The 121896-nt window shown below is 40.7% G+C and overlaps 2 protein-coding genes, 1 long non-coding RNA gene and 1 pseudogene across 6 annotated transcripts; 3 read left to right on the top strand and 1 right to left on the bottom strand.

The window, feature by feature from the left end:
• Nucleotides 1-5824: 5824 nt before the first annotated feature.
• Nucleotides 5825-36808, top strand: BEND3 (BEN domain containing 3). 2 transcript variants are annotated; one of them, XM_016155754.2, is made up of 4 exons: nt 5825-6113; nt 19254-19298; nt 19755-19960; nt 31039-36808. In XM_016155754.2, exons 2-4 carry the CDS (start codon nt 19265-19267, stop codon nt 33280-33282), a joined length of 2484 nt encoding a protein of 827 aa, XP_016011240.1. In that variant the 5' UTR covers nt 5825-6113; nt 19254-19264; the 3' UTR covers nt 33283-36808. The 2 variants fall into 2 exon arrangements, with proteins under 2 accessions (XP_016011240.1, XP_016011242.1); XM_016155756.2 differs by lacking the exon at nt 5825-6113 and adding an exon at nt 6920-7004.
• Nucleotides 36809-43564: 6756 nt separating this feature from the next.
• On the bottom strand, nt 43565-56884 carry MTRES1 (mitochondrial transcription rescue factor 1). Of its 3 annotated transcripts, none has more exons than XM_016155759.2 (4): nt 56859-56884; nt 49436-49917; nt 47609-47681; nt 43565-43857 (listed from the first exon to the last, which is right to left on the bottom strand). In XM_016155759.2, the coding sequence occupies exons 2-4, from the start codon at nt 49903-49905 to the stop codon at nt 43678-43680; spliced, it is 723 nt and encodes a 240-aa protein (XP_016011245.2). In that variant the 5' UTR covers nt 49906-49917; nt 56859-56884; the 3' UTR covers nt 43565-43677. The 3 variants fall into 3 exon arrangements, with proteins under 3 accessions (XP_016011245.2, XP_016011244.2, XP_036076422.1); XM_016155758.2 differs by lacking the exon at nt 56859-56884 and adding an exon at nt 56533-56846; XM_036220529.1 differs by lacking the exon at nt 56859-56884 and adding an exon at nt 56318-56513.
• Nucleotides 56885-62878: 5994 nt separating this feature from the next.
• On the top strand, nt 62879-63397 carry LOC118614887 (annotated as a pseudogene).
• A 24302-nt stretch (nt 63398-87699) lies between these two features.
• Nucleotides 87700-92361, top strand: LOC107516222. Its single transcript, XR_001598222.2, has 2 exons — nt 87700-87886; nt 90702-92361. It is a non-coding gene; the product is annotated as an uncharacterized LOC107516222 (long non-coding RNA).
• The last annotated feature ends 29535 nt before the right edge of the window (nt 92362-121896 follow it).

Raw genomic sequence — 121896 nt, 5'->3', positions numbered from 1 at the left:
CCTTGATTTGGGACTTCAAGGCCCCAGGACTATAAGACAACAAATTTCTGATGTTCTAAGCCATCTAGTTTGTGGTATGTTGTTATGGCAGCCCGAGGAAAGGAAAACACCACCCAATACGTATACTTTTTAAAAGAGAAGATTCGGTTGTATGGGTTTGTCATTAAGCGTTTAAGAGTCCTTCTGCTAAGCCGGGCCGGCATTGTCCACGTACAGCTGTGAATATCGAACTACATTTCAAACCTCGGTCCCCAGTTCAGCCATCCAGAGTGTCCAGTGCTTGTGTCACAGTCACATCAAGGGAGAGCCTCTTGAGGAAGAGATCTAAGCTGCTGAGGACTAAGGGATAAGGCTGGAGACAATGGGCTGCGAATTTAAATGAATACGGATTGAATCTGTAATCAAAAACCTCCCCCAAAAGAAAAGTTCAGCAGCAGATGATTTCACTGAAGAATTTACCAGACATTTTAAAAAGTATTCACACCCATACTTCTTAAAGTCTTCCAAAGAACTGACAGCTCTGTGAGGCACAGACCTTGTATATTTTACTCTTTGGTGGAATCTGATTTTTTTTTTTTTTTTTTTTTTAAATCTCTTTGGTCTTTGGTAGAAATAGCACAGAAAAAGGAACCCAAAATATTGTTCCAAAAGCCGCTGTACCTTGGACAAGCCACCCTTCCTTTTTGCTTCTATTTCCTTATTGGCAGAATCAGGCAGTTGGTATCTATCATTTCTCAGGCCCTAACATGTCATGACTCTAGGGAAATCCTTGGTCTCTAAAATACTGTGTTGACACTTCAGAAGCTTAGGGAAAGGGAGCCTGGGATTCTATAGCCAAATGCCGTATTTACTTTGGGAACATTATTACTAAGATTTATTCTCTAGCTCTCTTTTTTTCCTGTTTAAGCCATGAGAATATGTAGATAAAGGGGAGACTGGTGACAGAGGTAAATTAAGGCTCTCACAACAGCTTGGCATGACTTTTAGCTACTCCAGGGTGACTGTTGCTCCTTAGGCCATGGTGACAACTGTTTAAGCAAGGTAAAGGCTACAAAAACAACAGATGCTCATTGTGGGGGTGGGGGGGGGTGGGAATCAAACATCACACAAAAGTATAACCTGAAAAAGTAAAAGTCCTTCTTTCTTCTCTACTATCCTATCCCCCAAAGACATCCACTGCCATACATGCTTTTTTTTTTGTTTTAACAAAAATGGGATTTCAGTATATATAGATGTATAATTTTATTTTTACTCAATATATCGGAGACATTTTTCTGTATCCATAAAAAAAGAGTCCCTTCCTGTCTTTCTAAAGCCTATATAGTATGCCATAGCATGTTATTCATTTAACTATTTCTCAAGTTCTCTCCATTTTTTTTTTCTATCATGGACAATCCTGCAGTGAACATCTCTGTAAATGTAGCCTTGGTTGAGTATTACTTCAGGATAGACTCCTAGAAATAGAATTACTGGATCTCAAGTTTATTTCTATGAGGTGTTTCATTTTACAGAAAAGATTTTGGGCAACTCGAATAAGACTAAATAAATATGTATATATACCATTTCATTTACCATCTTTTGATGCACAGCATGAAATAATTTTTTTAAAAGTTGGCCAATTACAGTATATGTTTCCTTTTTCTTCTTTTTTAATGGGGTCTGATTGGCTGGGGAACCAGCCTCCCCCTGCTCCCTGCTCCCTGCCTGTCGCTGTAGTTGTGTGATCAGTGTGGAGATTCCTGCAGGCCCTTAGGCGCCCCTCTGGGCAATGGGGCCCTGGTGGCTGCAGTGCCTCCAGCTAGTACTCTGGACTCAGAATGAGCTATAGTTCAGATTGGCATTTGTTTTCTCAAGAGCTTAAAATTGAGGAGAGTAGGATCGCAGCAGATTTCACTCTCTCTAATATTTCTTTTTGCAGAATCCTATTGTGCAAGACAGATATTCCACTAAAATAAGACCTTAATGGCTGTGTTGCGTGCTTCACATCTCAAACTGCTGTAAATTATTAAATAGTTCTACACATAAGGAAAAACTGTCCAGCACAAATTCTGTGCAGCACTTCATTCAAAACCTCATTTTTTCCCCATATTGTGTCATTTACCTGCTCCCGACTCCTCTAAAGGTAGTTTTCCCCCCAGAACACAACGAGTGAAATTCAGCTCCCCAAGACCAACTCCCCTACCAAAAGTCAGTTTCACAAGGTATTTTGCACGGTATCTGTCTGTAATTTCTGTTTAATAAAGTTAATGCTCCTCCGTCTATCCTCTTTTTCCCTCTTACTTTTCCGTTTGGAGGATTCGCAGAATCTGGATCTGCCAGCTACTTCTGTTTGAAGACTTGGCAAAATTATGCATCCAGCAGGCAAGAAATAAAGTGGAAATGTCTCACAAGTAACAGTGAAATCTGTTGCGTTGTTTTAAGACTTAACTAATGAAAAAAAGAAAGCCCTACTAAATATTGTCTTGGCAACTATAAATATATTTTAGCAATGATAAAACCTTTAGATAACAGTTAAAAGATATCCGAAACCTAATGTCTGTCTGCCACTCTTAATTATGTATATTTACATTATATATCTCTTTCTTTGAATGCTGTGTAATTTTCCATTCAAGTTTTTAGTGTTTTATATGAGTCATTTAAATAGCCAAGTAGCCGATTTCTCCCCTGCTGCATTTTACTTAGGTAAAACTGTAAATTAGTTCACTGGATCGACTGCAGCAGCTCTAATTTGAAATCTTGAAAAACTCATTTCTAATTAAGAAATTTCCAATCAAGCAGACCTCTAAAACTAGTATTTTTTTTTGCCTGGGTCTTTATGCACATCCTTATGAACCATTAACAGTCGCTCCTACTGACTTCTTAGGGCTACGCTGGGCAGTTGTGTTTTTCATATCTTATTCATCTTTCCATCTTACTCCACGTTTATTCATATTATTTCGTAAGACATTGCTTTTATCCAATAGCATTTTCAGAACTATTATTTACTGTAATACAACCGTAATACAGCTATTCCAATGCAGTTGGTTTCACCTTTATGTACTATTTTCCATTCTTCCTGTTGAAAACCACAGGCCCAAAATGTCATCTCTTGTGCTAAAAGCCCATGATACCAAACCTAGATTTAATACCTGATCTAATCAATGCTTCAACCTCTCCCAGAAATATAACCTTTTTTAAAAAAAATAAAAAGGATATGTTTTTATTTATTTTTTAAATTGAAATTATTGGGGTGACATTGGTCAATACCCAGAAATATAATCTTAAACAACTAGTTTGGAATTTTCTGGTCAAGCACCAATAAGATAATCTGTCACGTGGGCTCTCTCAATGCCCCCCCCACCCCATAGAAAGAAGAGGCAATCTACATGATAAAAACCTTTGCCATTCCCCTCCCCCTGAAAGATGTCCTGGCCTAAAAATAATCCTTTCTTTTCTTTTGTTAATAGCTCCCTTTCCCACCCCTTCTTCCTATAAAATCCACTTTGTACAACCCCTGGAGCGCCCGTTTAGTTGCTAGATGGGATACGTGAATTGCTTAATAAAGTAAATTAGATCTTCAAATTTGCGTAGTTGAATTTTATTTTTTAACACTCATTAAAAAAAAACTCATATAAAAACCATTTGAAGGTAAGTAGTTTCCTGTCCTAGATAGCAATGATTTCCATTTCTGTTAATAACTTACTTGGAATAAACAGCCTATTTTGTTAAGTAGATTGATCCAGTTAATTGTGTATATTAAGACATATTTACAATAATTCTCAAGGTCACTTAATGTTTTGAAGTCAGCTATGTCAGTTAAGTATGTCCCTTGCCTCAGATGCTATTTAGTAAAATTATTGTATTTGACAAAAATCTTTGGTTTCGAACAATATGAAGAGATGTTAATTTCTATTATTTTATTTCTATCATCTTTTATTACTTAATTTGAATTGTTACTGTGAACGACTAAAGATATATCCTTCACAACACATACATATTTCATCTAGTTCCCTTCGCAAAAATTTAACACTGTAATTTTACATTTTTAAACCACTTTGCATTTTTAAACCACTTATGTAAAGTGGTTTAAAAATGCAAAGTGAGCTTAAATGCTAGTCTTAACTCTTCTTAACTCTCCTACTGGGAAATCCTAGAAAACTGAACTAATGAAATCCAACTTACACTTTTTAAATTCTAATTGTGACTGTCACATTAAATTGAAAGTGAGACTAAAACTGCTATATCTGTTAACTAAGTCAAGCGATGTACTGTATATCATACGTGTTATTTAATGTGAAAGTGTAAAAGTCAAGTTCCCGGCAGAAATCAAAGTGCCTCCATTCGGTTTTCTGGGAATGTATAAATTAACCATTCTCCTCCAAGCGGTCCTCCTCCCTTCCTCCCTCCGCTCTATTTTAAATGTAGATAGGGAAACTCAAGTCTTTTGAATTTGAAGGGCTGCTATCTCGGCCCCATTCTTTTCATCATCCTGTTTTGAATGACACTGAGCACGTATGGATTCTTTTAGTGGTCTATCCAAATGCAGTTCGACAATGTTCCACGTAGTTCCTCAAAGGTCTTGGATAACCCTGTGCTTTTTTATTTCAAACCCGAAGGGGGAAACTTGAATAATTACTGAAGTCCCAACTGGAGTGGTCTGGAGGAAGATACAATAATCCAAAACTATAGGTTAATTCAAACCCTCCCCGCGACCGGGAAGCAAGGAGCCAGCATATGCCTTATTTTAAAATCTATTCTACCTATTCATTGACCGCGCAGGGCTGGGCCACATGGTTCTCTCTTGCAGCCAGTCAGCTGTGAGCAGCAGATGGGATCATTTGCATTTTTCTTACAGTTCTTTCGGTCGGCAAATTAAAGTTTTTTTTTTTTTTTAATTTACATGTTAGCTATTTGCTTAAAATACAGTCGTGGTCTAACTGTTGGATTGGGCTTCCCTGACTTCACACCCCACATCCCTTTAAATTAGAGATTTGAGAAAATGCCCGAGAGGTAGGTTGTGTATTTATCAAGTTGAAATCTCCCCTCCAGGCGTTAGGAGTCTAAAGAATCAGGCTTTATTGAGATGGTGACTCGTGTTTTTCTATTTTAAGAGCTGGACGCAGATATCCCGTGGGTTTGTCTGTGGCATGTGGTTCTGTAAGCGCGCGCACTTCTGAATCTCTTGCTCTGCAGCCTCAAACCTCAAAACTTTGGGTTACAAGTAAAAGGCAGATTTCTAGCTCAGGCTCACAACAGAGGGCGGCCACTCGGCTGGGGGAGTGGCCAGAGCCAGCGTTTCCCAGCGCCAGGGTCGCTCTCCCGCGGCCCGCGACTCCATGCGGGCTCCGCCTGGCTGCAGGGGCCACTGGGGTCCCTGCGCCCCGAAGTCTTTGTGCGGAGCTCCGCGCGGGAACACCCGCCCGAAAGGCCAGGGTACCGCGGAAATGCTAAGAATTCGGGACAGGCACGGGCGCTAGAGGAGGAAACGCCCCGCACAGTCGCCGTCCCCCGGAGGGGGGAAAAAAAAAAAGTAGAAAAAGAGGCTTTTCAGGTCAAACTCCTCGGGTCTGAGAAACCACGTTTTAGCGAAATGACTCGCGGGAGGAGAACGCACGCCGTGCAGGGGACATTGTTAGCCAGCGCTGCCCCAGCGGGCCGTGGGTGCGCGGCCGCCGCCCCCCGCAGGGCCAGCGGCGCGGGCCCACGTGGAGCGGCGCGGCGCCGGCCGAGCGCGCCGGGCCGCCCGGGCCCCCGGAGTGCGCGCCCCAGCTCCCCGCCGCGGCCGGTCACGCCCGAGCGCCGCCGCCGGTCCCGCGTGTGCCCCGCTGAGGGGGAGGGGCGGGCGGGGGTGGGGGCGGAGGGGTTGTGGTTCCACTGCAGCGGGGGCTCCTGTGTCCTTGTGCGGAAATGACACACGGAGTCCCGTCACGTCACGCGAGAGCGCAGCGCACGGACACACACAAAGAGAGGGGAAAATACACGGCGCCCGCCCGCGCCCCCAGCGACTCCGCGGGCCGCCCCGGCCAGGCCCTCCGCGCGCGGCCCCCACTCCCGGCCCTGCGCTCCCCCGCACCCCACGTGGCGCCCAAACTCGGCGCGGGTCCGCTCAGCAAAGTACACAACTCGTGTCCCAGGTAAGTGTGGGGCGGATCAAGCCGACTGCGCGGTGGCGGCGGCGGCTCCAGGGCGGACGGACGGGAGAGTGGCTGCAACATCCATGCCGGGGTGGGGGCGGGAGCAGGGAGGGGACGCGGAGGGGGGCTGCCCCGAGCGCGCCCGCGGGAGGAGCGCCCACCCCCGCGTAGGGCCGAGTCGCCGGAGCGGGCGCCCGGCGCCCACGGGCTCACCGCGCCCATTGTGCCGCGCGCCCCTTTGTGCCGCTCGGAACGCGGCGGCTCCATGGCGTCCCCGGGAGCACGCGCGCCGCGCGGGGGCGGGGGGGACGCGGAGTGGAACGGTCCGCGCCGCCGCCGCTGCCTGTCCCGCTCGCACCGTGCGCCGGCCCCGCACCCCCACCGGGCGCCGCGATGGAGCGGCCGGGGCCGCGGGAAGGCTCTGCGGAGCCTGCGGGGGCTCGGCGCTCACGCTCGGCCGGGCTGCGGCGGGGGACGGCTCGGCGAGCAGAAGGGGGTGTCAGAGCGGAGCAGGGGGCGGGGACTGGAGTGAGATGCGGAGCGGGGCGCGGAAGGCCGGAGGAGCTGCCGCTCGGAGAGACGCTGCCCCCGGAGTCTGCAAATGGAGCGAGGCCGTCCGGCGGCGGCGGCGGCGGCGGCCGAGAACGGACGGAGACAGGCCCCGCCGCCAGGGGGCGCAGCGCTGCCTCCCTGACTGTCCACGGCGCGGTTCGCGGTTCCCGCTGCCCGGGAGCTGGAGGCGGGCCCGACGCCTTGGGTGTGCACCCCGGCTGGCGCGCGGCCTTCCTGGCCGTCCGCGGAGTGGAGCCTGGGGTGCTCGCCGTTGCTTCTGACCGCCTTTCCCTCTTTATTGCAAACATTTCCCACGCAGAGTTTGCCCTCGCCTTGTCGGTGAGTTGGGCAGCAACCCTTGTGAGAACCTGTGTACCGAAACACTTTTTTTTACAAGGTGTTTTTATAGAGGTAAAAGTTTGATTACTCGGGTGGCCTGTCTGGAAGAATTTTACATGCCAAGGCTAACCAGACAGTGCACGAAATAGGGCTAAGCACTTCAGAGTCGGAAATGTCCCAATGCCACCTGTTTAAAGTAACTTGAATATTTAACGTGTCACTGCACAACACGTAGGGTGCCAGAAAGCTACGGGTATAGGAAACAGAGGCAAAGAGGTGAGCTCTCTTGCTAGCTCTATATACAGGGGAGGGATGGAGTCAGTTATTTCGGTATCCACACCCCAAACCCCACTCCTTGAGTTTGTGTTTTTATAACCAGCTGTCCCTAGTTTACGGTTTCATATCACCATGCCAGACTCTGTCAGCTTCCTTCACTCTCAGCACTGAGATTTGCGCAAGATTTTTATATCTTAACTGTTTTCCATCCTAGCCGCTAACCCAGTGTCTGGTAACTTAGTAGGTGCTCAGTAAATATTTGCTAAATGAATGGAGAGCCTCTTGGATTCCAGAATAAAGGTGGGGTCAGTGCAACCTGTTCCTGCTGGTAGGTTAACCTGTCTGCATGGCCCTTGAAATGAAATTCACGGATAAAACCAGAGGCTTTAAAATCTGTCACATAAAAACTCTGCCACTGAACGTGGGTTTTACCAGAGATGCCATCTCCTTGTCAAAGTAACTTAAAAGTTTTATATATCCCCTTCCCACCCCCACCCCCCACCATCACCACACACAAAGCACTAGTAACAGAAGAGAGACCAGTTAGGACCTAGCAGAAAAGAGTTTGCATTCCAATAATAAAGATTATTACACAGACACATTTTCTTATTCTCCTTTTTGGTCACTTCTGGGCTCTTAGACATCCCTTATGTGAGCAAAGGAATAGCAGAATGTCTAATAATTAGGAAGAGAAAAATTAGAATAAATCCTGACAGAGGTTTGTTAGGTGAAAGTTTAATCTCCTGCAGGAATCTCCCACTTGCCACTTCTTTAGAGCTGCCTAGAAAGCCTCTGGAGCATCAAGGAAAGAAACAGCATGCTTTTATGAATAACATTGTACCAGGATGAAATTTGGGGGATGTATCTTCTAAATATCTCAAATTTTATAATGTAGAAACATGAAGATTGCTAGTCACCAACAAAACCAGTTTGGTGTTAATGTATAGGAGGTTAGGATGTAGTGTTTTGTTTTGTTTTTCTATAACTTATATTTTGATTACAAATGATGAGTTATGGTAGTTACCCTTATTTATTGTCCCCATTATTGGCTAAAGTCAGTTTGGAGAATTATTTTTAGAATTAATCTTTGGGGCGATGGAACTTTTTTGTATCCTCTGACTGGTGGCTACAGGGATGTATATACGTGTCCTTTCCTAGAACTGTACACTCCACCCCCAAATTTTACTGTGATAATTTTTAAAAATTTAGTCACAAAAAACATAGGCTAAAAGCATGGATGTTTTAATGTGCTTTATGAGCATCACCTTGCTTTCGCTGTTTCTTTCCCCCTCTAGATTGGACAGTTGTTCCTCTCCCCCTTCTGATGCTCCAGTATCTCTTGCAACATTATTATTTCAGCCCAGAGCTCTGTGGTTTCTGGAACTAGCTGCTACACATGACCCTCACATACCAAGCTAAGAGCTCTCCATGCTGGCACCAGGCCTTCAGTGTGTCAAACAGGGGAGGTGCTGTTTCACTTGGAGTAGCCGTTAATGCCTGGCATGTTGGTCACTGAATGGCTAGACTTTACAAACTTGCTTTAGAGCTGAGTTTTTCTCAGCAGCTCACCTGGTAACATGCCCTTTCTTTATTTTTAATCCAACTTGAAACACATGTATTTAAATTCAGCCCTCTTAGTTTTTTGTTTTATACCAGCGGCCACCTTTCCTTTTTCTCGATTTTCAGTTGTCATTGACCATTGAAGCATAGTTGCATCAGTATCTATAAGGGCATTGATTGCTCAATTGACTAAATCACTTATTGGTCTTTTCTTGTATGCAAGGGGCTGTTGGTTTGAGCATAGAGCTAGTAAATCAAAGGATGGAGGCTTGGTGTGTGGCAGGGAGTAGTTTACACCAGACTGTGCTCCAACTTTAATTAGCTCATGTGGTCACAAGACACCACACTTGAAAAAGTGGGAAGTACAGAGGAAACTCAGCTTATACCTCCTAGGAAAATTTGTCACCACTGTCGAGTCAGTCACATGGGTGGCTGGTGGGATGTGCTGGCCCTCCTTGCCCTGAGCCCCATGGTTAAAGTTATAAGCAGAATTTTGCACCTCCTGTTATCGATGTGTAAGGAGGTAGCTAGCCCTTCGTGAGGCCAGGGAGGGCTTGCTAAGTAGAACCCTTTAGCTGCAGAAGACATCACATTTAGTCACATACAGAAAACGCAGTGTCCAAAGGGTAAGATGCCAAATCGCAGGCAGGGCTATGCGGTTGAACTTCGCTGCACGCTGCCATGTGAGGCTGTGTTCCGACTGAATAAGGGAGGCAGTGACAATTACAGCTTTAGAAAAATTCAAGAAAATTGCCCTGGTTTTGTGAGGACTGGTATTTTCAAAAGGCATGTGCAAATGGGTCTAAAAATAAAAACAAATTGCAAACATGTCCTGCAAGTCTCATGGGCAGGGTGCCACTGCTGAGAAGGCTGGGTTCTGAGAGCCCCAAGGCTCCCGGCCATTCCTGTGAACTCCGAGCAGGCCTGCAAGAGCGGGTGGCATGGGAACATTCTTCCTGTCCCTAGGGATTTAATTCTCTTTCACCCCTTACAGTTTCTTTCATTTTAAAGAAAAGTCACTAAACTTTTTTAAAGCTTCGAGTAATTTCATTTTCCAGTTTAAAAAAATAGTTACTACTACAGCACACTTTAAAACATCTTTTAAAAAGCATTGTAATAGGTAACGTTTACTGAGTGCTGTGTGTCAGGCACTTTCTCCTTTGTAGTTTTTACAAAAACTCTAGGAAGTGAGGTAGTATGCTCAGCTCTGTTATACAGAAGAAAGAACCAAGGCTAGGGTGGGTAAGCAACTTGCCCAGTGTTAGAAGCTAAACGGAGGTGGGCCTAGGGTTTTAATCTAGTTCTGTCTAACCCTAAAATTTAGTCGGGAATTCCATTTTCTGTGAGATCAGCTACACATGTCACCGCCTTGGTGGTCCGAGGGCCCACCTGGCCAGTTGACGTGCTCCCCCATTCAAACCCAGCGTCCAGTCCACATGGGTGCTCAGCGAGAAGGGACGGTTGTGCCCTGTTGTGTCCAGCTCTTCTTGGAAGGCTGGAATGAGACCATCAGCCTAGAGTATACCTCACTCCTTTCCCTCTTATTCTTTGCAGCATGCGCCATCCAAGTGAGGCCCAGACTGCTGGCCCCTTGGTTTTCTATCTGCAAAATAAGAGGGCGCTCGTGAGGATTGCGTGGACTAACATGTGAAACAGATCATGGAGCCGATACTGCATGAATGTCAGCTGCTGACTCCCTTTCTGTGTTTCATTTTTAAAAATTAATATGACAGAGGAGAGGTGTCAGGAAGTCAAATCGTGTGGTATGATAGCTGAGAAAAGGAAAAATGTAAGACTTAGTTAGGTCTTAGTTGAACTTTTTAAATCCTTGAATATGTTTTAACCTTTTAAGCGGTCTCAGCGTATTCTCTGCTTTACCTCTTGTGTGTGGCAGTGTTATACAGCCACGGTCTCCACAGTCTCAAGTTCCTGTTGCATTCCTCTTCTGGGGCTCTCGTTCTCAAGGAGGCCTTCCAGTGGTGACAGTTTTCTTCTGTGGGGAGGATTTGCCCCTCAGTGGCCTGAGGTCGGCTGGAGGGCCAAGCTATTCCTGGACCTGCATCTCAGCCCAGTGGCAATCCTAAGTGGATGTTTCTGATTTAGTGGAGCAGAATCCTGAGTCAGCTGGCTGGGATTTGAACCCTGAGGTTTCAGGAAGCCCAAGTACTTCCCATTTCTGGGCCTGCTGCTCGTCCTGTGTGACTCCGGGCCAGCCAGAAGCCTCTGGTGCCTTTGATTAGACTCGTGCTGCTCTCACCAGAGGCCTGGACTGGCTGCTCACTCAGGAGTGGCCAGTTCTCTTAAAAGAACTCAGAGAAGTGCCCTGGGTCACTCCCAGCACCCTGTGAGCAGCGCTAGAGAACATTGTCCTTTGGAAACTTGTGGCACATTTAGGGACTAGACCAGTGGTGATCCTGTGATGGCAAAAGGTTTGCCTTTGCCAAGGAATCACCATACCAGGTGTCCCCTGCTCTTGCTGTGGCCTTGCATCTAGCTCTTAACGAGGAAAATTTCCGCTGAGTCAGATTCTTTACGTGGCTCTTCATTATCCACTTTTAACCAGTGACCTGGCTACGTTCCTTTTTCCGTGGCCTGGCCACGTCTCGACTCCCCAGACCTCCTCACCTCCCCTTACCTGCCTCCTGCCGCCTCACCCTGGAGCTCCGGCCCTTGGAGCAAGCCTCTGGTTGACTTTTGGTCCAGTTTTGAGGTGTCATGGAAAGAGGGCTCCAGGTTTGGGTCAGAACATCTCCCAGGGTGCTCAGACACAAGAGAACCCTAAAGAAAGGATCGCATGTGACAGTCTGCCATCCGGAATGCAGAAACCCACTAGGCTGGGCATCTGGGTTCTGGTGAGTTGCTAAGCAGCTCTCCAGTCCATTAGTTTCTCCAGCAGCCACACACCCTCTAACTCAGCACTGATCTCAGCACTCAGCTTGGATCCCTGATCCAGAAGACTTGGTCTGGGTGTTTTTTTTTTTTTTCTCCTCCCATGAAATTTGGCTTATTTTGAGAAATGCTTCAAGTATCAGACAAATGCACTGATAGAGCCCATAATGCATCCACCAGGAAAGGACATTTCCGTAGTGTCCAAAGTTGATCTTTTCACCTTCTTATTCACACCTGGGTTTGTGACTGGGACTTTTTTCTAGTCTGCCCTCTTGCCCCATACTGAGGAGCTTTTTATACCTTCAGAGGCAATTATTCAGGGACAGTTATGAAATGAAAGGTCTTCACTAATTTGTCAGTTGTTACATTGTTTCTTAGAGCAGTGGTGTTTAGAATGTTTAATGATTTGATTTCACATTCTTAGCATTTCTGTTTGCGGACATAACTTAGAATATGACCTGACAGGTAAAGATGACTATACATTTCTCATTTTTAAAAATTTATTTTTTGTTTCCAAAGAATTGCATGCTTACTGTAGAACATTTTGAAAGTAAAAGAAAATATAAAGAAATCATTCCTAATCCTCCTAATTGAAAGTAATTACCATTATGTCATATTTCCTTCTAGCTGCTTTATGGCATTTTTTTAAATTACATAGTTTATGTATACCCAGTGCACTTTGAAATATGTTGTTATTGACTGGGTAGCCCTGTAATGAACAATTAATTTTGAGTCTTTCCACATGATTTAGTACTTGGCTCTATCAATAGAGGTTTTGAAGTCATCTATTTGAGAAAACATGTAGAAGTTCCTAACTCTGTGTAATGGAAATAACAATACTGACCGAAGATGATCTCACTCCAGGGCACATTCAGCTTATTATCCGTTCCATTTTCTCTGCAGCTTTTTGTGGAATTTATCAGCAGTTAAATATGGCTAGTGGCTTACTCTGCACGGGGAGCAGTCTGACTACTTTAGCGTTTCTGCCTGTGCTTAACTAAGATGGACTGTAAAGTTAAAGACCTCCTGGCCCAGGTTCTTTGCCATCCTGGCCTTTGCTCATTGTGGTGACTATGTATCATAATTGTCAAGTGTGCAAGGCTCTGTAAATGACAGAAAGATTTGGTTATAGGTCTTTATAAACTGAAAATATGAGGAAGATCAAGATATGCCTATTTAAACACTGTCAAAGTTATATATGATGTAGACCTTTTTCCCCTTAGAATTTGTAGGTATATGTTAAAGTTTAAAATTATTCGTATCTAGATCACAAAATTGTAAGCATGGGTGGTCTTCTGCACAGCTGTGGCACACAGCCTGTGTTTACTAGATGTGAGCTACAGTTGTTATAGAAACCCTAACATATTATCTTCTAACCCTGGGCTTCTAACTATCCTTCCTGTTACTTTTATCTTCACATGTGTACTCATCCTCCCCTCCAACAGCGGTTTCCAGTTTCATCTTCATCCTCCTGGTCCTCCCATGTGTTGGTTGTGAACCTTGCACATTAGCTGTACAATCAGTCGATTCCCTGTACAGAGGACAGTCGCCCCATGGGCACCAACAGCTCTCGTCACACGGTGAGGCATGTGGCTACCAAAGCACAGAACAGGGAGACAAGGGGCCCCTCCTGACAGTGTGATCTCGAGCATGTTTCTAACCTTTCTGAGCCTTGGGTCCTACACCTATAAAACAAGATGGTCTCTGAGGTCCCTTTTGGCTCTAAAACTGTGCCTCAGTTTCTTCACTTGTAAAATGAAACTAACAAGAAGATTCTACCCTATAGGATTGTTAGGTTAAGAAATTGTACCATAAAGCTCTTAGCTCAGCACCTTCCACATAAGGTGGACCATTGTTTCCACTGAGTTTCCATTGAGTGTGCAGCGTGATAAGGAGTTGGAAAGGACTAGCACAGCAGGGGTTCAGCCTTCTGGGATCTTGTTGAGATGGGCTAGATGGACCCTCTGCTCCCGCCTAGACCCAGTTGGACACTTCCATTAGCGTCCTCAGCACTGCTTATATCCAGGGGACTTTACCCCCCACAGGAAGCCAATTAACATGTTCCTTACTGGTTTCCAGCCCTTCTCTGCCTCTTCTCTAAGAAACTACTCCAAATTCTTGTCTTAAAATCTGCCTCTGGGGGAACTCAAACTAAAAAAAGAAGTAAAATTTCCATGATACATTAAGTGAAAAAAAAGCAAGGAACAAGGATCTTAAACCCTTTATTCTCAGGATCCCTTTATACTTTTAAAAATTATTGAGGACTCCAAAAGAACTTTCATTTATATGGGTTATATCTGTCAATATTTACTGTGTTAGAAATTAAAATGAAAAAAAAAGTTTAAATATTAATTCATTTAAAAATAATCATAATAAAGCCATTACAAATTAATGTCAATAACATTTTATGAAAAATAATTTTTCAAAAAAAATCTTAGTGAAAAGAGTATTATTTACATTTTTCAAATCTCTTTATATCTGACTTAATAGAAGATAGCTGAATTTTCATAACTGCTTCTGCATTCAATCTTTAGCAAACTAATATATCATGTAGCCTCAGGAAAACTCCTGCATACCTATGAGAGAAAGGGAGCAATAACATCTCAGTGTTGTTGTGAAAACAGTTTTGATCTCATGGGACCTCCTGAAAAGGCTTTGGATGTCCTGGTAAACTTGCTCTCCAAAAGACAGACAACACACTGATTGTAAAAGTATCGATTTCCGTGGTGTAACCACTCCCACTGTGGCCAGTGTCAAGCTACCAGCTTGATTCCACTAGTAATGGGGCTGAGGAGAGAAAATCCATGCAAGCCACCATAAGCTGGCTGCAGTTCACCACTGTTTACGAAGCATACTTTGAACCACTGACACAGAATAGCTCTGGTAGGACACACAGGAAAAGTAGCATGGTTGTCTCCAAGACTGGAGAACAGTAGATTTTTTAACCAAATATCCTTTTATACCTTTTGAATTTTGTTTCATAGTCAAAAATAAAAAAGAAAAGATTTTAAGCATCTTTCCTTCTTAAGGTGAACCCTAAAAATGTAAGTTGATCTGTTAACGGTACATCTTTCTAGCTTTTACTTTTCCTTGTGGCATCCCTTAGAATTGGTTCTAAGCACCAGTGAATGGTTCTCACATCTCTGTCTCCTCGCGTCTTTCTTCACAGACTTTCTTCTTCAGCATCCCTTCCTGCCCCTGTCCAGGTGCATGCTGATATTTGGGATTCATTCAGATTTAGCCTTATTTCAGCAGGAGGCACAGAGACAGTTCTGTCAACTATTGAATTTATGCAACCAATTTAAGCAACTTAGCCTTTGTAATTTGATATTTGAGTGGCTAATGCATCTTATTTGTGAACCTTTGGGATTACCCTCTCTTTTGTGCTTTTTGTAAACTGAGGGCTTTTCTAATGACATTCTGATCTTCCTTAAGCCACAAACAGAATTACACCCATGCATGGAAAATCGAATATTGTCCAATCTCACTCTATGCAGAAGGATAGAGATTAGGAGGCATTTCAATAAAATCATATATGCTCCTAAAAGCTCAGCAATGTCAAAAACCTTTCTGTACCAAAGACAGTCACTTTGCCCGAGGCTTCCTAAGCACTTTGGTTTAAAAAGAAAGAGCATTTTACTTAATAGATTAACCACTGGAGATGAGTCCTATTTGAGAGTTCCCACTTATATATAGGTCATTGATGTCTTAGAACCTGTGGTATTTTAACTAGAGGCAGCAGCAGACCACACGGATCTTGTTGACACATATCCTCTTCATTCATTTTAATCATTTTCCCTCGGGTTCGATTAGGGGGTTTTGAGGAACATGAAATAGCCACCTCTTGGGGAGAAAGCTTATTTTCAGGGACATGAGGATGCATACTTAGACTGACTCACAATTTGAGATTTGTGGTGAGAGGAATAAGAAGGCTTTGAAAAGGAGAGCGTGTTAAAACGAGAAGTTCTACAAAGTCCAGCAGGCAAAGGAGATTGCAATCCTAGCAGCCTGGATGGGTGGAAGCTGTGGTGGTTGTTAGCTCCTACATAACCTATAGTTAAGTAACCGGAGGAATTTCAGTGGTATGCTTGGCATCCAGACACTTAGTATCCACCCAAGATGAGCAACCCTGTGACCTTCATCTGTCAGATGACCAGGAAATGGAGGTAGCAAGTGCGATACCTATCCCCTTTCTACCCAGCCCTGACGTCGTCGATGTGCCATCAGTACGTCAGCTCAGGATGCCTGGAAGTGACCCACACATCCCTCTTGTAGAAACTTCTGTACTGTGGGGTGGAGTCTATTTATCAGCACAGAGCAGACTGGTTTTCCAGGTAGCTACCTGGAGATGCAGGGAGATTTGGATGCTCTAGCTACTGTTGAACCGAAAAATCCAAGGCTGGAAATTGGCCCCAGTGTTCAGAAGAACCTTAACAGAAGAATGAGGATTTTCTTCATATTTCCTCTCAGCTGCTATACACGCTGACTTAGTTTGAACCCTCATTCTGCTACTTAACAGCCGTGTGACACTGGGCAAATTACCTGCCCTCTGTTCCCCTTTCCTCTCCTTTTAATATTCAAATATTTTATTTCTATAAAATGATATTATAAAAATATTTTTCCAGCTTTATTGAGGTATAGTTGACAAGTAAAAATTGTACATATTTAAGGTATATGCTCACAGTTTCCTTATTAGTAAAGCTGGGATTAAAATAGCTCAAGGTGAGATGGAAGCATACACAAAGTGACCAGCTGGCATCTGGCACACAATTCATGGGCTGCAGATGTTCATGCGGACCCTCACCTTAACCCCACCACACAAGCCAGATGCACTTGTGGGTTTTCCTGGCCTTGCAAGTGGGAAATTTAACAGCTTTCCAAAGAGAATGGCTTCTTTTTTGGCTGGGAAGGCAGGGCCCACTGTACTGTGTTCTGGGTTATTTCTGTGTTAACCTAGCATCTGTCACTGGTCTATAAATGAACACGGAGATGTTTTCCAAAGCAGGTGTACTCTGGGCATCCTGAATGCCCAGGAAGCCAGCTGCCCCTTCCTCCCCGCTCCCTCCCACTGTGAGCCTTCCCAGCTCCCCCTCTGCCCTTCCTCGCACCACAGGTGGCTCAGGCGTGTGCTCCTCCATCATTTTCTGACGGAGAACCACCAGAGCTAAGAATTCAGGTGCTAAATTGTCTACTGTATTGTCACATGGTGGTGGTTCAGAAAATACCCTTCCTGCTCATTGAGTCACATCCCCACAGAGACCACACCCAGCCAGCCCTTGACTCCAGGCCTCATGCGGTCACCCTCCATGGGCTCTGCACTGCTCCTGAGAGAAATGTGGGTCAGAAGATGAAATATTAGATGACCATACCGTCCTCGCTCAGCACTGTGGTTCTATCTGCTGTGTTTTTTTATCGACTGCCGTTTTCTTTTCTTCTAGGATTCACTCGTCCTTTACATATTTTCTGTTTAGCCAGAGCCGTTGTGCTTTTCTTTCACCATGACCCTTTCTCCCCTCAGATAAACCGTCCACCATGTCCTCCCTTCCCCACCTTTCCTCTCCAGAACGTGTTTTGTTTTGTACACGGCACCCTCCCCACCAGCCCTTTTCTCATGCTCCCCATCCGTTCTGCTGCTTCTCACCTCTGCCCTGGATTTGAGGGAATGGGTTCTGTGAGCGTGTGGCAGGTTTCCAAGGGCAGTTGCCACACTCAGACCTTGGGCCTTGCGGTGAACTCAGGGCCCCCTTGAGTGGGCTGGGCATCAGGAGGCCTGGATATCTGCCTGATGTTGGTCAGCCCCCCTGTACTTCCCCCCAGAGACACCCAGTTCTGGTGATGTTATCAAACACGAGGGTTATTTGCCCTGCATATGATGGAAATTGTATTTTCTAGAGTTTGCTTCTGGTAAAAAAAAATTCTTGGACTTTTGAAGTTGACCTCTCGTTTATTTCCCCTCAATATCACCTTGTGCATAATGTTTTTCAGATAGGCGATAATTTGATAAGTAGGAATTATTTTTAGTGTAATTTCAGTTTCAGATACATCTTATTTTTTTGTTAATTTCTCTGAAAATTAGTAATACAGAGATGAAAAGAACTGTGCTTGTCATAACGTTATTGTGATACACTAAGAATAGTGCATCACGTCATAAGCACTATGAAATGTTGCTGGCGTTAGTGAATTTTGAAGTTATCTTTTGCAGAGACCACTTAGATACTTCCTTTCTCTTGCTCCACAGGACCACACACCCTTCCATGGGTACTTGGTGAATGGTTTACTGAACTTTGTAGATGGCAACCCTCTTTTTTTATAGAAATTTTTTGAGATGCTCCTTAGTTCTGCTCTCTTTATCCTTAACAAAAATGGGACTCAGCATTTGCAGTCAGCTTAATCAGTTGTGGGAACCACAGCTCCTCTTTTGTCAGTAGTAAAGGCTGTCACATAAATCCTTTTCCAATGTTACTACCTCATTTGTACCATGCACTGTTTATGGACATGTTGTTACATAATTTGGGGAATCTCAAAGACTTAATGGTGCTTTTAATTGTGGGGTCCATTCCATTCTGGCTGGGGCAGTGGGGGTTAGGGGCTAGCTCTGTCCCGGACCCTGAATCCCATACACAGTACCTTCCACCTCGCCTGCCTCATTACTTCGTCGATAAAAAGAACGGTTTAGACCAGATTGTGTGGAGCTTGAGAACTTTAAAAACCCACAATGCCTTTTTTCCCTGAAAGAGAAAGTTGTTTTTGAAGAAAGGGCTAGACCATTGCCATCCAATAAAAATATAATGCAAGCCACATGTGTAATTTAAAATTTTCTAGTAGCCACATTAAAAAAAAAAGTGAAATTACTTTTAATAAAATTATTTATTTAGCCCAATAAATCCAAAATATTGTTTCAACATGTACTCAACATAAAAAACTAACGAGATATTTTACATTCTTTTTTGCTATGCTAAGTCTTTGAAATCCAGAGTTGTGTTTTATACTTAGGGCATGTCTCTGTGAACTAGCCGCATTTCCAGTCCTTAGTAGCTACATGACTATGGCTTCCATCATGGAAAGCACAGGTCTTGTCGGAACACCTGGAGTCCTGAGACCTCAGCTCCGGTCCACAGGATCCATAGCTTCTGTCCTTGGTCAGCCTTTTCATTTTTGTGGCTGGAATTTATAAAGCAGAGGCTAACAGATCATTCAAACTCTGGTACTTTACAAAAGACTTGATTATCTTCTCAAATAAAGTTCCCCCAGCTCTACAAGTGGCTCTTGGTTGAAGCTTTAAGACACATTCTGCCCACATAAAGTTTTGGAGAAGCACTCCCAGCAGGTGCACAAAAGGCCTGGCTCCTTTAAGCAGTGCAAACAAGAATTAGAGGATATGATTTTCTGTGATGTAGAGCAGTGTTGGCTTAACCTTCTATTACTCAGAGCCAGGGTTGGGAGGGAAAGGGAATTTCTCATGAGTAGGGAAGACTAAATAAATCAAGCAATAAAGTAAGATTTTGTCTTTGTCTTTTAATTTAGTGGAATAGAAGATGAACTCAGCTGAATTCAGTGAAGATGAAGAAGGTAAAAAACCTTAATTAAAAATTATTTTTAATATTTTTGTTGGGTCATACATTCACATGGTTCAAAAATATAAAACGATACAAAATGAAAAATCAACGAAAAGTCTTGTATCCCTCTTTCCCATCCCCCTCCACCCACACACCTGGTATAAGTATTTTAGGTATCTTTCCAGAGTTACTTTTTTGAAAGCATCATTAAAAAGATAGTATTTGTTTCTCTCCTCATCTTGCCCCCTCCTCCAACAAGTTTTGAACAAAACGTTCTTGGAACATGGTTTTATTGTATTGCACTAGTGTAGTTAGATAAAAATTGCTTGCTTGGAAGGCGCAGTTTTATTGTGACTAGACTTTATCATCTGAGTGGTAGTGTCAAAGGGCGATCCACAAACAACCTGTCCTCAGGGAACCTAGAGGATCTCTGAGTGGCCCACTGAGCCCTATCTCTTCTCTGCCACAGTTCTAAAAAATAACACTGTGAAGGTGGAGACGGAAGCTGAAGATGCTGCCCTGGACTGCTCAGTGAATCCCAGGTCTTCGGAGAAGCACCCTCTGGACAGCGTCTTCACCGCCCTCCAGGACTCCAGCAAGCGAAAGCAGCCAGCTGGTGGCGAGGGCCAGCCAGACTCTGTCCCCAACGTGAAGAGGCGGCGGCTGATTCCGGAGGTGAGGGCCCAGCCCTTTCAGTGCCTGCTCGGGCTCTAACCCTTTGATGGGACACTGAATCTCTCTGCTCATGGGGATCTGGGAAACTCCTAAGCCCCTGGAGATGAGAAAGTTTTCATTTCAGCTGTCTCCTCTCTGGCTTGAGTATCTAGAGTGTGCTTAACTGGTATCTTGTCTACGTCTGGATTCATTATGGGGCTAGGGGAGACTTCACAAGCATCTACTGTACGGGGAAAGCAAGCACTTGTTGACAGCAAACCTACGTTTTACGTAGTGCGCACTTAACATAGACTCCTGGGAAAGTGGAGGATCATCTTTTATGTTGATTAGAGAAGCTCGTTTACTAAAGAAACACTTCAGTGAATCTTTTTGTAAGGTGGAAAATTTTATATACCTGTCACCTCTAAGTTATCTATTTTATGAATTTGATTTATTCCTTCATTACCTTCTGGTTATATTCAACTGTGCTAAATTCTGGAACTAATGTGGTGACCCCCTCTAGCAGCCTGTTGTCTATATGGGTGATAAGACATGTATGCAAAACAGTGAAGACTGAGGAGAGAGGAGTGGTTTGGGAGATGAGCTATCTGGCCTAGAATGCCTCTGCAGTGAGCCTCCCCGTGGACCAGCAGATTACATATTAAACTCTTAGACCATTTTCCCAAGCTCTCCAACCCAGGTCCCCAACTCCATTCTCCCTCTCTCTCTCTCTCAAGGATCCAGATAGGCATTTCCACTTCTGCATGTCTGTTTAAAAGAGCTCCCCATTTTCAAGGCTTATTATCATTAGCCAGGACACCATGGCATATCAGCCTGAGACACTTTGGGTTATTATTGGTTTGTTTTAATTCTCCCCTTTTACATGCTAGGACAGATCCAAATAAATTGGGAATTTATGGATTTTAGAGACTTAATAAGTCTTCAGTAAATAAAAACTGTCCTTTAATTAGCAAAATGAGAAAGTTAAGATTTTCACCAGGATATAAATATACATGTTTATATTATTTTATAATGAGGACTGACCTGCATTCCACATCATGGAACATTGGGTGTACTTTTATTTATTTATTTGGGTTTTTTCCTTTCCCAATGGCTTTATTAACATCTAATTCATGTACTGTACAATTCACCGATAAAAATTGTATAATTCATTGGTTTTCATATATTCAGAGTTGTGCGATCATCACAATAGATTTTAGAACATTTTTATCACCCCACGGAGAAATCCTGTCCTCATTAGCCGTCACTCCCCATTTCCCCCTTCTTTAGCTCCTGACAATCACTAATCTACTTTCTGTCTCCGAATTTGCCCATTCTGAACATTTCTTACAGTTCGAACCATAGAGTATGTGGCCTTTAGTGTCTGGTTTCTTTTAGCATGTTTTCAGGGTTCATCAGTGCTGTCACATGTATCAGTACTTCATTCCTTTTTATGGCTAGATGATGTTCCATCGTTTTAATGTACCATATTTTGTTGATCCATTTATCAGTTGGTGGACCTGTGGGTTGCTTCCACTTTTTGATTATCATGCGTAATACCAGAACAATACATTTTTAAAAATCTGTAATGCCCAGAAAGTTGGTTGAATTTTATTTTTATGTCTACATGAGCATTTTTTATAAAGGATTGATTAGAAATATTCCACCCTTGACTCTGGCTGCCTACACTAGCCACCTGCTGCATACCTTGTGACTCTGGGGAAAGTTACGTGTGTGAATGGCAGTTTCTAGTGCAGCAAGTAGTGTCTACAGATTAAATCTCAAATTCTCGACTGTTGAGATACCTGCTGTGGAAAATGAAATCTACAAGATGGTTAGTTAAATAGCTTCTTTGAAAAACATTTAACTTTGCTTTTTCTTGTGTTTACTTTAAATCATAATTTATTATCCTTTTTCTTATTGATATTTAGATATTTCCCACTTTTAGATGATTACAAATAGGAACCATCCATATGCACAAACCTAGTGACCCTCTGTGAATGGTTCTATGGGTTAGATTCCTAGAGGTTACTCTGAAAGTGTTGAGAAGTTTGAGAAGCACTGTTCCTAAAGTCCTGAAACTATTTTCTTCTTGCTTCATATGTTTATGATCCATCCTACAAACTGTTTCAAGTTTGCAAGTAAAGCCAGAGTTCAAGAAGTAGAACACAAAGTTGAGTACATTAATTCACTTTTGCTGTGTGACAGCCCCCTTTCCTCCCCTCCCCCCGCCCCCCAAAAAAATTTTAGCCTCTTAAAACAACCACTGTTTTATTCATTCACAGTTTTATGACCTAGCTGGTGGTTCTTCCAATTCGGCCTGACATGATTAGGACTAGTTAGTCTGAGATGACCTCACTCACAGATGTGGGGCCTTCCCTGGGCTGAAGCAGATGACTGCAGCTTCTCTTATGCACTTTCTCACTCTAGGAGGCTAGTCCAAGCTTGTTCACATAACATGGAAGAGTTCTTGGGAGCAAGAGAGGGCCAGCTTTGTGCAAACACTTTTTAAGCCTCTGTTTATGTCACATTTGCTAATGGTCCAATGGTCAAAGCAAGTCATATGGCCAAACCTAGACCCAAGGGGTAGAAAAATAGACTCTACCTCTGATGTTAGGAGCAATAAAGTCACATTTCCAAGAGGCTTTCACACAGGATGGGGGAACTAGTATGGTTGTTTTTAATAAACAATTCGCCACAGTAAGAAACAACAAACTCTTGCATCAAGAAGGAATTCTGACCATAGAAAGCCCGGATTGTGGCCTTTGTGGATGGCCCAAGGTGGCCCTGTGCCTCACTGCACAAATGGTATCACTATTTATCCCTTCATTCAATATAGTTTTGTTTTCGCAGCATCATAGAGAAGGTAGTATCTTCATATTCTTGGGTGCAGAAAGAGAAGGAGAAGGTTCTTATGATTTGTGTTTTAGTTGAATCCTTCAGTATGTGAAGCAAGTTGGAAAAGGTCTGGCACTGGGCTGGAACTCGCTGCGGGTTCATCGTGAAGGGATGGCCCACGCATCGCGTGAACAATGCGACAGCATTGAGTGCTCCTCATGATCTGGCAAGGCAGCCCGCCTCGTCTGTCGGAGCGTCAGGCATCGTCCAGGAATTCCAACATGTGCAGAGAAGAGGGGACCAACATGTATTTGAATATTTCTAATATGACCGATTCAATTTACGGATTCTAATTAGTCATGTATGTTTACTTTTCAGTGGATTAGATACAGTTCTAACCCATTAGATTTTGAAAAGAAAAAGACATGTTTAGTCCTGAATTTTATTTTGGGTGTTTTTCAGCTTTGCTCATTTTCCTTAGTGTATATAAAGTGAGGTTAATATCCCTTTACCTCTTCCTGTTCTTTAAAGAAAAAAATGTATATAAGTATAATCCTTTTAAAATTTGTGAACTCCTTATGTAAAGATATCATGTGATTTCAAGGCACTGTTTCCTTTTAAAGTTGTATAAGTTGATGTGTCAGTAAATCAATAGCTTCAGAATCCGGGGGACTTCAGAGCAATCTATCGGTTTTGTGAACTTATGGTATATGTTGATATTTCAATATGGTACTAGTCCCAATTCACATTGAATAGTTTTTTATCTTTCCCTCCCTGAATTTTCTCTGATCTTTCTTACATATGTGGTGGCGGGGGTGGAGGTAGAGGTGGGGAGTATATGCAGCTTTCTTAAGCGCTTTCATCACAGAGTGATACCGGAGGAACCAGGAAGGTAAAACAAGCAATAATCAAAAAGGAAAAAGGAAATGCATTGACAGTTATTGAGTGCCTACTCCACAAAGAGCACCATCCCTTATTTCCTTTAATCGATATAAGAAACCATAGATGAGAGAATTAATATCTTCATCAGATAGACAAGCAAACTTAGATATATAAGTTAAAATAAACTGCCAGGATGCCTGTGAGGCAGCCTTGTGCTTGGCGAGAGGTGTCAGGAATGATTGGGGTACTCAGCTCTCTGCTCCCTGTCCAGGCACGTGAGCCCCACCTTCTCTGATCCAGCTTATAGAAATAGTAAATACCAGAATGAGCCGAGACTGGAATCAGATAAAGGGGGAGTTCACCATGGGACCTTCAGCCAGTAACTTACCCTCTCAGACTCTCAGGTTCCTTCACAGTGAAAAGGGATAGTACTGCTCATCTTCTCTGTTTCCTGTGTGGATCACTAAGATGCCCATGTAAGGAGCCCAGCACAGGGCTTGCCCCGCATCATCCTTCAGAAATGTTTACTTACTGCCCCCAGCCCTCATCTCCAGCTTGTACCCTTTGCAGTCACTATTCAGCTGCCTCCCTCCACATTTGTCAGAAAAAAAAATGGCATGGAATTACCAAGGGAAGCGTCTGATTATAAACACTGTTCAAGTCAGAACATAAACCACCTTCTGTCCTCCTCCAACACCAAGGAAAGGGGGAATCTGAGTGATAGCCTTCATGTTAAAGATTCAGACTTGTGTCAGTGCTAAAGACTTATTTATGAGTGATATTTGGTCCAATACTAAGAAGTAAAAGCACCTCCCTCAAAAACAAACAAACAAACAAACAAAAGGCTTTATAAAGGCTTATTTGGCGCCTGGGCTAGAAAAGCCTTCGTAGCCAAACACAGCAGATGTGGAAGGTGAGTAGCCAACACTTTTATTGGTAATCATCTTTTTGTGCATGGAAGTTGGGAAAGTGTTCAAGAGCTATATGACAGGCAGAAGGTAGCTTTGTTCTCCTGGGGTGGGGTGGGGTGGGGTTCTTAGTTTATTTTTAATTCTAAAGTGCCATTATGGTTTGTTTTTAGTTGGAGCATGGAAATGCCATCTTGTTCATTTGGTGCAGATGTACTGAATACCTCCTAAGTGTCAGTTACTGTGGTACAAGGTGGAGAGTCATAATAGTTTGCACAACAGCCATAGCAAATAGATACTATGGCCATTCCCATTTTCATGAGGTTCTTGAAGGCAGCCGTGCCGGGCCCTGCTCCATTTGGAACTGTGCACTTAGATACCACGCTGGTGCTAAGGGCTATGGAATATTTGTAAGATGCTGTGAGGAGCCTTTGAGGAGGTCCTGCCCTCCCCAAAGATAAGATTTTGCATCCTTATCTTTTTCTTCTCCCATTATAGTTGCTTTATCTCTCCAGATTCTTATTTTTTCAGGAATGGTAGCACATTCTTCATCTTCACCGTACACTGTTGGCAGTATCGGGATGACCCAAAGGGTAAAAGCCATGAGGGCAGAGACTGTCTGGTGTCTTCCCTGTATGCCTATGGCCTTGCACAGTGCCTGCCAGATCTTAGGCGCTGGATGCGTGTGGTAGAGAGCTCATCCATACTTTATTGCTAACTGCATCTGATCACTTGATGAAGAATAATAGAATTCTGTTGAAAATAAAAAAGCTAAGCGTCACTCCTGCCTTGATTATTTGGAGAAGGCAGTGGCTCCAGACCCCAAGGAGGGGTTTCACATCATCTGTCCTTGGTGCTATATTGATTCTCAACTCCCTTTTTCAAATGCTTTCTTGGTGTTATGGTTTGCTGACTCTCTGAGCACCATTTAGCTATTTGTCATTCGATGAACTGAATTCAGTGACTGCTTTTAGATTTGGAGTCCTGAGGACGGTGTTTAATCCTTGGAGCATATCCATGGTGACCCAATCTCTGGGATGTCCGTGGGCACGGACATGTGGACTCTCCCCTAAATAGTCTATTTACCCCTCACTTGTAACCCAACATCAGCCTCTTTTCATTCAAATTCTCCAAATGAGAGATTTGGGCATTCCCCCTTGAGTATAAGGGTGTTGGTGGCAGAGTGAAATGCCCTGATCAAACCTGGGATAGATGCTGGCATGGCAGAGCCTGAGCTATGCAGCAGAGTTCCCATATGGTTGGAAGATGAGCCTCGGAGAATTGGGAATGGTGTCAGCCAGACACCCAGTGCCAAGTAGCACAGATTTAAAGATTTCTTGATACTCCTAGACAGCTGAGCAGATTTTATATCAGCAGCAGCAAACGCAGCCAGCTCATCATCGCCTTGGCAACATTTGTGGAATTAATTGGAGTACTGAGCTGACAGGACACCAGTGCGGGGATATTTAAGAACCTTCTTTTTGGTGCTGGTGTTGTGTTTTGTGTTGAATTGTGTATCCAAGGTCTCTGGGAGTGAGGAATGTTGCCCTCTACTGGGACTCTAACTTATTATTTTTTTTTTATTCAAGCAGGTTAGCCAGAAATATTTCTGTTGATGGCAGTGTTTCTAACATGCTTGATAGAAACTGAAATATTTTTATTAATGAGGCTGAATATTGAGAGTTATCGAGGGAATTTCCAGTTCCCATGTACTCTGGCCTTCTGCCTTCTGTGGCAGTGTGGAGGAATCGGACGACTTCTGTTTGTTGTTGGTCCTCAGGCAATTCACCCAGAGACTTTTTTCTGTGCTTACTTTCTGTGCTGGGGATTAACTGGGGCAGGTCTCCGTCTAGAACCTGTGCTGCACGGCAGGTGAGTTTCTGGTCATCTGTACGGAATTTTTTTTTTTTTTTTTAATATTAGTAGGATCACTCATTGTAAAGCAAAAATCACTCCTAATGCAGTTATGATTTCTTTAATGACTGGCATTACCAATTCAAATTACTCTATATTGGTAAAACCTCATCATCTCATGGTCCATGGGACCTACCACATTATTTTGGTATAATAAAATTTAATGGTGAATAACTTGCTAAAAATCTCATTTACAGTCTTTAGGAATTAGCAAGTAAGGAACTTTTAATTTTCTTTGGCAGTGCTTTTCAACAGTGACCCACAGTCAGAAATACACCTTACAGTGAAATGCAGCTCAAATATATGGATTTATATATAAATATGTAGATACACAGAAATGAAACAAAACTTTCCTGAAATTATTAAATTTCTGTGTGTAGTGGACTCTGGTATTTCCTATTCTTTTTCGTTCTTTTTTCTTTCATACTTCCTCCACCTCTCCCTCTTTCTTATGCTAGTCATGATCCATCAAATCAGTTTCACCATTTACTAATGAGTCATGACTCGCAATTCCAAACATACTGCATTAAGGGTAAAGATTTTCAACTATCTCCATTCCTCTCTCCAAGTTTCTGATGTGTGTATGTGTGTGGGGGGTGGGGGAGCAGTTCCTTCCTTCCTTCTCTGCTTGCTGCTAGATAGCGAAACAAAAGAACATATAAAGAGCTTAAAACCCCACCTTTAGCTCCTTTGTCTTGTACTTCTCTCCTGCCCCCAGCCTTTGTGGCAAACAGACCCCTAAGACATATCTATTATGAGTGACTTACCCTGCTGCCAATGCTGTAGGAAAGTCCTCCCCTTGTTTACTGGTCAAGAGTAACCATTACCAATAGTTTTATAAAAGGCATGTTGTATTACCACTGCTCTGGCTTGGAAATGACATTGTTTAATAATAATCATATTGTAATAACAAATATTAAGTACTTACTGTGATCAGACAAGGTCCCAGCGCTTTATGTACATTATCTCATTAAGTCCTTACAACCTCTGTGAGACAGGTACCATTGTTTATCTCTGAGTTAGACACAGGAAGCTAAGACATGAAAGGTCATGTAATATGGCCAAGGTCACACAAAGAACAACCTGATGGTCGAGCTGAGCTCTTACCTACTCCTTTCTTCTCCAGTCATGCTATTCTTGAAGCGAATAGCCTATCTGAACAGTTCCTCTTCCTGAAAGCATGTATTTGAGAGTAGTAGAATCCCCTGTCCTGCTTTAAACACCCACACATGTTGTTGACTAACATTCACTGAGCCTTTCTGTGTCATAGAGACTTTGGTAGGCACTGAGGATAGACTCAGGAATGACCTGGTCCTGTCATGTAACTATCATGCAGTAGGATGAAGACAGGGACAGCTTGGTAAGAAGGGGACCCCAAGAGGGAGTGGAACAGATGGCAGGCTCCCTCCACCCCAAAATGCCCCTGGTCTTGTGCTCATGGGAAGTGTGTATTGTTTTTTTTAGGGCCAGGTTCCTCTGACTCTTCATCATCTTAGACAAACCCTGAGAAAGTAGATTTAAGAGAAATATTAACCTTTCTCTAATCTGAGTCACATTATTCTGTTATCTAAAAGAGAGGGTCCAGGAAGTAATTCATTAATTTAAATGAAACATAACAAATGAGAGGTTCAGGAGGGTCAAAGTTTTACATTTATATGGCCTCATGGTCTGTTTTTACACTGGGCCTACTTATTCTTGGTGCCATGTTGCTCAACTGCCATTGTATATCTAGCCTCTTGAGATTGTCTCTTTGCCCTACAAGAGAAAAACACCTCATGTACTGGCATGAGTTAAATGAAGGCTTACAAATGACATCGAATCTGCCTGGATGAGATAAACTGAAAGTGATACTCTTCCATGCTCTGGTGACTCAGAGAAGACCAACAGTACCCAGGAAATTGTAAGAAATGCAGACCCAGGGATCAGAATCTGCATTCTCATAAGACCCCAAGTGATTCATATGTATATTCGAGTTTCAGAAGCACTGAGCCTGGCCAGGCTAAGCCAACCAAGTTTTTCCCAGATGTAGAAGCATCCTAAGGGTGCATTTTATTTTTGTCCATTCTGCAATTGCTTGGGGCACACTCATGTCAATGGAACCAAATGCTTTGTGCTTCAACTCTGCCTCCCACCCTCCCACCGGGGCTCACCAGATAGCTCTAATGCTTAATTAAACTCTCAAAAATATATGCTCATGAGTTTTGGGTCAATTTCAACATTTGTCAAAAACAGTTTTATGAAGTTAGGACTGAAATACAATGAACGGCACATATTTAAAGTGTACCATTTGATAAATTTTGATTTGTGTATATCTGTGAAGCTATCACTATGATCAAGATAATAAACATCCATCACCCACTACCACTAACATTTCCTTATGCCTCTTTACACTCTCCGTGCACCCCCAGGTAATAACTAATCTGCTTTCTGTCACTATAGATAAGTTTGCATTTTCTAGAATTTACGTGAATGGAATCATACAGTCTGGTCTCTTGTTTGTCTGACTTCTTTCAGCAAAATTACTTTGAGATTCATCATGAGTACCATGGGTATCAGTTCTATTTCTGAGTGGTATTTCACTGTACGACTGTAACAACTTATCTATCGTTAATAAAAATTTGGGTTATTTCTAGTTATGGGCTATTTACAAATAGGGCTGCCATGAACATTTGTTTAGAAGTCTTTGTGATTCTTTGCTTTGATTTTGTTTGGTAAGTAAATACCTAGGAATGGAATACCTGGATCATATGGTCCATGTATGTTTAAACTTTTTAGAAAGTGGTTATACTATTTTATATCCCCACCAGCAGTGTATGAGAATTCTAGTTCCTTCGCGTGATCGCCAACATTTGATATTATATGTCTTTTTGATTGTGCCCATTGTAGTAGGGGTGATGTAATCAAATCTCATTGTGATTTTAATTTGTGTGTTATTAATAAGCATCTTTTTATGTAAGTATTTGCCATTTTATATCTTCTTCGAGGTAGCTGTTGAGATAATTAGGTTGTATATTATTGTATTTAAGAGTTCTTTAAGTATTCTGGGTTCAAGTTCTTTATTAATGTTTTGCTGGTATTTTCTTCCAGTCTGGACTTGTTTTACATTGTTTTAACAGTATCTTTCAAAGAGCAGAAGTTTTTAATTTTGATGAAGTCCAATTCCAGTTTATCAATTTGTTCACTTTTCATGCTTGTAGTGTTATGTCTAAGAAATATTTGTCTAAACCAAAGTCACAAAGGATTTCGTTTCTTTTTTTCTGGTAGTGTTAGAATTTTAAATTAGGTTTTATTTTTAGGTCCACAATCCATTTTGCATGCATTTTTGTCTATGGGATGTGGTAGGATCAACCAGCATCATTGGTGGAAAAGATTATCCTTTCTCCACTGAACTTTCCTTTGAACTTCTGTGGAAAGTCACCTACCTGTCTGTATGTATGTAAATAAGCCACTTAAACCATCCAGGGCCTGGAAATAGGGAAAACTAATGATGAAAGCAATGAGAATTCTGGGTTCCCAATGGTCAGGGTGATTGCTGTCCCATCGTGGAGCTTGGAGTCAAGCTTTGGAGCCCTTAAAGGGTATCTTGAGCTTCCCTGGGAGTCCAGCAACAATGGACTTACAGAACATACCATCCTTGGGTGTGTCAAGGAACCTATCCCTCAAATTATTTTTGGTAGAGTTTAATTCTCTCACAGACCTCACTGTTGAGCAAGGATGGATAATACATAGCAAGTACCCTTTTAGATGCACAGCAGACACATTAATTCATTACATACAGTGGGTACCTTAAGACAGTAGGGCTGACTTCTCTCCTGGAATTCTGGTTGAGAAGGCCTGCTAGACCAGCAAAGAGACCAAGACTTAGAAATCTGGGAGGCCCCATCTCTTCACAGGATCTCACAGGTGGGTGGGCCTTGGAAAGTTCTGGGCTAGCCCTTTTCAGTCCAAGATTCTAGGCAGTGGAAGAGTTGGCAGCACACTGCTGCTGTCTAGACCCCGTTCTTCTATGCCCACCATTGTGCATCTCAGCTGTGGGGACACCTGTTCTCCTAAAGGCTGCAGACTGGAGGACACACTGCTGCCTTCTGGAGCTGCCATAGGCAGGAGTCATCATCCCCATCGGAGAGCTGCTAAGGCCTAGGCCAGTGAGGTGACCTGCCATGGGCCGCTGCAGGAGCTCCTCAAATTCCTGTGGTCTCTCCCATCCCTATCCGAGTTCTCGCCCGGCCTTCCCAGCATGTGTGCTCTGTTTCCTGTTGGGCCCTGTGGGCAGGAAGTCCAGCGCTGGTGACCTGAAGGATTTCGAAGCCTTCAGGTCTAGCCTAAGCCTCTCAGGAAGCAGGGAGAGCAAGCAGGTTTGGCACTGGGATGCAGGTTTGTATTCATGATTCGTTTCTGGAGTGACTCCGGGGCATAGGAAGCAGTTCCTCACATGCTCTTGTGATTGGCCTTGGCCCCTCTGTGTGTGTGACACAGACCTGTATCACACAGGTCTATATTATGTTCTACTAGTGTAGTAAATCATAACATTCCTTTAATACACTTTTTGTTTTCTAGGCGCTCCTAGCAGGCATGAGGAACCGGGAGAACAGCTCGCCCTGCCAGGGCAACGGGGAGCAGGCTGGCAAGGGCAAGAACTTGGTCTCTGTGTGGTCAGGAGAGGAAGAGCCCTGCAATGATGTGACCACCCCCTCCTACAAGAAGCCTCTTTATGGCATCTCACACAAGATCATGGAGAAGAAGAACCCTCCTGCTGGGGATGTGCTCAGCACATACGAGCTCTTGGAGAAGGCAAACCCCAGCAACAGCCCCTCACCGCTGCGGCTCCTGAATGAGCCACAGAAGCGGGAGTGTAGCAACGCAGCCCCAGCCACTGATGGCGACCCCAACATCTACTTTCTGATCCAGAAGATGTTCTACATGCTCAACACGCTGTCCTCCAACATGTCCCAGCTGCACAGCAAGGTGGACCTGCTGTCCCTGGAGGTGAGCCGCATCAAGAAGCAGGTGAGCCCCACAGAGATGGTGGCTAAGTTCCAGCCGCCTCCAGAGTACCAGCTCACGGCAGCCGAGCTCAAGCAGATCGTGGACCAGAGCCTGTCGGGTGGGGACCTGGCCTGCCGCCTGCTGGTGCAGCTCTTCCCCGAGCTGTTCAGCGACGTGGACTTCTCCCGCGGCTGCAGTGCCTGTGGCTTTGCGGCCAAGCGGAAGCTGGAGTCACTGCACCTGCAGCTCATCCGCAACTACGTGGAGGTCTACTACCCCTCCGTGAAGGACACGGCTGTGTGGCAGGCCGAGTGCCTGCCCCAGCTGAACGACTTCTTCAGCCGCTTCTGGGCCCAGAGGGAAATGGAGGACAGCCAGCCTGGGGGCCAGGTTGCCAGCTTCTTTGAGACAGAGCAGGTGGACCCTGGCCACTTTCTGGACAACAAAGACCAGGAGGAGGCCCTGTCTCTGGACCGGAGCAGCACCATCGCCTCAGACCACGTGGTGGACACACAGGACCTCACCGAGTTCCTGGACGAAGCCTCGTCTCCAGGCGAGTTTGCCGTCTTCCTCCTGCACCGTCTGTTCCCCGAGCTCTTTGACCACCGGAAACTGGGTGAGCAGTACAGCTGCTACGGGGATGGCAGCAAGCAGGAGCTGGACCCGCAGAGGCTGCAGATCATCCGCAACTACACAGAGATCTACTTCCCTGACATGCAGGAGGAGGAGGCCTGGCTGCAGCAGTGTGCCCAGCGCATCAACGACGAGCTCGAGGGCCTGGGGCTGGACGGGGGCAGTGAGGGCGAGCCCCCGCGGGACGACTGCTACGACTCCTCCAGCCTGCCAGACGACATCTCCGTGGTCAAGGTGGAGGACAGCTTTGAGGGTGAGCGGCCCGGCCGGCGGTCCAAGAAGATCTGGCTGGTGCCCATCGACTTTGACAAGCTGGAGATCCCGCAGCCTGACTTCGAAGTGCCGGGTGCTGACTGCCTGCTCAGCAAGGAGCAGCTTCGCAGCATCTACGAGAGCAGCCTGTCCATCGGCAACTTCGCCTCGCGCCTGCTCGTGCATCTCTTCCCCGAGCTCTTCACCCATGAGAACCTGCGCAAGCAGTACAACTGCAGCGGCTCCCTAGGCAAGAAGCAGCTAGACCCGTCCCGCATCAAGCTCATTCGCCACTACGTGCAGCTGCTCTACCCACGGGCCAAGAATGACCGCGTCTGGACGCTGGAGTTTGTGGGCAAACTGGATGAGCGCTGCCGGCGCCGGGACACGGAGCAGAGGCGCTCCTACCAGCAGCAGCGTAAGGTCCATGTGCCAGGCCCTGAATGCAGAGACCTGGCGAGCTATGCAATCAACCCGGAGAGGTTCCGAGAGGAATTTGAGGGGCCTCCGCTGCCCCCCGAAAGAAGCAGCAAGGACTTCTGCAAGATCCCTCTGGACGAGCTGGTGGTCCCCTCGCCCGACTTCCCGGTGCCTTCGCCGTACCTGCTGTCAGACAAGGAGGTGCGCGAGATCGTGCAGCAGAGCCTCTCGGTGGGCAACTTCGCTGCCCGGCTGCTCGTCAGGCTCTTTCCCGAACTCTTCACGGCCGAGAACCTGCGGCTGCAGTACAACCACTCCGGGGCCTGCAACAAGAAGCAGCTGGACCCCACGCGGCTCCGGCTCATCCGCCACTACGTGGAGGCCGTCTACCCCGTGGAGAAGATGGAGGAGGTGTGGCACTACGAATGTATCCCCAGCATTGATGAACGGTGCCGCCGCCCCAACAGGAAAAAATGCGACATCCTGAAGAAAGCAAAAAAAGAGAAGTGATGGGCAGCCTGGGGCCTGAGCCTTTTGGAGCACGTGTTATGGTATCCACAGACACGCACCTTATGTCAGTGGGCAGTGGCTTACTACTTTTGCACACGTAAACACCCACTCAACCACAAGAAAGAAGCCTTGCATTTGGTCTCTCCTACTTGCGACCTTTGTCCTGAGTTCCCCAGTGGTGCAGCCAGTTTGGGGAGGGCTGAGCTGTGAGCAGAGAGGACTCAGGAGAAGGAGTTCTCTCTCCTTGGCTGTGTCCACCTCTTTCCCTCCATTTGAAGCGCAAATTCAACAACTCTTGTTCTCCTTCCCACATTTTACATCTAACATTTTTATCAATTTTTTGTTTTTTAAATTAAAAAGAAACCCTTTTAAAAAAAAAAAGATCACTGGGCTCTTTGGGGCCCATTTTACTTAGAAAAAAAGTCTCTTAAAAATTTGAGGTAAAGTACTGTGAGATGACTTCAGTTGCTGGGATTTCTTTTTAAGATGACTTCAGATTTATGAAATTTTTAGAAGTGCCATGTTTATGCATGATGGCTAATATTAGCTTCAGGTGGCATAGAGACCCATTTTACTGACCTTGTCTTTTACATCTGATTGGAAGAGTCAGGATGCCTCTTGGATGGCAGTAGAGGGGATGCGGTAGTGTGAAATCCTTTGTGACTATGGTCACATTCTCCCTTCCACTGTAGCCGCTGAGGAAGGGGCTTCCTCACTGGCCTGGCCTGTTCTCCATTGCTGCGTCGTGCTCTTTGTAGACAAGAACACTGGATGATGATGATGATGATGACGATGATGACATGAATGTAGATAGACGTGGGAACACGTTCACAGTGTCATTTGAGCTGTGTCCTTCCACTGCCCCCTCCCCTCTTCACGTGAGGATGCTGGTTGGAGGGGTTGACATGTTTCCTTGGAAAACAGTGTGTGTCAATAATTGGTTTCATGTTGGATTTGGGACAGGTCCCTTTGGGCTCACTAAGAACTGTTTACTTTGTGTGTATTTGTACAAAACCCGGGTTCTGGGAGCTGTATGGTGACTTCACCACACCTCAGTGTTAGTTCCTCCGGTCAGTATACATCCTTGTTCCTCAGGGCGAGCCCAGACCCTCAGGCCTCTGGAGGATCCCTGGTATTGGAAGGACACAGGTCATCTCAAATGGGGCTCCCATGTCCCTTCCCCGGGTCCTCTCAGAGCTTTCCCTTCAACCCTCCTAGAAGGTCCTGCTGTCCTACATCTGGCTGTTCCCTTGGCCTTGGGGTGAGACATCTTCCCACTGGGTGAGGAAGTCACACTGCTTCAGGCCAGTGGCATGTTCTCCTGGAGTTCCAACCAGGAAATTCTCCAGCAGTTAAAATCCTTAAAAACACGTTCACCTACCTGACTTGGGGGGCCAAATGCCTAAGAGGGAAAGGAAGCAGTCTAACTCAAACTGAGTACATCATACTAGAAACCTGGAAATTGAATGAATCACACAGGGTAGTCATAAAACCCACGTGGCTTAATATTTTGCTACCTTAAAATGCAGAAATAATAGAAACAATCTGTGAATTATCTTTATACAGCTGATAAGGACTTCAGTTCCAGTGGTTGTATGACATAATTTTGCCTGCACCCAGCAGGCTTTATATATATATATATATATATGACAGGATTTTGAGCAATGTAAACTTGCTGATTTAACTTTAGTAAACTTGCTTTTAAATATCATTTACAGATGATTTCTGTTGAAACTGCAGAGCTAAATTATTGAAATTTTGAAATGCACAGTGACTTAATGACTCACGCACCCACACGTGCACACACATTTCTTATTAAAAAACTGAAGTGAGATGAAGGGGACCTATGTGAATATAACAAGTTCAACCTCTTAGTGCCTGGACAGGAAAAGGGGCTGGAGCAGCCAGGAGGCTCACACTCCCCCCCCCTCCCCCCAACCTGGGCCTTTCTCTATGCCTTAGTCTCTACAACTCACAAGTGCATGCATACACACACACACACACCCTACCCAAAGATGGCAGTGGCACTCTCCTGCCAGCCCTACTGGTTGGTGGGTGCCATGGAATTTGTTCCTGGTCTCTAGGATGTATCCAAGAGGATTCCAAGCCATGTGAAAATTGTCCTGCTTTCTAGAGGGTGGAATGCGACCCTGCAGCTTCAGAAGCACAATCATTTATTAATTTTAAAAATCCTATCTACCCACATTAAAGAAATTAACAGGAATTAACAGTTTCTAGGAATGCAATGTGGCTATAACCTAGAGCATGTTCCAGTTTTTAGGAACTGTATTTTGGTGGTTTCCTAAATACCTTTCCTGCGTAGGGCTTCTTCCCCCCACATCTTAAGAGTCCCTTTCAATGAAGAGAGATGGACACACTCTGGGAGCTGTTTCCTGTCCCTCTGGACTGTCTCATCAGGAAACGCCTACATGTCCTGAGTCTGTCTGTATGGTGTCCTCAGTTCTCCAGCCATATAGGTGGGCTCCAGGAGCAGTGTTTTACATGTAGCAATAGAAGTACAAAAAACTTGTTTCAAAATTTTATGTTTTTCCATATAATCTGTTGGCAAATCCCATCCTCCTCCTCTCCATCTAAATTCTTTGGTTTTGGTTTTCATTTGTTTGGTTTTGATTCCTTTTTTTTTTTTTTTTTTTTTGGTATCTGGAGGACTAAAGAATTAGCACAGACACGTTCTGATGTTAAGTAAAATAGCAAGTCGCAATAGGTGGTAGTGTCCCTTATTGTCTGTGTGTTTTAAAAGAATGTATGAAGATAGTCATGAATGTACTGTGTTCTAATCCTGCTTCAGTTCACTTTGGCTGTATCTACATGACAACAAACTTTTGACAGGGAATAAAGTCGTGTCTAGTGTCATGGGCGTTAGTGTGCCCCTTCCCGTTGGTGATGGCCCTGAACGTTTTTTTATGTTGGGGTGGGGGTACCACCCAACAGCAATCATTAACCAACCAATGGGATCTACTTAGTGGTGAATGGATTAGCTGTTTAAATGGTAAGAGTCACCGATGTGACCACACCACAGCATGGCCACTGGGGTTCCTGTAGAGATGGCCTTAGTTTCCACTTTCCCCATATTTTTGCTTCTTGCCTGTTTGAGAGGGGGTCTCAAGACCCCTGATTGGAGGTCAATGAGCTCTCACCCTGCCTGTTCAGATAGACAGTATGAGTGGGGGCGGGGCCAAGCGGCTATTACTGCCATTTGGAAATACTTGCCTCGTGTAGATCCAGCCTTAATGTTTTTCTGACATCCTAGTGATAGCAAACCCTGCACAAAGTGGATATCAGAGTTAATACTGTGAGGAGACAAAATAATGAGAATAGTTTTACCAAAGATAATGAAATATCACATGTCTGCATTTTACCATTGGTTTGAGTGCATCCTTAGAAAACTGAATGTAACAAAAACCCAGGACATTTTTGGAAATTGTATGCTCTCTAGCAACTTTGTGTGAATTTTTATACAAGCACTGTTTTATGAGTTATATAAAATGTTATAAAAATAGAAAAATATGTCTCATAACATCTTATTTTCTTAGAGCAGAGGTCTCGCAGAACATGTCATGGTTGGTTTGTACGGCCTCCTCACCTGTTCCCAGGGGAGGACATGAATGCTCAGTGGCGTCTCAGCCTCTCAAGCTTCCACACTGGGCGTCAGGGCTGCAGCTCACAGGATTTCAGTTTGTCACAGCTGAATAACTGAGAAGTCGACAAATAAATACTAGCCCATTTCTACGCCACAGCTTTATGTACTGTGGCTTCCGAGTCACAGAGTGGGAGGTGTATTTCACCTTTTATCTTTAATAGTTGGTGGCCAGACACTCCCTGCCTGCCTTCAAGTTTAGAGCTTTCTTTCACTCTTTGCCCTTTGGATTAAATGGGATTTGGTTCCTCGAAGTTAACCTATTAACTGATAACAAAAGGATCCTGTTTCTTCTCACCCTCTTTCTTCTCCTTAGCTAATTATAAATCATTAACTTTTTTATTTTTAACCAAGTGTCACAATATATAAAATAAGTTGTGGCTTGTGATCTGAACACTTTTTCTTCAGTAAGTGCTTGGTCACTTATGAGTCCTGACACTCACGTGCTCTAAGCCTTGTGCACATTAGGGCTGGTCAAGGGCTGGAGCCCCAAACACTAAATAAATCCATGAGGAAGTTTAAGCAAGACTTGGAGGAAGGCTAGATTCTTTAAGCCCCTTCTGGCTGTAAGTATCCTTGTTTTCTACCAAAAAGAAAATTCACAGAGAATTTCAATACGTGTAAGCTGACTTATGAAATCTAGTTTTCAGAGAGAACGCCACACCAAATTCCTCACCATGATCATAAGAGTAGTGAGATACAATGAACTCTTTAAGGGAGCTTCCAAATAAATCTAATACCCCCAGGCCAGAGGCGGGAAAAGAATGACATTTATCACCTGCTCCTTATAACGGCACCAAACATTCGTTGAGTATATGCCATGTGCCAGGCGCACACTGCTAAGAGCTGTACTGGGGTCATCTCTTGTAATCCTCTCAAAAGCTCAGTGAGGTAAGTTCCATAATTATGCCTGTTAAGAAAGCTAAGGTCCTGAATGCTGTTGAATGCCACCTCATTTAATTCTCAGAATCTCAGTCTTGGGCACTGTTCTCAGTTTTGTGGTAAGGAAGGAGAAGTAAGTTTATTGCCCAAGTTTACACAACTGGCAAATTGCAGTGTCAAGATTTGAACCTAAGTTTGTCTTTACGATACCACACTGTCTCAGGAGCTAAACAGCCTCTGAACCACAATATACAAAGATTTAGATCCCGATGTGATGTCCTTTCACCCACATCCTCAGCCCCAGTTTGTCTGATCTTAGATATGGGTGTGCTGGTTTTAAAATTGCCCTGGGTGAAAAAATTGTGGCAACAGTGGACATGTTCTGGTAATAGTAAAATTTTTTAGATTGTGCAAGTAACTGCCCTGGATCACATTCCATAGGAGCAGAGCCTGAAACGGGGGTTCTTGTGCAATTGATTGAGGGCATGCTGTCAGGAGGAGCAGAAGGAAAGCAGGATGGGGTCAGGACGGGCCATAAGCAAAAATGTGGTCTCCACTGCATTCTGGGTTCATTCCCATCCACTGAGAACTGGAATATGAATTGTTTGGCAGAATTAGTCCCAGTTGAAGCAAAGGGGTAGGTTGATCCTTGTCTAAGGTGCTTGCCCAGGGGAAGGGGGACAGCTGGCAGGACGGCTCCCTTTGGCCAAGGTAAGTGCTCCAGAAGGACCTCTGTGTGTGAGTAGCTGGCCCTCAACAGCTGGGAGATAGGTGCACTGGTAACAGGGACCTGAGTGGGACTCCATCAGCATCTACCAGAGGGCAAGTTAAACTAGATCGGTGGGCCCCATCCCCCAGAGGTTCTGATTCAGTAGGTCTGGGGTGAGGCTTAAAATTTTGCATTCCTAGTGATGCTAATGTTTGGGGCTGCATTCTGAGAAGCACTAACCTGCGAAGTACAGTAACTTCATAAAATACACTGAATATCTGTATATACAGAAACTGAAGGCTTAATGCTTTCCTGATTATTAGAAACATCTGAGCTGAAATAAGTGGTTTCCTGTTGTGTTCAAATAAAACTACTTCTTAACCAGTGGTGAACTAAATCTTAGCTTTTAGGTCAGTAGGATGAGGCAGATTTACATATGCTTCAGCATCAGGGCTTAGGGGCACTGGCCAAATGTGATGGCTTTTGCCAGAACATTTCTGTATGGCTAAGCATGTCCGTTGATTTTTATTATAAGGAGTAAGAATTCATTTGTTCTAAATAGAGTTTGTAACCCAGATGGTGAACTATGTCCCTGACAGCGGTTTAGAGCATGTAATGCCACAGCCACTCCTTCCAGAAGCTCCTACAGTGTGACAGCTGTGTATTCAGAAATGACGGTGGGCCCCTGAATTACAGAGAGTTCTGTTTTTCGTAAGAGCTTCCATTTTATGAGCACCTGTAATGAGTCGGGAATATGCTAGGGACCTGACAAGTGTTATTTAATCCTCACAGAAACCATGCGGAGTAGATATTTTTATCTCCAATTTTACAGAAGTGGATCCTTCCAGAGGTTAAATAACTTGTCAGGGTCATACCACCTCTAGTAATGGCCAACCTGATTCCAAAGTTTGTGCCATTGATTTCCATGCTGCTACTTATGCAGCTGTGCGTAGTAAATTCCTCTGCCTAGTGGTCCCCTGCCCTTTAACTTAGGGTTTTGCTGACTGTCCACGGTCTCTGAGCTTCTGGGTCCATCCAAGTGAGAATGTTTGACTCAGGAAATGTTTCAGTGCCATAGGAAATAGAACAAAGAATGCAATAGGAATCATCTCTGCCTCTAGGAAATTAAGCAGAAACATTTTTAACACTCGCTATCTCTTGGGCACTATTTCTTGATTCTAACAAGTCTCAATCTTATTTGTTGGCAGTTACGAAGTCTGAACTTGGAGAGAAGGTTTTGATTTGGTAAACAGCACAAAACCTGACCTCTCTTACCTGAAACTGATTTTCCAGATGCATGTGGGTATAAGACCGAGAACCTTGGCTCCGCCCCATAGTGCAGACAGCTGAAGCCACCCCAGTGGTAGCAGGGCTGGGCTCTTCCCTGAGACACAGCTGCAGGACTGCATAGTTCCTGACTCCCCTGTTTCTCACAGACTGACACAGTTGCTAAGTGTGCTCTGAATCCTGGCTGCAGAACTCAATAGCCCTGGTCTTTCTGGGGTTCAGTTCCTGCTATTTCTGACACAAGGGATTAAACCTCAGCATAGGCAGATCCCAGGTATGAGGAGGCATATACTTCAGCATGTTTGGCCCGTAGTGATGGGTGCCTTCTCTTCAGGCTACTAATACTGTTGCTTCGATCCAGAGTTGGCTATCAATTTAGCCTCATTTTTTTTTTTTCTGTTTCAGAATCAAGAGTTAAGGGATTTACCCTACAATCCTAAAGAAAATTCTCCACACATTTTGTGGGGAAGTATCTAATAGTATCTTATCCCTCTGAGTGGGGCTCCAGGAATGGGTATCACCAGTCCAGACCGTTAAACAGAAATTGCCTATTTTAGACACTTGCTCTTCTACACTGACTGCAGTCACTGGGGCTTCACTTGTCTGCCCTGGAGGAAGTCCCTCCAACTTTAAAGTCCTGGGATGGAAAGCCCACCAGGTGCAGCTGACACCTCTACCAAGGAATCAAAGTACATGACGAGTGATCCATGTCTGCAGGACTTTGCAAAATTGTAAACTCTCACCATCCTGTTTTTAATATACCTAGTCTGTTAAGCAATAATGATAAACAAAAAAAACTTATACAAAGCCCAGCAAGCTCATCTTTGAGAGGAACGGGAGAGTGGTAGTCTCAGAAGGCTGCATCCGATTTCAGAGCCTTCAGAGAAATTCCAAGCAATATATTGGGTAACGGCAGCTACCAAAAGGCAGAAGTAGCAGGCTGTGGGAGCTCGCATGTGTAGGAAAGGAGGACTTATAAAGAGTGTATGTTACAAGAAACTACACCTCTTTACACCTATATTAGACTGGCAAAAGTCAGAAAGCCGGATTGTGCCCAGGGCTGGCTGAGGCTATGGGTCTACAGGCACTTTGTATGTTAGTGGGAGGGCAGCCTGGTACAGCCATTGCAGAGAGTAAGCAAGCACTATGTTATAGTGGTGAGGGGAGCTGGTGGAGTCTGGGAAAATGTCACTGGGAGAGTGGAAAGGCAAAATATGGTAGATGCACATTGGGATTTATTATGCAGCAGAGAAGCAATGGATTAGATTTACCTATAGTGCCATGGATGGATCTTAAAAACCATCTGAATGCAAAAAGATACAAAATGAAATATACAGTAATGCCATTTATGAAATTTAAATATATGTGCACAGAACAGCAAAACAGTTTACAAAAATGCGTACAAAAAGAATGTTTACAAACAAAAAGATATACATTTGACACATTAGAAAAGTCGGTTAAAATAAGGGAGGAGGATTTGTAGAAATACATGAGAACAAGAGGAAAAAAATAACTTGAAAGAACTTGGAGGGTGGGTACCAGTGCTAGGGCATTTCCTAATGGAAAAACCTGTGTGCGTGCAGTATTAAAAACATTATTCCTTGTCATCCCATTAGAGTAAGATGTCTCGACCTCATCACTCTTGACATTTTGGGTCAAATAATTATTTGTTGTGGGTGCTATCTGTGCACTGTAGGATATTTTGCAGTGTCACTGGGTCTCTACCCATTCAATGCTCATACAATTCCCTTACTTGTAACAACTAAAAATATCTCCAGACATTGCCAAATGTCCCTGAGCGGCAAAATTACCCCTGGTTGAGAGCCTCTGCATTAGAAACATCCAAACCTTTATCTTTTCATCATGCTGGTCACATTTTCAATGAGGAAGTCTTGCCAGGATGGCATTACAAAGCAGCTATCGTTTCAGTCGAGTAATGAGTGGGCTATAAATTCTATAATTCTTTATGAATTGCTTTAGTTTCTGCTCCTGTTCTGTTACTGTTTCATAAATATGTTCCAAGTCCCTTGCACTGTAGATAAACTAGAGAAAGATCAGTTTTTGCCATGTGCTTGGACCAAAACAATTGTCCATCATCAGATGTTTTCTGTTTGATTTTTTTTTTTTTTTAAACAGAGAAGTCTCTAATGGGTCAAACCCTGATAAGCAGCTAAGTTAGGTACTAATTACCAAAACTGTTTCAAAAAGTCTTCCAAATAGCTCTTCCTGCTCTCAGTTCATCTTACCTCCTACACCACATTTTAACTTCTGAAGACAGGACAAGGTAAAGCAATTAGCATCCTGGTCTCCATCTAATAAGGAAGCTGAAGCTCAGAGAGATTAAGGTCAAATTATGATCAAGATAATCTAAATCATTATGGCAAGACCGAGCCCAAAACATTAGATCATGCTGCCCCTTACCATTCAAGACTTCTCGGGCTTCCTATTATTTTCCAAAGAGAAGAGAGAGAGAGAGAGAAGATAGGAGGGAAGAAAAGAAAGAGGGAGGGTGAGAAAGGGACAGAGGTGAAGGAAATAAGTATGGAAATTCATAAATCTCCTAAATTATAATTCATAACTAACATATTGTAATTGAATATATCTTTTTACTGTTGACTCATTAAAGCCCAATTAATAAGTGATAAAATAGAAACCTTTCCTGTTATAGTGCATAGGATATATCATTTCTTCCTGAGAGCTTATTTAAGCTTTCAAATAAACATTGATTTTCCTTAGTCTTCTGAAATCTGAGCTGGTAAGTCTTCCAGACTTGTGGGCCTCAACATCCCACTGCTTCGGGCTACAGAAGTGTCCCTTCACTGTTAGTTACCTTGAATTCTCAAGAATTCCTAGAAGGCAAATAAAAGGAGCCAGAAACAGCCAGTCTTTTTGGCATGACACATCTAATAAATTTATTTGAGCTGATCCTTCCAATGCTAGGAAATAACGCCTAGGAATGTATAATATTACTACTGATACTTCTAATACTACTTTTTTTTTTTTAAGGCTTTGTCCCTTTTATAACCTCCTTGAGAATTAGAATTAGTCTCTGATTATTTGCTTCATTAATAAAATCTGTGTATTTTCTTTCACCTGAAAATTAAAATGAGTCACATTTTTCCTGTAAAGGGCCAGATTGTAACTATTTCAGGCTCTGTGGCCCACAGAGTCTGTCATATATTCCTTTCTTTTTTTAAACAACACTTTAAAAATATAAAATCTATTCTTGAGTGTCATGCACAAGACCTCTGGCTGCCTTCGTTTATCAACCCCTACCCTAAACAACTGATTTTAAATGAATTCTAACTAGCCCATTTGGAATTAGTTGGAAGTTTACTTATCCAGGCTTGTGAAGACAGACTGAAGGGAACTGAGGCCAACTTGCTGATAATTCAGAAAGGCCTGTGGGGAAAAGGATCTCCTAATGCTTCTTCCCTAAGGCGATAAAGTGAGACTTTGACTTTGCTTAGCTTTGCCCTAAAAAGCCTGAACCAAGGGCAGCTGGCTGACAGGTATAAAAGTGAAATAAAAACACTAATAAGGCCAGTTTATTTTACACTACCTCTTGACGCAGTTAATGTGGGAACCAGCAGGCCAGTCACTAACACTTTCCCTGGGCTTAGTTCATTCAGCACACATCTCACTCATGCTCATGAGGTCAAAATAAGCACAAATCAAGGCCAGGAGGGAAATCCCAGCCAATGGTGCTATCGCCAAGATATGGATCCTGATTTCCACAAAATGGCTCAGATTCCACAAATGGTAAGAGAACTTTATTTTAATGAAAAGGTCTGCTTTTTAAGCTAGCTCCTTCCCGACTACCACTGGAAAGTAGCTTTATCACTAAAAAGCAATCCATTTATTTAAGCGCACTCTTTTTAGGCAATTTTAACTTTTTCCACCTCCGTAACACCACTCTGTATTTTTCACTTTCGGTCTTCTCGTCAAAGACTTTTTTCAGGAGAATCCGCATCACTGTCTCTGTTTCTGCTTCTTTATCTTCTCCAATTAAAAGATCCAAGGTATCTCCCACTTTCACCTGAAAATTCAAAGAAAACTGAGCCTTTATTACATCTTGGGAAATGCATGCCAATACAAACATCCCTGATTCTAGTTTTTACCAGGTGATCATCATCCAAGGGCAGGTGAGAAAAGGTCCTGACACCTTTGTAACAGTCACTTATCCCTAGGGCCTCACTCGGAGGTGCCTCAAACCCCACTGCGCTGGATACCAGCCAGGGTCCTTCCTTCAGACCTAGACAACCGGCAGCTTGTGAATCATCTCTGTCTGGTGTGGCTCAAATATTCACCTCTATTGGGTGAGTTAAGTAAACACCTGAATGGAGGCATTTATTTTGGTAACATGGCAAAAGATAAAGTGGGGCACAGTAATTACTACATGTACTGAGAAGACAATTTCCAGTGTAAGACTTTTCATTGATTTCATCTAGATGAGCTACATAATTGGGCACTAGGCAGTGGATTGGAAATTAGTCACTGTGGAAGTAAAAAAACTGCTTTTCTAGCCTTGGCTAGGCCCAGTGATGCAACATCGGCAAGAACAGAGACAGGAAACAGAGACCAAAGGGATCATTGCCTAAGGGGAGGAGGCTAGGGGGATGGGTGAAAAGGTGGAGTATAGTCAATAATATTGTGATAAGTTTGCATGGTGACAGTTGATTACTAGAATTAGTGGGGCGATCACACTGTAAGGTATAAAAATGTCAAATTATTATACACCTGAAACTAACACAATACTGTATGCCAACTATACTTAAAAAAAAAAAAAAGACAAGACTCAACTAAGAAAGATGGAAAGTCGCTGAGAAAAGCCTCAATTTTGGAAGCTGATTCAGTGGGTTCAAAGGGCTGAGGTCAAATCCATTCTTGAGCTAGTGCAGGGCTTGTCCTGAGGCAGTCATGGCATAGTTGCCAGGGAGCTGACAGCCCACAACCAATATCTACCTGGTCTTGGCAATTCAGGATCCCAGGGGATCTGCCCAGTAACTCAGGAAGAGGCTAAATTGACCCAGATGCCATATGCTTCTTCTACTAGAACACAAGCCAGGGATGACCAGGGGCCATCTCCTACTGCTCATTACCCTTCCGAGGGGAAGAGGGATGAGTGGGCCATGAACTCTAAGGGGGCACACGTGACCACTTAAAAGCCTACTAGAGAGATCCTGTTTAAGAAACATGGTGCCATATGCTGACTTTTATTTTCCAATGAATGCTTTCTGAGGCAGTCATAACTTCACATTCTCGGAATATCTGTACCTCACCACCGAAAGCCCACATCTGTTCTCCCACTCACGCAGGGCCTCCGCAGGCCTAATGCTCAGTCTACAACATGGGACTGCACACCTGCTTGCCACAACACCATTCTGGTCAATCCAGGCAGCCCAGAGTGGCTGGGTATAAAACTTGCAGGGGCTGATTTTAAACCATTTTCTCCTGAGAAGCAGAAAAGCTCACAGCTAGGTACGAGGACTGCTTCTCCCCCTGAGTCTGAAGGATGGACTGACTTGGGCATCATCTGGGGGGTTTGTCCTCCTAAAGTTCTGCTGGGTTCAATGAAAAAAAAAGACCACATGGGTTCAACTGTGTGGACATTTAAGATCAATGTCCAAAAATATAAGGTTTGCTTTACTTTTTTGGTAGAACTTTGTTTCACTAAAATTCATTTTTAATAATATATGAACATGATATAAAATTTATTAAAAAAAGACAGAGAAAAGGTAACCCTTCTTGTGTTCCCTTTCACAGATGTGTGATATCAGCTCCTTAACAGAGGAGCAGGCTAACCTGGACCTGAAGAGAGATCCCTTCAGCAGCTCTAGGGCAGAGAACAGGGAAGGAATGTTTCTCCTCCACCCAACCAATCCCAGGGAGAGGTGATTTTAGGAAGGCTTCAGTCTCCGTACCTGGGCTCCACACACTCTCTGTTCAGTGCACAGTTACCCAGCACCTACAACTCTCTGGGCTCCACCTGGTTTGCAGCTCACAGAAAAGCTTTGTTCAGCTGTGGGCAGCCAGTGTTAGAGCTGCAGCATCAGACAAGCACGACTCTTCAGGGCCAGCAGCCAGGCACAGGCCCCACAGAGCAGGCCATGGAAGGGGAGGTATTCTTTATTCCTGCAAGATGCTGTCCTTCCTAATGCGGGAGACAGCACAGCAGACACAAAGCAAAACTGGCTGGGATTAGGGGCTGTTCCAAATATCTACATTTCAAATCTCCCCTTAGCTGCAGTTACTATGGCTACCAGGCCTCCTAGTAACAAGGCAGCTGAGTGTTAATACTGGCCTTTTCCTTTGCTGACCCTCAGGAGAAATCTGGTAGGCAGCCGAAACAAGAGAATACTGGAGGCAGAATGAAGCATCAGCAATTAGGCTGTAGTTAACAATATCTCAAAGCAGAGGGAGAAAAATAGACTTGTGGTATTTGTAAATGAGGCCCTGGTACAGAGGTATCTTGCACCAAGAACAGGTCTTGCCCTTTGAACATTGCAGCTGGAGAGAAGGGGGCTGGGCTACAGCCACGAAAAAGCAATCAAAGCAATCAAGGGATGAGAAGTCCCTGGAGTGCCTGATACCCTGCAGCTCACGAACAATGACTGAAACCCGACATCTGAACCTGCCAGGTCAGGTGCCATCAAAGGGATCGTGGGCCTTGTGATTCGGCAGCTGAAACAAGTACTGGGGAGTTCTCTCTCCTGTCCCCTTAGCCGCAAGAACCTGTCTGATCCCAGGAGAAAGGACTCTGAAGAAAACCTAAGTGCTCACCCAGGTCCATGGCCAATGGCTCACACCCTCCCATGTCCCAGGGCAACAGGATACAGCTCAGGTCCTCAAATCCCAGGGGTGTTTAGAAATGAGAGAAGCTAAAATAAAAACAACCTCCAAAATTGTGTCTAACTTCCCTGGAACATTTGTTTCCTGGACACTAAGAGATTATGCCTGCCAACACCTCACAGGTCTGTGTCTTCCACACTTTTCAAAGGGTGTCTGTACTAACATTTTTATATTTTATTAACTTTTACTAACATTACTGTTTTTTCCAATTATGAAAGTGATACAGACTCATGAAAAATTCAGAAAATAAAAAGCATGAAGATAATATCCATAATGTCCTACTCGAAAATAAATACTAGAAATATTAATATTTTATTTCTAGATGTATTTAATTTATTTTTACAAAAACACATATAACATACTTTTTAGATATATGATTTCCTGTAACAACACTGGATACTAGAAATACATTTTCTTATAATGCTTAAAAGTGACTTCTTTTCTTAATAGTCATATTGATATGGTCCTGTCAGAAAACATGGAACCTCTTTTTTGATAGCTGTCTTGCACACAGAACAGTGTATCCAGCGGGTGTCGGGGGTAGGGGTGTACTGCTGAACTGACAGAATCACACATTTGCTCAGGCAACAGTAGGCCAAAGAAGTCTCTACATGGATCAAATGTTTATTTTTTAGCCTAATTATTATTACTTCATGGGGGCTAACATTAATAACTTGGAAGTTTAATTAGTAGATTTAACTTCCAATTCTGATAGTGTCTTAAAATTTTTTTAAAAAGGGAAAGGAAGCTTCATTTCAAAGTCATAATGGCGGCAAAAGAGCAAGTGGTTTGTGTGATTGAAGCTGGCTGGTAATTCTCATTAGCGTGACCAGGCCCTAGGGAGACCTCAGAGAGGGTAAGAAAGACAAAAGGACAACCCAAGCAAGAAGCCCAAGGAGAAATTGGGGGGAAAATATCTGGATATCTTAATATCTCACCGTTCTGCTTTTCTTCCATAATTTTTCCCCATTCAGCCTGAGTTCACCTTTATAGAACGCATCTTCCACTTTGCTTTAAAGAAAAAAAAGTCAAAGTGCTTTAAAATAAGAAGTATATTCAAAACAATTATACAAGTGTGAGAAAAACATTTGCCATTAGAGCTTACTCTGACAGTGACCAACCTCACCATAAACTCCATTCTGGGTGCTAGGAAAGTGATAGTCAATTGACTCCATATATATCTAAAAGAGGGAGACCCGAATATATGCTGACCTGCTGCAAATATCTGCTAGCACTATCTGGCAGGTAATCAGTCCTCTGACAGGGCTTTCCCAGAAGGCTCAGCATGTGCATGTCCTTCATTCAGGACAGGGCCCAGGGTCCTTCACCTGACTCCTTGTGCAGCAACTGTCTGCTAGGTGGTAGCTCTTGTGATTCATGACAGACTAGGGGGTGGGCACTCCTTTCCCCTCATACACCTGTTCTGAGAGAAAAGCCAGGCACCACACATATGGTTAGGCCATTAAGAAATCCTTTATTAGTCTGCACTGATGTTGGGGAAACTCCAATCCAGAGGCTGCTGATCTCTCTGAATTTAATCACTGGGGCAACTAGACCAGGGGAGGGTGCAGACAAAAATCAGTGCCCTTTCCTCTTCAGGCTCTGACTCCAGGTGACTGACATTTGGGGTTTGCTTAGTAACAGCAGCAGCAGCTATTACTCTGGGAGAGGAAGAGGCCCCTTTATGAGTTTGCTAGATTTTAGAAGACATTTAACAAATCTGATCAGGGTGCCTGTGGGCTCAGAGTCACCTTTATGAGTCCTTAAGCTTCAAAGATTAAAAAATTAAACTATGCCATTAAATTAGGTCATAAAGGTACAAGTGACATAAGAAAATCTTTCTGAATTTATCATTCATACTATAATTCTTACCTTGCATGCAGTATGCATACAATGATTGCTAAAGGAATGAATGAACAATGAGGGTCACTAGTCTTATATAATTAATCTAGCAGAGAGAGAATGAGACTATTAAAGAAATCTTTAAAGTTACACTTAATATGTACTATCTATGTACTATATATGAACACACATAGTATTTTCAACATCATAACATATGATGAGTACCTACTATGTGCCAGGCACTGCTATAAATGGAGAAATACTCATTTAATCTTACCAACTACCTTGTAGAGTGGGTTCTATTATCCCCATTTAACAGATAAGGAAACTGAAGCCCAGAGAATTTAAGTAACTTGCCCAAGGTCATACACAGAACCAGGATTGAAAGCTCAGTAATCTGGCTGCAGAGCCTGCATTCTCAGCCACCCTGTTGTATCGCTTCCATTGATTCTAAGAGGTATCTCTTCACACTGTGGCATTTGTGAAACCTGGTGTGTTTTATGTTTGCCACACACATCTAACATGGTGATTCCTTTTCCCCCAAAGCTATTATTAGATCAATAGTTTATCTTACAGTCTTACTTTTGAGTTTTAGAATCAAGAAAATATGGCACATAAGGTTCAAGATTTCTTTAATATTCTCATTCTCTTTCTGCTAATGATATATAAGACTAATTACCCTCATGGTCCATTCATTCCTTTAGTAATCATTGTGTGCAGACTGCACGCAGGCAGTCACTTGACTTCTTTGGGAATCAATTTTCTCATCCATAGAATGAAATAATTGAAACAGGTTTTGTATAAGATCCTCTCATATTTATAGTTACCTTTCACCATAATATGGGCTGAGTGACTGACGATACTTCATTAAAATGACAAATAAGAAGACAATGATTTTGTAATAAAATGCACATCATACTTACTTTCTTCCGACATCTAGGCCAGTCTTCAGGATGACATCATACCGAAAAGATTGCACTACTTTTTCCAGGTCTTTATAGTCTTTGACCACACTAGGGTCATCCTTGAGCTCCTCTTCCTGCTCACTCATCTCATTGTGATCACTCTCTTCATCAGAGTCCTCTTCATCTTCGACTTTCTGCAGAGTCTTTTTAGTGGATTTTTTAGAGCTAATATTACTTTTGAGTCTTACAGAAAAGGGAAAAATATATTCTGGAGATATTAAAAGCCCTGGGAGTCTCAGTGAGAAAATGTTATGGAACAGAGTTTTATAATTTGATGCATTTAACTTGGTACTAGAAAAATGTAAGTATCGATTCAAGGAAGCACAGAGTTTGCGTGAAGGTGTCCCTTGCAGCACTCCCCAGAGTCCAATCCAGGTATCCGCCTTTCGTAAAATACTGGAGGGCAATCTGACACTAGTCATAGCCATGGTGCATATAACCTGAAACACAATAATTGTTTTGTTTCATAAGTGCAGTGTCCTGGCATTCTTACAACAGAAAACATACATACCATGAACACTTTATACCTACTACTGTACTTGAGCTCCCCTACAAAAGGCCATATTGGTCTGCATTCTGCATGTACCAAGGGCCATGCACTGTACCATAGTGAACTTCAGGCTGTAATTAACGTGCTTACCTCATAGGGTGGTCATGAGGGTGGAACTAGATAGTAGTTTGTGTGAAAACACTGGTTCTCCTCTTTCTAACCCCCAAATTAGCTTGGATACTGATTGCCACTGAAATACACTAAAATACTTTGCGATGATTTAAAAAAAAAAAAAAATCTCATGGAGAGAAAAACTATTTACTGACATATGTTACATCTTTACAATATTCATTTTGCCAAGGAAGGAAGACCTCAAAACCCAGAGTGAATCTCTAAACTTTATTTCAGCCTCCAACCCCACCAAATCAGAGCTAGGAATGAACAAATTGGACAGATATGCATTTTACCTCCTTTTACATCTTTTTCCCACTGTTTAACAGAGGTGCTGGCTAGCTAGCAGAAAAGGAAAGGGCCTGGAGACCCACAAACTAGGTAATTGTACTGAGGTGCTGACGTGCCAAAGAGTGATGAATTCCTACACTACCTCAAAGGCAGCAGAACCCATCTTATGATGATGGCAGACCTTCCCAAGTACATCAAGTTGATTTTAAGACCATGATTTAGTAATGTGAAAAGGCTTTCCTTTGTGCCAAGGCTATATTTTCAGGCTGATTTGATAACTATTTGCATGATTTTTCCTATTTTCCATTCTTCATAAAGCTAACAGCAAATATCTGTAAGCCCACTCGATAGCACATAGCTAGCTACTTCCAAGTTATATTTAACATTTTAGACCATATTTTTCTTGGCATGAATAAGGCAGTCTACACAGGCTTAATTCTGTATCTCATTGCTCTTAGGACGCCACTGTGAATCTTAAATGAGAAATAAAGCAGCCTCAATTTAAGGACTGTTTTCAACATAACTATAATTTGAAATAATTTTTAAATGCTATGAAATCCATAGAGTACTCTAAAATGGTGACTAGAAACTACTTTAAGCACCTTAAAGAGAAATATTATTTTGTATGGTCTAATATAATACAGAATAATAATCATTCATAGAAAGAACTTTAAATTTTATATAAGCAGGGATAAAGGAGAAAACAGTTTATTTCAGTAGTTTCCATGGATCACTATAATCAAAAGAATTTTTTTTTAAGTTACCTAATGGTGGACTACTTTTTATTTTGCCAAGTAAAGGTATTTTTTTATCTTTTATTTTTATAATCAAAAGAAATTTATTTAAGTTACCTAATGGTGGACCACTTTTTATTTTGCCTAGTAAAGGTATTTTTTTATCTTTTATTTTTTATTTTAGTAATACAGTTTTTTAAGGGAAAGATTTCAATGATTATATATAAATATATTTTCATGGTAGGAAATTTGTAAAAATATGAAGAAAATTAAATCACTCATAATCCACTCTGATAACCACTGTTAACATTTTTGGCATCTATTCTTCACAGTGTAAAATTTTAAGAAAAATAATTCACTCAAAAGCAGAGCCTTTCATACCTTCCTAGCTACCCATAACACACAAGAAAGTTAACCATAGGTGGCCAGAGCTCTCTATCATCAGCTTCAGGAATTCTGTGTTAGGCCTAAATTCCAGAAGCACTAGAATTTATCCAGGTAACGTCAGTTATGGGCCAAGAGAGCCATGGCTGAAATCACCATCTGCTATTGGGCCTAGATCAGAACAGTTTATATAAGATGTTCATCTAATGAAGAAGATCAAGATCAGCAATAATGATGATTTGTCTATTTTTAGGTCAATGTTTTTCAAACTACGGGTCATGAGCCATTATTAAAATTTTTACTTTTTAAGAACTAGAACTGAAGGGTATAAAAAATATTATAGTGCATCACATGTAGTAAGAGTAAATACTGCTTCATGGAATTTTTGTTACAATTACACACATACATATGAATGTAAACATACACATAGTGGGTCATCATGTAAAATGTATTTACTGTGGATCACAATAAAAGAAAGTTTAAAAAACACTGGTCTGACTTCAGCAAATTATTTTTTGCTATCTAGTATAATGCCAAAAACCATATGTATGCCTTGGAGCTCAGGACCTGGCTGCATGTTCCACCCTAATTAACAATACTCCTGAAGCCATGTGTGTCTGCAGAGATGATAAGGACAGCCTCTAAAGGATAACTCAGTGCAGGTCCCTCCCTTTACAGATTAGTACAAGTGAGACTTTAACAAATTGCTAAATCATACAGCTAGTAAGTGATCCAGCCAGGATTCCAATGCCAAGTCTTCTTAACCCTCATTGATTACTATGGGTCTGGTATGTAGGCACTGGTCTACATATTAACTCATTTATTCCTTTCAACAAGATCATCTCAGTTACAGGGTCACACAGATACTAAGTGGATTCAAACCTAGGCTCCTGGGCTCCTAAGTCAAGGCTCTTAACCACCATACTAAACTGGCCACCATTCTTCTGACTCCAAGTCCACTGCTCTTTCTGCTCCATCAACTGAAATACCAGAGTGGAGAGTTTCAGGAGCAGAGGTGTGGGAGGAAATGTCACCCCTATTTAGAAGAAATCTTAAGAGATATCTGGCAGAGAGAAGTCAGTCCTGTCTCAATGTCAGTGCTTGGACTCCTACATTTCCCAACACCCTCCACCCCAAAGTCCTGCCTTTTTACCATCCTATTGTCTCCTGTGAGAAATGCCTGGATATGACAATATCTCTGCATACATCACAAATAGTTATATTTACCTACACTAGGAAACATTTACTAGCACGAAATAACTGTTTAAAATTACATTAACAGAATAAACATAACCAAAAGGCCAAGACAAGCATTACCTCTGTATATATTAGCTACTTACTCCCTCTCTTTCTGTTCTGCTTTACTCTCCAGCAAGCAAACATTGGTAAATGATGGAAGTTTAGATAAAACTGAGAAAACACACTTAATTTTTGCTGGAGATGACCATTTGTAGATGTTAGCAGTGGACAGTGAGGGCCACAGGGGTGGGGTCTGAGAACCCAGGTCCTGCCTCAGAGCTTTGAAACTGGGCAGAGAAGTGGGAGTGCCAGATGAGAGGGCTAATCAGGCCCCAACTCCTCTTCAACCAGAGTAGCAGTGTTGGTGAATACTGGGATTCCTTATATTTCATTTGAAAAAGATTCTACTACTGAAAAAAAAAAAAGTTTCTGTCCTTTTAGCATGGCCTCCCCTCTTCCACGCTCCACACAAGAGCCACCATCCTCCTCTACCCTTCCCTGCCTACATTCATCATGTCCCTTTCCAAACTTATGCTGCACCAGTGCTGTGTATCTTCTGCACTATTCTTATTTTTCAAACTCTATGGGTAGTGACAAGGCAGGAATTGTGCCCCGATCCTTACTCCCACCCCCAATCTGCTCAGCACATACAAAAACCAGTGAATACTTGTAGATTTATTTTTAATGAATGAGCATCTTACCTATTACTACATCCACCTCCACTTCACTCATTTGCCTGTGTATGCCAAGTGGCCAGCTAGGTCTAGGTATATAAAACACAGTCCTTGTCCTCAAAGAACTGCCATTTAAGTGGGATGTGGGCAAGTAAACTGGCTGTCAGAGAATGTTAAGTGAAAGCTGAGGTCCTGTAGAGGCTGGATCCTGCAGAGCCTGGAGCCAAGAGCAGGGATGCCTGAGGCGAGTTCAGATGGCAAAGGTGGTCTGCAACTGAGCTTTGGGGAAACAGCAAGTTACAACAGTAACTTTTTGCTTTCTAATGGACCATTTCCATCAGCATGCTGTTACTTCTCATTCAAAAGCCAACCAACCAATAAACCTTCTCTTAACTCCACTACCCCCAGCCACTACCTTTCTTGCTCCTCTAACAAAATTCCTTAAGAATTGTCTATACACTCACTGCCTCTCAGTTTCTAAATCCAAAAGGTCACTCATTAGTCTCCATCTTATTTGACTTCTCAGGAGCATTCGAAACAGCTAATCACTGTCCTCTTTCCACCTGGCTTCCAGAACACCTCACTCTTGGTTTACCTACTGCATCCACTGCTGCTTCTCAAAACCCCTTGCGGCTTCCTTCTCTTCTCCCTGACATCTTAATGTTAGAGGACACCAGGCTCAGGCTCTGATCCTTTTCTCTTCTACTTTCGCTTCATCCAGCTCAATCTTTCAGTTTTGACAAAAGCATATCAAAACAATGTACATTTTTATGGCTTTAAATAACACCTGTATGTCAACTACTCCCTAATCTGTATCTCCATTCTAGACCTTTCTTCCAAATTTCAGACTTGTATATCTGTGCAGAAAAGGCTTAATATAGCAGACCCTAGACTGTTATCCTTAGAAAGGCCTACTTGCAAGATGGCCCTTGGCTGGTGTCTGAAAACTTGGATTTCAGGGTTCTCATCATTCCTAAAACTGATAGGAATGGCTCACTGTGCCTAAACTGTTTGTGCAGACAATTTTATTTATGCTGAACACCTGCTTTCCTTTTGAGAGTCTGGAAATTTGGTACAATTTGGTAGAGGGGGCCTATGTGGCTAAATCTCAGTAAAAACCCTGGGCCCCGAGTCGCTAATGACCTTTCCTGATGGACATTTCACGTATATTTTCACAATTTGTTGGAGAAATTAAGCATGTCCTGTGTAATTCCACTGGGAGGACTCTTGGTTCGGAAGACTGCTCATGGTTTCCTCCAGACTTTGTCCCATGCATCTATTCCCCTGCTGATGGTGCTTCGTATCCTTTTGCTGTATTAGATCATAGCTGTAACCCATAGCTGGGTCCTGTTTAGTCTTCCTAGTGAATCAATGAACCTGGATGGCCTTGAGGACCTGACACAATATCCAACTGCCTATTAGATATCTCCATTTGAGTACGTAACAGGCACCTCAAAAACTGGTCCAAAAACAAACTCCTGGTATATCCCCGGTCCAAACTTGTTTTATCTGCAGCCTTCCCCACCTCAGTTGATGGTAACTCTACTCTTCTAGTTGAGAACAAAAGCTTCCAGTCATTCTTGACTTTGCCCTTTCCCTCATTACCCATATGCATTATGTCAGAAAATCATGTTGGCTTATCTTCAAAACATGTCCAGTATCCTACCACTTCCACTGTTACTAGATTCAGGCCACCATCATCTGCCACCAGGGTTACTATGGAAGCTCTGTTAGAGGGCTCTCCATAGAATGGTCAGAGTGATTCTTCTAAAAAGTAATTTATACCATGTTGCTCCTTTCCTCAAAACCCTAGAAAAACACTGAGAAAAGCAAAATCTCTACCGTGGCTTACAGACTCTCTGTGGTCTGACCCCTCTACTTCCTCTCTGACCTCATCTCCTGCCTCTCTAACCCTTTGAGCACTCACTCAGCTCCTTCCTGATGTCCTTCCTCATACACAGCAGGCACATTTCTGGATAGAGTCTTATGTTTCGGCTGCACTAGAACATTTTTACCCTAGATATCTGCACAGGTAATTCATCTTCACTTCAGAGATCTACTCATTCCAACTATTTAATAGGCATCTTGCCCTCCCAATCTCCCCTTACCCTGCTTTACTTTCTTCCCCTATAGCAGGGGTCCCCAACTCCTGGGCCAAGGGCCAAGACTGGGCCGTGGCCAGTTAGGAATGGAACTTGGGCTGCACAGCGGAGGGCAAGTGAGGAAAGCTTCAACTGTATTTGCAGCCAGTTCCCAGAGCTAGAATCACCAGCATCACTGCCTTAGCTCCACCACAAACCATCAGGCATTAGCTTCTCATATGGGCACCAGTTCCTGGTGCCAAAAGCTGGGGGCTGCTGCCCTATATGGCATTTATTACTTACTATCATATAATTTACTAATGGGTTTTCTTTCTTTCTTTCTTTCTTTTTTTTTTTTTTGGCCTGTCTTCCCTACTAGAACATAAACTCCACTAGGGTAGGGATCTTCACCTGTATTTTTTATCTCTGTTGATTCCGAGTGCTCAGAATAGTGCCCAGCACATGGTAAGTACTTAATTAAAATGGAATGAAAGATCAGAACTGGAGCATTAGAATGACCCAGAAAAAACAAAGACAAGGTTGGACTGATGAGCAAGCAGCTTGATCTGGAAGGGCCTTGCATATCAAAGTTTGGACTTCACCCAGAGAATATGGGAGTCACAGAAAGATATCAAGTAGGAAAGTGACCCCTCTAGAAATGCATTTTAAAAGTTCCTTGGCGACAGTGTGGACGTGAGCAGTAGGATGATCAATGCAGGAAGCCTGACGGCGGTTTCGGGTAAGATCTTCAGAAGAGATAAAATCTGTGAACTAACCGAAGGCTGTAAGAAGCAACGCTGTCCGTGACTTGCGGAAATCAGTCCGCGTTCCTGAGCCTGTTCACTGCACCATAAGGAGAGCCTGATCTAAGTGACTGCAGGTCTACTGCAACTAAAAATCCTCCCTTCTCCTGGTGACCTGAGGGACGGAGTGACTGCTGAGACAAGGTCGGGTTCCCCTCGCTCCCTCCCCACCCCTACGGGGTGCGCACCTTCCCGGTCCTCAAGGTCAAGGGAAACTGGACACCTGCGTCCTCGAGCTCCCAGTCTGCGTCTGGAACCCGCAGTAGGTGCCAGGCCCAGGGTCGGACAGCCTCGGGCCGGCCACGTTCTCAAAGCCCCGACAGTCCCCGGGTACTGGGGACGTCCGGAGACTGGCCCTGCCCGGGCAGGGCGCGGAAAACTCACGCGGAGGCCTGGCAGAGGCTCAAGAGCGGCAGAGGCGCTTGCCGCGCCCCTATCGCTTAAGTGCGCGCGGTGAAGCAATAGAGAGGGGGCACGAGCCCGGGGCGCGGCACGCCCGTAGGGGCATAGTTACCTGTACGTCAATGCCGCTCCTCCCCCCTCCCTCCCTCCTTCCTTCCCAGCAGCCGCACTGACCTCCGGCCTCCAGGCCCCGCCCTGCTCATGCCCCGCCTTTTCCGTCGGCGCCGGCGCGGCGAGAGCGGGCCGGGCCGGGCGCACGCGCGCGGCGGCGGTGAAGCAGCGACCCCTGCTGGAAGCCGAGCATTGGAGGACTGCGCGGGGAGGGCTGGCCATGGGACACCTCAGCCTCTCGGCCCAGGGCGGAAGCCAACGCTGTCTGGTTCCACGTGGCTGAAGAGAGCTTATGTTACTGCAGTGGGTCTTGGATTCTTTGGGGCCACCAACCCTTTTGAACATCTTTGAGAGTTATACACGTTGTTTCCAGGAAAATGTACACACGTGCTGGAATTTAATGACAATGTAAGGGAAATTCAGAATATCTTTTCAAGAATAAAGCGATTAAAAGATCAACTCAGTCATAATTGTCTAGTTTACTGGTCAGGCAGAAGTGATTAGATGGCATAAAACAAAAAAAGTAAAAAGATGAACCGGAAATGGAAAAATTCCAAGGGAGAACCTATTTCACGAAATTTCATGTTTGTGGATACATGTTCTTGGGGATACATCTTCTGTTCAATTAGAAACAGTCGTTTTTCCCCTTGTTTTCAGAACATCCGCCCTTCCCTTTCCTGTCCTATATACACTTTGATTTTACTGCTTCCTCATTGCTTCATAGAATGGCTACTTCACTGCATTTGTGCAATAAGAAAAAGCAATTACAAATATTTTCAAGTGCTGAAGTACTTTCAAATTTTATATTAATTCAGTTTATCCTTTTGTCATTTTATATAGGCGATAGTTCCATTTACTAGTTTAAATCGTTTGTAAAAGTTTATAGATATCTTGTGAAATATCATTAACAGGTTAATTGGTATTATAAAATGATGATATTGTCATGATTATGGAAGGAGATAAAAGAATACAGTGATATTGGATCATATAGAATCAACTTAGTCACTGGCACTTAAAAAGATGTTTCATTAGATGAATCAAGTTAATTTTTAATTTAAGAATAATAATTAGTATAAAAAACTGCTGTGAGATTAACAAGGTCTTTGTGTGTGTGTATTGTCGATGAGAATAAATGAATCAGAAGCTATTGCCTGAAAATAAATGATAAAAATTGATTCGAAGGTCTTAGAATTTGCAAACAAGAAATACAACTAGGCCATACCCAGAGTGTTCTGAAGAAGAAAGAAAAGTAAAGAGTTCTTATAGTAAAAAGTACATTCTTGAAAAGAATCAGTTCTGCATTCTTAGCTCCTAGATTGGTCTGTGATGGTAATCCTCTAGATCAGTGGTTCTCAACCTTTTTGGCAATAGAGACTGGTGCTCCTATGAGAATCTAATCCCTGATGATCTGAGGTGGAGCTGAGGTGATGATGCTAGTGCTGGAAAGTGGCTACAAATCCAGATGAAGCTTTGCTCCCTCCTCTGCTTCTCACCTCCTGCTGTGCAGCCCAGTTCCTAGCTGGCTAGGGATACTGGTCTGTGGCCCAGAGTTGGGGACTGCCGCTCTAGATGATCGGTGGTCTGGTAGTTATTAATGTCAGGTGGTTTGGATAATGGATGTCAGGTGGTCTGGATACATGAACTTTCTTTCCTTAGTCCTGCAGGGGATAATCAGAGGGTTATCTGGAAGTTTGATGTATATCCAGGCATTAACTCAGGACTGGAAAGTTCAAAAGTTTAAGTTTCCAGGTTAGTTAAAACAAGAATAGAATTATTCTTCATACCCCAACCTACTAGATTTTAGTAATTTAGCAGCTTGGATATAGTGACTCCACTATATTTCTTCAATCTATTCCTCTGTATACACATACTTATGATTTTTAATTTTGTTTTTTCACAGAAACCACCCATTCCTTTTCCTCCTTAGACAGAATGCCTGCTATAGCGTATTATGAAGACTGTAGTTTTCACATGTTTAGACTACCTAGTGGACTAGGTTTCCATTTCAGTCAACAGGACTATACAGTTTTGGACCACAGAACATAGAACAGGGTTTGGAGCTGAGCATACAACTCTGGGCTTTAGCTTTTAATTTAGCTCAAATACTTGATCATACACACAAAGAGATGAGTAAATCAGGGCAGTGCTTTTGTTTGGGGCCTGTAGATGAGTTTGATTATAATGCAGGAGGAGTGGCCTCACTTTCAATACTCTGAAACTTGTTATTCGTTAGATTTTATTTTCTTATATATATTTTTACAATTTACTTACTACTTATCTGTTTGCTTGTTTGTTTGTTTGTTTAAGTGGAGAAAATTTACTTGGAGAAGAGAATTCCCTTCTATTGCCTCATCTTACTTATCCCAAAATTCGAGTTTAGCTAATCAACAAAGATTTTTTTTTAAGCCTTCACTCTGCACCCCCTTCACTCTCACCTCAAGGAGCTTACTCTTTAGATTTTCCTTTCCTGAATTTTTCTCACTCTTTCATATTGTTCCTGCTAGCACACAAGCAAAACAAACATGTAACAAATTCTAGTTATCTTAGATATATCTAAGATGTATATGAGATATTCATTAATTTTAAAAATTTAATAGAAATAATGTAGTAATACTTTTTTCACTCTATTTTTGGGGTTCATTTCGTGTTTATACATACATTTTGGCTCTTTTATGCAATTTATATATAAATTATGTTTAGTTTGTTTTCAGTTTCATTCCTAAGAACAACTATGTTCTTTCAAACATCGCAGCAATGGGCACTTCTGGGGGTATCACTGTGTGAAAGTTTCTCTAATGCGTTTGCTTAGAATAGAAATCTCTGGGTCCTAGAGCAAGTGTAACTGAAACTCCACCGTTTTTTTCTTGAGTCCATCTGCTTGTGCGCACTGGCCCAAAGAAATGCAGGAGCAGGAGTTTGCAGTATAGAAAGAAAAAAAGTAGTTTAATGTGCGAATTGGCCAATTCGGAGACAAAGAGCTTGCACTCTTTAAAAAAAAAAACAACCCAATTCCCCTGAGATGATGTATAGGTTACAGATTATTGGGTTAGGGGTTCGTGTTAATGCTGGGAGCTGATCGATCGGAAGCAAGGTGAGAGTAATAATTTCTACAAGTCTTGAGGACAGTTCTGAGGTCTTCTCCAGGGTCCCCGTGTCCATTCTTATGGGAAAGTAGCCAGGGATTTTTTCTACCTTAGGGCTCAGGGGCTGATACATAACTTAGGTAAAAGTGTTATCTTTAGCAGGCCAGAGGTCCCATGTGACCATTAATCAGGTCCAGGCTACAGTCTGCTGATTATCTGGGGGAAAGGCTAGGTCTCTGTGGAGCAAAGGGGCGGGGACAGGGAGGGGAGAGAGAAAAAGAGAGAGATGATTTCTAGAGCTAAGATTTAAAACCAAATTTAATTAAAGTCATAGGGACCCTCAGTCTCACAAGTATGTTTTTCTTCAATTTTTCTAAAAATGGCCTAATTATACTAATTTACAGTTGCACAAGCTCATAACAGTCATATTTTTTCCCATTCTTCCTAATAGTTCATGTTATCAGATTTTTAAATATTGCCAATCTCATAGATAGAAAATGGTACCTTGTTTTTAATTTGTAAACTTTTCCTAATTGGTAGTGAGAATGGAAATCTTTTTTATATTCAGATTTTCTCTTCTTTAATTTGCCAGTTCATATGCTTTGCCCACTTTTCATGCAAATTGTTTTTTCTACTTATTTGCTCTTCCCACTGAAGGTCAATACCAGTACCACTATGTATGGACATGCATAACTCTGGGAACTCACTGCGCACTCATCTGAAGCATCACTCACATCAACTGCAATGGAAATGGCATTGACGAATTTGTGCAGTACAGTGACCCTAGTATCCATGCTTCTGATTTGGGTTTGATTCCTTTGCTTTCTTAAAAATCATTTTTAAAAATCACATATATGTGTTTCCTTACACAATATATTGATGAGTTCTGTTCTTAAAATTTACATGAATGGTGTCGTACTATATGTCACACATCTGATGACTATATATCATCAACATACTTCATGTTTATGACTCGTGCTTTCATTCAACATTAGGTTTCTGAAATATACCAATTTGTTGCTGGAAGCTGTCGTTCATTTATTTCTTTTACTGCTAATAACATTTCAAAGTGCGAGTATACCATAATCTATTTTTTATTCTTTGTCGATGGACTATGGCTTCTTTTTAGTTTTTTTTTTTTTTAATTTTGTTTTTCCTGTAATGAAAAGTGCACACCCATGAAGAGGCTTTTAAATATATTCTGGTATTCATGTGCCAGAATTTCTGAGAAGGTATCAATTTAGCAGTGGAATTTTGAGAATGCCTATGTCCAATTTTTATATATAAGCCAAATTATTTTCCAAAATGATTATGCCAAAGATTATCTAAGAAGTGCGTGAGAGTTTCCTTTGGTTTGTATCCTTGCTAATAAGTACAACTTACATTGTCACACTTCTAAATATTTATCAATCTAGTGAAATGGAATCTCATTTTTCTTTTAAGTATCTTTTTATTTATTAGCATTTTTGTTTTTTCTTTATTTGTTTTGCCCAACTTCCTCTTATTTTTATTTTTCCTATTGGACTACATAGTGGGCCGAGTTGTGTCCCTCCAAAAGATATGTGCAAGTCCAAACCCCAGTCCCTCTGAAAGAGACCTTCTTTGGAAACAGGGTCTTCACAGATATTATCGAGTTAAGATGAGGTCATACTGGTTTAAGGTGGGTCCTGGATTCAATAATGGGTGTCTTTGTAAGAAAACAAGAGGGAAATTTGAATATCGAGACACAGAGCACACATACACGGTAGAAGGTCAGGTGATGATGGAGGCAGAGATTGAAGTGACACAACTACAATCCAAACAATATCAAGGATTGCTGGCAATCTCCAGGAGCTGGGAGGGAGGCCTGGAACAGACTCTCTCAGAGTATCTGTCAGGAACTGACTCTGTGACACCTTGATTTCAGACCTCTGGCCTCCTGAACTGGGAGGGAATAAGCTGTTATTTTAAATCTCAATTTGTGGTAATTTGTTACTATAGCCCTAGGAAACTAAAACAGGCAGTTTCTCCTTTTCTTCTAAATTTGTAAGAATACATTACATATTCTGTGTTACAATTCTAAGTTGATTATGTTACAAATATCTATTTCCAGTTTATGGCTTTTATTTTTTTAATGGTATATTTTGATAAACAAAACTTCTTATTTTTAATGTAGTTGTAGGAGAGGGAAAAAACCTTTTACTTTATGTTCTTCGGTTCAGTATCTGGGGTCCTGCAAATTAAATTGACAAAACACAGATTAACAGAGAAAGAACCCCAGATTTGCAAACATGTGGGAGAACTTAATGATGAGTAACAAAGGGATGGTTAGAATTTTGGGCTTATATACAATCTTAACAAAGGGCAATAAATTGTGGAGAAGCAACAAGACAAAGAAAAAGATATTTTTGCTTCTAGGGGTGGTAAGAGTTGAGAAGGTAAATATATGGGGAAAACCAATGAAAGATAAGCATTATTTTAGTAAGGACTGTTGTGCAGAGTCACTCTTGTGCAGTCTTTTAGGTAATGAATATCTCTTATAGTTTTCCTTTTCCTGGAATGAGAAAGAGGAAGGGGAACATCTTTACAAGGGGAAATTTATACCCTGCCTTTAGGCAGAAAGGGGGAGGACAGAGACTTTTTCCTGCATCTATCGGTTCTCAATTACCTTCAGCTCAAAATTACCCTTTTAAGGGACCGAGTTTCCAGAGCCCTGAAGACAAAGGGTAACACCCCAAATTATGGACTCATTTTCCACTCCACTTTCATTGGTTGAGCAGCTGCCAAAAACAAAGGCCGCATCTCCTGATACCTGGCAAACAAATGCAGTATTGCCTCATGAATTGATTGCTTCCATGAGGTGCCCAAAAGTGTATTTGGGGAGAAGCTTCAAGAACAAGTTGAAGAGCAGATATCCTTCTAGGAAAACGGAGAGATTCCACGAAAGAATCTGGAGGCCATGAAGGAGGCCACGATTCAGGCAGAGGAAGTGGCTGCTGAGATTACTAGGAAGCTGGAGAAACAGGAGAAGAAACGGTCGAAGAAGGAAAAAAACAGTTGGCTGCCATTGCTCTTGCATCTCCAGAAAACAGAAGTAGTATGCCAGAGGAGTGTGAGGAGATAAGTGAAAGACTCAAAAAGCAGAAAAAGCAAAAGTTTGAAGAGACTCCTCAGGAGTGTGGAATGGAAGATCCACCAAACCGATGAAAAAGAAATCTTTTTCCAAGGAGGAGCTGATTAGTAGTGATGTAGAAGAAACAGCTGGAAGCAGAAATTTTCCCAAGAGGAAGAAATCTTTCCCCAAAGAAGAACCAGTTAGTGAGCCTGAAGAGGAAGGAAACAGAAGTGTCCCCAAGAAAAACAGGAAATTCTCTTCTAAGGAGGACTGCTCAGCAGTGGACCTGAAGAAGCTGCTGGCAGCAAGAGCAGCAGCTCCAAGAAAAAGAAAAAGCTCCAGAAGCTACCCCAGGGAGATTAGCATGGACAGTGCCCTGGTGGGGCATAGCCACCCACAGTGACATTTCCCAACCCATCCCCTATATCACTTATTGACATTCACAAGTCAATAAGTAAATAAATAAATAACCCTTTTGCCAAAGTGACATACTCTGATCTTTTTCATAGACAAATCTATCAGTCTTATAAATGGTTTACACATTTTGGTTTTTGTTTAAGAAATCCTTCCCAACCCCAAAGTCATGAAGGTGTCCACTTATAATTTCATCAAACGGTTTATAGTTTTAACTTTCATATTTAAGTCTTTATTTCATTTAGAACCTTTTTTTTTTTTTATGTACGGTGTGAGGCAAAGATTCAATTTCATCCCTTTTTTAAAAAAAATAAGAATCACTAGTGATCTCAGCCTATTTTTTAAATATGTATTTATTCATCAGTGATCTGAATGACACCTCTGTTGTTTGCCAAGTATTCATAAATACGTGTATGTATTGCTGAGCTCTCTGTTTTATTCCATTGATCCCTACGCCAATACAAATAATTTTAATGTAACAACTCTGTGATAAGTTTTGATGTTTTGTAGGATGATTCTCTCTTCTACTACACCATTACCTTATCTGAATTCTTTCATTTGAATTAGTTGAAGGAGAATCCGTATCTTTATAATGTTTTTTCCAATAAAATGTTTAGAGTTTCTTTAATGTTTTTCAGTGGTTTATAATTTTAAATATAAAGGTTTTGTGCAACTTTTATTAGATTTATTCCTAGGTATCATATTTTTTGTTGCCATTTCAAATTGTGCAATTTAGTTATATTTTGAAAACTTTTATGAATGTATAAATTTATATAGTAAAATATGCAAATCTTAAGTGTAAGCCCAGTTGCTTTGTAATTATGTATTATTCCTATAATCACCACACAGAGCATTTTTAACACACCACAAGGCTCTGTCATGGTCCCACAGGTAACCACTAATCTGACTTCTATTACTATAAATTAGCTTGATCTGTCTTTACAAAATTATATTTTCTGACCTCTTCTTGCTGGTCCGTAGCAATGAGATTGAGTTTGGCATATTGAACTCTTATTCAGCCACTTTATTATGCTCTTTTATTATATGTTGGTTTTATTTTTGTTTTTCTGAGTAGTGTTTGTGAACAATCATATTGTTTGTGTATGATAATGGTTTCGTTTCTTTTTTTCTAATCTTCGTGCTTCTTAAATTTTTTTCCTGTCTCACTATGTAAGTTAGGCATTCTGATACAATGCTGAATGAAAGCAGTGGTAGCATCATCTTTCCTTATTCTACAAGGAATGCTTCTATTTTTTTCCATTAAAAGTGGCATTTGCTGAAAGTTTTTGGCATGTAATTTTTTTCAGCTCGAGAAGCACCCTTCTATACCTATTTTGCTATAGAATATTTAGTTTTTAATCATCAATAAATTTTTAACTTTAAATTTTTTATCAAGTACCTTTTCTGCATGTATTGAGATCACATGATTTTATTCTTTAATATGTTAATGTGATAAATTATATACATAGATTTTTCTAATATTAAATCATACTTGTATAAATCCAAATTGCTCATTTAAAAAAATTCCCTTACGAAATTTATAGTTAAAGTGGATTTCTTGCAAACAACACAGTTGGATTTTTTTTGGTTCACTGACATTCTTATGAATGTTGTTTGCTAATTCTATGTTTAGAATTTTTGCATCTATGTTTTGTGTCAAGATTAGCCTTTTATCTTTCCTTTCTCATACTCTTCTTGAATAGCTTTAGAATTTCAATTACATTAGCTTCATTGACTGGATAAAGAAATTTTGCCTTTTTTAATACTCTAAAAGCATTTGTGTAAGATTGGAATAACTTTATTTCTTTAAAGTATGGAAGACTATATATACATGTATGTCTTTGTGTGTGCGTGTGTGATTTTTATCTATGGATTTAATTATTTTTAAAAATAATATAGGAGTATCCTGAATATCTATTTCTTCATGAATTAATTTTAAGTTAAAATTTCCTTTAATTATTTCTTTGTATATATTTCCCAATTAAATGACTTAAAATGGTTTCTAATATTTTCTTATCTTTTAAATTTCTAACATATTTGTTTACAACCTTCTTTATTTTTCTTTTTTCTTGACCCATCTTCTAGAGGTTGTCATTTTTAATAGTGTTTTCAAATACTCAACTTTTGGTTTTTAAAAAATCCTTTTGATTATATCTTTGCTTTCTATTTAATTAGTTTATTTTTATTTTTCATTTCCTTTTTTATCTCTTACTTTCTTTGGGTTTGTTTTTTTGTCTTATTCTAATTTCTTTAGCTATGTTTAGCTCAACAACTTTTTGTCTCTCTTATTTTCTAGCATAAGCATTTAAGGGTATACATTTCCCTCTAAGGACTTTTTTAACTGCATCCCCAAAATATATTTAATATCATTCTTTGGACTACAGTTGGGATTACAAGTATAGATTGATTTATGACAAGTAAATTAAATTTGTTGAGGATTTACTAAGTATAGGTCACTGTGGCAGTCACCTTAGGATATGAAAAACCTGTAGCAGATACTGTTCACTTCCTTCCTTCTACTCATAATGCACAGCGAATCTATTTCATGTTTTAGTTATGACTCATTCTCTTGAAGTTGACAAACCTAGTAATGTTCCCTCTTATACGGGTCTTAAAAATCAATAGTGATGGTAAGACAATGCCAATAATAAGTAAGGAAGCCAGCGACCCAAAACATAAAACTATGAGGAGAATCAATCTCAGCCCTGAAATATATACTTAAATATCAAGGATTATGATGAGGAAAATGGCACTTAAAAAAAAATAAATGTGCTTTTTATTTGTTTTCTACCTTAGCCCAAAGAACAAACCAAAAATTATAGCTTATTAGTAAAATGAAAAGGAAAAGTTCTTTGGCCAAAAGTGTCCTCAGTTCTTTGAACCATGTGGTTTGGAATATCTTCAAGGGCAACTTTTCATGTTTTGTGTAATTATGTACAAGCTCTGAATCTGTAATTTGTTTTAATTTTTCATGAACACTCCCCTTGCCACCATTCATGCTCTGCTATCCCACAATTTCTAAGATCTATATTCGAGTGCATATTGTACAGGTAACTAGGAACTTTTAGAGCATTATTGTCATTGTTATTGTTACAATGACCAGGAAGAATAAAGGAAGATTGCATTGATTTATAGATCATGTATTTTTTAATTTGAAATTTATTTTTAATAAAAATCTTATGTATTTAAGATGTGCAACATAATGATTTTATATATTTAGTGAAATGATTGCTATAGTCAAACTAATTAACATGTCATTTCCTTACAAAGTTACTATTTTTGTGTGTGATGAGAGCACTTGAAATCTACTCTCTTAGTAAATCTCCAGTATTCAATACAGTATTGTTAACTATAACCATCATGCTGTATTTTAGATATATAGAATTATTCATTCTATATAACTGCAATTTTGTACCCTTTCGCCAACATCTCTCCATTTCCCCCACCTCCCCACCCCTGAGAACTACTGGTCTACTCTCTATTTCTATGTATTCAACTTTTCTTAGAGTCCGCATATAAGTAAGATCATGCATTTTTTTTTTCTTTCTATGTCTGGCTTATTTCACTTAGTATAATGTCCTCTAGGCTCATCCATGCTATTGCAAATGGTAGATATATCATGTATATTTATATTGGGTTGAACCGTATGAGTTTGCTGATATTCAATCATTTTTAGCCTAGAAAGATAGCAATTTTATATGACTTAATCCTGTATATTTAGAGCTTGAATAGAAACAAATCCTATGGCACAGTCATGAAAACTTGCTTTTCTGCTAAGGGGAAAAAATTGGAGAGAATTAAAGAGCCACCATAAGTAATTGTATTATATGTTGGTAAACCCTAAGATTCAAGGCTACTAATTAACTCAGTGTTGACCTTTTGATAAGTCTATAAGTCTGTTCAGGAAGTAAGCCTTTTCTTTGCTTTGAGCCTAAAAGGGAAGATAGGTTGTGTTTCAAATGCTTGGTACACTACTAGATGGGCTTTGTTTTCTTTTAAACAGCTGGACAAAAATGACTAATACAGGGAGGGGGTAGAGCAGAATGAAGCAATGTCACAAAGAACCAAGTTAAACTCATTTATTTGCTGTCAGGCAGTTTTAACTGTCATATGAAGAACCAAGACTATTGCTGTTTGAATAATCTCAGATGTTCCAGTATGCAAATGTATAATGCCATTAATGCCATCTGTCCCCCAAAGCAGCTTTATTGTTGAGTTGCTGGCCTCTTGTCCTCTGGCATCATGGGGTTCCAGCATCTGGTCTTTCTGTGCATTCCCTTTGTATGTGTATTGCAATAAAACACACATTTTTAGAAATTACTGATCTGATTTTTGCCATAATAAGTAAGTGCTATTTCTATCCTCCATTTATGTAATAATTAAATCTTTTTTCACTCTGAAAATTAAGACCCAGAGCTTTGTATATTGGTCAGCGAGTGGGATATACTCTGATAATCTGAGAACAAGTTCAGAAAATGAGATTCAGCAAGACAGGTGTTGGTAGTTTTCAACATAAAATGCACAAACTTGGCCATTGGTGGAAACAAAACAGCCTAAGAACTTGGTTTCTAAGTGTGTTTTAACAGAAAGATGTGTGACTTTGGACAAGCTACTTGATTATGTCTCAGTTTCTGGACCTGTAAAATACAGACGATAATAGTGCCAGCCCTCAAAGAATTATTGTGAGGATTAAAGACAACTGCAGTAAGATTTAGCAAATAAAAGCATAGAATGGCCAGTTAAATTCGAATTTCAGGTGAACAAATACTTTTTAAAATTTAAGTATGTCCAAATATCACAGCAAACATATGCATTCAAATTTAACCTAGTGGTTTCCATTTTATCTGGGAACCCTACCTGTGTTACATGCTTATTATAGTGCCTGGCACAAATAAATAAGAGCTATTTCCCACGTATCCATTAAGGATATCGTCAAAGTAGAAAATCACCTCAGAAACCTTATCCAGCAGACCAAACTGTCACTAATATAAGAGAAACCATGTATTATACCTGTACTATACTGTGTATTACAGTGTTTACCTCCCTACCCTCTCCTAGACTATCAGCTTCTGGAGGGTGTAAACCATGTTTTATTCCCATTATCCTTCCCCCACAATCTAATATCTATATAATGTTCTTCATGTACCAGTGGCAGGATAAATGCTTATTAGAAAGAAATCCAGGTAAGAGCCAGGTTCAAAGGTTCGTCATGCCTTTGGCACTGTCTGGCTGGCCAACACAAATCTTCCTGTTCAGTTAGCGAGAGGAGCTGGAGGCATGAAGCTGGCTCTCAGGGTTCATTGAGGTCTTCCAGTTTCCTTTACCTTGACTCTACTTTCACCGAGCAATTGATATCTTGAGGCTGTTTCTGAACTAGACTTCCCTCCTGGGAAATGTATCTGCTGGCCCATTCACATAAGTATTCCATTCTCAGTAATGTCTCTCAAAACAAAAAGAGTAAATGGACCAAAAGAAAACACCAAAACCCTATAGAATGGTAATGAGCATGGTTTCTGAAGTCAGATATCTTGGGTTCGAATCTTGATTCTACTACTCATTAGCAGTATGACTTTGTCTGTGTCATTTAACCTCTATGCCTTAGTTTCCTTAACTGTAAAATAAGGATGATAATATATCTATCTTAAAGAATAGTAAGGATTAAATGAGTTAATATATGTAAAGTAGTTAGGGCAGTGCATGGTATGTAGTATGTAATATATAAATGTTAGCTTAAAAAAAAAGAAAGGAAAGAGGAGCTCTGGGTCTTGGCTGACAAGCAAGGTATCTAACATCTTTCAGTGAATTGCATAATTCAGTCACCCTCGTCTGTGGCATTTCCCTCCCAGTCCCTCTCTCTGTCTTCCTCTTGTAAATGACCAAGGCAGACCTTTGTCGGAAGCCCTTACATATTTATAAATTTCCTTCTTCTTGACAGGAAATGATAATGCTATTTAGCAGAATGGCCTTTGACAAGTTATGGTGACAATACAAGTGTCCTGCCTGGGGGCTGCGATACTCTGAGGAGCGCTATCCCTCTGTGTGCAGGTGTGCCCTTGGCCAGCATGCTTTTCAGCTGAAGGTGCTGGCCAGGTGACTGGAATCAACTGAAAGATGATCAGTTCGACATTCCTACTGGGTCATGTTAATGGTAGCAGCCTCCAGGCATCCAGTCTGCATTACTGACTATCTGAGGCAGGACAATGGGGAAACATTCATCTAAGCCACCTCCCTGTAAATACACACACTTACACAATTCTTTTTTTTTTTTTTAATTTTTATTTTGAGGAACTGACTCAAATCCTGTAAGGAGCTGCAAAAGTAACTGAGGGCTGAAGCAATTGATGACTTTGAGCACTGTTACCAAAGTGATACCAGGATCACCATCTGCATTAGCATCATTGGGGACTGAGAAATACATAATCTGGGGTCCTGGCCCCAAGTCAGAAACTCCGGAGTAGGGCCCAACAATGTGGTTTAACAAGCCCTCCAGGTGATGTCTATGCACACTGGAGCTGGGAAACACTGGCCCAGAGTTACAGCAGCTGTCCCCTCTCTTTCTTCTTCCTTCTCCTCCTCCTCTTTTCCTTCTATCTCTTTCTCCCTCCTTTTCGCCCTCCCGCTCCCTCTGTGTCTCTCCTACTCTTAAGTAAAAGGACTAGATAGGTCTTTCCAAGTTGTTAGGCGCACAGGAGCCCAGTTGTCCCAGAGAAACTGGGAATGAGATTTGGCATTTTCTCTCCTTAAAGTTTAGGAATTGCAAAGTAACTTTTTCCACAGGTGAAAATTAGATAATTAAGTTTAGTAAACCTGATTATAAGGCCACGTGATTTTAACCTGATGATGAGGTTTACAAGCTTCATTCTCTCTGGGCACAAAAAAACCTAAGTGAAAGAAACTGAATGATTTATCCTTGACATAGGAAGCTACCCTAACCTGCTCTGACCTGAAGAGTTGAAAGGGCTTGAGGATATATTGCTTTGACTAGTGAGACCTTTTCCATTCTCCTTTAAGATTTAGATCATAAGATTTCCCCAGGGACCTTTGGTGTTTTCAGCATGGGCCTCTGACTCTTGTGTTGGAATGAACCTAACATTTATAATTCTCTGGAGGAAACCCCCAGAATCCACATGGGTACGTAAGCATTTGCCCTCCCACTTTGGGACATGGTAGAGGGGTGCTCCCTTCAGCTGTCCCTCCAGAGGGCTCGCTGTGGCAAAAAAAGAGAACTCAGTCCAAATGTATATATTCATGAAGCTTTGAGCTGCCAGTCTTCCTTTATCATCTAGTCCTTCTTGTTAGGTTTACGGGTGAAAAAAAAGAGAGAGAGAAACAGAAAGGTTTAAGGAAGTTCTTAAGATTACTCAGCTCATTAGTGGCTGAATTTTTGTTTTTTGTACAGAAAAATTATAAAGGGGGTAGAACTTCCCTAATATGTTGCAGGTTAATAATTGTCTAAAGCGGTGCTGTCCAATACAGTAGCTATTAACCACATGTGGTTACCTTAAATTAATTATAACTAAAAAATTCAATTCTTCATTTGCACTTACCACACATTTCAAGTGCTCAGTAGCTGCATGTGGCTAGATGCTACTATATCAGAAAATACAAATATATAATAGATCCATCACCACAGAACGTTCAATTGGATGCACGGCTCTCAAATGACCTATTGCTGTCATATTATATGTTGACACATGTCATTTGTATCACCCACTTGCTCCCTATGTCTCAAAGATATTGGCAAAAAAGGAGGGTCGCTCTCAGATCTCATCCAGCAGACTGAACTTAAAATGAAAGCAACGTACTCTGAGGTAGTCCAGCTGGTTGCTTACATGCTTGTTGTTTACATGCCATTGTTCAAAAAACGATGCGTGTGTATATTCGTTCGTTCATTCAATTATAATTTCAGTCTATGTGCATTTATTCCATACCTACTATGTTCCAAGCTTAGTATAGTTCTGGACTACTGATCTGCCCATGAGGAGCTACTGAATAGAGGAGATAGACACCAGAACAGATCGTTTAATGCAGCATGATGTATTTTAATATGTATAAGGATATGGAGAGTTTTAGGAAAGCAGAATGAGGAAAAACTTGCTGGGCCTGGCAGGATTTGGTAAGACCTCACAGAGAAGGTGACATTTGAGCTGAGGCTTGAAGAATGGGTAGGAGTCTGCTAGTGGACTGAGGCACCCCCAGCCACGTGAACAGCATGTGCAAAGAAAGGCACAGAGGTATGAAATGGCTGCTATTCTGGGGACAGTGAGAAGTGCAATATACTGGGAGACACAGGGGGGACACTGGGGCCAGGTGGTGCAGTGTCTTAACTAACAAGTTCGAGTTTTGTCTATAGGTACTATGGGTCATTTTAAGTTGTCTGTCTCATAACAGCTTTAATATATTAAATCTTATTAAAAGATGGATGTGTCATATAGTTGAAGGTATCAAGGCATGTTATTCGTTTGGCACTGGGGCTGGCACATAGTGGGTGCTCAACAAATCTGGATTCCTGTCCTTTTCCTTATGTGTTTGCTCCTTTCTTAACAAGCCACTGCTGCTTACTGGCTCTTCATCAGTCTGAGTCTCTAAGAGTGACTGATTTCTTATTTCTCTGGCTATTAAGTCTGACAAAATCCCACCTTCCTATCTATTATGGGCTCATTGATATGGTCCTTTCCACAACATTTAAAGTGTCTACTTCAGTTTATTTGTTTTTTTCCTTCCTGCTGAGTTTTTCTCTTTCCTTTTGGGTGTATGACCTTTCTGCATATAACTTAACAAAGGATGTCTCTGGTCTATCTATTATAGTCCACAACGTCCTATTGTAAGACAGCATTATAAATGGGCAGTTTTTAGGAATAGCTTCATTTTTAAAAGGGCATCTCTTATTTCTGAATGACTCCGGGGATTCTGGCTGTGAGAAAAAGCGTCAGGCAGATATTGCTCTTAATTCTGATGAATTGATAACAGGCACCTCATTCATTCTAGATCACTAACATGCAGGGGGAACGAACAAACGGAGGCACATTCCAAGTGTCTAAATATTTAAAAGCTATAAATCAAACTAACAACTGTTAAATAAAATGTGCTTTAGACCCCTGCATTGATAAATATACCCTCACAATGACAAAAAATAAAACATGTTTAAAGTGCTGCTTTTTATGTGACAGAAAGTTGGTGAAATATGATTAAATCTAATTAATGTTCTGTTGATGGGCTACTGAGTTTTTGATGAGACATAAAAAAAGACATGCATAATTCATAAATGTTCCTATAATTCTTTCTGTCACTTTAGCAAAATTGCTAATTGTGTTATGATCAAGATTTTTGGAAATGACCCAAAGGATTAAAAAAAGAAAATTTAATTGTATTAAAATATTTTTTGAACAGGTTTTTTATTAAAATATATATTTAAATAAATATGAATAATAAAAATTAAAATTATTTAATAAATATTTCAGTTTTTCTAAAATATTAAAAAATCTACTAAAATTAAAAAGTGAAGAGCAAATTATTTTAAAAATCAACATTTTAATATAAAATTAAAAATATAGCTGACATTTAAATTTTATTTTTTGAAAATTTTGAAAATTTAATAATTTGAACATTAAATACTATTGAACAGTAAAAACAAAATGATTTAAATTCTTGTGTTCAATGTCCATCTTGTTTCCAGTAAAGAATTGGTATCATGCTTCATGCCTGTTACAGCAAATTCATGAGTATGCAAATTTATATGTAATATTGCAAGATGTTGAATACCACCCTAAGACATGAGCACCTCTAGAATTAGAACATGAAGAAGAGCAAGAAAATGGACCTTCGGCCCCCTAGAAAATTATAACCTGTCATGCGAGAATCTACTATATTCATGATATCTCAGAAAAAGAGTTGACAAATGAATTCATTCTGTTTTTCTCTTACTTTAGTGTTTGTGCCATTCACGTCCTTCTCTAAACCCAAAGCAATGTCTACTTTGACCTTGGCAGTGGCACAACCCACCAACCATACTGGCTGGCATTTGTTCTTAGGTGCCTTTTGTTTTGAGGACAAAGGTGAAGAGATGTGGAGATGTGTTTTCCTGGGGCCCATAAGTCACAGAGTAGATGTATCTTGGAGGTTCACATACTAAGGCACAGAACAGAGCCCCCCTTCCTGGGTCTAAGGTGAGGCCTGGCTATGTCCACACTTGTATCTTAGGCTGTTCAGGCTGCTATGACAGAATACAGTAGACTGGGTAGCTTAGAAACAACAAATTTATTTCTCACAGTTTTGGAGGCTAGGAAACCCGAGATTTAAGGTGCCAGAAGATTCAGGGTGTGGTGAGGCTTGCTTTCTAGTTTATAGATAGCCCTCTTTTTACTGTGTCCTCAAAAGGCAGAGGGGTGAGGGACCCCTGGGGGGTGGGGATCTCTTTTTTAAGGAAACGAATCTCTAATTACCTAAACACTTCCCGAAGTCCCTACTTCCAAATACCTTCCTACTGGGGATTAGATCCATAGTAAAGGATGGCAGAATACACCATCCCAACACATGCTTCTTTGGCATTAAGATTATTTTGAGAAACAGCAGACACAGGACAAGCTCTGAAAACAGAGTGGAAGTTAGCCTTTTTAAAGGAAATTTGCACATATAAAGAAAATCTCCATTTGTAAGGGTGTCTCCTTTTCTGTACTGTACCTGGATAAGATGTTTGACTCTAAAGCATGAAAGACTCTTGTCAACGGAGAAGGTACCTATCCATAACTGGCCTCCCCCAAGCCTCCCTTTTTTTTTTTTTTTTTTTGATTTAGCCAAAAATGTATTTAAACCTAAATTCTAAGCCACCTCCTTGAGAGTTACTGTTTTTCCCTGGGTATCTCCCATGTTTACATGAAGCATACTTGTTAAAAAGCTTCTTTTTGTTTTTCCCTTATTAATCTGTTTTTGGTTACAGGGGCCTCAGTCAGAAACTTGGAATGATATTTTTCCTCTCCTACAATATGAATTTTTGGGGAGACACATTCAATCTATAACACTCTGGATCTGGAATTATATTTATTACAAATCTATTACCTTAGAACTGGATGATAAATAAAATCTTAGTTTCTTAGAATTATTTGGTAAAAGGTGAGTCAGTGGGGGAGAATCACGGTGTCACCGATCATGACACTCTTTGTATCCCATAGTTTAAAAAAACGATGTTACTCTTTCTACTACAAGGATTTAATGAACGAGGACATTTTTATAAGTACACACTATCCTTTCCATTACCTACTCATCACATAAAATCAAATTAGGCACTATCATTTCTCTGCCCTGGTTCCAATACACATTTTATGAATCTTATATTTCATCTGACTGTGAGTCACTGATGAAGATTTAGAAGATGATTTTCATACTACCAGTTATGGTCACCAGGGGAACCATGACTAAGGAGTTTCTTTATTCCATTTTGGAAGGACTAGAATGTTCCCTTGATAGAGGATAGAGCAAATTCCACCAAGTGGGGGGAAACTAAGCCCTGCCCTGAGAGAAGAAGAAGGTTCTTTTGCCGAGAGTGTTAAAAGAAAAGTTTATTGGAGAAGGATGATACTCCACAGACAGAGTGTGGTCTCCTCTCAGAGGCAGAGAGTGAGAGAGCCTAAGATAGACTCAGAGGGACAGAGACAATAGAGACAGGACAGTGAAAGAGACAAAGTAAAGACACTGAGAGTAAAAGCAGCGAGAGGGACCGAGAGAAAGACACTGAGAGAGACAGAGTAGAGACAGTGAGAGGGATCCTGAGTGTTCAGGGAATTTAGTTTATATATTATTCTTCAGTCCCTGTGAGGTATAGTTTAAAGACTTTGTTTTACCCATCTTCTTTGATATGGGCATACAGTGAGGAAGGGGAAGGGGAAGAGTGTGTAGCATGAAAAGGTAAGGAAAGGCCAGCTGGCAGTTCCCAGCCTTTATTCCATAGGTTCCCTATGATTTCAGCCGTGAACGATTTTATTTTGTGTAGGACAGCCACTTAAAAGACTGTTTTTCCTGTTTCCCCTTTAGGGTATGGGAAATGGGTTGTTACCAATCCCAGCAGAAATCTTCCTTTATTCTGCAGGTATCCTATGGCCTGGCTACAGAGCTGATCAGCATATTGCAGACTCTGAATATTGCTTGATTTAACTTTTTAGTTCTCTTGCCTCCTTCTTACATTATCTTGTTTAGAAAAGAAACAATAGGCCCCAAGTCGAGTCACTTGTGCTAAACCCACATCACCAAACCAAGGTTTAATACCTAACCTAACTCCAGTTTCAGTCTCTCCCAGGAATGTAATCTTTAATCAGCTAATCTTGAATTATCTGGTCAGTACTAGTGAGGCAATACACCCAAAAGACCTTCCTGTCTCTCATAAGAACTTGGTCATGCTCAAAACAATCCACTCTATTAGAAACTTCCGTTTTCTGTCTTCTTCTGCCTATGAAAGACTTTCATTTGTATGGCTCTTCAGAGCGCCTTCTTTCTGTTAGATGGGATGCTGCCCAATCCATGACTCATTAAATAAAGCCAATAAGATCTTTTAAATTTACTCAGTTGAATTTTGTTTTTTAATACCGTATAGCTGTATAGCTGTATGTACTTCTAAAAGATTAAACCAACTCTTTCAAATTCACGGGATCTACTTACTGTGTGGAAACAGCCCCGACTTGGGCAGGGTCACTGCATTGCTTTTGATGCCCCTCAGCCTGTGCTCTGCAGAATGCCTCCAGCTCCTGCTGAGGCTGACTAGCCCACGGCAGGGTGTTTAACATTTAACATTTGCTGTTGGATATGTTGAGCTGATGATAAAAGGAGAATGAATGGTCAGAGAGAAACATCAAGGAGGCAGGCGGGGAGGTGGGACTCAGAATTTTAACAAGAAGTCAGGATAGGTTTGGGGCTGTCCTTAGAGAAGTGACAAGGGAAGGCATGAGAACAGATGCATGGACATATCATGTGAACTGAAACCAGTGCACATTTGTACATATAGTTAATGTTTGAATTGAGTGCTGTGTGGCACAGGAAGAGCTGGAGTGAGCCCATTGGCTTGCATGTGGGATGTCCAGGTTTAGTAGAAACAGTCCATCTGCAGACTCCCCTTCAGACTGCCAAGGGTGTTACAAGATAAAATGAGACATATTAGAATTGTGAAGAGTTTATTTGAGCAAGCATCTGTTCTAATTGGGCAATTCCAAACCAGAAGCTATTAGGAGAGCACCACTGACAAGAGTAAAGGTTAGACTTTTATAGAACAGATGCAGAAGCAAAGCAAGAAAATTATCTGATTGGCTATAACTTCAGTGCTTGCCTTATTTGGGAAATCCTAGTTGGCTCTTTGAGATTGGTCATCCTTAGGTTTCAATTTCATAACGCTGAGGCATTTGTGGGCTTAGGTTTTGATTTGCTTATGTAAGCTCCCAAGACGGTACAGCCACCTTAGTGTAAGGGCCTCCTTGTTTAATTGAACAGGGATCAAATCCTCTTTACACAGTGGTCCCTAACATATCAGTGGAGTGGAAACTAGAGAATTGCTTGCAAAATAACCCCATCTTCATCCCTCCTCTGGCCTTCTGTTTCTGGTAAAATGCCATACAAGGGAAGGATCAACTCTTTGTGTTGACTGGTTTAAGTGGTCCTCCTAGAAATCTAGGGGAAGAGTATAAGATTACTTACCAAGATATCTTCCTGGGAGCCCTCTGATATTATGGTCACCAAATCCTTCTATAAATTACCTTTATTTAACTCTGTCAGCCTATAGGACTTGCCCAATGACCCAGTGCAAGCATGAAATATAAAATTGTAAAAACAAATGCAATACCTTTTTTTCCAGCCTCTACTTGTTTTGAGGATCCAGATTTAAAATGACATTTAAAATGATATTTTAAAGGATAGTAATAAATTCTCTTTAGCTGTTAAAAACAACAAAATATTTTTAACCTTCTATACCTTTATGCTTCTAATTCTTTTGAGCTTGAATTCTCTACGTAAACATGTGATTCTTATAGCAGTGTTTGGTACCCATTAATTCCCAGATCTCTGGGGTTAGTCGTTCCAGAATGGCACTGTCTAATATGGTTGCTACTAGTTAATGGCTACTGAGCGTTTGAAATATGGCTGGTCTGAGTTGAGATGTATCGTAAGTGTAAAATACTCAGTGAATCTCAAAGACTTCATATGTGTGGTGGACAGATTCTAAGATGGCTCTCAATAATCTTTACCTCACTCCTTTGTAGACTCTCTTTCCTTTGAATATGTACAGGTCCCATAACTTGCTTCTAACCAATAGAATATGGCAAAGGTAATGGGATGTCACTTCCACAATTACGTTACATAGATTGCAACTTCCGTCTTGCTGGCCGACTCTTTCTATTGACTCTCCTTTGCTGGCTTTAATGAAATAACCCACCATCTGTAGAGACCCATGTGGCAAGAAACTGAGACTGGATTCCAGGTGACAGGCAGCAGCAAAGTGAGCCCCTTAGTCTGAAGGTCCACAAAGAACCGAATCCTGCCAACAACCCTGTGACCTTGGAAGTGAGTTATTCCCCACTTGAGCCTCAGATGAGATCCAGATCTGGTTTTCAGCTTCATGAGAGACCCTAAAGCAGAGGACCCACTAAGCCATGCCCAGATTCCTGATCCACAGAAACTGTAAGATAATGTGTTCTTTTGTAAGTTGCTAAGTTTGTGATAATTTATTACACTGTAGTAGTCAACTAATACAGAACCAGAAAAGAATGTAAACTATTGCATTGATGATTGTTTAATATTGACTACATTTTGAAATCATAATCTTTTGGATATATTGGGTTAAACAGAACGTTTTACTAAAATTAATTTTACCCATTTTTAAAAATATGGCTACTAGAAAATTAAAATATTAAAAAGGTGGCTTGTGTTAAATTAGCATTCTAGTGGACAGTACTGGCATAGGACTCCAAGAGGATGGGGATTTCGTGAAGCTTAAGTAGCTGAGCATGCCGGAGGGAGCTGGTTGTTCCATCCTTGGCATTATTACCCTGTCACTTATTGGGGCATGCTACCGAGACAGAAAATAGTCTATCACTTCTGGAAAGAAATGATTCACACTTTTTGAAGATAGGGGAAGCTGTTTCATAAATTTTGCCTAAAGGTGAAATCTGCTTAGTCACCTTATTTTTGGATGCTACCTTCAGGGTTTAATTTGTTTCAAATTAACAGCAGGTGGCAGACACAATTAAAGGGAAAAAACAACCACAAACTAAATATGACATTTTGAACTTCCTTATTTGCAATGGCAGCTACATATTCAGGGAATAAATGCTAGTTATTTTGAATTATTTGTTTATTCATGTGTCATATGTGTGCCTTTTACTAATTGATACTTCACAACTTATGCTACATCCTATATTGCTAATTAATAAAGCTATAATGCCATGACTAGTGATTCTGAACTCTAGGAGACTCTTTAAAACCACACTCCCTGGGAAGAGTCTGATTTCCCCCAGCCATGTGCTCCCACGCTTGGGGACGGCTGCTGTCCAGAGCTACTGGTTCTTATGTAGGTCGTATAACCCTCCAATGCTTTGGGACAGAATAAAGTGCTGAGAATAATTAAAGGTAGCCAGGACATTTGGGTGCCCCGAGGAGGGTAAGTAATTGTTGTGACTTTAAGCTACTATTTAAAACTATTTATACCTTTTTCTTTTTTTTCTTTCTTTCTTTCTTTTTTTTTTTAAGGAGAGTTTGAGAAGTTTAAGGAAGAGTGAGGCATTCCCAGTGGCAGGACCATTTAATGTGTCTTCTATGAACTCAAGCAAATTAGCCAGCAAAACAAAAGAAACAATGACAAAACAGGTTAATGGGTTTGATATTACTTCATTCAAGTACTCCCCCAAGTGTGTATCAAACATTACTTCAAAACATATACAGAATTCTCCAGAGAGGAGGGTTTTAAAGAAAAAAATTTCTTTCTTATTTCACTTCTAGTGATGCTGTAGGGTCCTTTATAGATTGGTACAGTTGAAACTGTCTTACCCTTAATTTGACTCTGGTCAATCATAATAAGCATATGTGCAAGAGTTTCACTCAAATGAATCTCTAAGAGCACATTTTTCTTAGTATATAAAGAATTCTCACAATAAAATAAGAACAAAACAGGATGAGTCTTTAGTGGCTGGTTCAAAGACATTAGCTTGACACCCAATAATATGTGGAAAACTAATATCTGTTGTAAATATATTAAGTTCAAACCTAAACTTGAGCCAGGATGCGTTGCCCTGTTGAGGATGAAAGTGATTAAGAAGACTAAGTTCATGCTCAGGGTACCATATCCTGTAATCATACTGAGTGTAGTATAACTCCAAGATTAAAGAGATACTCCAGGCTCAGTGGAGGTGGCCTCTAGAACATGTTCGTAGGAGTTTATATGCAAACTATTTTAGCCTTATGTATATAATAAGGCTGGGTATTGAGGGAGACCATTAACTTTAACCCTCAATCACCAAGATTTTATCATCTGCATTTGTGGAGCCCTAAGAAGAATTTCAGAATCTAGAAATATGTTTTGACTATCTTGGAAAATATTATTTGAAATCTGACTACATTGACTTGCTTCTGTATCCTTTTGATAAAGAGGCTCTATTTGATCTAACCAAGTGACATCTGAATCATGTCTTCTCACCCCAATCATATTCTTCACATGTGTCACTTCTGTGTATTGGCCAAATTTATGAGAAATAATTCATAAAAGGAGAATTCCACATGGACGAACTGCTGAAAAAAAGTTTAATCTCACTAACCACAAAAATGCAAATAAGATATTTTTCTCTGATAAAATTTAAAAAATATTTTACACTGTAATTCCCACATTTAGCAAAGATTTGTGAATTAGGCAATCTTACACAGTGCTGCTGTGAGTGTACATTTCTAGAGGACAATTTTGGCAATTTATTTTAAGACCCAAATTTCAACTTTTAGGAATGTATCATAATAGCCAGAAATGAAAACAAAACATGTATATAAGGATGTTTATGAGGTCCTCTATAAAGGGAACAAGTGTCCAATTAGAAAGAATATTGTGCAGTCATTATAAATAATGTTTTCGAAGAATACGTGATGGCAGAAATATAATAAAACCTGCCAAAAACATATCCTGAGATAATATAAATTCAGATATAACACTAGTGGCTCCTGTCCTCATGAGCTTCCCTTCTCTAGTAGGGTTGTATCAAAGTCATATTTTCTGGGGGTTTGGGGAATGTAGAGGGAGGATAAGGCTAGGTAGGGAAAAAACACATCCAGTCTTAGAAAGCAGGGAAATGGAGAGCTCTACTCCAGTGTTCTCTTAGCTCCAAAAAATTTCAGGAATGGCCACTGCCAGCCCGGAAGTCCCGCCAATCCCTGAACTCAGAGTCATCTCCATCGAGAGCTGGAGAAGATAAATGCTACCAGATGCATCAAACTGAAGCCTGGACCTGGATGGATCTGTATCTCGCACAAATCCTGACTGGCCACCTGTACGGGTCACCCTGTTATCTGACCAATGTCTGTGCCTGATGCTTCCAAAGCCAAAACTCAAAACGTCAGTGTTTGAAGTAATGCAAGGTTTGTTGATTGAGAAGGTGCCAACTGAGAAGATGGGAGACCTAGTGGTACCTCAAATTCATATTAAGAAAGTATAAAGTTTAGGATTCTTTTATGTCAGGAGAAGGGGAAATGGGAGGGGCAAAAGGAATAGATCACTGCAGACATCTGGGCACAAGCAAGGGTCCAAGGAAGATGGTACTAGTTGATGTGAGTCTGGTTAGGAGGTTCCTGTAATCTTTGATAAACAATACATACTTCCCTTATCTTCTCAAGCCACAAGCAGAATTCCTCTAATGTTAGCATGTCTATATGCGAGGCTAAGCAGAAGCTATTGGCTTGAAGGCCATGGGAACAATGCAGGCTTGACAAAATGGAATCAGAGAGACCAAGTGTTTTACTCCGTTACAATCCCAGTTATTTCATTAAACTTGCAGAATGTGACCTCAAATTTTGTGATTAAATTTTTTTTTACTATTTTCTACTGAGTGAAAAAAGCAAGATAGAAACTTCATGTACATTTGTTCCTAATTCAGCAAAACAAACAAGAAAATTCTAAATATCTAAACATATACAAACAAAAAGAAAATATTAAAAATGTGTTATTAGTGAGTGGTTACTTCCGGTTAGTGGGCTATGGGTAATTTTAATATTTTATCATATTTTTCTATATTTTCCACTTTTTTTATATTGGACATGTATTACTCCTAAAATCTGAAAAAAATATGTAAAAAGGGTATTGAGAGGAACTTCTTTTTTAAAACCCAGAGATCTACGTACAAATATATTGCTCTCAACAGAGAAATCCTCTTCAATCTAGCTAATTCATTTGGTCTTATTTTAATGGCTGACTGTTATAGAGTACTTCTTAAGAGTGACATCTTAAAAACTATATTGAGTAAGATGTAAGCAGCATCTGCTTTAGATATTGTTGAGTGGAATCTTGAACCACTATGTTAACAGATTTAGAAAGGATGTCACAAAGTCTGAAACTGTGGTCCCTGTTTTTGGTTCAATATAATGTTTCATTAAATATACCATTGTGTGATATATTATGAATTCTTTTTGGTTTGTAAAAATATTTAATCCAATTTTTCTGGCGACTTAAAATTTTACTAATCCCTTATGGTATTAGGAACCGTCTTGCTTTCAACCTAACATAAAGTGAAAGACCTGGGAAAACAAAGGGATGTGGAAATAAGACTAAAAATCAGGTGGGTATGAAAAATACACGTACTTTACCACTCTTCCAATATCGTTATTTCCAAGCAAAGGATCATTTAGGGTCCACATGCAAATGGCAAATGATGTAGCACTTCTGTGGCCTAGAGATTTGTTTCTGTGAGGTGGAAATGGGATTTCATTTACACTAGAATTTAATTACCCTAATTAGGCCTGGATTCCCGCCTCTAGCCCAGGAGAGAAAGGGGAATCTTAAAAAGGTCCTTTAAGGGGAATGAGCCCACCCACTTGGGCCTTCCTCTGAGGCAAACTCTGCCCAACCGCAAGTTCTTCTCCCCGCACAGCCTCCGTAACTCCGGGGGCTGAGGGGAATCCAAATGAAGAAACTGATGCTTTGCCAAGTGGTTTCTCATTATTTTTTCAACATCTCAGTTTTTCATTTTTCTTCATTTTTCCTGAAAGCTTTTGTGTGTGTGCCATCTGGGCTCAAGAAAATTGGTCTCACAGTTGTCACAGGATGGATGAACTGAAGCAAAACTATAATTTCTGTTCCAGAACCTGTGAATGAAGGCAGGCAGAATCCTGAGGAGGAGAGGGTGATTCTGAGGCCCCCAGGGCTGGAGAAAGTTGGCTTTCCACACACCTGTTTTGTGGGAGACAGAGAAGGCCATGAAATGTACTGATTTGTTAATTTATTTAAATGATTTTTTCTATTTATGAATGAATAATGGTAAAAATTCAGAGTATTAGCTAGTACATAATGAAAATGAAAATGGGTCTTAGTTCTGTGTCCTAGAAAGCCAGTGCCCCTCCTCAGTGGCAAGCACTGCTATCAACTTCTTATGAAATCGTTTTGAAACAATTCTTTTTCTGTCCAGGTTTTTTTGTTTGTTTGTTTTTTTTTTTTTTTTTTTTTTTTTTTTTTTTTTTTTTTTTTTTTTTAACACAGATAGTACCATGCTATACACACTGTTCTGTACCTTCTTTTTGCTTAAGAATATATCTTGGAGATTTTTCTTTGTAGTACATATTATGCTCTTTTCCTGTTTTTAATGACATAATATTTCATGACATGGATATGCTATCATTTCTTTAACTGGGTCTCTACTTTTGAATAATTAGGTGATTTCCAATTCTTTACTGTTAAAACAGTGCTGCAACTAACCCTTAGATATAAAACCTTTTGCATTTCTGCAGTATATCTGTAGGCTAAATTCCTAAAATTGAAATTGCTAGGTCTAAGGGGACACATATTGGTACTATTGATAGACGTCAAATTCCCTTGCATAATCCCACCAGTGTTGAACTGAAGGCCTGCTTTCTCACATCTCTGCCAACACAATGCAGACACAAATGTAAACTCTGGCCAGAGAGATTGAGATACTTCTTTATCTTTCATTTCCTTAAGAAAAATGTCCCCAGGAGGCTGAGAGGCATCCTACTACTCAATTTGCATCTGAAAATAGTCACGATTCATTCACTTTACATTTGTTTTCTTACTTGAATGAAACTTAAGACCTGAGAGAATTTATTTGAGACTCGTAGAAAGAAAAACAGAATAGTCAAAAAATCTCATTGTGGTTTATTAGCTTTATAAAGCTTCAAATAAAGTCAGTTTTTATTTTTTTGACAGTGAGAGTCGAGGGGTACCTATGGCCAGCAGGGGGCAGCACGTCCCTACAGAGAGTTAGGCTGCAACTCATGCTCCAGCTCTGGGACTTAGGACCTAGTATTCAGTTAGAAACGCTAATTCACTTTGTTACTTTCACTGCCATCTCAAGACGGAAGCAGGCTGGAGTTTCTGAGTGTAGAACAAAGCTTAGCTGAAAAGAAACAGACAAACAACAATAACAATAAGAAAAACCCAGCATAAGTTAAATATTAAATGTCAGCCAAATCCAGGGTAGCACGGAATAAAGGGGGAGAGTATTGTGAACATAAATAGAATAGAATTTAAATAAAATATTTGATTATTCCACCAATCATTTCTGCTATAAAGCACAGAAGGAATATCCTTTATTGGATTAATATATTTCATATCCATTTTGCTGAAAAGTGCTAAAATGTCAAATAATGTCTTCTGTTCTCCTAGAAATAGGATTTATTATTTTACCTTAAAAAGCAAATATAGCCTGCTCCTTTAATATCAATCCATTCGACCAGCAAATATTGGTTGAGTGTTAGGTGCAAAGGATATGGGGTAGAGAAGACATGGTGACCTAGTTGACAAAGCAGAAAACACTGGGACCCAGGTCAGGAGCTTTGATTCTGGCTTTAGGTGAGGCACCATGTCTTTGTGCTTCAGACATGAAAATGAAACTAATTCCATCTGTCTTACTGGCCTCACGTGCACATATAAAATGCCACATGCAAGGATGCTTGAAAAAAAGAGCAAGTGCTACACAAATGAAAAGATTTAAAAGCCACGCTAGAATGACTGTATCCTATGCCAACAGAAGTGGCAGCTTAGTGAGTCCTTATTATATGCCAGGCACTCTGCTAAACATACACATTATTTCAGTTAACACCATACCCCTGTGAGGTATTTTTAGTCCATTTTCCAGATGAGGAAATCAAGGTGTAAGGAGGTAGGGAAGCTTACTCCAAATCACACTGTTAGAAGTAGTGGAACAAGATTCATGCCCAAGTCTGACTCCAGAGCCTACTACGAGGTGGGTCAGTCTGGTTCTTCTTCACAGTTCTGCACTTAAGAATTGCACGTATTTCTCCCTTTACTCACAATAAAACTAGCATTAAAAAGTTAGGTTAAGTGCTATCTCATGGCATTCTGAGCTCAGGATGAGGTAAGATGCCTTGGGGCTTCAGGGGAGAGGAAGGTCATTCAGATGTTTAGTAATTAGAAGTCTGGCCTGCCCTACGGGTAGGTCTTAAAATAGATTTCTGAGACAAGGCCCCCAATTTAAATCCTTTCAGAAAGAAGTACAAGTTTCTCATGAGCCCAGAGACTCTAGAGTACCTTCGGCTCAAAACAGTCCACATCTTGGAGAGACCTATTTTGAACCCCTTCACTTTCCACACATACGCCAATTTATGGACTCAATTAATTTCAAAAAATATCTCTATAAAAATGAAAACTGGCCATGTACCTTGAGAAAAATTCTAGGATAAATGGTGAGATTCACTAGTCTACTGTAGTAGTTAGCATGAACTATTATTGGCTAAGGGAAAGGCAAACAACTATGGAAAATCAGAAAAGGAGAATGAACAGGAAGAATTATGAACAAAAAGAACTACAAGGGAAAGGTTCAGCCAGGTTTCTTGAGTTTCTTGCTATCTAGGATATAGAATGGGGTGGGATTTGTAAAGAGGATTTCCCTATCAGGGCTAAGCCTCCAGGGTACAGAATTGCCAAACCCTGGGCAATGGCCCTTTTAGACACAGTTGCAACGCCCATGCAAGGGCTTTGCTTTGTGAATTCTACAGTCTCATTAGCTGGAGGTGATAAGGTGGCTCACAAAGCATAGATCTCAAGCACCTTATCAATTCCGGGTACTTTTTGGTGCTTGATATTCCATGAATCACACAGCCGCAAAGAAAGCAAGTATCTTCCGGTTCCTGGTACCTTCAATGCAGGAACAAATATCACCTGAGAGTTCCCAGTACAAAGCAAGCACTGTTCTAACATTTTATATATAACAACTCTTTAATAACTAATTCATAATGGTTCTACTAATTCCATTTTACAGATGAAGAAACTGAGGTTTTTTGCTTCAAGTGAAAGTGCACAACCAGGATTTGGACCTAGGCAGTCTAGCTTTAGAGTGTGTATTCTTAACCACTCTCTCTCCTTAAACTAAAAAGCAGAAGGAGGGAGTAGGAGGAAGAGGCAGCCCGGGAGGAGGACTAGAACAAAAAGATGAAGAACAACATAAAGGGATCCTATGAATACCACCATTTAGTTTAACAAGCAGCTCGGGAGTACCTACTATGGGCCCTGCCTTGGAACTAGGTACTCCTGAGCCACAGTGTGCTGAAAGAGGTGTAGAGAAGCTGAATGCTAACAGGTTATTTCTATACATTGTGATTACATGCATGACAAATTTCTGTGTTCTCAAGCACATACTGAACGTGGAAAGTTACTGAGTTCAAGTGGCTAACCATTAAGGCACAGGCTGATTCAGTCACAGACGAACTATTGTGGATTCCTTTGCCACTCTGCTTCCATAAAATGAACCTTGTTTTTTTACAAGGTTGTTCTGCAAAAGTGAAATTTAAACAAATTCACAGCCTTCTTGGGTTCAGTCTCTGTTGTTTGCTAAAGACTGGAAAACACTAGAGCAAACCATAAGTAAAAGGATTAAGTCAATGAAAAATTAAGCCAAAATATTCCACTAGTAAAATTGAACGGTGGAAAATATATTCCACTAAGATCTGCAGAATGATGACTAATCTCCTATTTGCGCCAGTTCATTAAATTACCTAATGGCAGCTATGGAAAAGTAAATTCCTTATCCCGAAAGCTTTTACTCTTTAAATAAGTGACGAGCAAGTGCGTTGCAACAGAGACCAAAGAGTGTGCCTGCAGGAATTCCAGAGGGGCAGTGAATTCTGGTGGGACCGTCAGGGAGGTTCCTGCTCCTTGGGTGGCACCTAGGAGCAAAGCTGCGTGGGGAGGGGGTCACCACTCAGGGCGAGTTGTCGCCTTCTGGCCCACGTCCGCTGGCCGCCTCAGGGAGGAGCGCCTGGGACCAAAACCCAGTCGTTTGCGGTGTCTGGCCGGCGGGTCCGCGCTTAGCCAGGGGCTCCCCAACTCTCGGGAAGATGCCTATCCGGGATTCTCCATCGAGCTTACACAGCCTGGCGAAAGTGAGAAGCTCGAAAAACAAAGCGAGCGGCTGGGGGAAGGGGCGGGCGCGACGGGCTTGGGGTCGAGCACACAAATTGCTCTGAGTTGGGCGCTGCCTGCGAGCCCCGGGGACCAGCCCGGCAAGGGCACGCGCGTGGCGGCGCCCCGTTGCGGTCGTCAGGCCAGGGGTACCCACAAAGCCCGTACAGTTTGGCTTCCTCTGAAAAAGCCCAAACGGAGGAAGGACCTCGCCCCCGGCCCGGCCGCGGGAGCCGCCGTCCGAGCTGGGGCTGGAGACTGCCCGCCGCGCGGGAGGCTCAGACTTTTCTTTCGGGGGTAAGATGGCAGGTCCGGGGAAACAAAGGAAACTTGGGCCCGGCCCCGAAAGCGGCTTGTGTGGTTCGCGAGCTCGCCCCAGGTCCTGTGTGGGAGTCGCCGGGCGCCTGTGCCAGCCTGCACGCCACCCGCTCCGGGAAACACAATGCACCCTGCCAGGAGCCGGCGGCGCCCGGCCGCCCACCTGCCGCGGCCCGACCTCCCGCGGGTCTCGGGGCGGCGGCTGAGGGCAGGGGCGCTGGGGAGCCCCGCGGGGCGGGGCGGGGCGGGGAGGCGGCAGGGCGCGCGCGGGGGGCGGTGGCGGCGGCGAAGGGGAGTGCGGGTGGGCGGGAGGGTGGCGCCACGTCACGGCTATTGTAGCTGTCCCGGTATATAAAGTCCCGCCGGCCAGCCGCGCTCCCCACCTTGCCTGCGCCCTCCTGCAGCCCGCGGTTCTCCACGCCATCCAGTGAGACGCGCCGCGCACCGACGGAGCGGACATGGGCAGAGCGATGGTAGCCAGGCTCGGACTGGGGCTGCTGCTTCTGGCGCTGCTCTTACCCACGCAGGTGAGGCCCTGGCGCTCGGCGGGGATCGGGGGCCGCGCCCGAGGGGATTAGAGACGCCCCCAGGGACCGGCCTGTTGCTCCCTCCCTTGGGGCCGTGGGCTGGGGCTCGGAGAGAGGATCGGGCACAATTTGACCTAAGGGAGGGTCATATGGAGGCTGCTTTCCACTCCTTTGCGAGATGCCCCCACCCCTTCCGCAGCCCCAGGAACAATGCAGGTCCGCGAGTGGGCTGGGGGGACCCTGCCCCACCCCCAGGTTCCACGCCGCCCCTTCCCAGGCAGCCTTTCTCCCACCGCCAGCTTTAACGAGGAGTCGGACGCACGAGCGGGGAGGAGAATGCGCTCCTCACCTCTGGAGCGCCCGGACACCTCAGACCCTTAGGAGAGGTCGTCCCTGGCTTTCCTGAGCGCCTCGCTTCCCTCTAGGAATGTTCTCACCCCAGCGCACCACACAAAGAGAGGGGACGATCCCCTTATGGGGGCGCCGCTTTCGACCATCCTCCACGCAGCTGGTTCCGGGATCCCGAGGAAGCCTCGACTATCCGGCGCTTTTAACCCACCCCAGTCCCGCGTGGTTCGGGGTTGAAGCCTGGGCGGGGACCCTCTCCTGACGCAGCGCTCTCCTGGGTGCTACGTTACATGTCCATCTCTTGTCACCTCGGAGCTCCGTGTTGGCCCATATTGGCCCATATTTGCCAGCCCTGGGCAGGCGGCGAGTAGGACGCTACTGTCCCAAGTCCCCGCCAGGCTTTGTCTATGTACCCCCCTCCCCACGAAACCGCCCCCCCCCCCGCTCGCCCCCCGCCCCTACTCTCTATCCTGGGAACCGACCTCGCTCCAGCGCGCTTATTAGGACCGCGCTGCCCGGCGGATGGGCGCGCGGCGGCCTCAAGGGAAGCCAGGGTCTGAACCTGGGAGACCCGACCGGGAGGGGTGGGAGGTGGGGGTAGGGTATCGAGAAAAGGCATTTCTCTCCAGCAGCTCAGGCTTGGCGGGCAGGGATGGTTCTCCACCGCCTTCAATTGGGGCTTTCTGAGGAGTGTCTCCTGAGATTTTTTGAAAATTTGGGTTCCTCAGGTCAATTGGTCCCCATACAGTCAGCCTCTGGGCTCACCTGGCAGTGCAGCCTGAGAGCGGGCGCTCCTCGGCTTCCCCTCTGCGGGCGGGTAACTGTACTCTATTGTTTTGCGAGTCGGCTGGGCTCGGGAGGCTTTCACAATTCCTCGGTGGGGGAGGGGCGCGGCTGCAAGAAACCAACTGGACTCTCCCACCTCCTCCCCATCTCCTTTCCAGCCAGATTTTCCCCCAGAAAATCTTAAAAAGAGGGTTTTAGTTAAGCAAATAAATCTAGTTTTGCAGGGAATTTTTTTGTTTAATGTTAATTTAATACATTACTGTTTGCATTTTTGTTGGTGCAGAAGACCTTTATATTGTCCTATTGATGCACTGGGCTTTATTTAAAAAGTCACCTGCTGTAGCAAAACATTTTGTATGAATAAAAACAGATTACTTTCAGGGATTCCAAGCCAGGTCTTGCCCCTAAACAGAACGCCCTGTTTTAAATAAATTCCCATATTATTAATGCTTTTTGTTGGTAGTGCTCTTTCCAGGTAGGACAAACTGAATCTTGCACACAGTAGGTGCCCAATAAATAGATTTGACTTGATCAAGATCGCCCCCTCCCCCCCCCCTTTGGTTAGTCTATTTTGGATAGGAATTGTACATTTCTATAGTCAATGTTTGCTTGATGACCTTATGGGTTTTACAACAAAAGGGGCTGGTGCCGATGCAGAATGGTTTTATCTTTGAATTATCAAGCAGCTAAATGTACATGTGGCCCAGACCTGCTTGGTGCCACATCCTCTGTCCTGCCTGTAATTAGAAGCCCTTGTAAACCCTCCTTTGCAGTGAGAGCTGAAATCTCCCATCTGCCTTTGTTCTGTGACAAAGGAGAGATTATCACGTGCCCCACTGGACTGTGCATTTTGTGACTTGAAAAATCAGTGTGGTGAATGATGCCACTCAGGCACTGGGACACTGGGGGAACCTTAGTTCTTGACCACAAAGCTGGGCTTAGTGACCAGGCAGGGAGGCTGCTCGTGGTGAAAACACCAAACCCTCTTGGTGTCTTTTTGTGAAGTCATTCTGACTTCTTGGTGTTTTTTGGTGAAATTTTGCCTTAAGGCAAAGGCTTATTATATTTTTCAATTTAAAACACATATTGTGGCCATTTCGGAGAGGAGTTATATGTAACTCCAGGATTACAAGGAGAAGCAGATACTTCATATCCTTTAAGTTAAAACCAAGGTGGTAGTAATTGGGTATGTGAAAGTTACCTAGAAAATCCAGTATAGATGACTCAATTCTAGTACCGTAAGTCTCAGACTACAATATTTTAAAATCCAGATTTGTGCACTTTTAAAACCTCCCCTTCCTGAGAAAACAGAGGAAACCTTTTTGGAATGTCATTAAGTTAGTATAGTCACAGAAACTTGATTAGTCAACTTGTTCTTTTATTGCTTTATAAAGAATTGAAAATAAAAGTCATCCCCTTGGGAGTTATACTTATCAGAGAACATTTTTTTTTTGTTTTTGGTTGTTGCTACTTGCATTCATTTGGCATCTCTAGGTAGTTTGTTTTGAAACTAAAGAGAATGATCTTGGTGAGACTAAGCAAGAATTCAGAATTAAATGATGTGGGTTAGTAAATAATGGGGAGAAACAATTCAAAAAACTTATCTTAATCACATGTTAAGTAAAATGTGGAGGCAGCTGTGACAAGTTGAAATTTATCAGTAACATTTTATATATTTTAGATTTATTCAAACCAAACAACTGCTGTAACAAGTTCAAGTAACTCCACCCAAAATACCTCGACTACACCAAGTCCACCGAATGCCACCACCAAGGCAAGTGGAGGTGCTCTGCAGTCAACAGCCAGTCTCTTTATGATCTCGGTCTCTCTTCTACATCTCTACTGTTAAGAGACTCAGGCCAAGAAGCATCTATACTTCCCTATCTTCTAAACCGAATCCAAATGGCATCTAGACATCCAATGTGGCAAGGAAAAAACAGGACTTCATTGAATCTACTAATTCCACACCTTATTTTATTGACACAGAAAACGTTGAGGATCCCAAATTTGATTGGTTTGAAGAGCATGTGCAGGGTTTGACTAGATGATGAATGCCAATGTTAAGTCTGCTGGAGTTTCATATACAAGATGAAGAGAGACATATCCAGAATTAGTTAAGAGATGATTTCCTTAAATGTGGCTTAAGAAGTATGAACTCAAAACTTTACCTTGAAAATGAATAGCTTTTATCTTATCTAGAGATAAAGGATGGGATTCGGAACAGATTCAGTTTTCATTTGGTTCATTAAAGCTACAAGGCCATAAAACAAGTAGTTTGAAAAGCTTCCATGATTCTATTGATATGTACATTAGAAGGAACTTCCAGGTCTTCCTGTAAATCCTCTGTATTGTTTTATAATACTAATTTAATGCCGATGTCACTCTAGATAAAGTTTTACATTGTTAAGCTATCACTGTTCTCTTGGGAACTGAATTCTTTCTTTTGAGGCTTTGGATTTGACATTGCATTTGACTTTTTATATAGTAATTGACATGTGCCAGAGAAATGATGGATTGGAATCGACCCCAAATCCAAGCATAATGAGTAAATTTTGCTTATTTATGTATCACCTATTCCTATTCAAGAGTGCCAGATTCATTTAGCTAAACTAATTCCAAAGAAGTAGAAGTACACTGACCTCAATTTCAAAATGCTTTTTATTTCTGCATATGTTGAATACTTTTTACAATTTTAAAAATGGTATATTTCGAAGGCAAAATTGACAATCTTAAAATTGAAAAGGCAAATATGTGAAGGAGCCCAAACTAAATCAGGTATTTGGGAAGTAAAGACTGGAAGCTTACATTAAATTCAGAAAAACTTTTATACTCTTTCTGTACATACTTTTTTTAAAAAACTATGAATCAATCAGGATAGCCATTTGGAACACTTTCTGTTACCGGTCAATATTTTTAGATAGAACCTGATCCTAAGCCTAATGTGGGCTTGATTCTGGAAAGTAAATCTTTTCACAACTTCCTCGATGCACAGAAACCTTTTTAAAAATAGACATTCCCTAAAGTCTTTTGTTCGCATGGTCACACACTGATGCTTAAATGTTCCAGTATCTAATATGGCCACAGTAGTCTTGATAACCAGTCATTTTTTCCATCTTTAGAAACGTACACAGGAACACCACCGTATCCAACAGTTCTCAAGCTACTGTGTGTGTGAATGAACATTCCCTTTTGTTTCATACCTGAATGCTGTACATCTATTTTGGATTGTATATTGATTGTGTTTGTGTATTTATGCTTTGATTCATAGTAACTTCTCATGTTATGGAATTGATTTGCATTGAACACAAACTGTAAATAAAAATAAATGGCTGAAAGAGCAATCCATTGTAGTTCTTTACTAATTCAATCACAGTACAGATATGTATTCCAGACATCCTTTTCCTTAACCTCTTCAAGTCTACATGGTGTAGTAGCAACCCAGTTTCTCCTTGGTAGGCAAGATCAGTCACTCCAGCCAGTATAGTAATTCCCCACTTTGTTGATGAAGAGGCTTGAGGAGCTCAAAGCAGTCTTCACTTCCAGTTTAATTGAATTAAGTTGTTTTGTCTCATGGTGGAAGCATTCCTCCCTTTGGAACTAAGATCTCTAGACCAGAACATAAGGTCTCAGGGATAGAAAATAATTTTTGCTAGTGGATCACTTACTATGGGTAATAGTGGTGCCATTCCCATCTTCACTCGATTCTTGCACCTGTAAATCCTGGCTATGGAAGAAAGCATAATATTTAGAATATAGATAACTTGGCGTTCAATTCCTTAGTGCTGTAGGGTATTGTCACCTAACTGGAGCTGTAACTCGAGTTTTCAAAGGGCCACTGTTGCATCAAGCCAGGTACTTCAGGATGATAAGAGACATGGTAAGACCTACGAATTTCATGGGCATGGGCCTATTGCCACACATTGAGTTCCTTGATCAGAAGCAATGTTATGTGGGTCACCACGATGACGGATAGGGTATTTAAATTTATGGATGATAGTTTTGCATAGTATGCATAGAAGCATTGTATATGGAGAAGGCAGATGCGTATCCAAAAGAAGCGTTTATTCCAGTAAGAAGAAAACACCTCTTCCATGGTGGAAGTGGTCTAACGTCATCAACTTTTCATCTGGCTGGTCACCTCAAGGAAAATTATGTCATATGGGGGGAACTCAATGTTGGTCTCTGCTGCAGCAAATTGGGCACTTACCAGTGGCTATAGCCAGGTTATCCTTAGTATAAGTCCACGTTGTTGGGTCCATGGATAACCTCCATCTTTGCCACTATGGCCACTTTATTCATTAATCCATTGGGTGATGACAGGGAACGAAGCTGACTGGTATCCATAGAATGGGCCATCTTATCCACTTGATTATTAAAATACTCCTCAGCTGAGGTCACTTTTTGATGAGCATTCATATGGGACACATACCTTCACATTCTTTTCCCATTCAGAAAAGTCTATATCCCTTTTTCCCAGACTTCCTTGTCACCAATTTTCCAATCATGACCCTTCCAATTCCATCAGCCACACCATTGGTTACAGCACATGAATTAGACTTATACCTCTGGCCATTTTTCCTTTCAAGCAGAATGAATAGCCAGGTACACTGCAGTGGTAATTCTGCTCACTGGGAGTGTTTTCCTTCAGTAACGAATGCTCTTCAGGGATGTCCCAGAAGGGAGCTGTAGAGCTGTACTTGTCCACTTTGGCGTAGTGCCTGCATATTGTGCAGAACCTTCTATAAACCAGGCCCAAGTTTTCCTCAGTCAACTGATCATGGAGATCTCTGCATGAAGCCAGAGGTACAGGCTGGGAGAGAGAAGGCAATGTGGCAGCATAGGGACTGTGGCTATGCGGGCCATGTCTTCGTGTAATTTACTGTATCTTCAGGGCCTGCTCGAACCCAGTATCACAAATGTCACTTTCATTTGACAGCAGAGTGCTTCTGTGCACACCCAACTTTATGGCTTGGTGGGTTAGACCACACCCAGTTCATGATGGGCAGCTCAGGTTGCATGGTGGTCTGTGGTTAAGCTCATAGTCATTACTGAAACTCAACAACAAGCCAAAGCCTATTTCTCAAGGAAGAGATGCTGTCTGCAGTGGCTGGCAGGGCTTTGCACTGAAATTTTAAAACTGACCGTCACACCAAAAACTCTTGATGTAATATAAATTTATAGAAAAGCAACCAAAAATTGGGATTAACTTTTAAAAAGTAATCAATACTCATGGAGAAAGAAACATAATTACTTTTTCAACTATCCTTTGAAAATAATTTTAAATAAATCTGGGCTATTTTATTTATCAGAAAAATGCTCAAAATTCTATTTTGGGCTTATAACTTTAAATATTCACACTTAAATACTAGTCATATAATTTATGGCTACATCGAATAATGAGTAGCCATTGTATGGGTGTCTCTCGAACTAAGTTTAGTTTTAGTAGATAAAAGCAGGTAGTTTAGAGACAAGCAGTTAGTTGAAACACTATGCCATAAAGTTAAGGTGAGAAAAATTTATTTAGAACTAAACATATTCTAAACACACATACCCAATACCACCACTGTCCTTAAAATAGAACGCAAATATTTAGGTAGCTAAAAAGTATGTGTTTTTCATTTCTCTTAGACCTCATTTGGGGTTGACTTGATTATTTTTGGATTTTTTCTTTAGTATAAAGAGTATTTTTTTTTTCTGATTTTGGTAGAATGGCACTTTTTGAAATAACCAAATCACCATTACGGTTGGCTTCTTCATTTCTCTTCAAATTACATCTAAATTTTAAAATCAATGCATTTGTAAGAAATTTATGACTTTGCAAAGAAATACCTCTCTGAGCCAAAAGGGTCTGAAGTGGTTTAACTGTCATGCCTCTTAGCAACCAGCAGTTGCTAAGGTTTGGGTAAACCTAGTATTTCTAACACTGAACTCATTACCTTCCTTCCACAGACCTGATGCTTCTCTATTTAGAGCACTGAACTGGCAAGTCTCTCTCATTACAAATTTGGGATCCACCTTCCTCTTCATTCCCCATCTCTAATCAGCCACAAAATCCTTTCCTTCCCTACACCTTCCTCTAACTTGCATCATCTGTCCAAGCTGTACCTCTCTGCCTGTGGTCTTTCCACTCTGAGGCTATTCTTGAAAGTATAAATCTGATCATTTGTTCATCACTTTAAAAGTTTAGTTAGCTACCCTTTGCCAATGCAAGATAAAATAGAAAACCCCAGTCATGGCCCATAAGGCTTTTCACAGTCTGTCCCCAGTCCAAGTTTTCAGCCCCGTTTTTAGCCACAGTGGATTGCTCACCATTCTCTGAATCAACAATGTCTAGCCATGCCTCCATAGCTTTGAGCACATCTATTCATTCAGGTCAGTGTAGAGGTTAAAGACGTGGATGTTAGAGCCAGGCTGCCTCAGCTGGACTCCTGTCCAAGCTATGACAAGCTAAAATTGCTTAGGGAATTACATAAATTCTTTGTGACCTGCTGCTTCTCTAAATGGGCTTGATAGTAATGGTACCTATCTCATAAGGTTGTTGGGAGAATTAAATGAGTTAATACACCAAGTTTTACAACAGATCCTGATACATTGCTAGTATGTGATAAACATTAGCCAGTATTCTTTTCTATTATTGTATGAACTTTGTGTTAACTGGTTTGAGAGCTCCCTGAAGGCAGGAACTGTGTCATACTCACTTCTGGATTCTTGATGTGTGACTGAGAGTAGATGCTCAATTAATGTTGAGTAAGTAGAAGAGAGAGTCAGCATTAACTGGGGAAGGGGAAGGCAACCTTTGATACTATATTAGGTCATGAGGGGAAGCATGAGAAGGTGGTTAGGACTATTTCTAAATAGGCTGGTCTCTCAGGGCTGCTCAGTTTCCATCAGATAGGCAACCTGCTTATCTACCCATAGCAATGGTTCTCAACTCTGACTGCATATTAGAATCACTTGGGAAGCTTTATAAAAATAGTGATGTCTGCCACCTCTACCTACCTAGAAGTGTCTGATTTAATGGGTCTGGGTAGAGCTCAGTCATTCATTTTTAAAAACTCCCCAGATGATTCTAAAGTACAGCCAAGTTGAGAAACACAGGCCTGAGAGCAGGTTCACTCAGCTCTGCTCTCTTAGACCAACTGGCTGGCAGAGGCTGCAGAGGCAGACATGGTCCCGGCCCTTGACTCCCAACCGCTGCGCCTGGCAGAGGTGTTCACATCAGGGCTGTATGTAGAGGCAAGTAAGGTCACTTTCCTTTAGTCCATTGTCTGGATTTCTACCCAACTGAAAAAGGACACATGGATTCACGCTGGAGTCGGCTGAGTCTAGTAATTGAGACTGTCATCAGCGTATCCAGGCTCCAGTTCTGGGTCTGAAAACTTGCTGCATGGTCCTGTAAGTGTTTCTGGGCTTCGAGGGGATTGGATTTGTTGGAGATATTTTCCACTTTTAAATATTAAGATTCTATCCTAATTAAAATAAAAAAATTTCGAGATTCAGAAATATATATATATACACATTTTTCTGTGAGTTTTGGTGACCTTGCTCTTCTATCCAGGCAAAATTGGACTCAGTATTCCATGCTGAGCCTACAAAAATTAAGGCAAATTCATTGTTATTACACCAGAAGGTACTGGGCACTCATCACATTTATTTGTTCTGCTATTTAGTTGTCATTTTGCACCCTACTGCATTTTACGAAGATTTGGAAAGGGTTTCTCTTACTGATAGATGAGGGCAGTCTAATTGGTAGCCGCTGTTCATTTTAAGTGAGATTGCAACAAACTCGAATTGTTTGGTGGGGCTTGTGAGATACGACCAGTGACACAACCACTGTGGAGACTCGGGTGTGAGTGCAATCAGAAAACAGTTTCCTTTGTAGCCTCCTCATCAACCCTGTGTTCCTCAGTATGCATTCAATTTTGCATTTACTCATTTATTCTGTGTCTCTTACCAATAAAAAAAACAACAACAGATTTTTGAGTCTGCTTGAAGAAATGTGCATTATACACTAGATGAGGAATTTAAGATCGAGGATAAATAAGGGTAGAAAAAACCCCATGAATTCGTGGAGAAGATTCAAGGATGCTTGTCATGGGGTCCTGCGTAGCTACTACGGCCCCTGGAAGGGATGGGCCATGATTAAAAATGGAAGCTAAATTGCCTGTGCATTTAAACTAGAAGTACCAAGGTCTGAGGAAGAATTTTACATGTGGGTCCTTAGGAAGCGGACCCATGGTGAATATGGTCAATGTCACTGGCACTGTTCCTGCGGTGGGGCAACAGCAAGTTTCTTATGCCTATTGCTTATCATTTTCATCAAGGCAAGTGACATAGCAAAGCATAATTTAGCAGAAGTAATTTTACCAGCAGCTAAAATAATGTTAACCAAATATGCAGCTCTGAAATTGCACATTGATAGGGAAAAAACTGAATATTTAGAAGAATATATGGACAACGTCCTCCATGAGTGTTATTTCTTGTAACTGAGCTTTTTGATATGGATGAGCAGAAGCTAACGGCAAACACCATGTACCGTCACTACTCTAAATGCTTTTACATAATTGGCTCATTTAATACTTGAAACATTTCTATGTGGTCAGTGCGACCAGTATCATCATCACCTTTTTACAGATGAGGAAACCAAAACAGAAAGATGTTCGGTAGCGTGTCCTAGGTCACCCGTTGGTAGACTGATAATTGAACACATGTCATGTGGCTCCTTGCCCTCAGCCACTGTACCGTCATTGCCCTCTGCAAGTCTAGGGTTATCTTCTCTCACAGGGTCATGAAGTACGGCTTTTTATTTGCTGTTTAAGAACAGATCATCCATTTTTACACTTAAATATGCAGTAAAGCTGATATCATGTCATAAAAATAGAAAAGCCTACTCAAGGCTGAATAGCAGCCATAGCATGCCCAAACTGGGGTGTCAAACAAATCGGTGATGCAGGCCACAGAGGTCTATGGTTTTCAAGCAGGGTGTGAAGAGACCCAACAAGGGCATGTGAAGGTTGGGAGTTACTTGCTCTAGAGAGATCTGAGCAGACTGTGCCCCACAGCCCTTTCCTCTCTTCCCCAATCTCTCCCCACCCCCACTGAAGTAGAAAACTGCCATGGTGATCTGTTTCCCTTTTGGGGCTTACATGGAACATTTTTTTAATGTAAATTTTAATTAAGCAAAATTGTAAAGCAAAACAAATTCAAAATTACTGTTCTGTCCCATCACAACATCAATTTTTTAATCCCCAAATTTCTAGTTTCTTTCTGATTATGTAAGCAATATGTGTTCATTACCAAAAATATTTTTAAAAAGAAGTACAAAGAAGAAATTACAAGTCACCTATAATCCTACCACCTGGCAATGATTACAATTTGCATTTTGATGTACATTCTTCCAGTCTTTTTGCCCGCTATGCATTTATAGACACTCGTACATGCAAACATACATTTCGACAAAGTTGTTTCATAATCTGCTTTTTTTATTTAATAATATATCATGTGATTATTCATTTCTGCAACATCGTTTTTAAATAGCTATATTATAATCTTCAGATGTACTATACTTAATTCAATCACTTTTCTATTATTGGATATTTAGATGGCATCTAATATTCTCCCAATTATATATAAATAATGTTTTATAAACATCTTTTTATCCAGCTCTTTGTACCTAGCTCTTCACCTTTATCTGCATTTTCTTTTAATAATGTCTTAGGGGTAGGATTTCTTGGTGGATGTTTATGCTACCTAGAGCTTCCCATCAGGACCCAAGGACTCATTGCCCCGCTTCTAGGGGTGTTGGCTGCTGATAACTTAGGGTTATGGTCCCTCCAAGGGCCAGTTCACGTCTGGTGATTGTCAATAGAGAGGTCCAAAGGCTCAGGCTCCTTGCCTCAATCCTCATTAGTGCCATCTTTGTGGGACCAGGTGAGGCCTGTTTTCAATGCATCACAGCCCAGCTGCTGCTTCTGGCCAGCCCTGCCACCCTCACCCCCTCACAGGTGTTAGTCCTCAGGGACTTCCCCATTAAACTTCCTACACACAAATCTCTTCTCAGCATCTGCTTCCATGGGAACCCGACTTAAGACAAAATGTTATATACATTTGTATAACTAATTTTACATAGCTTAAAAAATAACAGGAATGTATGGTTGTTAATATTTCAAATCGGCAGGCCCATCTGAAGAATCGAAAGAAGGCAATAGTGGTTGTAGCAGAGAGAGTGAGAAAGAGAGAAGTGTGAGATGAAGGTGGAGAGTTTTGCAAGGGTCAGATCATAAAGGACTTTGCAACCTGTTGTAGGAGGTGCACGACAGGAAGCAGATGACATATTCGATTGGGTAATTTGAGGACAGTTTAATGAAGAGACTATTTACAAAGGTGTGGTCAGAGTTTAGTAAAGGCCAGTAGAGATAAACTTTATCTTGAGGCTCGCGCTAGCAGGGAGCTCTAAGCGACTATAACTTGAAGGAGCAGCTACTGGACTCCAGTTGGTCACTGAATAGAGAGGGCCACCTGATGGGAGCTGTGGCTCTCAGTAGAGGGACACAAGCAACCTGAGGTGCCCTGGCAGAGAAGAAGCCGGGGATGGGGGAAAGAACCTCAACTTTACCCTTCTTCCACCCTCCAGATCTCCTACTGGTACCTCCCACTTGCCAAACCTTCCTGGAAGCCAGAGAGTATAGGAACTCTTGATGCTGTGCATACAGGTCAGCTTCCAGGGACACAGCAGACAGGGCGAAGCCAAGTGAAGAGACAACTTGGAAGGACGAAGCAAAGATCCCCAGCACACCATGGACACAGTTTGGGTTTTATTCCAAGAGCACAGTGTTATGGGTTGAATTGTGTTCTCTCCTCCCTCACTCAAATCCATATGTTGAAGTCTTTACCTCTAGTACCTGAAAATGTGACTGTATTTGGAGATAGGGCCTTTAAAGAGGTGATTAAGGTAAAATAAAGTCATATGGGTAGGCCCTAATTCAATGTAACTGGTGTCCTTATATTAAAATTGATTATACAAAGAGATTAGGACACAGATAGCCACAGGGGAAAGACCAGGTGAGGACAAAGAGAAGGTAGCATCTACAAGCCAAGGGGAGGCCTCACGAGAAATCAACACTGCCAACACTTCGGATTTGGACTTGTGTGAGAAAATTAATTTCTGTCGTTTAAGCCATTCAGGCTGTGGTATTTTGTTATGGCAACCCCAGCAAATTAACACAAATGGAAAGTCACTAAAGGTTTCAGGGTGTGGTGACTTGATTAGATCTCTGTTTTGGAAAGATAGCCTGACTGCAGCTGAGAGTTGATTGAAAGGTGGCCAGAGTAGGTGTAGAAACATCAAATAGAAGGCTATTTTATAATCTGGGTGAGAGATTAATAAATAGACTCCACTCCTAGCATTGGAGAAGAAAAATAGGTGGATATGAGAAATATTTAGGAAATAAAATTGACACATGATGATCATGATTTGGATATACTGGGTGGGGGGAAAGAGTCTTAAAAATATTTATTGATCAAATATTGAATACCTACTCTATGCCAGCTACTCTCTTCTAGACAATGAGGGGTGCGGATTTTTTCCTAAGTTTTCAGGGTGCACAGGTGAGTGGCAAGTGATCTCTGAAACTGGAGACTCTCAAAGAAGATCAGCTTTTCAACCACTCTCTTACTGATGGATTTTTAAGTGGTTTTCAAAGGTATTTACCTATTTCTATATAAATATATACACACATACATAAACACATATTTAGTGCTATTACAAGTAGTGATACAATAAGCATTCTTCTTATACATGTATTTTATGCACATATTTAATTCCCTAAGAGTGAAATTACTAAGTCAAAGTGCGTGTATATGGAAAATTTTAGTAGGTACTGACAAACTGACATCCAGAGAAACCGTGCCAATTTATACTTCCCTTAACAGCGTATAAGTGTGCTTGCACTGGATATTATCAATTAAAAAAATTTTAGTTTGCACATTTTTAAGACTTTTGATAATATATTGCCCTGCTATCTTTCTATTCCCAGAATGCAGTAATTTTAGCTTAGAAATTTTGTAAAGTAGAAATTACCAATCACTCATCTACAGCTATTAATATTTTTATCTATAGAAATATATATATACACATATGCATATAACACATATACATATATGATGTTCTCTCTCTCTCTATATATAAAATATATAATCCTATATGTTCTCTCTACATAAAGTATGTTATATTCTCTATGTGTTCTATGTCTACATGCATGTACGCATCTATTATTTATCTAACATAAAGAAGAATCAATAGAATCATGCTCAATAGGATGCCCAATGTTAAATAATTTAAATTACAATACACTTCTAAAAATTATTTCAAATGTTTTCTTAAGTAACCAGATATTCCTAGACATGAACTGTTCTGTAGGTTATCTATTAACACCTACAATATAAGGAGTTTGGAGTTTTAAAATATTTGATCCTCACCCATTTTCTCTGCCACTTGTACTTTTTAGCAATCAAACCATACAATTAGCATACAGGACAATCTTATCTTTCTGTTTTCTCTGGGGGAAATGTGATGATTAGTTTTCTGTTTGGCTGCAAGTTTCTTTCTCTGCCTTTCTCTACTCTGTCCTGCCATGCTGCTCTGTATGGACCGCGTCCCCCCATGCCCTTGATCTCTGGCTACTGGTTGGGTTAGTCAGTGTGAGGCACTGGCAGGAGACTGGAGGGTGAGAGGGGAGGACTGAGGTGTTCACCTTCTCAGCAGCTGGGCTTCAGTTTGGTCGTGGCTGCCTTCGCCTGCGGGCACAGTTCCTTTGCAGGAGCCCCTCTTCCATGGCGCTTCTCTCCCTGAGGGAGGTCAGGGCTTCTCATCGCTGCTGGGCTGTGTGCTTCACCTTCCTTTACTGCTTCTCTAAACCCTGCCAACATTTTTGCAAGTAATTCCTTCATTCAGTTTGTTCAATTAAACCCTCGAGGTGTGCCATCCGTTTTCAGGGCTGTGCCTATTACAGGTAATGTTCACTTGGCTCACCCCAAAAAGCAAAGTTAAAAGTAAAGGTAGGGGACTCTCCAAGACATCCTAGTTTACTCTCATACAATATTATAACTGGTCCCTCTTTTGATTTGTAGATGTCTCCAATGGTCCTGAATAGAGGCCACATTTGGGGATAGGCTCCCAATGAACCTCGGTAGCTTGTATTGAGCCACTGTGACTTAGTGGCTGGTTCCTGCCCACAGTTAGACTGGGGTGTGACAAACTACCTAATGGAACTCCTGGCAGATTTCTCCCCAATATGATATACGAGAAACCACGGTTTACAGTAGAATAGCCTTTCCTAAAACTCTCTAGCTCCTCAAATAAAATATGGACCCAAGCAGGCTTTCAATTATCATGGAGGAGTTTTAGCTTAATTAACTTAAAAGCAATTAAGCTTTTAAGCTAATTTGATTTATTATTATTACCCAGAAAGGTCTTCACAAAGAATTATTGCACCAATTTATACCTTGTCTTCTAAAATAACTTTTCTAAAAAAACAAACAAAATCCCGTTTCAAGTTATCAAGGGAAAGAGTCAAGGATTTTAAGTTGGATCCTTAAATGATTAGTTTCATGTGGAAGGGTTTTCCGTAAGGAGATTTGTTATTCCCGATAGAGAGGGAAACAATAACAATAACCCTTTAAGATTTTAATATGAGATTTATTTTTGGTGTGTTGGGGAGAAAGTAAATACAGAAGAATACATGGGCAATTATCACCTGGATAGGAATAAGTGTTATCATTTTGTTAAATTTGATTCAAATGAACATTTTTTCAAATTTCATTTTATTATTTTTTTTCTTTTTATATTTTGACCTTTAAAAAACATCCCACACCAAAGAAACACCCTGGGGCCCTCTCTGTAGTCCCATTTTCCTCTCATGTTCCTAGAAACAATTATTATAAAGAAGTTGGTATGTATCCATTCCATGCTAAGTTAGAACATACGGTAATTTATTTAATTCACAGTTTATGTATCTGATGAACTTCTAGGTTTTTCCCAATTATCCTACTATAATCAATGTTACAATAATGTCCTAGTACATACTCCATTGTGCATTTGTTTTTCAGGGTTTATACCTAGAGATGAATTTTCTGGGTCATGAACTATGCTCATTTTCAGCTATACTAGATAGCAAGAACTGATTATTTTTTTGTCAGTTGCTTACGCTTACCAGATATATAGCCTTTAAACACTATATAATATTGCTCGTATATGTTCTAGTTTCTAGGACTGCATAGCAAATTACTCTGAAATATAGTGACACGAAATAACATTTATTAAGCTCACAGATTCTGGGCAAGGCACAAAGGTGTCTGGGGCCTCAGCAGGAAGACTCAAAGGCTGAGAATGGAATCAGTCGTTCAAGGGCTAGTTCACTCCCAGGTCTGATGGTTGATGCTGGCTCTTGACTGAGGTTTTAACTGGTCTGTTGGCCAGAATTTCTCCATGAAACCTCTTCATGTGGCCTGGGCTAATTAGTGACATGGTGGCTGGGTTCTAAAGGGGAGTGAAAGAGAGAGAGAGAGAGAGAACAAACCAGGTAGAAGATGTATCATCTTTTAAGACTTACCGTTGGAAGAAATCCAGTTACTTTGACTATGTCCTATTCATTTGAAGCAAGTAGCAAAGTCTGGCCCATATTCAAGGGGCAGGAATGGAGAGACTTTACCTCTCAGTGGAAATGTCAATGTCATACTGTAACAAAACATGTGGGATGAGATATATATTGGTGTAGTAATCTTCCACATTGTGATCGTGTTCTTTCTTTTTTGTGGTAATTTTTTTTCTGATTGTAAAAGTATTACTATTAATTACAAAAAAATTCAGAAAAATATAAAGAAGAAAATAAAGCTTACCAAGTATTCGAGAAACAGGCAGAGTTAACATTTTATGCATATATACACACTTTTTGAAAATAAAATCAGATCATAGTATACATATTGCTTCTTCATTTAAAAAAAATCCCTGACAGTTTTCAATTGTCAATCAATAGGGCTTTATACCATCATTTAAAAAATAATGATATCTTTTATTGTATAAATATATTTCCTTGATTTACCCAATCTCCTCTTTCTGGATATTTAGGATATTTTTAAATTTTCACTGTTTTATCTATATGTCTTTAAAATTTACACAAATGGTATTATGCTAAATGAAATAATTTGAAACTTGCTTTTATCCACTAAAATTATGTTTTCAACAGCTAAGTTGGTATATATAGTAATTATTTACTTAACATCTATGAGTATTTTATTCTACAATTATATCACAATTACATCTACAATTACATGCACCTAATTTCCTATTAGTGAACTTATAAAGTTTTCCCCAGTTGTGCTACTACAAACAATGTTGCAGTGAACATTCTAGTACATGTCTCACTGTATATATATTTTTCAGGATTTATACCTAGTCATGGAGTATGCTCATTTTCAACTACCCTCGATAGCAAGATTCGGTTATTTTTGTCAATTGACTTATTGGCATTGCCTTCACTGGGCCTCTAGATTGTTTTTGGATAAACTTCTGAGGTTTCTTAGCAAGAACTTGCATTTATTAGAATCAGTATGTTACCTCAATTCTAAATACATGCTCATGTAGAATGGAATGACTAGAATGAATAATTTATAATTACTTGCAAGAATGAGAATAAACAGATCTTTGATAGTATTTTTATGATGTACTTCAGTGTTGCATTTGAAAATAATTTTAAAATCTCAGGAATAGAAATGTGTTTAGGAATGCTCCTTTAATTTATTCAAGAAATCTCTCACCAAGTATCAGAGTTAAACAACAACACTTTTATGCGCCTTTGGTGTGAAATCATCAAACTTAAATAATCCTCAGAAACAGATGGTGTGACGTCTGAAGAAGAATGCCTTTATATTGGAATGGAAGCATAACTGGTCAGAGAGTAGACAGTCAGAACTGGTTTTAGTACCAAGAGTTTTCCTGTTCTTTTGATATTGCTTTTGAACAACTTTGTTGCATTTGTTTGCAAATAGGGACCTTTGTCAAAGTCAGCTAGTTCCTGGGATCAGATTACATAAGGTCCTGTCCTGTGTTCACAATGGCACTTTTGAGTCTATAAACCTCAATCCATATTTAAATGGACATTAAGGAAAGGTATTCATTTACTTTCAGATGGTTTAGTGTTTTGATTTTCTGACACAAAGTTCGCCTTATTTTTTTCTATCTTGATCATATTTTATGCTAAGTAGCTGCCCTGTAAACAGTTTTTAAATGAAATATTTGTCACGTGGTCCAGTGCCAGTTAAGATTTTGTTTTTGTATATGCTCCTTTCATAAACCCAGCATAAGGCAATCCAAATTTCTGCTCGCATTCTTATTTTAAAAGCAAAGAACACGATTTCTTTTAGTTGCAGTTTCTATTTTGAGTGGAAATATTTTCACTGTTTTGTTCCAGCCCTGAGAAAGAAACCAGATCACCTCTAGTTAAGGTTACTTGGCTAGCCAAGTGAGTCCTCTTAGATTTTGGATCCCTGGCATGCATCATTGGGCCACTGGATTCTTTATGAGAAGCTAGTTTCTGGGAGTGAAATGGAGCTACTGAGAAAATGTGAAACAAAATTCCAGTATGGAAAATTATCCCACAAAGAAGTGACTTGTAACTTAAGATATGATGTCATCACCTGATCTCCCACAATTGCATTTATGATTAACCCTATATAAAAATCCTCTTTGATGCTTTTAAGAGCTCTGCTTTTTTTTTTTTTTTTTTAAGATTCTTCTTACTTTATAAACAGTGATTACAGGTAAAAATGGTTGATAATCACAAATTATAAAAGCAACTATGAAGAATGATATCTAGGAAACTTTGCTAGGTATTCTCAAAATTTCAAAGTCATTCTTGAATGACTCATCATAATAGCAAATTTCCTAGATAACAATGATAAGAGAAATTTTGAGGGAATCAAAAAAAATAAACAAAAACTTCTCTTTTCTACACAGAAAAAAATTTTCATTGTGGTGAAATATGTTTAACATAAAATTTACCATCATAACCGTTTTTAAGCACACAATACGATTCTGCGGCATTTAAGTAACTTTACGTTGTTCTGCAATCACCACCATCATCCATCTTTTTCATCTTGCAAAACTAAAACTCTGCATTAAACAATAACTCCCCACTCCTCACCCCACCCCCAGTGCCTAGAAACAACTATTTTGTTTTCTGCCTCTAGATTTAGACTATTCTAGGTACCTTATATTAGTGGAATCATACAATACTTGTCCTTCTGTGATGGGCTTATTTCATTTAGTGCAATGACCTCAAGGTTCACCCATGTTGTGCATGTGTTAGAATAGCCTTCCTTTTAAAAGGCTAAGTAATATTCCATTGTGTGTGTGTATATACATCACATTTTGTTTATCTATTTATCTATTGATGAACACGAATCACTTCTATCTTTTGACCCTCGTAAATAATGCTGCTATGAACATAGTGCTCAAATATCTGTTTGAGTACATGCTTTTGATTCTTTGAGGTACAGATCCAAAGAAGAAGTGGAAATGCTGGATCATGTGGTAATTCTATGTTTAATTTTTTTGGGAATAGTCATAGTGTTATCCATAGTTGCTGAATAATTTCACATTTCCACTAACAGTACACAGGGTTCCAATTTCTCCACTTCCCCGCCAACACTTATTTTCTCTGTATGTATGTATGTTTAATAACAGCCATTTTAATGAGTGTGAAGGTCACAGAAATCTTTAATATCAACACACATATAGATGTATTATCCTCTTGTGGAAATAAAGCTGTGATCAATAAACTCTATGTATGTACATCTTTATGGTTGTGGCTAATTGTAAACTTGTATTATAATACCAAAAGTTGAATTACTAGTTTAAAAGTATGTGTGTTTGCAATGTTTCTTGCCATTTATATTCTGTGAGTTTCTAATCCCCACATACTAGCCAAGACCAAACATTACCAATAAAAAATTTTGTTTGCCAATATAATGCTCAACAAGTAATATCTCATTGTTTTTTTTATATTCTTTAGTTTCTAGTGAGAGTTAATGTCTTTTAATCTTTTTACTTCAATCCCCAATCAAATGGATTGAAAATTGCAGGTGAGTGGTTTCCCAAGGAAAACTTGGTTTCTATCGCCGAAAAAAGGATTAACATATACTACGCAGGCAAAAGCAATATATTCTTATAGTTTTAATTGTCACATTTTAAAATTTAGTTCATCTATCAGTTATTTTAATGGCTTCTCCCCCCTCAAGTGGTTAGCCAGTTGTCACAACTTTATTTATGGAGTAGTCCATCTTTCCCCACAGATTTTAAATGTCATCTTTATTGTATTTTAAATTGTACATACTTTATTCTTTTTTGGAGTATGTATTTTGTTCCATTGATTTGTCTGTCAGTTCTTGTGCTAGCACTACACTGTTTTAATTACAATAGCTTTATAATGTATTTCAATTGCTAATGAGGCTAGCCTCTCCTCGTTTTTCTTTTCTGTTTTCCCAGAAATTTCTTGCTGGTCTTACATGTTCAGTCTTCCAGAGGAGCAATTCTCAACCTTGGCAGCACATCAAAATCACTCAATGAGCTTTAATAAACACTGATAACCTCCTACCACTCCCAGAGGTCCTGGTTTAATTGCTTTGGGGTGAAGCCTGGGAACAGAGAGCTTTAAAAGCTCCCCAGATGATTCTAATGTGCAGCTAAAGCTGAGTGCCACTTTACAAGACGAACTTTAAAACTATTTTGTTCCATTTTTGTTATGGTTTGGATTTGTAGTGTGAATTATAGATTAATTTAGAGGTAATTGACATCTTTATAATACAATGTCTTTCTATTTGATTTGGTTACAGTTCTGTGACAAAAATTAGAAACAGACAGGCTGACTTAAAGGAAAAGACAAAATAAAATAGTTTTCGAAAGGCTTTGGGGTAGTTCAGAGACATGAAGAGAAGCTGAAGGACCAGATGTGGAGGTGAAGAGAACCAGAGCAGCTACAGGGGTCTGGAACCAGCGGAATGCAACTCCACTCACATTCTTCGGCTCCACCAGCTTTCCATCTCATCTCTCAGGCATTTTATTCAAATTTCAGACTTTGAAAGAGAATTTAATGATCTTTGCCTGGGCGGCTTTTAGCTGGAGGAGAGTAAGACATTTTGGGTAACAGTCCCAACAAGCCTCTACACAATGGGGCAGGAAACCCAGAGGAAGGGGATCAGCAGGTGCCCCAGAAGCTGGGGGTTGGATGTTGTGGGCCAAAGCCAGTAACGGTGCCAACAAGGATGACAAAATTAGATTAGCTGTACACACATGTAAGCAAGGCAGTTTTGTTCATTTATATTTTCTTCAGTGTTTGTTGGTATTTTATAGTTTTCTTATTTAATTTGCACATTACTTTTTTAGCTTATTTCTAAGTGTTGTGTGCATTTTGTGTCTATTATAAATAGCATCTTTTCCTTTGTTTTTTTTTTTTACCTGATTATTTTTAACATATAAGACAGTTTTGTGTGTATGGTTTTTTTTTAAATTCAGCTTTATTGAGCTATAACTGAGAAAGCTTTGTGTTTTTATGTTAATCTACCACCTAATAGAACTCTTTAATGGTTCTAAAACCTCTGCATTTCAGCCTGTCATATTTTTTAGGTATACAGTGACAGTTTCTGAAAATAATTTTGTCTCTTGATTTCCAATATTTTATACCTCTTTTTTCCCTTTTTAAATTGTTTTGAATAGCGCTTCTACAAGATTAAATAAGAGACCACCTTGCTTTATCCATTACATTTATGGAGATAACTCTTATATTTTATTATTAAATGCCACACTATTATAAATATGTAATTTGTCATGTTTAGAACATTTTTGTATTGCTATTTCATAAACTTTGGTTTTAAACTGGCAATTGCTATGGAATTTTTAAAAATGCTGTTTTGGAATCTCTTGAGAAGATGTGATTTTTCATCATCACCTTTAAAAATTATGAACCATCTTTACTTTTCAAAATGAACTCTACTTGGTCTGGTACATTATTCTGTTACTTCAATGCTGGGTTCTACTTGGTAACATTTTACATAAGATATTTGCATTAATTTTTATAGTAAGGATACTAAGATTTCAAAAAATATTGTTCTACTGCATCACTATTATATAGTACTGTCTTAGTCAGCTTGAAATTCTATAACAGAATACCATAAACTGGGTAGCTTGAATCACAGATATTTATTTCTTATAGTTCTGGAGGCTGGGAAGTCCAATATCAAGGTGCTGGCCAATTTGGTTCCCAGTTACAGCCCTCTTCCTGGTTTGCAGACGGCTGCCCTTCTCTCTCCATCTTTGCATGGTAGAGAGAAAGATCGTCCACCTTGTATCTTTCTTATAAGAGCACTGTTGGTTTGCAAACTGGCCTCCATACACAGAGGGCAAGGAAAGATTGAAGAAAGAGGCATACCACTGGCAGTGTTAATAGGAAAGGAACTTACAAGGCTTGTTTTGGGTGGCCCCAAGACAAATTTAAAAGTTTACAGAGAGGCTTTAACTGGGTTCAGTCACGTATACCGTCCGGATGGTCTCAACAACACAGTACTTTCTCAAGGTTGCATTCTTGGAAAGCTCCCACAGTGGGAACAGTAAGCGAAATAAACATTCCAAGGACAGGGGAGGGGGTGAAGAGCCTCTGAGTGTCCAGGTCCAGCTTAAGGTTCAACCAGTGGTCACATCCTCTTTATCATCTCCTCTAACAAGCACTAATCCCATTCACAAGGACTCCACTTTCATGACCTAATTGCCTTCAAAAGGCCTTCGTCTTCAAATACCATTACATTAGAGACCGGAGATTCAACACATGAATTTGAGGGACACAAACGTTCAGTCTGTAGCAAGTACCTATTAGGGGAAGTCATATGGCATCTCGATTAAATTATCTATTTAATTCTCTCATCAACCCGGTCTACAGATGAGGAAACAGGTTCAGAGAAGTTAAGTAACTTTCCCAAAGTCACACAGCTAGTTTGTCATAGAGCAGGATTTGATACCCTTTCTAACACCAAGTCAATGCCCTTTCCAAGGTAGCAAGTGGTCTCTTGTGAGTTCATAATAAGTCTTTCAACAGTAGCAACTGGCATCTAGGATCTCCACTTCCTGTTCAACTAGATATCAAAAGAAATTTTGACTTTAAGATGCATTAAAAACATTTATTATTGCTTCCTGTGTTGATATTGATTTATAATATATATATCATCTTGTTCTCCAGGCTCTTTACAGACCAGCACATGTATCCCAACAAATTTAACATATTTTGGGAGCCAAATATTTGTTTTGTTAAGCAACGTCTATATTTAATATCCAAACATCTAGCAATTAACTTTTAGTGCTGGCACAATTTCTAACAAAGTACAACAAATTATAGATGCATTTTAAGCAGTCTACTAAATGACACAGATTTCCTGGTTTTAATGAGTCTCCTCCAAATCTCCGAAAGCTGAACCAACTGCTCAAAAGTCACACCTGGTAGAGGTGGATGTTATTTTTAGAAGATTCTTAGAGACTTTAGGACAAAATGAGAGCAATCAGTTCCCAGTCACATTCATTTCTTCCTCAGATGCTCAGAACCAGGAAGACACTTCTCCTGAGGTTACACCTAGGGGAGAGAGAGCAGAAGGTGGGCAAAGGGAAGGGAGTTAACCATGTTAAAGAGGAGGCCACACGCTAACATGGATAACGCACATGTTGTTGGCTCTCTGTGGGGTCTCCTCTGGCTCAGTAAGACTACATTATTTTAGCTCCGTTGCAAGAACCACTACCCTTCTCCACCCTTGCCACCACCTCTCCCTGATCTGAGTCTTTTATCAAGAAGGCTATCTGGTCTACCAAGAAGTGGTAGTTTGCACTAGGTATAAGCCAGAGGTGAAAGGAGCCATTATCTAGTCCCAAGGAAAATTGTGTGTAAGAAAGTTTTATTTTGATCCTTCCAGCTTCCCTTTATCTTTTAATTTACCTATTCTTTGCCATTTCTGGGTCTCTATCTTATTTTCAAGCCCCATAAAAATTATTTCCACCAGATCTGGCTCCCTCCAAGTTCAGAAGAAAAGCAATATGTGGTTAAAATGCAGTTTCAGTACTGGACAACAAACAAGACTCCAGAGCCAAAAGGAGACCCTGAAATGGTGATATTTCAGGCACCATGACAATTCAAATTCTGGCCCCAGTTGACAGTGGTGTAACAAACAAAGGTAAGTTCCAAAAGTTCAAAACATTCCCTGATGCTTCAAGGACAGGCTGCTAACACCTCCCCGAGGGTGCTTTAAGGATTGTAGATTGAAGGAAGTCTCCCCAAATTTAAAGCCAAAACATCAACTCTTCTAAAACTTAGTACCTTTGTTCAGATGTGGTCATAAGACCTGGGAAAGTGAACAAACCCTTCTACAGTGGGTAATCTGGCTCCCTTGGGTTAGCTGGATCAGCCTTCTGATCAGCACCCTTTCTCTGGCACTGGAGAAGTAGAAAGCCTGTGAGTTTTGCTGCTTAATCAAAGGAAAACAAAGGCTCTTCTACTGTTGTGAAAATCTCAATCAGCAAGGGCATGTGTTTCTAAAATGATTGATACGTAGTTCAGAGTTTCAAATGCAGTTATTGTTTGGTTAGATTTTGTTTAAGTTAATACTGACTGTCATTGTGTGTAATTATTTTGCTACTGGTGATCTTTTATTACTGAATATTCTGTTTTTCAGCATGTAATAAAAATTCACAGTGGTGATGTGATTCTGTGCAGGGGTCCTGAATAAATTAATACGTTTATGCGTTTTTTTTGTGGCTGATGCAGTTGGGGTTATGTTATGTGTGAGTTGATGTATAACCTATTTATATTAAGTTTAGTTTGACCAAGGATTTTCTGCAAGGGTGACTGACCCTCTATATTCCATGTAAATGAGTCTCATTGACCCCCTTCAGCTCCTCCATCTCTTCAAATTTCCCTACATTTTTCTTTTCCATTTCATCTCTTTGGCCTTAGTTAGCTCCATTCAGATGATTGTGGCATGGAAGGCAACAGACAATTCTTCACAGGGTGAGAAGAAAATATTAAAATGTTTATTTATATTTATTTTTATCTAAAAATATAAAGAAATTATTCTTTGCTGATATTCAACGTTCGGTTTGACTCCTGGCACTCTCACTCGTCCACGGATAAGTGGCTAAAAAAATTCTTGTAAAGAAATTGTGATTGAAGATAGAGCTGATACTGCAAGTTCAGGAAAGTATGAGAGTGGCTAAAGGTGGGGGTGGCAGAGGAGCAAATCCTTGTCTGAGCTTTTTGTCAGTTCATGTCTTCCTGAGATATAACTTCTTATAATTTGAGAAACAATTTAGGAGATGGTCCAATCTCACCATCAATACATTGGCTACTGATCTTTCTGTATGCGACATGATTTTTTGTAGAATTTTATTTACTATTTTCAATTTCAGAGGTTGAGTTTATCCGACATTCCTTGTAATTTTGGTTCTCCCTCCTGCTTATTTACAGGTATGACTAGCATTATTTGGTAATGTGGTTTCAGAAGAAAGCTATGACATTGACAGAATGATTTCATGTTAATATATTTCTCAGTTTAACTAAACATTATGTTTTAAATATTATCACTAAAATTAATATACATTTATTATAGAAAATGCAATTAAAAAGAAAAAAAATGAAAATGAACTATTTCACAGTACTCTGGGATAATAATAGTTGACAGCCTTTTCTAGTCGTAAATACACCTTTATTTATTTTTTACAAAAATAGATTTTGTTATACATTCTATTTTATAAGCCACTTAAAATTTTTTTTAATAGTAATCCATGCTATGAAGTTGCTAAATTTAAGCCACTCCAAAATTGTCTGTAAACAATTGAAAGTCTGGCTGAAAACGTCTCCTTAATCCAAATTTTGTGCTTGTATTTTCTTTTATTCTTTTGAATAACCTTTTGCTCTTAGAGAAGAAAATAATGTATTATTCATCTGTTATATGTTCCTTTGGAATTCTCAGTCTGGCAATTGGCTTCTGGGAAAGGTTTCCAAGCCTTTTGTGGACACAATAATCTCTGTTTATGGAAGGGCCAGGAAGCCCTGTCTGGTGGAGACAGCAGAGTGGGCTGCTTTCCTTTGTTTTTTCCTTTTCCATTTACCCCTAATGTCATGATGCTCATGACTCAGGCCAGAGACTGGGCACTGGACAGTCATCCAAAACAAGAAAAAACAAGAGGTGTGGGGAATCATGGCCAAACGGCCCATCTGGGCTGATACAGCATGCCCACATATTAGGGGCAGAAGAAAAGTAATTCTTTTGAATGAAGTTTGAGTCTGTAAAAATAATTGCGACCTTGTTCTATTTTGTTTAATGGTTCTGTTTTTTACCTAGACAAATTGTGTCAATTATTATGCTTTCGAGAGGGCAATGGATTTGTTTTACTCAGCCTTTTGATCCATATATCACCCAGTACCATGTCTTTCACCTAATATGCACTCAATAAATATTTGTTGTTGTTTGTGATGATAATTATGATAACACGGTAGCATGTACTATGTAATATGGAACCTCATAAAAAGTATATTTGGATAATTCATAGGTGATGTGATGGTCTACAATAGAGTTGACAGATGTTTATTGGAAATGATCAGAAAATATAACCAGGTTGCTGTCTTTATATGAGAGTCATTGATTTTCCATAGAGTTGTAATGAGGTGAATGGTGGTTCTCAAAAATAGGTCTATGTCTTAATATTTATGACCTGTAAATATTACCTTATATAATAAAAGATTAAATATTATTTTATACAGGAAAATATGTGATTAAGTTAAGGATTTTGAGAGGAGAAGATTACCTTGGATTATCCAGTTGGGCCCTAAATCCAAAGACAAAAGGGAGGCAGAGGGAGATTAGACACACAGAGGAGAAGGCAATGTAAAGATGGAGGCAGAAATTGGAGTGAGGCAGTCATAAGCCCAGAAATGCTGGGGCAGCCATCAGAAGCTGCAAGAGGCAAGAAAGAATCCTTTCTTAGAGCCCCTGGAGGGAGCATGCCCCACTGGAATTTGCATGTCTAGCTTTCCAAGCTCTGAGAGAATAAATTCATGTCGTTTTAAAGCCACCAAACATGTGGCGATTTGTTATCGTAGGCTCAGGAAACTAATACAAAAATGCCTGGAAGAACAGAGGTTGTGGTTAAGTGCATGTGCTGTCAAGTCAGACTTCCCTTCTTCAATGTCAGCTTCACCTGTTACTAGCTGTGTACTTATTGTTAGGCATGTTATTTAACATGGGTCGTAGCACACACAGTGTAAGGGCAGTGCAGTGGACCTGTGTCTCGCACATAATGAATACGCAGTATGTATTAGTTATTGTCATCATCATTATTATTACTACAGTTATTGTTATTGCCAGCAACAGAAAATAGAGCATGAAAAGGCATTTAACATAGCAGTAATAAATAAAAGATAGGAAATAAATATACTCATTAAAGTCTTTATACCATGATCATAAAACTTCCCTGAAAGATATTAAAGAAGATCTAAATAAGGGGAGGGATATATTATGTTGACAGATAAAATTGTAAAGATGTCAATTCACACAAAATTGATCTGTAGATTTAATGGCATTCTAATCAAAATCCCAGTAGGTTTTATTTTTAAAGGAACTTGACAACTGACTCTAAATTCGATGTGGTTTAGAAAATATCTAAAAATAGCCACTACACTCCTGAAGAAAAAATCAATTGCAGGTTTTATTCATACACTGGAATATACTGCACAGCGATGGGAACACAGGAACTGTGGTTGCACACAACGCTAGAGATGAATTCTTTAAACATGAGATTAAGGTGAAAAAAATGTCACAGACAAACTTCATAAACAGGTAAAACTGAACAATATGTGATTAAACTCTTAAGAACAGCAGGAGAATTATTACAAAATGCTGAGGAGGACAGGTTGTCCTCTACAAAAGTCATGCAGGAGTCTTCTCGGTGGGGTCGGAGTACAAGGATGTTCATCTTGATATTATTCTTTAAACTATTTCTATCTCTAAACTTTATTTTTACAAAACTTTAAAAAGGGAAAACAAACATCAAATGATAATTTATACTTTCATTACAAGAAGGCTTTCGTGGAGCATTCCTGTTTCAATGTTTCTTGAAGGAGTTGCAGTTTTGTTAACTACCAAAACATAATCTTCGATTTTTCTTAATTTAATATGGTCATTGAATCCCTTTTCCCCAACAAGATCATGTGTTCATATTCCTTTAGTCACTTCACAGGGTTTGCTTAATTGCAGATGGAAGCTATCCAGTCAAGAGGGCAAAGAAACTTGGGGAGCTTTATAAAGTCTACCACCCACCCTAGATCCCATTTTGATGTTTCTTTGGATGGAGCAGAAAGGGACATGCTCCTCTGCCTTTCCCACCCACACCTTGATGGAGAATCACTGCAGTGTGATGAGGAATGATCATTGTGTTAGCTGTGTGTAAGGAAAAGAAAATGTTGAGAATCAATGATCTAGAAGAAAGGGTGATTGATAGTCTTTCTGTTAAATGTTTTCTCTTCTCAGATGGATTTTAGATCGGAGCTGAGTCACAACCCTGGAATAGAGAAATTCAATGTAGGACTTGAAGACAGTCTCTAAGCTTGGAATATGAGATGGCTTAGAAGAGTCAATACCTGCAGGCAGATTCAGATAAATCTTAGAGAGAACAGGTTACTTTCCTAGTGACCTGTGGGAAAATCTCACCCCTTGTAAAGACAGAGACACTAGTAGGAGCCCCTGCAGACTCTGTCTAGTGACCTGACATCTGGATGTTGCTATGACTGCTCCTAAGCAAGAGCTCCCCAGACCCAGATAGCTCAGAACCTGTGTGTCCCCATAGAAGCGATGATTGTTATTGCAGCCAAGGACACAAAGCTAACTGCATTGCCAGGGAGGCCATTACAATATTGGAAAATATATGCTAGCATTTATGGACTCTCTGGACTAACCCCCAATACTATATATTCCCTCCAATTTCAAAATCCAGCATTTAAAAAATAAAACCAAAGCCAAGTATAGAAATGTATACAGTATAAAAACTATATTTTTATACTCAAACTTTATATAAATTTAAGGGTTTCTTTTTCTTTTTGCACCAAGACATAAATATTTTTCAGACTTAATCATGTGAATGGAAAATTGTTCAATTTCATTGCTGCATTGAGAACCGAATGTAATTTATTGAATTTATGTTTTGTATTATACTTTTACGCTGTTAGGGAAAAAACTGACAGGTTGAGAAAGTGATTAACTTCTTGTGTGTATTAAAACAACACTTAAAGGCAACTGACTTTAGATAAGACAAAAATAATCAGTATAGCCTGTGATGTTGCTTTAGTTTAAATCCAGGCTGCCCTGAAGCTCAAACAGAGATAAAGAGCAAGAGGAGGATGAATGTTTTCATTGAAGTCACAACTTCAAATATTGTGAGAGTCTCAGGTGGTTATCTAGTATTTTCCCAGTCTTTGGCAGGATTACAGTGAAATCAGCTCAGGCAGATGGCAATCCATCTTATTTCTAAAATTGCCCACTAAAGAAATTCCACATAACTCTCTCTATAGTCCTTTCTATAATCTTACTTTCCTTTATGTTCTCAGGGGATATATGCATACAATAATGGAATGCATAAGACATTATACCCATGTCCCCTCTTCCCCATCATAAAGGGGACAGGATTATCTTTTAGTGTCTCTGATGAGTTGTAAACAATGCTAAATACTATGCCAATCCCTCTTCCTTCTCCATCCCACCTCACAAACATTCTGCTTGTGTAAGTAGCCCTTTGTCTTTTTCATATATCTTGTTTCCTTCCTCAATTACCTCCTTTCTCTTCTGTTCAGAATTCCTGGAGAGGGTTTGTATGGGATTCTTTAAAGCCCCTAGAATAAGAAAAGCAATCCTGCATTAGCCCATAGGCACGTTGTCAGCACCAAGGACAGTAACTCACAAATCCGGCCTTTTAGAGAGGGTTCATCTTGCCAGAAGAATATCTTTGAAGACCTTTATCAACTAACTCATTCCCCTTCTGTTTCTGGTGAGTTATCTCTTTGAGTTAACTTGTCTTATTTATTTATTTATTTATTTATATTTTATTATTATTATTTTTTGAGTTAACTCTTCAGTACAGTCAGAGGAGCCTGTATCTCAGTAGTCTATGAGACTGATGGGCCCAGGCTGATAGGAGGCTAACCCATCTAGGCTTGCTGACGTTAGTTCATCACTGGGCGCTTGGTTTCAGCGAACAAGTGCAAAAGAACAATGCAGAAGGGTGGAGTAGGCAAGAGAGGTAACTCCTCCCTCTTTTCTCTTTCGTTTGCCCCATTTAATTATATTCCCAAAGGGTAAGTGTCCCCCCAAAGTGCTTTTCTTCATAGCTCCCATTTTCTGGTTAGGAAATATTTGTTCTGAGTTTAAATCCATTAAATATTAGCTCTACAGTCTTGGCTAAGTCACCTAAAATCTCTGTCTGATCTTATGAAACAAGAATTTACAATACTTCTTGAATTTTTAAATGCACGTATTTTCTCACCCAGCAATTCCAGCATAGAAATTATCCAACAGATACCTTCGCATGTGTGTAAACAACACATGCATAAGGTTCCTCATTAAAAACTAAGATTGAAAGCAACCTAAAATTGGTCAATATAAGGTGTTTAAATATATTATAAATTTATACAATCAAATTCTAGGAAACCATAAGAAAGAGGAAGTTCATTATGTGCTGATATATCATTATATATACTTCTCCAGGATATGTCATTAAATGAAAAAAGCTAGGTTCAGAACAATTATATATTAAGATTTTACATAAAAAAGAAGAAAGCCATGTGTAGTTTTATACATTTACATAAGCATACAGTACCTCCAGGAGGATATCTAGGAAACAAAGAATAGCAATTACTTCCAGGAAGAGATGCCGGGAAGCTGGTGGTGAGAGGTGGAGGGAAGTTTTTCTTATATATCTCTATGTACCTTTTGAATTTTGAGTAAGGTGAATGTTTTAAGTATATAAAAAAGAACAGATTCAAATAAAAATGAAATAAATTATCTGTGACTCAGTTTCTCATCTTTGAAATGGATTTGGCCATACCCATTTGATTATTCTAAGACTCAAATAGAATGATGTATAAAGGTTATATTATATTGAAAATGCAAATGTTCTTCATATATAATATTTATTTCTAATATTCTTATACTGTGTGGACACTTTTTAAGTTCATCATGTGTTTCTGAAAACTTGAAGTGTTGAACTGGACATAATCCTGAAATATTAATAATGTGAAGTAAATGTGAAACATTGTAGAATTTATAATTGTACTATACCTTTAAAAAGAACTTTATGCTTCCTATTATACTTTTTCTCTTTATGCAGGTCAGTATAATTTTTGTCTTGTAATAATTGTTACTTCATAACTACCTCAGAAGAGGATAAAGTTTGCCCAAGGTGATTGAAAGGGTCTAATGAGATTAGTGAATAACTTGTAGAAAATTGCGATGTTTGAGAAAAGAAGGGGAAACAGCTGGAGCTTTAAAAAGCCAGTGCAACCCACTGAGACACTGGAGTGTAAACTCCTTTGTTTAATATTTAGAAGGAAGAAACACTATACTTTCTGGGGGGGAAAAAGCCCTTAGGGTCCTGTATAACACATTTAAAAAATAACAATAAAAGCCAGTTTAGAAGTGTTTCTTGACAGTCCTATAAGAAAGGAGATTCGAAAGGTGGTAACACATACTATCCCAAAGGGGTGTGTTAAAAAAGAGAACCACAGCTTTCCACATTCCAAAAGGTCCCCTGAGGTCATCCACACACCTCGTTAAATACACGAATGAACATGAGACTTGGAACCTCTGTAGAGACGAACCTCTGTAGGAACTGGCTTCACTTGGTAGGAAAAACAATGAGAGATTTGTGGGTTTTTGTGAAGTGGACCACAGTATAACACAAAACCAAAATAAAGCTCCTCACCTTCTACAAAGACCATAAAGGAGGAAAATAAACCTACAATTTCAGTTCAATTTTTTTCTCCTAATGACTATTTTTCTCTGCACAGTTTATGTAAGAAAATTTATTTTCAGAATGTTTTCTTTTTTTTTTTTTTATCTCCTCTCCCTTCTCCTTTTCTTTTTTCTTCTCTTCTTCTTAACTTCTGTATCGGAAGTTGGCAAAGTTTTTCTGTAGAGAGCCAGAAAATTAAATATTTCAGACTTCGCAGGCCATTCAGGTTCTGATGCAGCTACTTAACTGCTGTTTTGCAGAAGAGCCCTGCGACAACACAGAAATGAATGGATGTGACTGGGCTCTTTTACTGTTTACAGAAACAGGCTGCAGGGTCCACAGGTTGTAGACTCTCTGCCCCTGTTCTATTCTGTAATAGTTTAAATAAAGTTCACAGAAGTCATCAATAAGTGTTTGGGACAACAGAGTCACTATCTGGAAGAAAATAAATAGGTATCTATAGCTCACATTGCTTTTAAAAGATCAAAGATATAAATGTCAAAATAAACAATAACAATATTAGAAAAGGGCGTAAGAAAATTATTTTAACACTTCAAAATTTGGCAAAATCTTTCTGTGGGGTAAATTTTTTTTAATGATAGACTCGATCACACTAAAATTTTTACGTAAAAACTACCTACCGTAAGTTAGGTCACAAGGCAAATAAGCTGGAAAAGTATTTGCAACTCATGTTATAGATAATGGAATAACCTTAACATATTGATTTCTACAAATCAATAAGAAAAATAAACAACCACCAAATAGAAAGATGGGGAAAGGCTATGACAACATAGCAAAAGAAAATAGAGTTGTTAAATATTTTTAAAGAAATCTTTCACTTTATTCATAATAGAGACACAGATTGAAATTATACTTACATACCATTTTTCACATATCTGATAGGCAGATTTACAGATATTTGATAAAACATTGGGTTGGCAAGACACTTTTTGTATCGTTGGTGGATGTAAATTTGGTACAACATTTATGGAAGGCAATTTGGCAATATCTGTCAAAATTTGAAAAGCTCATTTTTTTTAACATTGTAATTCATTTAAAAGAGTTTATCCTATAGATATACCTGGGTGTATGCAAAATGATGTATACAATGTTACTTGTACTTATGACAGAAAAGAAAAAGAACCAAAAAAAGAAAAGAAAAGGAAAAAGAAAGAAAAGAAAAGAAAAATGGCCTATGTGTTCTCCAATAGGGGACTGGCTAAATCTGTTATGACATATCCGTACATGGAATATTATATAGCCATAGGGAAATACAAAACTCTGTTCTGATATCAACGGATCTTTGACATATATTATTAAGAAAAAAGAACGGTGTGCTCAATGTGCTTTTAATTTTATCAAAGGAGGGCAGAATACATATTCGTATCTGTTTGCATAAAAAGTCTCTGGAAGAACACACAAGAAACTCCTAACGGTGGCTCCCTGCTTGAAAGAGAGGTGAGAAAAATTGAATGGATGGATGATAGAGGTAAAAAGGAGATTTCTCACTGTATGCCTTTTTATTATTTTTGATGTTATTGAACTATTTGACACCATTATTATATTCATAATATAAAGTCAGTAGCAACCACCGAAATGACTTAGCAATACACACACACACCTTTATCATTTTTAGATTTATAGATATTATAGTACTTTGGGTATGCTAATAATAAAATCTATAAATATCTAGTAAATCTTTAAAAAATTTCTACTTCCTGTGTGAAAAGAGGATTAGCTAGAAGGATAAACCATCAGTCTATGTGGTTCCTAGCCAATCAATCAGAATAGACACAACAAAGACATTTTTATTAGCGTGGCATGAAGAGGGGCTTGGGAGGCAGTGAGTTCTCTATCTCTGGGCTTGCTCAAACACACATAGCACTTGGGGGCTATTGTAGAAAGAGTAGAAACTTTAAGTCACTTTCTCTATAATTATAAGAAAAAAGGGGACTTAAACACCATCCATTTTATCATAAGAGGTAAGATTCTTTGAAAAATACTTAGAGATTTATTTACTTTTGGAAACTACTTCAAGGATAACAAATAAGGTAACAATGATGCGAGGAGAGCCAAGGATTGTTGGGGATGGAGTGGGCAGTGAGCCAAGTCAGGGCAGGAGGAGAGCCTGACCCCAAGGACACGCAGATATTCACCTCAAGCTAAAAAGCTCCCGAATACAGGGTGGGGCGGGTGCAGGTGTCAGCGATTCTCTGGCAGAACAGCTCACAGCACAACACACCACTTTCCAGAACACTATGCAATGTGCAGATGGGAAGTAATTTTTTTTTTTTTCAGAAATGACTGGAAATTATTGACATTGATTTTCAAATCATTCCTGTTTGTTCAGCTCATAAAACACTTGGTAGCTAATACTTTCAAGCAGTCTATTTGGGAGCCTGCTTTAGCTGATGTTCATACTTAAGCTGGATATAGCATCTAATACAGTGCAAGATGGTAAATTTTTGATGAGAATAATGGTGGATGAAATGCAGTGCTCTTATAGGGAGCATTTGGAAAGATGAGAGAGGTATGGCAAATGCGTGCTCAGTAACCTACCTGCACCTTCTTTCTTTTTCTACTCCTGTCTCTTCCCTTCTCCCTGTCTTCAAAGTTATGTCTTTAGGCCTCCTGAAGAAAAGACTGAATGGTCTGTGAGAAATAGTACACCAGTGGCACTCAAGATTTTTAAAACCTTTACCCAGTCACATGTGCTGTTACTTCCTAGTATGCTCTTAATGTCAGGAGAGTAATGATACCCTTTCCTCTGCTGACATTAAGGTAAGTTGATGAT

The sequence above is a fragment of the Rousettus aegyptiacus genome, unplaced genomic scaffold (assembly GCF_014176215.1).
Source record: "Rousettus aegyptiacus isolate mRouAeg1 unplaced genomic scaffold, mRouAeg1.p scaffold_m13_p_1, whole genome shotgun sequence".
In the NCBI taxonomy this organism is placed as follows: Eukaryota; Metazoa; Chordata; class Mammalia; order Chiroptera; family Pteropodidae; genus Rousettus; species Rousettus aegyptiacus.
This window is presented reverse-complemented; position numbering and strand designations above follow the sequence as displayed.

What these genes read in the sequence shown, in the direction of transcription:
- BEND3 (XM_016155754.2), top strand. Translation starts at nt 19,265, where the DNA reads ATGAACTCAGCTGAATTCAGTGAAGATGAAGAAG. An exon ending in ATTCAGTGAAGATGAAGAAG is followed by an intron (nt 19,299 to 19,754) that starts GTAAAAAACCTT and finishes TCTCTGCCACAG; the next exon opens with TTCTAAAAAATAACACTGTG. An exon ending in GGCGGCGGCTGATTCCGGAG is followed by an intron (nt 19,961 to 31,038) that starts GTGAGGGCCCAG and finishes TTTGTTTTCTAG; the next exon opens with GCGCTCCTAGCAGGCATGAG.
- MTRES1 (XM_016155759.2), bottom strand. Translation starts at nt 49,905, where the DNA reads ATGGCTATGACTAGTGTCAGATTGCCCTCCAGTATTTTACGAAAGGCG. An exon ending in GGCCTAGATGTCGGAAGAAA is followed by an intron (nt 47,682 to 49,435) that starts GTAAGTATGATG and finishes TTTTCTTTAAAG; the next exon opens with CAAAGTGGAAGATGCGTTCT. An exon ending in TATGGAAGAAAAGCAGAACG is followed by an intron (nt 43,858 to 47,608) that starts GTGAGATATTAA and finishes TTGAATTTTCAG; the next exon opens with GTGAAAGTGGGAGATACCTT.